Source organism: Magnolia sinica, chromosome 6, assembly GCF_029962835.1.
Source record: "Magnolia sinica isolate HGM2019 chromosome 6, MsV1, whole genome shotgun sequence".
In the NCBI taxonomy this organism is placed as follows: domain Eukaryota; kingdom Viridiplantae; phylum Streptophyta; class Magnoliopsida; order Magnoliales; family Magnoliaceae; genus Magnolia; species Magnolia sinica.
Genome location: NC_080578.1, coordinates 6,715,219 through 6,859,397, shown reverse-complemented (window position 1 = coordinate 6,859,397; position 144,179 = coordinate 6,715,219). Strand labels below are relative to the sequence as shown.

The following is a 144,179-nucleotide window of genomic DNA, read 5'->3' as shown; positions in this document are numbered from 1 at the left end:
ATCCGGCTGATGGAATCATTAGATGGTCTGCACATGGATTTGAATATTCGTTTGTTCATCTGATAATCATGATGGGATGCATCTATTGAATGGGTAGGATGTCAGTCACATGTGTCACGCCTTGAAATTCGGTACCCGAGTTGGCCAGACTCAGGTCTGAATCCCAGGTTATGATTTAATATTAAACATTCACAGCTACACTTAATCAATCTCATTACAATAACAACGTTCATCAAATACAACCTTTAACTATTATAGCCTAAACTCACTTCTAAATTCTTATTATACATTTTTTTGTCCATCGGTACAAATAAAAGATAAGTAAATTGATGATTGGATCTTTACTCCACTTTGCCCTTGACTAAACTCTGATGCCCTGAAACACTGTTATTTTTGGTATGAGCACAACCGCTCGTGGGATCTTATCCAACTACATCTGAAATTTCTAGATTTATATTAAACAAATAAATAATAAAATTACTTTCTTGAAATTCAAAACATGAATCAAAATATTGAATATTAAATATGACATGAATGCGATGTTGGAATTATAAAGACGTACTAAATGCTACACTATCATGAATTCAATAATAAAATTAAATAATCATCACATCTTACAACACCGTACTTAGGTGTATGGTTACGTTGCATTAACGCCCACACACTGGTACCTCCTGGTGAGGAACCCATTTATACGTTAGCTGGTTAGATTACAGCTCCAATTGTACCTCTGACGTATGTCCGCGCACACAATTGTACTCATACGCCGTACATAAAGGAGACTCTAAATGATCCAACGGGTTCTAGGGTCTTTCACCCAAGGGACACGATTGCCCTACTTGCTAGCTTTAGGGTCTCTCACCCAAGGGACACGATTGCCCTACTTGCTGGCTTTAGGGTCTTTCACCCAAGGGACACGATTGCCCTACTTGTTAATACCACAATCATTTTCTCATTTTTCTTTCTTTTTCCATAATTCCGTAATCAGTATAGATGAATGCATTTCATGAATTGTTTCAAAATCAGTAGCGAAATAATTTAATTATTTAAATCCCGATACAACAATGCAAGTTCTATACAAATGTGTAGAAATTCGATGCCGTAAAAATTCAATTCCTGAAATTTACTGAAACATTAAGCTATCTTTTTTGCCCTTTTTTTATTTTTAAAAAAAAAAGAAAACCAAAATTTAGAATCAAATTAATTAATATTATTTTAAACCAATTAATTTAAATCAATTACTTTAACACAGATTTAAGGTCTAAATCTTAACACCAAATTTCAGAAATAAAAGTTAGATTAAAATCTAACTCTACAAGTTAATCAGATTCAGTAAATGCTAAAATTTAGAAAAGTAGATATTATGTATAAAGGAATTTGACAATATTAATTTAAAGTCATTATGTCAAATAAATAAATAAATAAATTTTCTAAAATACATAAAATCAGAAAGTTCATAAATGGAGGAGAATCACCCACCTGATATTTGGACCGTCGATTTCTGGACTAAATCATACGCCCACGACCTACTTAGCGTCGTATGCTAAAACTGACCCACGCTTACGCTCTTAACAAGTTTCTCCCATTGACGCAACACATAGCATTAACTTGCTGTCTACACTCGTTGGATGCGTGAGAAGTTGAGTTTCAGGACACCATCTACCAAAATAATATTTTTACTATTATTTAATTTAGGAATTACAATGAAATAATGTACAAGAAATTTTATTTAAATTCTAACTTTAATTAAATTATTTTTTTTTTCACTTAAATAATGTTAAATATTAGCATAAAAATATTTATTATTTTTATTCACTAAATTTTCAAAGTAAAATTTTTATTTTATTTATCACATCAATTTAACAAATACACACAAACACATATACACACACATATTGAAATAACTTAATTATTTTATAACAAATTTTAATTTCTTTTTGATAATTCATTGAGAATGTATATTTAGGTTTAATCGATAAATTATTTAAATTTTAATTTAAACAAAAATTTTGAACTATAAGGAAAACATTTTTTTTTAAAGTTTAAAAATCTAATATTATATTTTATTAAAATTTTAATTTAATAAAGTTTTAAATACACCTTAATCACTAGAATTTCAAAATATAGAAATCTAATCAATTTAGTTTCAATTCCAAAATTTTGAAAATTTTCTTAAACTTAAGTTCATTTAAATTTAATTTAATTAACTTTTCAAATTTTAGAATTAAAATTTGGATTTTAATCTTTACAGAACAAAAATTATCACACTGATTTATATAATATAACATTAATAATGTAATTAAATTAATATTAATAATTTAAAATTTATTATTATTATTATTATTTTTATCTAACTATTTAAATGTAAATTCAGAATTTTATTATTATTTATTTTTAAATCTAAATTGAATAAGGTCAAGGAAGATATTAATTTGGACTTTGAATACTATTATTATTATATAAATTATTTGTTACAACATTATGTCAGTATGATTAACCTTGTTTTATAATTGACTATCTAAATTAATAAATTTACTTTTGTTTGATACATTTAATATAATTATTGTATTACTTTTATGTTAAATTGTTAATATCATCATTTACATAATTTTTTTTTTTGAAATAATAAATTATATTTATTACAACTTTTATATATTATCAGATAAATTTTTTTTACTTATAACATAATTATATAAATAATATTAAATACTTATGTATTAATTATGTAATATAATATTATCTTACACATGTTTACTTTAATTATGTTATATATATATTTTTTTGTAACGTACAATTATATTGTATTACTACTATATTATTAAGAAACATAATATTTATATTTTACTATACCTTAATGATCTTATAAATCTTTTTATTTTATTTTATTTTATTATATATCTTATTATATATCATATTAATACTGATTACATATTATAATTATATAATTTATAATTTGTTATTATTATTATATATTTTTATTTTATTTTTATAATCATATTTACAAGTCCGCAGACTCGGACTAAATGCCTCGGGCCACCAAAGGATGTGTCAAATCCGAGGAGTTATTCGCTAGACCGAGGCAAAGGTTGAGTCGGCCCCGACGGGTCGGTAGGGTCGTCAGTGTCTCGGGCATGCTTCGGGCGGACCTCTTTATCGGATCGACCGTCACAAGATGAAGCCGCACTCCGGATGTCTTGGGATAAGATTCCCGATCCCGAAGCTCACGGGATCGGATGAAGGCATGAGACGGGCACGATCCTGTTTCCGTGATCCCAGGAGAAGATCTCGCGCACAATACCAGGAAGAGAATCCTCGTACGATTAAATGCCCCAGCAGCTATAAAAGAAGGGGGGGCCCTCACCTTAAGAGGTACGAAAACAAATTCCTCCAAAAGACTTTTCAATACTTTAAGACCACCCCCGACTTTGGCATCGGAGGGTCCCTGCTTTAGCCAGGTCTCCTTTTTCTGTGCAGGCATCCAAGGATCCAGGAGGACGAACCAGGTAATTGCATCAATTGGCGCCGTCTGTGGGAAGCGTGCAAAAAGCCATCCCGTACCTCTATATTGAGTCCAATGGTGATGACTCTAGAAGGACGGTCCCGAAGAAGATTTGAATGAGAAGCGATTACGGATCGCCGTTCCATCAGCCCAGAACGCACCTAACAACCGCCGACGAGGGGCGACCAGAACAAGCGAAGATGGGCGGTTGGACAAGGAGGTTCAAGAAATCCGTTCGATATGAATACGATGAAACAGATGCTGGAACGAATGTTCAGCAGCAAATGCAACCACTCCCGCATCCTCGAGGGGAGACAGCGCACGTACCGGTTTCTCAACCTTCCGCGCCGCAGTCCTTCCGGCCGAGCCAACCCCAAGGCGGGTCAGAACCATCTCCAGCGCAATCGGCATCCCTCCACCCGACTTATATTCTGAACGAAATAGAACGAAGAAGGCGCAATCGCCCTTCCATGGAAGGCACGGCAGAAAGCAGCGAACCTTGGAAAGCCGACATTCAAAATTTCAAAAAAGAAGTGCGGGAAGAGATGGCAAAAGAGATGGCAGACATAAAGCACGGCCGGATTGTATATTCAACCGGGTCCGAAGCGAAAGCGTCCCCCTTTGTGGACTCGGTAATGAAAGCCCGATTGCCCGAGAGGTTTCGATTACCTCAAATCACTCCTTTCACCGGCAAGACTGACCCGACCGAGCATATTGAGTGCTTCAGAACCTATATGGAACTCCATGATGCCTCGGATGCAGTAATGTGTCGGGCCTTTTCTCTTACATTGACTGATGTAGCTCGACTGTGGTTCAAACAGCTGAAGCCAAAATCCATCAGTTCATTCGTTGAGCTAAGCAACGCCTTCCTCACCAACTTCATCGGCGGAAAGAAAAAATTAAAGCCCCCTGCACATCTGAATAACCTAGTTCAGAAGCAGGGAGAGCTATTGAAAGATTACATCAAGCGTTTTAATTTCGAATCCCTACAAGTTCGGAAACATTCGGAAGAAACGGTCCACAATGTGGGGGTGATAGATGCCTCGGGCATCTTCTTCTGTGAACGAGATGCAATATCTTTCTCTTTTCTTCTCCTTTGATGGCCGATCTATAATCATGAGCTCGGACTGAGGCTGACTAAGTTTTCGTGCGTGATTCCTTCGCGCGTTGTTTGAGTCGCCCCCACATTGTGGACCGTTTCTTCCGAATGTTTCCGAACTTGTAGGGATTCGAAATTAAAACGCTTGATGTAATCTTTCAATAGCTCTCCCTGCTTCTGAACTAGGTTATTCAGATGTGCAGGGGGCTTTAATTTTTTCTTTCCGCCGATGAAGTTGGTGAGGAAGGCGTTGCTTAGCTCAACGAATGAACTGATGGATTTTGGAGATACCCAAGCTTGGTGAAAGTTGCCTTGGCTTTAATAACTTCATCTCGACGGCTTAGGCCGTATTTCCATGCCCACACCATCATTGTAATGACCGACCTTCCGCTTCGCCAGGTACTGCAAAAACCAGAAGCTTCCGGCCGACTCACCAAATGGGCTATCGAGCTGAGTGAGTTTGATATTCAATACCGACCAAAGGCAGCAATCAAAGGGCAAGCCGTAGCTGATTTTATCGCCGAAGGAACACCTTCAACCGAACTCTCAGGGAACGATACGCCGAAGGTCGATGCAGTGCCCGCCTCGACCGCTTCCCCTTGCCCTATTCCATGGAATCTGTATGTCGACGGTTCTTCCAACTCGAAGGCCAGTGGGGCTGGGGTAGTGCTGGAAACCCCCGATCACACCTATATACAGTATGCCTTACGACTTGGATTTCAAGCGTCGAACAATACGGCGGAATATGAAGCGTTGCTGCTCGGCCTCCGACTCGCCGCTAGCATGGAGGTCACGCACCTAAGCGTTTTCAGCGACTCTCAGTTGGTTGTTAACCAAGTTATCAGTGTATACTAGACACGGAAAGACCGGCTAAGGGCTTACATGGAGAAAGCGAAAGAACTTATCAACGGATTTCAATTCTGTCGTGTGACTCGGATCCCTCGCACGGAAAACAACAAAGCCGATTTGCTAGCGAAGCTCGCCTCAGCCAAAGAAGATGAAATACCCAGGTCCGTCCCTGTCGAATACGTCGATAAACCAAGTATAGACGAGCCAATTAGCGTGGCCGTCAATACAATCGACTCGTAACCATCCTGGATTGATCCAATCCGCCAATTCCTTGACGAAGGAAAGTTGCGAAGATCGCACCGAGGCCCGACGAATTAGGATCCGAGCTTCCGTTACACCATACTCAACGGACCCTTTATAAGAAAGGATACTACGCCCTTTCTGCGGTGCCTCAAACCCAGAGAGGCAAACTATGTGTTACGGGAAATTCATGAAGGAATCTGCGGAAACCACTCTGGAGGGCGATCCCTCGCCTACAAGGTCTTACGACAGGGATACTACCGGCCCACTATCCAACACGACGCTCGTGAGCTCGTTCAAAATTGCGACAGATGCCAACGGTTTGCGGCAATTCCGAGGCAAGCACCGAGGCACTGACGCCGATGACTGGTCCCTGGCCTTTCGCACAATGGGGCATCGACCTCATAGGACCGCTCCCTATGGGAAAAGGGCATACCAAGTTTGCTGTGGTAGCAGTGGACTATTTTACGAAGTGGGCCGAGGCAGAACCATTAGCCAAAATAACCGAGTAGAAGGAAAAACATTATCTGCCGATTCGGAGTACCGTACCATTGTCACAGACAATGGAAGGCAATTTGATAATAGGAGCTTTCGTGAGATGTGCAAGAACCTCGGGATCAGGAATATTTATTCATCACCGCATCACCCTCAAACCAACGGACAAGTCGAGGCGGTTAACAAGATTATCAGCAACATCTTCGGACCAAGCTTGGCTGGGCCAAAGGAGCATGGGCCGAAGAGCTCCGAAAATTCTTTGGGCTTACCGAACTACAACCCGAACGGCCACAGAGAAACCCCGTTTTCACTCGCTTACGGCTCAGAAGCTACTCCCGTCGAAATCGGATTACCTTTGGCTCGAATCACCTTATTCAATGCAGAAGAGAATGAAGAACTCCTTGCAATCGGACTCGACCTTCTGGACGAACAAAGGGAAAGGGCGAGGCTGCGCACGGAGGCTCGACAACGACAAGTGACTCGGTTCTACAATACCCGAGTTAAGATTAGAAGATTCCGAAGGGGAGATATGGTTCTTCGGAAAGTGTTTTCCAACACTAAGGAGTTTGGGTCGGGTACACTAGGACCCAATTGGGAAGGACCCTATATCGTCTCGGGCACCATTAGACCAGGAACATATCGGCTGGAAGACCTGAACGGACAGTCATTGCCTCATCCATGGAACGCTGAACACCTCAAGGTCTACTATCCTTAGCTTACTATTTGATGTTTAAAGACATGCTTTTTCATTCGTCCGAATACGTGTAAGTACAAAAGCAACCGAATACATCGGAGCAAAAAAAATATTTACACATAAAAAAAAAAAAAAACCAAAGTCTTCATGCGTCGGCCCCGTCCCCGGCAGTTGTGTCTTCAGCGGCGGCGTCCGGATTCTCGGATTCTGAGGCTGCCCCGCCTTCGATTTCTGAAAGGTCAAGGTCAGGAAAAGACTTCTTTATATCCTTGACGCATTCCAGATATCCGCTCTGGAACAGGCGATCCCTCTCGTCCTCAAACTCGGCCGACTCAAGGAATGCTTGGACGGCCTGGTCCCTAGCCGTCTCGGCCTCCCGAGTCTTCTCCTCGGCCTGCTGAATGCGCTCCGCCGCCTCAAGCTTAGCCCGAGCTAAGTCATCCGCGTACGAAGCATGGACTGCCAGAACTCGCTGATTCTCCTCTTCGGCTTTGGAGAGTCGAACCAGTGCCTGAGCGACCTCTGCCTTCGCTTCGTCCAGGGCCCTTCTGGAAGAAGCCGCCTCTGCCCTCGCGTCTTCAGCTTTCCGAGCAAGAGACGCCTCGCCTGTCAGGACGCCGACTCGGATCTCGGCCTCAAGAGCCAGTAGCCGATGAGTTGAGGATAGCTCCTTGCGGGCCTTGATTAAGCAAGGAGCGAGTTCAAAAAGCATCCGGGCAGCGTCTGCGACGACGGGGCGTTGTAGAGTTTCACGAACTCTCTTTCACACCCATGGGCCAGGGCCCAAGAACCATCCCCGACACCACTTGTTGCAGGATTGACGGCCCCTCCTGGTTCGTCTCTTCCCCTCGGGAGGACGCAGTCCTCGTCTCTTCCTCCCCCCTTGAGGTCGTGGCCCCGGTCTCTCCTTCCCGACTCGGCACCGTCGTCTCAACGCGTGCCGAGTCAGGTGCCGCCTGAGGATCCGAAGCAGCACTCGCCGTCTCTTCCGCCCTTTCGTCCAGGTCGGGAATCACGACGACCGGAGGGGCAGAAGAGCTCGCTGGCTCTTTCTCCTTCCGCGGCACCCTTTGCCTCTTCGGTGGCCGAGGCTCTGAAAGAAGAACTGACCGTGGAGGAGCCTTCAACTTCGTGACTGGTCTAAGGGCAGGACGAGCTCCAGTCATCTCCGGTTCGGGGACAATCCTTAGGTTGGGACGAGCTTCGGGCAGATCTGCAAAAACAAAAAAAAGGAGGGGGAGAGCAAGGCGAAGTAAGTCGGCGGAAATTTGAAAAATTCAGAAGATTCGTTCTTAATTACCTGTAACTTCCGAGTCCAGACCTGCAAGGTGAAGGCGCTCCGTCTGAAGAAGCACCTTCCAAGACCTGTCCCTCGGATCCAACGACGTCAACTCTTTGATCCGAGCCGAGGCAGCTTGCCGAGCTTCGGCTTCTTCTTCGGAATATCTGCACGAGAGTTTCGACAAAAACAAAAAAAAAAAAAAAAAAAATGAAAAAGGGCGAGGAGAGAAGACCCAAGTCACCTGCTCTCTGAAATGTCCGAGGGACACGAGCCTCGCAAGACCCGGACTCGTCCGTCTCCCATCGACCACATGCCCAGAACCAACGCTCTTTCCAATGTTTGTTGGAAGTGGGAGGGTCGGTTATCAGGGAACCGCCTCCGCCTCGCCAAGCAGAGAAGACGCCAGGGTAGTTCGGATTTACCCGCACTTGGTACAGGTGGAGAAACTCTTCGACTGTTAGCGTTGTATGTTCCATCTCATCCCAAAACACAGCACATCAGAGTAAGTTCCTCCACCCATTCGGGACTATCTGCCCGGGGCAATCTGTATGCGAGATAAAAATCCCCGGACGATGGTCTGAAGGGGCAGACGCAAGCCGCACTGCATCGATACTTGGTAAATTGCGACTGCCCCAGCAGGAGGGTGATCTGGCAGGTCATTCGGGCGAGGAAGATACGTGATGACCGACTCGGGGATATGATACCCGACTCGAATTCTGTCCAAGTCCGCCTCAGTCAAGACTGAAGGAACCGGACCGCTTAAATCTTCCCCTGATTCTTCCCCTTCAGACTCGGCCTGCGCCGATTCATCAGCAGGAACTGGGTCAGGGGTTCCTCCGGCGATTAAAATTTCATCTTCTTCCTCTTCATCTTCCTCCATGTCCCTTGGTAAGTTGGGCCTCCCCGGGCGGGTTAATAAGGATGACCCGCCACGGGAAGGAACGACGGAAGCAGGGCGCTCCGCCTGATCGTCGGTGACTCTCTCAGGCATACAAGCAGCGTTGGCATCCACTGCGATTCCGCAACGTTCCAAAACCGTTGCGCTTCGCCTTCGTCTCCTGAAACTCCCACCTGGGGGCTTTGAGAACTCCTATCCGCCATTATTATTATGTAATAAAGAGGAAGGAGAAACTCACCGGAGAGAAAGGAACAGTGGCGGAAAGAAGTGCCGACGATAAAGAGAGAAGAAAGGAAGGAGATGAAAGGCTACGCAAATCCCAGAGAAAACGCAGAGCGAGAATGGCAAGAGCAGTAAAAGTTCGAAGTGCGGGACCCCTGACGTTTTATAAGGTTGTCCTACGGCGGAGACATTAATGGGGAAATGATTCGACGCCTGCATCGATTCCCCCACTCGACACGTGGAGCACGCCGACTAGCAACAATAATAGCTTTACTACGTGTCCAATCCTCATTGGCGGGACCTGCGATTTGATGGCTGACGGCGCATACGATGTCAGAAGTTGAACCGTCCCCATCAAAGGTCTCAATGAATGCGCTTAACGACTACTTCTCGTCTCGGACTAAGTTATGAACCGACTCAGCACTCGCTACTCCTCAGTGTCATATGAAAACACTCGGAGTAAGGGGGCTTACTGTTGGGGACAAAACATACAAGTCCGCAGACTCGGACTAAATGCCTCGGGCCACCAAAGGATGTGTCAAATCCGAGGAGTTATTCGCTAGACCGAGGCAAAGGTTGAGTCGGCCCCGACGGGTCGGTAGGGTCGTCAGTGTCTCGGGCATGCTTCGGGCGGACCTCTTTATCGGATCGACCGTCACAAGATGAAGCCGCACTCCGGATGTCTTGGGATAAGATTCCCGATCCCGAAGCTCATGGGATCGGATGAAGGCATGAGACGGGCACGATCCTGTTTCCGTGATCCCAGGAGAAGATTCCGTGATCCCAGGAGAAGATCTCGCGCACAATACCAGGAAGAGAATCCTCGTACGATTAAATGCCCCAGCAGCTATAAAAGAAGGGGGGGCCCTCACCTTAAGAGGTACGAAAACAAATTCCTCCAAAAGACTTTTCAATACTTTAAGACCCCGAGTCCAGGCCTGACTTTGGCATCGGAGGGTCCCCTGCGCTAGCCAGGGTCTCCTTTGTCCTTTTTCTGTGCAGGCATCCAAGGATCCAGGAGGACGAACCAGATAATTGCATCAACACTTATATATACTTATCAATTTTACATCACTTATATTCACAATTCTGCATAAGGAATTATCAATACTTTAAATAATTAATTATATATTCTGTTTGTACTGTAAAATATGATACGACATTATAATTTATTTGAAATTTAATTTTAAATTTTTTTCTTAACAAAATATTTAAGAATTAATAAAATAATCTTAAATAAACTATTTATTTTATTCTGTAAATTTATTTTATTTTATTTATATATAAATTATTTCAGTATTAAATATTTTAAAAAGAATAAAATAGAAATTCTTAAATGAGTAGATTCCTACATAAAAAAAAAAAAAAAAAAAAAACTAACAATAATATTTCTACGAAAATTTGGATTAAATAAATATAATAATAACTGAAAATGATAAATTTCATGTTAAGATCACCTATCTTAAAGTCTGATGATCCGGCCCCGCTTTAATCTCTCTCTCTTGATTTACAGAGATTTTTCTCTCCTTAACTCAATTTTTTTAAAAAAATTTGATTGATTCCTTCAATTCTTTCTCCTTTTTTTTTTCTTTTTTTTTTTAAAATATATAAATGGATGCGTAATGGAATGGAGGAGTGAGAATTATGGGACGGTTTCATTTAGTGGGAGGTTCGACGGCCATTACTGTATAAAAAGGAAGGAAAGTGGAGAAAGTGGTTTAATCGTGCGGAAGATATAGCTTTTATTTTTTTATTTTATTTTTATTTTTTTAAGATATGGTGGGTCCCACTAACAATAATTTAAATTTACTCCATCCATCATCTCGGTCTGGCCAAGAGAAGATATAAGGCAAAAAAATGAGGCTGATCCGAAACTCAGGTGAGCCACACACAAGCGGACGGTGGGGTTGGTTCTCACAAAAAATGGGTTGTTCTCGATTTTTATTTTTTATTTTAACAACAATCTAGTAGTTAAGATCAAATTAATCTCAGTGCACAATCAATAGTTAATGTTGGCTAGATTTGGATTAGTTAATAATTAAATACGTGGTCTTAAGTATACGAGCTGAGAGAGTGCATTATAAATAAACTTATATATATTCTACTAAAATCATGTAATCATTAATGACATTAATTAATAGTTCACACTAAGCAAAACGGTCACATATCAACGGTCATAATTTACATGAGCCGATAGATGCATGTGTGCATAGGCGCGTGGATGTATGCATGGGTCTATGTGTGTATACTCCAATGAAGGCAATTATACATACATGTATGTGTACGCACGTGTACCAAAATTCTGGGTCATTACAACATGTCACGTGGGCCCTCTAATTCCTGATTCAACACTTTTTAACTAAAATAAATAAATAAGGGCATTTATGTAATTTCTCCCCTCAAAATGCACTACTCTATTTACAGTTTTTTTTTTTTTTTTCGTTAAAGCCTATGTTGTGGATTAATAAAATAAAATTTAAAATAGAAAAATATAGGTATAAAATGAAATAGCTTAACCTCTAAGTAGTTTTTATGATAATTTAGATGATAAAATTGTGATAAATTCAAAACTGCTTGCAGGATATTTTCAGGAAAAGATCACGATATTTTCACGATTTTTATCGCACATTAGTTTCACCTTTTTTCTCTCTGTAATTGGAAATACATTTTTGGTGTGATGATGCAATGTACGCTTATTACGGTTTTACCACAAAGAAAATGTTCCCGCTTTGTACGATTTGGGTGCAAAAATGGGCTGGGCTGGACCGTTCTCGCCCAAGTCCAGTCATTTGGGCCGAACCTCTGGACCCGTGCCTGGGAGATGGGCTTGAGTTATGGGTCCCAGGCTTTTCTCTTCCCCAAGGTCCAAACAGAACGCCCGTCTTGATTTATTTAACATTGGTTTGCTGAAATCTGCCTGGTGAGCCCTTAAAAGACCCATCATGGAGGTTCATTGAAGATCGAATGGACAGACCAGAATGCATGCAATGCTATAAGAGTAATTGATAGGATGCCCATCGAATGTGGAGTTGGGCATCGAGTTGAGACGGACCGAGTTAGGGCTGACTCGACTCAATCCGGTTTTGAAATAGGCCTGATCTTAACTCCATTCGACTCTATACTGAGTCCAGCATGCCTTACTCAATCTGAATCCGGTCTGGCCTGGACTGATTCAGACCAAGTCTGATACGGTCAGAAGTACCGAGCCGGGTCGAGTTGGCCTCAAGTAGGATTGAGAGATGAGAGAGGAAGAGATTGAGAGAGGAGGAGGGTGATGGTGGTGTGTAGTTGCTGAGCTTGGAAGATGAGGAGGATGAGAGAGGGAGAGAGAGAGAGGCCGGGCTTAGAAGATGAGGAGGATGAAGGAGGGAGAGAGATTTTGGTATTGGGTCGGGGTAGGGTGCGGCGGGTAGGGTTAGAGAGTCAGGTCTAACCGTATCAAGTTTTGGGTCGAGTTACTAGGTAAATTGAACTCTACTTGGTTTGAGTTCGGATTGAGCGAAGTCTACTTGGTTTAAACCGACTTATCCATTTGGTTTGGGTCGAGTCGGATCCAAACAAATCGGACAAGTTGAGTTACCTGGATCAAGCCATCCTGTGCCCGCCTCTAATGGAATGGCAAGGCAAAGCAACTAGGGCTGTCAAGGAGCCAGGTGGGATCCACAATGTAAATCCTAGGCCGAGCTGGCCTGTGCTAATTATATATGGCCTGAGCCCAAGACACCCGCTTTTGTGCAAGATATGGACTGTCTATTAAGTGGGCCCCACCATGCATGATATATGACTAAAAAAGCACTTGAAACCTTAAATGGCGCTGTCGACAGTCAATCTTTTAAACATAGCCTGAGCTCGGCACAGTTTATAAAGGCTTAAATTTTTGGCCGAGTGCGGCGCACTTAACCAATATTTCAGTCCGAGGCCGGCTATTGGAAGCCCAGAAAGCAGGGAGAGGATTAGGTGAGACGCAGGACTCAACCAAGACAGTGAGACCCATCCCATTGGGCCCACCTTGATGTATGTATTTTGTATCCATACTGTCCATCCATTTCTGAAGATTATTTTAGGGCATTGCCCCACAAATGAAGCAGATACAATTATCAGGTGGACCATACCATAGGAAACAGTGGTGATTGACCATTAATGGACTGCGAAAGTTATGGATCAAGCTAATATTTGTTATTTCCTTTCTTCCAGGCTTATTTGACCTTATCAACATATTGGATGAAAACTAAACACTACAGAAACATTAAGGTGTGCCCTGATAAGTTTTTAATGGTAGGGTGTTCAATCACCAATATTTCCTATTATAAGGTCCGCCCAATAATGGTATCTACTAAAATGATATGGAGAAACAGATGGACAGTATAGATACATAATACATGCACTGCTGAAACCTTCATGAGATCCACCGGAAGATCGAAAAATATAAAAAACAGTTTGATGTTCAATCAATCCCCACTTTCACATGGGAATGGGATTTCACCACCTATGGATACTCGACCCTTGACTTGGTGTTGAAGCTACCGAGAGTCTACCGTCAGAGCAAGACTAAGGATCGAATCCCCACTTTTCCCCTTGTTGTGGTTCACTTGAGACTTGTGTGAGGTCCACCGTGGTTTATATATGTCATCCAGCTCGTTCTTTTTTATTTTAATTTTTTTAAAGGATCCTTTGAAATTAGACATAATTTTACACCTTTTACTATGTTGAGGCCCAATTGAATTTTGGATCAGTGTGATTTTCGGTTGAAAAACAAAACACTAGGTGGCCCATCTGATGGACGGTGTTGATCTCATGCAGTTGCCCCACATAACCGGTATGCATGCCCCTGGATGCTTCCGCGTAGTCATGCCAGCGTTATCGTTTTTGTCTCCTGCATCACACGCTCTGCCGTATGCATCTCCGTCCGATTCTGTCGGCAGGAGTCTCGTGCTTCTTTTACTCGTACGCCTCGGGTGCACTAAAATATAGTAATCCCAGGGATCTCCCACTCTCTTTTTATAGGTGATCATAACCGGTGGAGAGAAGAGATGGGTCCCACAATGTAGAGGAACGGTTGATACCACAAAAAACTGATCAAACGGTTCAAATCGATGTAAGATTAACCAGGTTATTAGGATCACTCAAATTCTCTGATTTGATTCCCTTGTACTATCTAATCCAATCTCTCGGGTCGCGGATTGCATACTGACCTGGTCTGTACGGACGTTCCTATTGCGGTGCATCGTGGGCCCCACCATGAATCCACGCCGTCCATTCATTTTTACAGCTTACTTTTTTAATAACGGCCCAAAAATAAGGCAGATCCAATCTCAGGTTGACCACACCACAAGAACGGTGATGATTGAACGCTCACAATTAAAATATTTTTGAACACAAAAGGTTTATTTCAAGCTGGTATTTGTGTTTTCCCTTCATCCACGTCTGCGTGACCCTATAAACAGGATGGATGAAAAATAAACATCACCATGGGCCATAGGAAGTTCTTAACGGTGGGCGTTCTTTTACTACTGTTTTCCTATAGTGTAGCCACCTAAGATTTAGATCTTTCTCATTTTTGGGCTCATGCCCTACAATGATCTGAAAAAAATAAATGGACGGCGTGGATAAAACAAACACATCATGGTGGGCCCACATAGCACCGACCAGTAGCAACGTCGGCACTGGCAAGGGTCCGCATGCAATCCGCGTCTAATGTCTCCGTCTCCGAATACGACTGAACGTTGAAAAAAAAAAAAGGAGAGAGCGTAGCTCGCGTTGACGCAGGGTGGATGACTTGTGCTAACTTGGAGTAACAACTTTAATTACATTTGATCCAATACGTCCATTAGCTGTGCCACCTAATATTGATACATGATTTTAAAAATCATGCCGACCCAAATCTCAGGTAGGCCACAACATATGGAACAGTTGTAACGGGGATGCCCACCATTGTGGGGTCCACCGTAATGTTAATACGTTATCTTATCCGTTCATCTGACGATCCCAACCAGGATGAACGGACCACCAAAAAGTCAGCCCATTATAGTGGTTTTATGCATAATTTCACGCTATCATATGAGCTGGACCTTTCCAAAGTTTGAATCCACCGTGAACATTTGGCTGCGCACCTGATGAACGGGGTGGATTTCATGCATGTTCTTCCCCAAGCCAATCAGGGTAAAAATTTAAGATGCTCCCGATGAGTACCAGAAAAAAGAAGTACCCGCCCAACTAATGCATTTATCCAAACTGACTTTTTAATTCAACAGTGTATATCTAAAGCCCCCTCCCCCAATCTCTTCCTCTCCTACTCAGATCCCATCTCTCGTTTATTAAGAAAAGAAGAAGAGAAATGGAAGGTCTGATAAAGGGCTTGATAGACGTGGCCCTCGGCAACAACGATCACGATGACGACGACAGACGCCACCAACACACCCACAACAACGACTCTCCCTCTCTAGATGAACGCTCCAGATCTACCTGGGCGCAGGTTAGCATCCTCTCTCTCTCTCTCTCTCTCTCTCTCTGTCTCTATCTGTACATGATCTGAAGAGCTACTGTGGAAATGTAGGTAGTATCGGGGGAGGAGAAGCAGGAAGAAGAAGGTGGTGCGCACGATTACAACCGTAACCCTTGGAACAGAGAGGTCTCCTCTGCTGCTAGCTTTTCTCATTTTCATGTGATCTTTTTTACTGTTACACCCCTCTCTTTGATATGCACACCCCCTTTTCTGTTTTTGGGTAATGCAATCATACATATTATTACCATATCAGAAAAAAGGAGCCTGTGTGTATAAAAAAGTCATAGAGGTTTTTTTTTTTTTTTTTTGGTCTAACGTCCCCAAAGCTTTGAACCGTTGTCGATCTGAACCGTTCAAGCGATGGTGCGGGAATCACCAATTGGATGATCCTAACCCTTTGAATGGGTCTAATTTGTTATATCTGTGGTTAGAATCATTGAATCAAAGTGTTACTTCAGAGTCATAAGAATTACGAAGTGGGATCTATCTACTAGATGTTTCAAGATGATAATTGGACCTATTTTGCTTCTTCAATCAATCTTGACTATGTCCATTTTCATGCTATTGATCATAAGCTTAGGATCACCTGATTGGCATGATGTTTGCACCATGGCTGGCTCCTAGATGAATGAATGAATAAACGGTTTGGATGGATGATAGATCACCCTTTGTGCCATTTAAAAGGTTTGAGGATGTTGCTAACGTCCCCAGTAATGAATGGTTGGAAAACTAAAAAAGTTTTTTTTTTAATAAATAAAAATAAATTCGGGGGTATAGGAGGAAGATGCGGGAAGAAATAACCAGGATTGGGAAACTGTCGGAAATCAGCCTCCGAGGAAGCCCCATGTGGTAATTCTCGAAATCAGTTGCTGTCTGTTTATTTATTGTTTTTAGTGAATTGAAATCAATGGGGAATTGCTGTTTAGGCCTGTTTGGATGCACAAGTGAATTGAATGGCAAAAGTGCTTGATCTTTCATGGTAGCCCTATACATAGTACTACCAAAAAAGTAGAAAAAGGGGAGTATTTCTAAAAGAGGGTTGCTAAAATGCTTCTTTTTTTTTTTTTGGGTTATAGGAGGAAGACACCGGAAGAAATAACCAGGGTTGGGAGACTGACAGAAATAGGCCTTCGAGGAGGCCCCATGTGGTAATTCTCGAATCAGTTACTGTCTCATTTTAGTGAATTGAAATCAATGGGGAATCAATGTTTAGGCCTATTTGGATGCACAAGTGATTTGAATAACAAAAGTGATTGGTGTTTCGTGGTAGCCCTATACTAGTGTTTTAAACAGCGATAGTATGTTGTGTAGCATTCGACCCTCTATACATTGTATTTTTTTATATTTAAAAATAGAAACATATGATAAATAGTAAGGAAAAAGCAAAAAAATATAAAAATGCCTAAAAGATGATTCATTTTTTTCAAGTACAAGCATGTTCAAACAAGTTATTAATTGTCATTTATCATAAACCAATCCACACATTGCCATTCAAGACATTCGGTTGGCTCCCAATCAAGACATTCACGTCGCTGACTGTTATTCTACCAATCGACCAAAGATGGCAAGACGGAATGGAATTTATGTTGCAGAAGAAACCTTGAAGATTGGGAGATTCCCGAGCTCATGAATCTGCTGGATTGCATCTACAAATCCAATCCTAACCACGAGACTGCTGACAGAATTGTTTGGAGACTGGAGAAGTCTTCTATCTTCACAGTTAAATCCTTCCATAATCAGCTTCTCCCCTCTCAGAATTCCACCACTGATCTTTCCTCTGCTCATGTCTGGTTTTATTCGGCCCCTCCTAAGATAGTGGCTTTCGCTTGGTTGGTTGCTAACAAGAAGATTCTGACTATCGATAACCTGGGGAAAAGAGGGATGGTTCTTCTCAATATTTGCCTTTGTTGTATGAAGAATGCGGAATCGGTCGATCACTTACTGCTTCATTGCCCCTTTATTTCTCATGTTTGGGCTGATTTTGCTAGTTGGTTCCATATCAACTGGTGCATATCAGGCTCAGTGGACCTCTTTCTCAAAGCGTGGCTTACTGGCTTGGCATCAGATTTGGGAAAAAGAAGACACAGATATGGAGAATGGTTATTCTCGCTATTTGGTGGTCTGTGTGGGTTGAAAGAAACGATAGGTGCCTTAGAAATCGCTCTTCCTCTGCCGAGGCTGTAACTTCCAAAGCTAAAACCCTGGTGATCGAATGGGCCACTTACACATATACATTAAGGGAAGTTGATTTTTCTTTTCTTGCTGTTTAATGGTTTCCGCTACCTCAGCGAAGCCCTTTTCTGTTTTTCTCAGTTCTGTTCTGCTGTTCTGTTTTTTTGTACCTTCTCTCCTTTTAATATATTATCGTTGCCTTCCAAAAAAAAAAAAAACCAATCCACACATAAAGTTATAAACCAACTCAAAAAATTATCACATCAACAACATTTGAAGCAAACAACTTTAATTAATAATGTCTAATTGAAACCACAAGTCACAACTCACAAGTATGGAAAAAAAAAAATACAAATCCCACAGGTTAAAAGTATTAGGTATAAAACATATGTCATCAAGACAAAAAGGGGTTTTTCAAAAACCCTCTTTCGAAACCCTTTTTCTTTTAAGTTTAGCTTGAAAAGTTCTTCTAGTGTGTGAGTTTCACACCAACTTTAACAAAGGATCACCACCATTTTAAGTGAAAGTAAACCAAGAAAGGTTTGATTTTAACTTTACGTTAGTTTTTCATAACGTGAGTTTTAACAAACAAAACTTAAAAAAAAAAAAAAAAACACTTTGTAGCGTTCACTGCACACTACGTAGCTATACTGTATGTTACGACCCTTGTAGTGTATGCTACAGGGGATTGATGCTATTTAGCTACGCTATCTAGTGCTACAGCTACGGCTACGCTATGCTACGTAGGGTTGTAAATGGGTTAGCAAACCCGATGGGGTACCCATATCCAACCCATTTAGACCCGACCCAGACTCGACCCGTTTGTTAAATGGTACTAGTCTGGGTCCAAGAACAGACCAAGTTGCTAAATGGCTCTGGATTTGGTTTCCTTTATAGTAGGCCCGACCCGAACCCATTTAGTAAATGGGTGGGTCTGGTCTATCTTGCAAGGGACCCATCTAGACCCAAAGCTGTCCAGAACCAATTTTAAACTCGGTAAAAATGCTTGTATACCTTGACAAGTAACATGAGAAGTCCAGACGTGTTAGACCCGAACTATTTATAAATGGGTCTGGGTGGATCTCCCTCTACCAGACCCAGGCCCATTTATAAATGGGTCTAATGGGGTTGATTCAAACCCGACCTAGACCCACCCATTTAGTAAAGGGGTTTAGGTCCAAAATTTGGACCCAAACCCATTTAGTAAATGGGCGGGTCTAGTTTTGGCTAAACCCACCCCAAACCCGACCATTTATAGGCATAATGCTACGAGCGCTATTTGAAACACTGCCCTATACATAGTACTACCAAAAAGTAGAAAAGTGGGTTCATTTCTTTTTTAAAAAAAGGGTTGCTAAAATGCTCCTCTTTTTTTTCTTTTTTTTCTTTTTTGTATGGGAGGAAGACGTCGGAAGAAATAACCAGGGTTGGGAGACTGTTGGAAATAGGCCTCCAAGGAGGCCCCATGTGGTAATTCTCGAATTAGTTGTCTTTTTTTAGTGAAGTGAAATCAATGGGGAATCAATGTTTAGGCCTGTTTGGATGCACAAGTGAATTGAATAGCAAAAGTGATTGATGTTTCATGGTAGCCCTATACATAGAACAACCAAAAAGTAGAAAAAAGGGGTGTATTTCTTTTTTAAAAAAAGGGTTGCTAAATTGCTTTTTATTTTTATTATTTTATTTTGTGTGTGTGTGTGTGTAGGAAGAAGGTGCTGGAAGAAATGATGAGGGTTGGGAGACTATTGGAAGCAGGCCTGCAAGGCGGCCGCATGTGGTAATTCTCCAATTCAATTGTTGTCTTTTTCTAGAGAAGCCAAATCAATGCTTAGGCGCTGTTTTGATGCACAACTGAATTGAATAACAAGCATTCAGTGTAATGAAGATGAAATGGCAAAAGTGATTGATGTTTCGTAGTAGCCGTCAAATATAAATTATTTAATTTATGCTGTGTTTATCTCCAACTTAAACTTGAAGTTCACATCGATCCAATTTGGAACCCAGAGCACTAAGGAAAACACCGTTCTATTATTTCCATGCTGTTCGACTAATAATTTCAATTGGATAGTGCGTTCAAGATAACCCTTTATGTTAAAGCTATAACCAGGGACCCTGATTCCTAAGGCCAAAATCTTCAAACTACCAACTTGCCTAGTTGCACGATCTGCCTTTGTGTTTTGAAGCAGACTTCTAAAACTCAAAGTCAACTTGGGACTCGACCGAGCCAATTGAATATCAAGAGGAGTAGTGTTTCTGTGAGAAGTCGCTTTGCAGACTCAATATAACCAGATTAAATGGGAAGAGTAGGTTTATTCTGGAAGTATTTTTAATAGGCACGGGTAGTTTGTGTTTCTACGTTTTGTAGTGCAGTAATATTCAACTGTGAGGTCGAATCAACATTTTCCTAAGTACCATGTTACGTCTTTGTATTAGTTATTAAGAAAAGTATTCAGTTCTAGCAATTATATCCATTAATTTAAATATTGGTATCCATGCACGAATCACATCCTCGGATACAGAAACATACATGTATTGCACAGGAAATATTGCACGTATTGGGGATACATCGTTGTTTGAGCGAAACGTTAGGAAAATGATAACTTTTTAATGAAACTCCAGGATATGTTGAAAGAGACATGACTACACACTTAGAACTCAAAAGGTCACAAAAAACAAGTGCGCACAATAAGTTTCCTTTCTACAGGGTCCCAAAATATACATGGTTTGACAAAAAGTGATTCAATTATATAAAAATTGAGTTCATATAATTCATAAATCATGCAATGCAAGTATGAAAGCAGATTCCCCAAACAAATTTGGGAGAAAAAGGAGTTTTGTGGGGGTTTGCTGCAATTTTTTCAATCTCCAGGGGGGAATGTATCACATGTATTGACGATGCAAGGGACTTTATGAATTTTGCCAAAATATTGCAATGTATCGATATATCCCAATATATCAGCAATACACTGCGATATTTTGTGTGATACAAGGGAATTTGATAACTCCCCCTGCATATTGTATTGGGGCCCCGTGCAATATTGATTGTATTGGCACCATCACTATTGATATTTAAATCACTGATATCCAAGTTAGTTACATGTGGAACACATACAGAGGACTCAGACTGTTCATTCTTAAGTTGTACCGTGGATGGTCCACACCTTGAAAGTTGCATTGGTTGGGTGATCCTTGCCCCTATTGAAAGTCTTTGCTGATTAGAAATGGATGGTAACAAAATATTCAAAACCAACAGCTGACACTCAATTGACAAAATATTTTAGGCGTATAGCACATACACAGTAAGGCTTGTTGTTTGAAGGGTCCGGATCTTGTACATGCATGCCATGCTTCACGCACACATGATGGAGTGATTGTTAACTTATCTATAAGAATTTTGAGCTGTATCATTTCCCTAGTTACTTTCATGTCATCAACTTGTGGGTTTTGGTTCTTTATCAGTTATTTGTAGACAGCTAGATTATGATATGCTTGCCCCCCAAATTATGAAACTCACAGTAATTGGAATTGGACAATCTTGACTATCAATTCAGTGTGTTGATCATTTCTCTATAACCCTCCACTTGATGACCACTAATAGGTTAGTTAGGATTGTTCAGTCACTGTGATTTTCTGTCCATGCTCCATTTAGAATGGAGCTGACAATTTGGACTTTGGGTTGAAGTACATGTGTCCTGCATGTGTTAGATGAGTTGCCACAATTTCTTTAGTATAGCAATAAATACTGTAGTCTACATCTATATGGATGGATCATAGTTAGCAAAATGCCATTTTTAAACTCCATATTTTTTGGAAAGAAATTTGTGTAATCGCTTTAATGTTTCAAACTCCATGTATTTTGAGAAGATAGGAAAAAATCTCATTTTTTGGGCAAACCAAATTAAACACATCAATAAGAAAAACACTTTTGATTCAAAATTTTTTTAATTTTTTTTGAGGGAAATTAAAAAACATAAATTAGTGGTCATGATCCATTGATAGAATTAAGTAGAAGGTGAATTTAGTAAAGACGGATCGATTTATGTAAAGGATCACTTTGAAAAGAAAGGATCTGGGAGAGGCAAGGAATTATATTAACCCACTATTTGATTACCTATACACATTATTACTCATCTATATAGAAATTCTATTCCTTTTAATTGAAGCTGCATATTTTAATCTTTATTTGTATACAATATAGCTTCTTCTTCTTCTTCTTCTTTCTTCGTTGAAACAGTATTAAACCTGAACTTTTCATGCTCCAATTTTTTGGCATTTCTGTTTCTTTGATAAAAAATTTTGAGTGTCTTTAATGATCGAAACCGAATTACATGCAAACATTTCCTGTATTTTATTTATTTTTGTCATATATCATTTTGCTAACTAGAATATGGATATGCTTACACACTCTAGTAGCTCAATATATCAGTCAATCAAATGAAGCATCTTTTGTTCCTCAGAGTTCTGATGTTCCCCATTTATTTTTCTATGATCTTGTACAATCACATTGATTTAGTTTTTCTTCAGTTGAATAATACTCAAGAGGATGACATATTTTGTTAGGCGTCAATGGGCCATTGGCATGGATATAAGCAGCCACCTAGCGAACAGGAATACTCTACTGAGGTTGATTATGGTGCTAACATAGAACCCTCAGAAGAGGAACTTGCCGATCTTTCAAAAGCTTGCGAAAAGCTTTGGGAACTCGATTCAAACCGTTTGGTGCCTGGAAAAGACTATGAGATCGATTGCGGAGAAGGGAAAAAGGCTTACCAAAAGGAAGATATGGCACAGGGACGCCTATTCTCATGGCTGAGCGAAGACATATTCAATCGGCCCACTTATTCCCGTTTCTGTTCTCTCTTAGATAATTACAACCCAAATGAAGGGTGTAAAGAAGTCGTTACTTCTGAAGAGAAGCAAGAGCAAGCTGCATTCATGGAGGAGATCAGTAGGACCGCGCCGATCAAATATCTTCACAAGTACCTTGTTGCCAAGGGGATGGTGTCTAGACAGTATGAAGATTTTAAGAGAATGATGATGGATCTCTGGTTTGATCTCTATAGCAGAGGTGGTACGTCCAGTTGCTCTTCCGCATTTGAACATGTTTTTGTTGGAGAAATCAAGCAGCGTGGGGAGCATGAAGTTTCTGGCTTCCACAATTGGATTCAGGTTCAAGTCTTTATTACTTGAAATGGTCGAATTGTCTTTATGTTTCCTTCTTGTCATAGAAATGTCATCATTCGTTGGTTGTGACTTCCATTTGGAAATAACTTAGATCCTCTGTAGTTACTGGGTTTGAGAAATCCAAGTCTGAATGGGAACATCCATAAAAAGAAGTCCAAATCAGAACAACACTTTCTGTTTGTTGTTTAGGCAGTGATCTTATAATCTACTCATTGGCTTTTCTTTTGCAGTTTTACCTAGAAGAAACAAAAGGGAGGGTTGACTATCAGGGTTATATTTTCCCCAGAAGGCGTGGGCAAACTGTAAGTAATTTGAATTTTGATCGTTTCTGTATGGTTCACATGTGATAGCATATACATCATTGTTCACGGGTGGCATTTGGTGGTTTGTTTAAAAAGGAGCATTTTCCCTCGATACTCTGGAGTTAGTGTGAGAAAAAATGGGTTCGAAGTTCGAACCCACAGCTCAATGTTAGAGAGGGTGTGTTTTAGCATTGAGGTCTTGAGTTTGAGCCAAGTGTCATCATCATCATCTAAGCCTTATCCCAACTAAATGGGTTGGCTACATGATTCATGTTCCACCATTCCACTCTATCATTCAAGGGCCATAACTCCAGTTAGACCATCAAGACTTTTCTTACTACTTCCACCCAAGTCCTTTTAGTCCTCCCCCTTGCCCTTTTGCGTTCAAGCCCATTGTGCATATCAAAAATAGAATAACGATCAAATAAATCTCACCATTCAGATTCAAATCTCTCTAGAAACCTCTAGTACATTCTCTCCATCTCAATTACCCTTGAAACCTCCTCAATTTACCCCTAAACCTTCAAAACAACATTCCATCTCATGCTACTTGTCAAGCATCCATGAATTCACTGTCACTAAATTGCAATCTACCCCCAAACTCTCTATAAATGGGAGACCTTCCTCACCAAGAGAACGATCTTGCTCCTTGACAATTCAAACTCGCTAGTTTTATAGCCTTCCTCTTCTAACACTCAGAGAAATTCCTGCAAAACTTAAGAGAGAACACTCTGGAAAATGGAGAAGAAGGTGAATATGGTTTTGGAGATCAAGAGCTTGAGAATCTGTTCCCTGTAGTGGCTAAGGCGTAGAGCTCTACTCTTTAAAATGTTGAATGTAGTCTCTGATATCCCCAGGTGAAGGGTTAACTCGTTCTTCAAGATCTAACTCAAGTCAAGACCGTCCTTGAAGATTTCTTGACATAAAAGAAAGGAGAAAGGAGATTCTGCTAAAATTCAAATTCAACTCAAATTGAAGATAAAAAATAAATAATAATAAAAAACCCTCTAGCAGTCAGAGTATGCTACGGCTTCCCAATCTGCTGCATTCAAATCCATTCTCTCTCTCGAACTCTCTTTTCCGTTTCATTTTGAAAGCCAGCATCATCATTTGCTGAAATTCCTTTCTTGGAATTTCAATTGTCCTAAAGTAGATACTGCGTGCTTATGCTGGTGGGGAAGGGTGCCTAGCCCTTTCTTTCTTCTTGAGCCCTCACCCAGGAAGTTGCTCATATGAGAGCAGTTTTAGAGTTAATTTCATGAGAATTGGGAGAGATTTATCCCTCTTGATTTCAGCACAATGAGCCCGTTGGGTGTAGTGGGCGCTCAGGTGTCTTCTGCCAATATGCTCAAAGAGGATTTCCATGGCAATTTGCACAGGGAGAGTTTGAAGACATGAATGCGGCACACATGCCAGCAGGGAATATGTGCATGATCCGGGTTACTTATTAGATGGGGCCATCATCATCATTGTCATCTTTGTCGCTGTCATCATCATCATTGTTGTTGTTGTCATCGTCGTTGTCACCATCATCATCATCATCATCTAAGCCTTACTCAACTAATTGGGGTCAGGTACATGAATCCTATTCCACCTTTCCACTCTAACAAGGACCGTATCCAATTATTAGATGGCCCAATCGTGAAAATTCCATGGCCCAAAGATGAGTCCAGTCCACTAATCAGGTCATCCAAATTGTATGAATAAGTGAACAGTCAGAGATCAAATCTCTAACGGCCTATTTTCAATTTACATGCATGTCTCACCTGATGCACGAACCAGCATGGCGTTCGGGGATAGTGCATATTCATGTGGAGCCCCAGCTGGTACATATCCCTGATTTCACACGTGTGTGCACGAGGCAAGCACGTTCAGAGTCACCTCTTCAATCAGAATATGCATACATACACACATATATTTGTTTATGTAATGGTGAGCTGCACGTTATCTCTCTGGTTCATGTATGCATACACATGTCCACTACTTACCTCACATTACATACCACGGTGGCCCGTATGTTGTCTCTCTATCCTTACTCTTCTTGTAATTTACCTGTATGGACAATTGCAGCCAGACTCCGAAACTCAGTTGCTCACCATTCAGTTTGAATGGAATGGCGTTCTCAAATCCCTCTCCAGCACATTGGTAGGAGTCAGCCCTGAGTTTGAAATCGCGCTCTACACCCTCTGCTTCTACGTGGGTGAAGAAGACAACCACATTCAGCTTGGTCCGTATCCCGTCAACATCAAATGCTATCGTATGGGTAGAGACAAAATCGGCTCCGCGTTTCCTATCTCTGAGTGTTGAATTCAAGGCATGTGAAAGTAAGACAAACGATTCACCTACAACCTATGAACTTTACACCGTCCATCTCAAATGGAAAATGAAAAAAGATTGTGAAAAGATGTAGAAATCTTAGAGCTTCCTAGTCAATGTAGTTGGGCTTGTAATATGAAACTTTCGACGTGAAAACATGTAGTTTTCATGACCTTAATCACTGCATTTATCAATCATTGTGTATGTTTATTGCCTAGTTATTTTGTCAAAAGCTTTATTGTAGTATTGTTTGATTTCTACCTTTACATCGATTCATGTCATTGGTAGTCCTTTGGCTTAAAATTCTTCTGCAATTATATCACTGCTTAGTTGCATCTGTCAAGTATAGCGGCTCCAATTTTCCAGACCAGTCTCGATTTGTTGATCTTGTTTGACGGTGGTTTTATGTGTTAGTTGTTCTTCCATCTTGCTAACTACCCATTTGATGATTTTTAATGTGAAAACCTCTATTCACCATTAGTTGGTGGACCATCTCCGACCATTTTTCCAGTTGAATGTGGACTATTTTGCAGTATTTCTCTTTTTAACTGTCTATTTGTAAGCTGAAATTTGGAAGGTCAGGATTGCCCCATCGAGGAGATTTTTCGGGTGTGCTCCATCCATGGTGGAGCTGAGAAATCATCAAACTGTTGTATCATAGTTCCCAGAGATTTTGTAATTCCACACACGTGGGAGCCGTACACATCCAAATGTTCACACGTGTCACATTTACACCCATTTAGATCTGAGCTTTCGATCAGCTGATCTACACCATTTAGATCTTCTGGCATAAATAACATGCAATTTCACACCTTAGACCGGCCACAGCATATAAAAACAAATGAATGGCTAGAAAAAAAGATCAACCATAAATTTACTTTGTACATTGTGGCCCACCTGAGCAGTGAAATTCTCTGATGTTTTAGGCAGAAAATCTAAGCAGTATGTCCTACCATATGGAAAGCCTGGATCTCACACGTGTTTCATATTTGTGGGTGTGCACACTTGTGGAATCAGCAAAACTCATGGTTTTCATGTCATGGAGCTGTGCAGCACCATCCACGCAATAGAAACGCTCCCATACATTCTGTATCTTTTGCCTTCTTTGTTGCGAGCAAGATGCTTCAGTGCTCGGGCACTGACTAGTACTAGGGACTCGTCCCGACTCATTAGAGTCCGAGTTGAGTCACGAGTCACGACTCGCCCGAGTCACTGGGTCAAACCAGATCGTTTCCCACCGAGTCCAAGTGACCAAGTTGACTCGTCTCAGTCATCAATCCGTGGCAAAAAGCCCAGCTGGCTCCCTGGGTTTTGAGCCCAACCCGCTATTACAGGATGGGTCTGGGCCTAACACTTAGGAGCTACCCTGATTTTTGAACTAATCAACAAAACAAAACAGACCCATATCAGGTTTGCTACTGCGGCCTGGCCCGACCCCGGATTAAAAGAATCAGGGCCGATTCAAAAGTTAGCAACTGAAGAGCCGGCCCAATTAGGCCTGATGCCACACCTGAATGGACGCAGGTTCATTGGGCAAGGAGTTTCTTGCGACGGAAGCTAGGTGGGGCCCACCGTGGTGCTTGTGAGAAATCCACTCCGTCTGTTTTTTTTTTTTTTCAGATCATGTTTGGGCGGATCCAGAATTCAAGTGGGCCATGCGACGGGAAAAGTGAGTATTGAACGGCCAAAGTTGAAACGCGCATGGGGCAACAGAAGTTATGAATCAGGCTAATAATTTTATGTTTTCAGTTCGTCTCAGTAAGAATGACATTATGAATGGCATAGATGGAGTATAAACATCACCCTGGACCCAGGGAGGTTTCAACCGTAGGCATCTCCTTACCCACTTTTTCCTGCCGTGCGTCCCACTTGAGTTTTAGATCTGCCACATTTTGACCCATGTTAACATGATCTGGAAAAACAGATGGATGGGGGGGATTTCTCACAAACATCCCAGTAGGGCCCACCTAGCTTTCGGTTGCGAAAGGGTTTGGCAGGCAAGCCACGTCCAAGACGGTGCAGCCCTTACGGTGGGTGGGGCCCACCTTGTTATATGTATTCTATATCCACACCATCCATCCGTTTTTCAGATCATGCAGGGAACGAGCCCGAAAATGAAGCAGATCCAAATATCAGGTGGACCATACTACAGAAAACAGTCGTGATTGACAGTTAAAAACTTCTCGTGGGCCATAATAGTTTTGGATCAATCTGATATTTGTTTTTTTTCCTTTAATCCATGTTTGTGTGACCTTATCAAGGGGTTGGATGGAAAATAAACATTAAGGAGGGCCCTACGAAGCTTTTAATATTGGGGCATTCAATCACCACTGTTGCCTATAATATGGTCCACCTGAGATTTGCATCTATTTCATTTTTGGGCTCATGCCCTAAAATGACAGGGCAAAACGAATGCACAGCGTGGATATAAAATACATACATCAAGATGGGCCCCACTGTCTTGAGTGAGGCTGGGTCGAACCTAATCCGCTTCCCCTCTAGATGCGTGGCGTCCACTCAAATGGTATCACAACGCGTGCAGCAATACGGCAGAGTGCCTTGCTTTCAACGGCTAGTTTGTAGCAGGTCTTGGTAGAGCCGGTAAAACCGGTCATTCCGAAGCGGATTGCGTCCTGCCACCGCCTGGACGGATTCGCTCTAGACAGGGGCTCTGTGGGGCCCACCGTGATGTATAGGTTTGCCGTCCATCCAATTTTTTCCATATCATTTTATTTAAAGCGTTAGTCCAAAAATAGGCAGATACGATAATCAAGTGGACGGCACCAGAGGAAGCAGTGGTGATAACGATGCCTACCGTTGAAAACTTCCTAGGGCCATGGTTACGTAATCTTAAGGTCGCAGGAAAAAACAAATATCTCCACTGTTTCGAATGGTGTGGCCCGCGTTAGCCTTGGATCTGCCTCCTTTCTGGTTTCTGCCTTAAAAATGATCTGTTGAAATGGATGGACGGCGTGGATAAAACCATACGTCAATACATCACGGTAGGGTCCACAGAGTCCCTGGCTCGACCCAGTCCGTCCAGGGGCAGGACGCAATCCGCTGCCCCGTAATACGATATATAGTCATCTCTCCACCGTACACGTGGCAGAAAGACTTATTATCTGGGATCGGTCACGTGGTTGCACCTACTGCGGACGACAGATGGTCCATGATACATAGACATTAGATGATCCTAGCCGTCTTAAGGTCACCTTCACATCGAAGGTAAAGAAAACAAAATCGGCATTTAGTGCCGGAAAGCGAAGAAGGATAATAGTTAGGACTTGCCTAATAGGTGTGATTTTGAAAATGGACCGTCCATGATAAACCTCACTAGATGTCCAGTCATGGTTAGTGCAAAAAGAAAAGGATTAGTGGTAAATTTTCAAGAGTTGAAATCAAGCCAATATGATTATTAGGTGGGCCACACATGTATAAAACAAATGGTTACGTGTGAGCAATGACTCTTGCCGATATGATCATTAAGTGGGCTACACATGTATAAAATACATGGTTACACATGTGGGGCTACTCATTCCTCTTGCCTTCTATCAGCTACTTGGTTTGCATGGTCTAGAATCCACAGGCGTAAATGGAAATTGCTGACTGAGACGTGTCACGTGTCCCAGTGCACGGGACGCAGCTTTGGTCCCCCTAGGTCGGTCGATCCCTGACTGTTGATTGTGGAGCTATCTTGATGTATGTCTTGTATATCTGTGCCGTTTATCCGTTTTCCTACCTCATTTTGGGAGATGAGATAAAAAATGCATCAGATCCAACTCTTACGTGGATCACACCATGGGAAACAGTAGTGATTGACCATTAAAAACTTTTTGTGGGCGACAAAAGTTTTGGATCAAGCTGATACCTGTGTTTTCCCTTCGTCAAGATTTGTTTGACCTTATCAAAAGGTTGGATATTACGGTGGGCCCTATGAAGTTTTTGATAATGGGCGTTCGATTATCACTAATTCATGTGGTGTGGTTCACCTTAGACTTGGATCTTCTAAATTTTTGGGTACAAGCCCTAATTTTCACTGAAGAAACGGATGGACGGCATGGATATACGGTACATACATCAAGGTGGGCTCCACAGCCAGGGATCCACTGAAGCGGGGTCCGAGTGGATGGTGGAGAAGTTCCATCCAGTTTTCCATATCATTTCAGGGGTTAGTCCAAAAATAGGCAGATCCGATACTAAAGTGGACGGCACCACAGGAAGCAGCGTGATAATGATCCCTACTGTTGAAAACTTCCTAGGGTCCATGGTTATGTAATCATAAGGTAGCACAAGGGGGCAGGAAAACACAAATATCTCAGCTTGATTAAAAAGAAATTTTCAACGGTGGGCTTTCAATCTCCACTGTTTTGTATGGTGTGGCCCGCGTAACCCTTGGATCTACCTCCATTTTAGATTCCTGCCTTAAAATGATCTGTTGAAATGGATGGACGGCGTGGATAAAACCATACGTCAATACATCATGGTGGGCCCCACTGAGTCCCTGCCTCGACCGAGTCCGTCCAGGGGGCAGGACGCAATCCGCTACCCCGTGATACGATATACAGTCATCTCTCCACAGTACACGTGGCAGAGAGACTTATTATGTGGGATCTGTCTAGTAGTTGCACCTACCGCGGACGACGGATGGTCCATAATACTCAGACATTAGATGATCCTAGCCGTCTGAAGGTCACCTTCACACGAAAGGTAAAGAAAACAAAATCGACATTTAGTGCCGGAAAGCTAAGGCTAAGACTTGCCTGACAGGTGTGATTTTGAAAATGGACCGTCCATGATAAGCCCCACTAGATGTCCGGTCATGGTTGGTGCAAACAAGAAAAGGATTAGTGGGAAAATTTCATGAGTTGAAATCAAGCCGACATGATCATTAGGTGGGCCACACACACACACACACATATATATATATATAAAATAAATAATTACGTGTGAGTAATGTTTATCGATACAATCATTAGGTGGCCGCGCGTGTATAAAATAAATGGTTAACACGTAGGGCTATTCATTCCCGTAGCCTTCTCTCAGCAACTTGGTTTGCATAGTACCGAATCCCCAGGCGTAAATTAAAATTGCTGAGTGAGACGTGGCACGTGCCCCAGTGCATGGGACGCGACTTTGGTTCCCAATGTCGGTCGGCTTTGGTCCCCAAGGTCGGTCGACCCCTGACCAGTGATTGTGGAGCTATTTTGATGCATGTGTTGTATATCTACGCCGTTCATCCGTTTTCCCAGCTCCTTTTAAGGGATGAGACCAAAAATGCAACAGATCCAACTCCTATGTGGATCACACCATGGGAAATAGTAGTGATTGACCATTAAAAACTTTTTGTGAGCTACAAAAGTTTTGGATCAAGCTGATATCTGTGTTTTCCCTTCGTCTAGATCTGTTTGACCTTATCAAAAGGTTGGATATTACGGTGGGCCCTATGAAGTTTTTAATGGTGGGCGTTTGATCACCGCTATTTCATGTTGTGTGGTCCACCTGAGATATGGATCTTCTGAGTGTTTGAATACAAGCTCTAATTTTCGGTGGAGAAACGGATGGACGGCATGGATATACAACATATACATCAAGGTGGGCTCCACAGTCAGGGATCCACCGAAGTGGGATCCTAGTGGATGGGGGAGAAGACGGATTCGCAGTCCGGGGATGCTACCTGGATATTCTACCGTATGGACGAGATGGCATCAATGTTTTGCTTTCCACCGCCTCTTAAACGGTGGTGACTCATGCACCATACACTTGCATACATGTAGGTCCATCCATACCGTCCAATCCTGGCCCCACTGTGCTTGCAGAACATCTTGAACATCATACTTATTTCATGATCCTAACGATCCAACCAATGGCCATTAAATGAAAGGTCCAATGAAATTGTCCAGCGATTCAAATTCGACCGCCTACCCCAGATTACTAAGACGTCTGGTTAGTGTGGCTTCGGGGCCTTAAATTTTGACGGTCAAGATTAACTTACATGTGCGCCGCATGTTCGGTGGATGAATTACCACCGTTTAAGAAATGGTGGAACAGCACGGTCCGTGAAAGATACTCAAAGCATCCACATAAAAGGTGAAGATATTTTCCAAGAGGTTGTAATGGTGCGCGTTCAATCAAAACTGTTTTCGGTGGTGTGGTCCACCTGAGATTTGGAAAAATGGACGGCGTGGATGAAAACACAACACTTATGGTGGGCACACAGAGCACTGACCAATAGCGTCTCGCTACTGGCCGCGTCGGTCGGACGAGGATTTCCTGCGAAAGTCTTTCGCAGGAAGTTCCTGCGCTGGGATGCATGGTGGGGGGCACCGTGATGTTTATGAGAAATCTAACCCGTCTATCTGTTTTTTTTTTTAGCTCATTTTAGTAAATATGGCTAAAAATTGGGAGGATATAAGACTCAAGTGGGCCATACGAGATGAAACAGTGGGAAAGAAATGCCCACCGTTGAAACCTTCCTAGGCTCCACCTTGATGTTTATATTCCATCCAAGCCGTTTACAAGGTCATTTTCACTGGGATGAAGTGAAAATAACAGAAATTAGACTGAGACAAAACCTTTGTGGCCATATAAATGTTTCAACGGTGGTCACAAAGCTCCACTGTTTCCTCTCGTGTGGTCGATTCGAGTTTTGAATATACCTTATTTTATGCTGGATATCCTTAAATGATCTCTAAAAACGGATGGACGGTGTGGCTTTCTCACAAACATCACAGTGGTCCCCACCCAGATTCCTTGCGCAGGAACTTCCTGCGAAAGCCTTTCGCAGGAAATCCGCGTCCGCAATCTGCGCATGGCGGAGCGTAGAAACCTCTTACACGAGAGGGCTAGACTCCCCAGTTAGCTACCCCACCATTTTAAAAATGGCTGTGACTCTCCAACCATAGACACGGGTTAGTTGTATGGAAATCCATGCCGTCCAAAATGCTGACACAACTGTGGATGGAACATAGCAAAAGAAAAATCAACAAGATAATATCATCCATCTGAGTTTTCCATTCTAATTTGGTTCAAGAAGTATTTTTATTTGAACCATCCATTTAATAATAGCTGCTAATTGGAGGGTTATGATTCATTGATCAGTGCTATTTTAGATATATGATCGGAACTACAACTAACATGGCCTGGATAGCTTTGATTCAGTGCCACTTTTGAGGAGGAAGAGTCACCACCATTTTCTTAAAATGGTTCAAAACTAACATAGAAGGCCTTCACTTCAAAGAACGGCAGCGTATTACGTGTTACCCTTACCATGGGGCATACCTTGATGATGTGTTGTATATCCACGCTGTCCATCCGTTTATTCAATCTATTTTAGGTCTTGGTCACAAAAATTAAGAAGATCCAACTCTCAGGTGGACCACACCACAGGAAATAGTGGTGATTGAGTGCCTCACCGTTAAAAATTCCAAAGGTCCCATAGTAAGGTTTTCGTAATGTTTATTTTTCATCCAACCTGTTGATAATGTCAAGAAGACCTGGATGGCTGAAGGGAAAATACAAAGATCAGAGATAAAAGAAAGTTTTAATAGTCATTCGTGTTTCTGGTGGTGTGGTCCACCTTAGATTTGAATCTTCTTAAGGTTTGGAATCGCAACCTAAAATGAGATGAAAAAACCGATGGACAGCGTGGATATATATATATCGGAAACGCTCAGCTGCGAACCAGTTCGTACGTACTCTATATCGGAAACGCTCACCTGCGAACCGGTTCGTACGTATTATGTACCAACGTTTTTGAGAACCCATCATACGTGATGGAGATCCAAAATCTGAACCGTTCATGTGAAGCAACACCTGATGAAACCTCCTGGGACCAAGTTTTAATTTGATCTAAGACTTTGATGGGCCATGAAAAACGAAAACAGTTTCCTCCCTTGATTTGCATTTCTCTTTGTTATGGCCCACCAGAATTTTAGATCAGGGTGAAATTTGTCACAAGAGGTTTCATGGGATTCCGCATCACATGGACCGTTCAGATTGGACACTCATGACACGTGTGCAAAGGTGCCCACGTGCGTAGGTGCGCAGGGGAGCATGACTCTCTCTCTCTCTCTCTATATATATATATAACATCAAGGTAGGCCCCACACTGTAACAGCTAATCCGCTCCCCAAAGAAACACGCGCACGCGAGCGGGTGGAGAGATTGCAGAGGTGAACGGCCGCACACCTGCCGGCACGTGACACGTGAGAGATCCAGGCCGAGTGTGTCCACCCGTCATGTGGGGCAAACATGTACGTTGAATGAAGCCCAGTTGGTGATTTTCTTTCTAACCGTCCATTTTTCCTCGTGCAGTCGTGCGAGCATGGCTCCATGGCCTAATAACCCACACGTGCTCCAATTTTCCACGTGTGCCCTAATATCCCACACGTGCTCCAGGGACCACGCATTTTGCTTCCAGGTAAGCGAGAACTGCAGGACCACGCGACAGTGATGTACTGAGATGATTGGTGTATATGTAAGTAACACGTCTCCTGTGATAAAGAGACGGGAATTTATGGTACGTGGCCCACATTTTTGTACAGTAGACATGCATTCTAAGTTCTGACAAGTGGTACCTGTTCTTCGAAAATCCAGACCGTTGGTCAGCTTTGCCTCATCGTAGATGGAAGAGGTCCACAAATTTGGGATTTGTACCCTCAAGGTAGACGGCCAAAATGAGTGATACAACAGCGGTCCACATTCAACTGAAAAAGTTCCTAGTCTTGCTCGCTGGGATCTTTTAACCTGAAATACTTGTGGGGGCATATTCCAATTAACAAACGGATCAAAATGGTACGCAGATCAGGTGGTTTGTCGATATGTTTGAAACTGTAGGGCCCAACATGATGTATGTGTTTTACATGCCATTCATTCGTTTTACCCTCCATTTTAGAGCATGAACCCGGGAAAAACAACAAAAAAATAAAAAATAAAAAATCCAGATCCTCTGCTGCACAAATAGGATTTTCTTGTTTTTCTGTACTTTCATTGCATTACAACAAACGGAAAAATTACATTGGTGGCAAGCAAAGAATTTATGTTTAAAAAAAAATGAAGTATATCTAAAGCTAAGTAAACCATAATACAAGAAATAGTAATGATTAAATGCCCGCGGCCACAAAAGTTTTGAAATATGTTGGTGTTTGTGTTTTCCCTTTATCCATGTTATGGGATTCATGTCGTTTTCAACAGATTAGATGATTAATAAATCTTGCTCTTGCTCGGGTGATAGTCTCACGGGAGTTTTAACAATCGGCCAAGGGTTCTAGTATCTATATGTGGTGAAAGCCCACTACAGCGTGTGTGTGCCTGTGTAAAAATAAATAAAAAATAATTATGGTGGGGTCTTAAAAAATTTCAATGGCAAGTGTCATTATCCTTGGTATTGCTTGTAGTGTGATATATTCTTTGGTTTTAGACTCATCCCCTGGAACGAGTTGGAAAAACATCTAAAAGCGGAGATATAGAACATATGATTCATTAGATGATAAATAAACTTTATGGTGGGCTTGGAAAAAGTTTCGAGCAATGGGTGTCATTAACCCTAGTGTTTTTTGTGGTGAAGTCTACTTGAGCATCGGATTACTTTGGTTTTGGAATTTTATTTTATTTTTTTATTTTTCTAACACACGCACACACACCCCCACACACTCACACCTTAGTGGAATTTCACCACCCATGTGTATTCGAACCCTTGACCCGGTGTTGAAACTCTGAGAGCCTACCACCCGAGCGAGCAAGAGTAAGGACCCCTTTGGTTTTGGATCATCTCCTTAGAATGAGCTGGAAAAAGATGGATGCATGGATATAAAACTCATACATCACGGTAGGCCCAACACGCCACCAGTAGCGTCTGCGTCCATCAAAATGACCTGATTGTCCATGAACGGGAAATCTTCTAAATTTCGAAATGCCTGAGACCAATCTCAGGTCTTTTTTCAGTTGAACGTGGACCATTGCACTACTTTCATTCCTCATCTATAGACAACAAATGGTTAAGATTGCCCTATCAAGTAGATTTTTGGGTATAGGGCATCCATTACAGGACACAACAAGCCAACGGTCTGGATTATTTAACCATAGACCCGACTGTTAGGAAAAAAAAACAAAGTCATATATCATGCATCAAAATGCATGGAAATAGCAGTGCTCCTAGTTGCACAGGGACACGTGAAGGGACCAATTAATCGATCTGGAACATCCATCAGGCCCATCTCATTCTTCATGGCCACAATGCAACGGGCATATTAGATCGGACGGTTCAAACCACCAAACCAATGGCCAATAAAATGAATAGACAAGATTTTTCGACTAAAAGTTCGGTCCAACATTTCAACTAACAATTCGGTGAACCCGTTATGGATTGTGTAAAAAGTGACTTTGATCCTACAATCCTAAATATCTCATCGATTGATGAATGGATGTAAATGATAAGGCTGGCTATCAGATGGATAGGATCGTCCGACCACTATTCTTTACTCACTGTGGCTCAAAACAAAAGAGTGGACCTAATAGACATTTCAGATCAACCGATCGATGTGTCCACGTATCCTTGTGCAACTCGGAGCACCATAACTTTTGGTGCTCTTACGAACAGGATTGCGGATTAGGCCAGCCAAGTGATCGTGGCCTACCTCAATGTGTGTTATGTACATCCACGCCGCCCACCCGTTTTTTCAGCCCATGTTAGGACATGGTTCCAAAACGAAGCACATAAAAATCTTAGGTGGACCACACCATAGGAAACAGTGGTCATTGAACTCCAACCATTAAAAACTTCCGAGCTCCTCCGTATTGTTTATTTGCCATCCAACCTGTTGATAAGGTCATGCAGACCTTAGATGAAATCACTAATAACAGCTTATTCAACACTTTTGTAGCCCTCAAAAAGTATTTAATGGTTGGAATTCAAGCCTCATTGTAGGGTCAACCTGATCTTTGTAACTAGGGCTATAACTCGGGCGGGTTGGATTGGATTGTTGGTGCTCAACCCTAGTGGCCGGGTTGATCGGGTTGGTCGGGTTGATACATGCTAATATTTTTATTATTATATTAGTTTATTATATTTTCAATACATGTCTTTTTTTTTTTTTGTACTAATGATTTTATTAATTATGTATGTAGTTATTTAATATAAAGAACTTTACTCTTTCTAAACAAACAAGTTAAATTTATAAAACTATGGCTTTAAAAGTCATATGGTGTAGCACGCGGTCTTTTTGAGAGAGAGAAATTCAGAGTATCTCGTTAACTTGAGTCATTGAAATTGACATAGACCAATGGAACCTAACGGCACTTGTCTTTCCTGTGTCTTTAATACAGAAGATGCACTCAATTATAATTTATAAGTTACTTGTATATTGAACGGATTCAAGTCCGGCCGGGCAACCCAAGACCTTAACCTAAGCTCGACCCAAGCTTTACGGGGCTGGTGTTTGTATAGCCTAAGCTCGAGACAGAGCCTGATACATCCTACTTGAGCCTAACCTGATGTTGGGTTGGCCACGGATCGGTCAGGTTGGTCGCCGATAGGTCGGATTGAACCTGTCCAACTTTCAGCATTATTTGTAACTACTTCACTTTTGAGACCATCTAAGTAGCAAAACGGATGCACAGTGCATATATATAACACATACATCGTGGTGGGCCCCACGGTCAGGGCCTAACACACCTGGCTAGATGTGGGATCGTACCTATCCGTGTCCGTAGAACAGTATCTAATTTCTAAAAATGTCAAAAATCGCCCTTTGTCATTTGCAAACTCATGCGCCCAAATCAGATATCGTCCTTCCATGGATTATTGACAGGTCACCTAATTTCACAGGTAACCAGTAGATCTGGACCGTTCATCAGTTAGGAAATAAGGTGGGCATGCGTTAGGCAAGAAATCAGGCAGGCCACTTGTCTAAAGATGAACTAATCATATAACCAACAGTCCTCACTCAAAAATACATCTCCGGCCCACCTGATGAGCACACCATCCTGATTTCTTGGTAAGGGAGGAGCCTACCTAATGAAGTACAAGATCGAATCATGTGCCGCATTTGCACCTGTGAGTGCTCCGTTTCTAGGATAGAGAGGATGCCAACCATGGGATTGGATGTGGGGCCACCAGTAAGATGTGCAAATATAAAAAATCAGCTTGGCCCAAGTATTAGGCTGACCACACCATGTGTACTTACAGGTTTTAGTAGTTTTACATCATTTCCATTGGTGTAGCCCATCAGAATTTTGTATTTACTGTTTAAATAGTGATTCTCACTAATGAACAGATTGGATTTAAATATAAAACATGGTGGGCCGCACACATCCATCCTGAATAAGGGTCTTCTTGAGCGGAGCGGATTAGGTGTTATCCAGGTAACATCTCCGCGGATGTTATCATTACCGTGTAGGGCCTACCTTGATGAATTTTTTGTATATCCACACCGTTCATCCATTTTCCTGTATCATTTTAGGATGTCATCCAAATTTAAAAAGATCCAAATCTCAAGTGGACCACACCATTGGAAGCAGTGCTGAATGACCATCAAAAGCTTTTTGTGGACCAAAAGTTTTGGATCAAGCCAATATTTATATTATTCCCTCCATCTAGGTCTGGTTGACCTTATCAACAGGTTTGATGGACAACAAACATTGTGGTGGGCCTTAGGAAGTTTTTAATGGTGAGCGTTCAATCACAATTGTTTCCTGTGTTGTGGTCCGCCTGAGATTTAGATCAGATTAATTTTTTAGAACACATCCTATACTATGCTGGAAAAACGGATGAACAGCGTGGATATATAACATATCATTAAGGTGGACCCCACGGTAGGTGTTACCCAGATAACACCCATCCGCTCCCCTTCTTGAACTTGAGAGAGAGAGGATAACAGAAGGAGAAGGTCCATCATGTCACCCACATAAAAGCATTGGTAGGCATGAGGGCCAACAGCTAAGCCAAAAAGACCTCGTCACAGCAATGAGAAATAATCTGAATTCGAATGATATGATATCCCTATCATCTTTCTGAAATTTTAACCGACTATAATCTTCATTAATCCTAATTCACTAAGTTCATGAGCCCTATGTGGACCATTTCCCTTATTAGTTACAAGTACTTTTCAACTTTGGAAGAAAAGTTGTAACATTTGCAATGAGACATCATCCACGTTTCTTACATGTTTCAATGATATCAAAGGTACTTCCCTGGGAACCGTTGATTTCATTGGTTACGAGTACCATTAATCTCACCGATCACCATCGTTGAAATCTTCATCTGGTTTGTGTTTTCATAGAACTTGTTACCTGATGGTTCATTAATCCAGACCATTGATCTGGTGTGTCCCACCATGGATTGTTCATGTCCCAAAAACTTCCTCATACCAGATGATGCTTGCCACGGGCCTTTTCCAGTTAAAATGTTCCAAAGGTTTGGAATATTGCTCTATCATTGGACCGCCAAAAAAAGGGCCCCCACCCCGCCTGCAAGAACTCAAAAACTTTCAAATTCTGGAAAGCCAATGTGACCGTTTCCCTATTCCAAGTTGGAAGCTGACACGTGGAGCTGCAATTTCATGTGAGCCAAGCGAAATTTAGACAGGTAACTATCATTTCCACTCTATTTTATTATTTTTTTAAAATTTATTATAACTACCATTAAAAAGTTTATTGATTCTATCGTAATGTTAATTTTGCATCCAATCTGTTGATAAGATTATAAAGACTAAGATGAAGACACCATATAAATATCATCTTTATCTAAAGCTTTTGTAGAGCACAGGAAGTTTTTAATGGTTAATTACCACTTTTTCTTGTACTATAGTCGGATCTAGCTTATTTTTTTAATCATGTCCTAACATGAACTTTCAATACGGATGGATGGCATGGATGTAATCAGATACATCAAGGTGGCTCCTAGTGTCAAGGTCCCACCCACCCACCCACCCACCTCCGGGGATCCGGGGATCCACTGAAGCCGCGCCCCACATGCCATGCCACGTTGGCAAAAGCATGTGGCAATAGTTAAACATCTCTCTCCAAAGAGAGTTTGTTCTTCTTATCTTGTGTCAACCAAAAAATAAAAAAAAATTTAAATAAAAAAATAAAAAATCGAAGAAGAAGAAAAATACAACGTGAGATATTGTCCACCATACGAGAAGCATATAGGTACCAGACAAAGGGTACAGCTTCGATGGATCCGAGGATTCACCCAGATCGGTGGATCCCTGACTGTGGGGCGCACCTTGATGTATGTTCCTTACATCTAAACTGTCCATCCGTTTTTGAAAACTCATTTTAGGGCGTGATAATAAAAATGAAGCATATCCAAATCTCAAGTGGACAACATCAAAGGAAACAGTGGTGATTGAATACCCACCATTTAAAAAATTTTGGGGGCTGCCGGAATGTTTACATTCCATCCAAACTGATGATAAGGCCACAAAAAACTGGATGAAACGACTACACAAATATCAGCTTCATACAAAACTTTTGTAGCTCACGAGAAGTTTTTAATTATCAATTACCACTGTTTACTGTGGTGTGGTTCACCTGAGATTTGCTTTTTTCATTTTTTAGATTATTCACTAATATGATCTGTCAAAATGGATGGACGAAGTGGATTTAAGGAAACATGTACCATGGTGGGCCCTACAGTCAGAGATCCACCCACCACCGTGGATCCACCAAAGCCGCGCCCCAAGACAAAACGATTTGACGATGATAGTGGGGCCTACTTGTGTGGAAACAGCTCATCAAAGACACCTATATGCTATCAATGGAAATGGTTAGAGGGAAGCTCAGATAAAATGGATGGTTACGTCATCTAATGATCAGGTGTTTAAATACACCTCCATGAATTGTAAAGTTACCGTCCACCGTAAACGTACAGCCATGGTTTCGCACGTGTCCGAGCCGTCCAAAAGGGCTCCGCCGTGAAAATAACTTGGTGCAAAGGCAGGCTAGTCTCATGTGGTACGTGGCCCATTTGATGTGTGGAACGGCCTGATTTTTGCGCCATATGATCTTCAGCATAGGGGCCGGCTAGGATGTCATAGAAAACCGACACGATGGCCGTGACTCAAGGCGGAGGATAACGATCGGCTGAGAGGATACATTTAGGGTCGGTTGAGGACCGGTCCTCTTACTAATATCTCTTATCTAATTACTAATATCTCTTATCTAATTACTAATATCTTGACGCGGATTTCCTGGGACGCCGTCATTAACCCCTAGCTAGTGTACTGTGGGCCCAACCATGATGTTTGTGTTTTATCCACGCCGTACATTATTTTTAACAGATTATTTTAGTACAAGAGCTCAAAAATGAGGTAGATCTAGATCTCCTGTGGTGATTAAGCGTGCACCATTAAAAACTTCTTAGGGCCACAAAAGTTTTGGATGACGCTGATATTTGTGTTTTCCATTCATCCCTGGTTGACTTAGGTTAGATGGCAAATAAATATCATGGGAGCCTTAGAAAGATTTTAATGATAAGTGTTCAATCACCTGTGTTTTCTTGTGGCATATTCCACTTGATATATATATCCATATATATATATATATATATATATATATATATATATATATATATATATATATATATATATATATATATATATATATATATATAGTCATGCTCCCCTGTGCACCTCTGCACGTGCGCACCTTTGCACATGTGTCATGGGTGTCTAATCTGAACGGTCCATGTGATGCGGAATCCCATGAAACCCCATGTGACAAAATTTCACCCTAATCTAAAATTCTGGTAGGCCATAACAAAGAGAAATGTAAATCAAGGGAGGAAACTGTTTTCATTTTTCATGGCCTATCAAAGTTTTAGATCAGAGTAAAACTTGGTCCTGGGAGGTTTTACGAGGTGCTGCTTCACATGAACGGTTCAGATTTTGGATCCACATCACGTATGATGGGTTCTCAAAAAAGTTCATATGTAGTACGTAGGAACTGGTTCGCAAGATCATTTAGTGTGTGTATATATATATATATATATATATATATATATATATATATATATATATATATATATATATATATATATATATATATATCCTGACTTGAACCAAATAGGATTAGGTTGGATACGGTTTGGATCGGGTTGGGTCTGTGGGTCAAACTATAAGGTATGTGTTATATCCAAATCATCCATCCATTTAGAGAGTTCGTCTTAAGGCTTAAGCTGAAAAATAAGACAGATCTCAAGATCAGTTGGACCACACTGCAAAAAACAGTGGAGGATTGAACGTTTACCATTGAAACCCTTCATCCATGTATTTTTAACCTTATTAACAAATTAGATGGAAAATAAATGTTATGGTGGGTCCTACGAATTTTTTAACGGTTAAAATTATTATCCTTGCTGCTATTTTCGATGTGGTCCATTTGAGCTTTAGATATGATTCAGTTTCTTTTATCTAATACTCTAAGATGATCATGAAAAATGGATAAACGGTACAAATATAATAAATGCATCATTGTGGGGCCCATGTAACTTTGATCTCATTTGAACCATTCGTACAACTCAGAGCTCGAGGTGCATCTACGCTCATCTTCAGCTGGTGTCGTGTGAAACACGAAATCAGATTGCGTGTCTGAGTTGGAAAGGGATTGGTTACTCCCCCTGCCACCAGCCTTGTGGCTTGTGTTCGGTGCTCTGTGGGCCTCACCATGATGTATGTATTTCATCGATTTCGTTCATCCATTTTTACATATCAATTTAGGGCTTTATCCCAAAAATGAGAGGGATATAAACCTCATGTGGACCACACCACAGGAAAACAATAGCGATTGGATATCCACCATTTAAATGCTCCTAAGGCCCACTGTACTGTTTATTTGACATCCGATATGTTGATTAGGTCATACAGACCCAGATGAAGGGAAAAAAACAAATATCAGCTTGATCCAAAACTTTTATGGCCCCTAAAAAGTTTTTAATGGTCGATGTTCATTCAACACTGTTTTCTGTAATGTGGTTCACTTGAGATTGGGATATACCTCATTTTTGGTCTCATATCATAAAATGTGACATCCTGGATTTTCACTGTTTTAGATTTCCAAAAATTCATCATTTTTAAAAAAAAATTAATTAACCTAAATACTACTTAATAACCATTAGCATTCAATGTTAGTGTATACAGGGGTGTTACCAGTAAAGAACCGCACCAGTCCGATTAATCAGCCGTAGGAAGCCAATGAATCCACCCCGATTACTTGAACATCAGGTGTAGTGTAATGTCCTGTCCAACCAGAACAGTGTACTGAGGCGTCCACGTAGGATTTGCCACAAGACCGTTGGTTTAAACTACTCATGGTTTGGTGCCACAACTAAATTAATATAGGATTAGCCCATTAAAGTAGACCAGTCGGGTTGTGATTGGGCCAAGTGCAGGTCGTCAAGCCAAATGACCATTTACACTTGGCAGCAGCTCGTGCGAGCTATACCGCGACATGGGAAGGTCAGAAAATTATAAAAATTTAGGGAACTATAGATCTCACTGGGCTTGTGGTCCATCGCAGGCCACGAACCCAGTGGACACCCAAAACTGAATTATCCAAGCCGTTCTTGCGGCACTTGCCAAATGCAACTCACCTAAGGCCATTATGGAAATCTGGCACTTGTCAATGGAGCGGGGATTCCGGGTGTATTTCTTCCAAATTTACGGTAGAAGTCTAATGTGATTGCCTGGGCCCGCCCACAAAGTCTGGGTCCCGATCGTGGCACAGTGACCGTTGATCACAAATCAGAACCGTGCGACTAAACCCCATATTCGATCGTCCCCAAAATTTGCATGGCCCTTCAACGGGCCATGGAGCACCTATCCTATAGTTTTCATGGCCAGAGGGCCACCAGAAATGTCTCAATTTTTCAAACAAAATCTAGACTGCTCGTTGGTGCGCCACTAGCTTCAAAACTATAGAATAATGCCCGTCTCACTGGGCTTGACGTCCATCGCGGGAATCGGACCTGGGTACTGTTCAGAACCGCTCAACTTGAGCTAAAGGATGAGTGCATGAGAAGCGCAAATACCCTAAGGGAAGAAGCTGAGACTTAAGTGAATTGGGTCATCCACTCTTATGCAAAGTTGAGGATTTCGAACCATCAGTTTGTAACCAAACTTTACCCGTGGAGTAAGAATATTTCCCTGCTCATATCCGTATAGCCGCGGCCCCGATCGACTATTGGTGACCGTTGAATAGACTTCTATTCATATCTGTCGATTGACACATCCAAATGGCGGGCCGATCACATCCATACGTAGATCATCATTAGGGCTAGCTATCTTAAGGTGTATATTGACTTGTACACCCCAAAGTGGGCCCTAGTGGCTAGAAAAATCCTACCATAGGGTTAGTATAGTAAAAACCCAACACTTGAGGCCATTTGTACCAAATCTGGCATTATAAAAGGGGCTTCTTTGGGGCACCCCTCTCTCCATACTAATTTGCCCTAGAGAGGAAAGAGAGAAGAGAGAAAAGGGAGAGGAAGAAAGGAAGAAGAGAGGAAGGGAGAGTGAAGAAGGGAGAGGAAGTGGGTCATAGCTAAGGTGGGGCCCAAGGGAGTTCAATCTTGTAACTTGCTACCTCTTTCTCAAGAAAACCTCCACCAAAACCACCCATGCCAAGAAGCGAAGGTAAGAATGGCATATTTTTCCTTCAATAGAGCAACATAGTGTAGATTTCTAGGCATTAATGTTGTCTTTCTTGATTTTCATTTAGAAAATGGTGGTTTTACCTAAATCCCCAAACCCTAAGATCTCAAAGAATGAAAATCTCCTCTTCAGGTGCGAACTATTGTTCTTAGGTGGCCTAACACCAATTTTAGTATGAGTTTAATGATTTTGCTTGCTTGGATGATACATTTGAAGAATCTAGATAAACCTAGGGAAGACCATACCCTTGATCCTATCGATTCACATGAAATGGTTATGGAATGTTGTTGCTTTCGTATGATTTGGTTTAAATGGATGATTGCATGTACTTGTCTTGTTTGGTTCTCACATGATGTTGCCTCATAGCATGTATGATCCATTAACTCTTGTGTAATTTGGTTCTATTAAGTATAGGAAGTGCTTAGCTTCCTCACTAACCCACACAAAACACATGCACTCTTGATTCATGATATTAGTAGCTTGCTTGATAGGAAAATCTAAATTGTATGTTGAGAAAATATGAAATATGATATTATTTTATGCTAGATGATAACCCTGCTAGTTGGCATGCTATAGATTATCATCAAATCTTTGGGTTAGTCAGGAATATAAGGAGAGATTCCTGAGGAGAGTGAAGGTGGTCCCGTTGGTAGGACTGCCCTGAGGTTAAACCCATGGATTTAGGAGGGTGCGTGTGGGCGACAGTAGTTAGGCTACACGGGTTGCTCATACCAGATGTCGTCCGTCCTGTACTCGCCTAAACTCGTGTGGTCTAGCCTACTTACTGACCAACCCTATTTGTTAACCATGTTTTTCTACACCTGTATGGAACCTGAAACACCTTGCAACCGTTGTAGCCCATCGATAACTAAATTTAAATTGATCCACAGTCTCGTGAGCCGGGCATGGTGGAATGGGATACTGTGTCCGAGCTGTCGGCCTACGCTGGGGTGACGCGCCTCCCCGTAGTGACCGCGAGCGACCCCACATTCAGCACCCCCCATGTGCTTGAAGTCGGGGATGAGAGAAACCCGACGGGGTCAAGGATCGCGGGGTCTCGGCCTCACAAATTGGGGGGCCTTGGCCTCGCAACTAGTTCAGGGCATTTGATACGTGGGGTGTATCAGATTCCCAAATATGCTGGATGAATGGACTTAACTAAGAACCCGGTTAACATCATCATTGCATGGCATTAGCTAGGTTGGCGACTCGGCAATCGAGGTCACACTGAGGGAGTGTTGTCATACACGATCGTTAGGTGGAGTCGCTCGAGGGAGCGTTGTGGCGAGGGCATACATCATATCATCCTGCATGCATGCGCATTAACAAGACTAGATAGATGTTTATAATTAATTACTTTTCATTAAATTCTTATCATAATTGATGCTTGTTACAACGTATGGCTAATAGCACCCACTAAGTTGATCACTCACTCCCACTCTGGGACGGTGTTTTAAAACACCAACCAGACCCACTCGTAGATGCAGGAGATACAGATTACGTGGAGCCTGGTGTTGCGAGTCTCGAGGAGGAGGACGAGATCCCTTACTTCCAGATGATGAGTGGGTCTCCGTCGGCCCAGTAGACGGGTCTTCGGATCGCTGAGTAGCAGACTTAGCCTCATTCTTTTGGGACATGATATTTTTGTGATTTTGTTGGGCAACGCCTTGGGCGACCCTTATATATTCTTTTGGGCATGTACATATATATACATATATTTATCTCTTTTCATTTCAGTAGACTAGTTGTGGTTGTGTTCCATGTTCCAGGTAACTCTAGGCTGCGCATTTAAACTTGATTTAAGCGCATATTAATGAAAACCAGTTATAAGTGACCCCGGGAACTCGGGAGTCGAGTGTATGCATGACCCTCGATTTTCAGGGCGTTACATAAAATGATCTAGAAAAATAGATGGATGGCATGGATGAAACACATCCATCATGGTGGGATCCACAGAGCACCGACCACCAGCCAATGGCTCGGAGTAGCCAATCCATTTCCGTCTGAGTTACTCGGTACACTCTTATCTACTTAGTAAACTCTGTTGGGCCCACCGTGAATGCATGTGGTTTATCCACGCCGTCCATTCATTTTTTCAGATCATTTTAGGGTTGAACCCAAAATTAATGTATATCCAAAGCTCAAGTGGACCATACCATAGGAAAAAGTAGAAGTACTGATTTCCACCGTATATTGGATCGGATCGATTCGGTTCAGATTGGCCACTGATCTGAACTCGATTCAATATATGATCGGATTTGAGTGGGCCTACTTGATTCGACCCGATCCTAGCCTTCGGGTGGGATTTGTGTTGGATTCTGCCCAGCTCCACATAGGAAGCGGATTACATACTGACAAGATGGTTATTGAAGTGACGTCACCAAGCCCTGTGGACCCCACCATGATGCATGTGTTGTATCCATACGATCCAACCATTTTTAGAGATCATTTTATGACATTGCAAAAAGAATGAGATAGATCTAAAGTTCAAATGGACCCACCACAGAAAATCGTGAGAGCAATCACACCCATCGTTGAAACATTTATAAGGCCAACCGTGATGTCTTTTTGAGATCCAACCTATTCATAAGTTAACATAGAGATAGATGAAGTAAAAAAATAAAAAAAATATCAGCTTGATGGGAAGCTACTGTGGCCCAAGAAGTTTTGAACGGTGGATGTCGCTATCCCCACCGTTTTCTATGGTGGGGTCCAATTGAACTTTAGATCTATCTCGTTCCTTTTGTAATGCCATAAATTCTCTCTCCAAATGGTTGGACGGTATGGATACAGTACATGCATCATGGTGTGGTCCGCCTATCCTGGTGACGTCACTTCCGTAGCAATTTGGCTACTGACCTTGTCAGTGTCCAATCCGCGTCCCTCCACATAACACTATCGGGTGGCCACCTGGCTACTGGCGCGTCAGCCGGCAATCCGCGTCCATAATATCTAAATATGCCTTATGTGGAAGGACAGCGAGCTGCCAGCTGCCTAACAGTTTCGCGTGAAATTAGAAAGTGCATCTTTCTCTTTCTTGAAGTCGGATTGCGTACTGAGTTACTCAGTACCCTCTTATCCTACTGAGTAAACTCATTTGGGCCCACCGTAAATGTATGTGGTATATCCACGCCGTCCATCTGTTTTTCCATCTAATTTAAGAGGTTGATCCCAAAATTGAAATATATCCAAAGATCAAGTAGATCATTTCACTGGGGATAATGATTTCTACCGTTAAAACATTTCTAGGCCCCACAGTGATGTTTATTTGTCATCTAACATGTTCATAAGATCATACAGACATGGCTGAAGGGAAAACACAAATATAATCTTGATCCAAAACTTCTGTGGCCCCTAAGAATTTTTCAACGGTAGACATTTAATTAAACTGTTTCCTGTGATGTGGTCCATATGAACATTGTATATGCCTAATTTTTGGGTTCAACCCATAAAATTATCTTCTAAAATGGATGGATGGAGAGAATAAAAATACGTAAATCATAGTGGACCTAACAGAGTTTACTCAGTACGCTAAGCGTAGTGAGCTACTCACTGCGCAACCCGCTTCCCTCTTTCTTAACTTCTCAAGTGGCCGCGGATTGCCCATCGCTGCTGGCTACTCGGGTGTTATGTAGCCCCACCATGAAATATGGGTTTCACGCAGGCCGTCTTTCCATTTTCAGATAACTTTATAGTATGATTCCAAAATTAAGTCGGATCAAAATCTAAAAATCTAAGCTATAGGCCACGTCAGTGGAAACAATAGTGTACCATCATTAAAATCTTTTTACAAGCCACAAAAGTTTTAAATCAATCTGGTATCTGTGTTTAACCTTTAATCAATGTCACTTAATAGTTAATAAACAAGTTGAATGATAAATAAATATTTCAGTGGGCCCTAGGACGGTTTTAATGGTGGGTATTGAATGACCACTGTTTTTCTATGGTGGGGTCCACCTGATTGACTCATTTTTAGGATCATGCCCTAAAATAATCTGAAAATGAATGGACGGCATAGATAAAATTGTGGGACCACAAGTCACGGACCAGTAGACACCTCGCCACGGGCAACATCAGTTGGCAATCCGCGTCCTTCTCAAGTGAGAGCGGATTAGGTGAGACACGACCTCATCCAAGATTAAGAGTGTGCACAAACCGAGCTAGCTCGGTTAGCTCGCTCGACTCTATTCGACTCGGTTTGACTCAGTTCGAAGCGGAGTTCGAGCCGAGTCGAGCGGATTTTTTAAGCTCAAAAATGAGTTCAAGCCAAATTCGAGTAGGCCCCAGCTCGACTCAACTTGGATCGAATCCAGCTTGAATCAAACTTGGATTGAACTAGTTCGGTGACTCTGTTACTTTGCCATTGATGTTGCTCACCAAATGTTTATAAAATGACTCAACGAAGTGTGGTTGGTGCAAGGAAGGTATGTACACGAAACAAATACCTTTTTTTTTTCTTGGTTTTTCTTTGTTTTTATGTTGCTTAGAAGATGTTTGATAAACTACCTATAAAACCATTGCATCTGTTTCACATACAGAGGGATTTTGAAAGTGCAGTCCAACTGTTTGTGGAAATGCCTCAATGGCGAACTCGGCTCGATCTTGGCTCAAACTCGGCCCGATTTGCTGACCAAACCGAGCCGAGCTGGCCAGTCAGGACCAAGCCGAGCCGAGTTCGAGCTAAGGTCATGTAACACCCGGGCCAATCAGAACAGTGTCCTGAGGTGACCACAAGTGGATTGCCGTAGGACCGCATAATTCGATCGCACATGCGGGGCCCACCACCAATAAATTAAGCCGCTAATGCGATTGAGTCTGAACGTGTTCGGGTCAAACGCGGGCCGTAGAGTCGGTCTGCCCATTAGTACTTGGCGACTGTCTGTACGAGCCGTGCAACGCCCAAAAGGGGGCAGATAAATCCGAAACCATGGGAAGCTATGGACCTTACTGGGTTTGTGGTCCATCGCGGACAATGGACTCAAACGACGCCCGAAAATGGACGATTTGTGTCGTCTAGCCGGCGCTTGTGAAATGCAACTCTCCCAAGTTAATAACCTAAAATTTGAATTTTAAAACAATTAGCTTCGCCACTTAGGATAATAAATTATGACATTCCGACCGTTAGATTTCGCCCCAACTCGCACCGTAGGTCAAAGATATTTCCTTGCCCTCGTCCACCAAATCTGACCCTTGATCGAAAGACGGTAACCATTGATCGCAAATCGGACCCTTGTGATCAATTTTCGCATCCGTTTGCCACCAAAATTTGCACAGCTCCTCATCAGATTATGAGACACCCATCCCATGGTACCGATGGGCCAGGGGGCCACTAGGACAACCCCAAAAACCGTAAGTGTGCCCCATAAGGTCACTTGTGGTCGGAATTGCCACCCTATGGCCAGTTGGGCAAAAACCCAGGCTATATAAGCCTTTAACTCTTTCTCCTTCACTCCCACAACAGATTTCCAACAAGAGAGAGAGAGAGAGAGAGAGAGAGAGAGAGAGAGAGAGCTGGGAATTGAGAAATCCCCCTCCTACCACGCCATTCGCCGAAAACCGCGACCCTACCGCCATAGAGGTGGAGTATCGTTGATCGGAAGGTAATCGCTCGAACTCTCCTCAAATTTTCATAGGTTAGGCCATTGCATGTGTCTTGACATGCAAATTCATCTGGCAAAGGGCCCCGACGCATCAATTCACGGACCCAGCGCTGCTAGAGCAACTCCAAGAACCTCCAACCGACCATAGGTACGGACCATTACCTCTAGGTGACTTATTATCATACCTAGAACGAATCTTAGTGATTATGTTTGATAATTTGCCTTGCATGTTGCTTCCATGGAGTGAAATGGTTGAATTCGAAATTGTGCATGTAAATTTCCTAAATTGGGGAAGAAATTTCGGTTTTAAGTACCCTGATGCTTGCATTGCTTGATTTATTTGATAAGTGTAAAATTACAAGTATGATATCCCCAATTTTGCTGATTTTACAAGATGAATTTGATTGCGTGTCCCTTATATGTGCGGATTGAGTTAATTAACTGTGTGCATTGTTGATTTGTTTGACAAATGTGAGATTCCTAGTTATGATATCCCCAATTTTGCAAAGTTGGCAAAATGAATTCGGACGCATGTCTCTCACATGTGTGGAGTGGGTGAATTAACTGCCCACATTTCTCCATGTATGTTAATTCTTTCTGCAATCGGCTATTGCGCTCATTCCCTTTTATGTCCCCTTGAAACTTAGACCCATGTACATGTCTATCTGGAAATACCCTGAATTTTTATAACACAATACCTTGTGTGCTGATAGTGAATGTGGTTTATCATTATACATATCTAATTCTCTCACAACTACAAGTAGATTGAGTTTTACTTTATTATGTTGCATTTATACACTGTTCCTTATTTGGATCGGCTAACAATTCGGAACCCTCTTGAGCAGCCCTTCTGATAGGCCCGTCCACGGGTAAATTTGACCCGACTAGTCAAACCACGTGTTGTTGGCTGTAGTTGGACTACGCGAAACATCGGTCTCAAGTCGTACAGTTCGTAGTTTGTCTTGTGGGGACGAATTGGCCCACCAGTTGGCCATCCATGTACGTTAACCATGTTTGTACATGCCTGCTTGAACCTGAGGCACTCTGTGTCCGTTCGTGTCCACTAACAAACCGCTAGTTGCGGCCCACAAGTCTCGAGAGCCGGGCATGGTGGTATGAGACACTATGCCCGAATTGTCAGCCCACGCTGGGGTGACGAGCTTCCCCGTATAACTGCGAGCAAAGATCCCTTCTCAAACCATCTTCGTATGATTTTAATATTGGGAATGACAAACCCAAACGAGCCAAGGATCGCGAGAGCCATATGGCCACGGCCGCGCGATTGGGATAGGGCATTGATCTATTAGGGTGTCCCAGTTTCCCCAAATTGTTGGATAAATGGATGTAATTAATCAACTCGGTTAACATCTTACAATACATTGTATTAATTAGTATTAGCAATTCGGCAGTCAAAGTCGCATTGAGAGAGTGTTGGGCATTGCGATCGTTAGATGTTGTCGCTCGAGGGAGTGTTGGAGGAAAGGGCATGCATCATGTCATTGAAACATGCATTTGTATTAACAAGAGTAATTAGGTTTCTTTAAATGTTTGCCTTCACTAAACTTGCTCCTGCGTGTGATAACATGTGCGACTTATTATTAATGGAACCATTGAGTTAGCTATTCACTCCTATTCTGGGACGATGTTTTAAAACACCAACCAGAACCTGTCTTAGATGTAGGGATTACAGAGCTAGATGCGCTTGATGGAGCAAGCGTGGATGACGAGGAGGAGTTGTCGTACTTTCAGATCTTCGGCGGATTCTCTTACTCTGCTGTAGGGATGACCGCAGGCCACGAGCTAGGGTCTTAGTCATTTTGGGGATGATGTATTGGTGGGACTAGTCCCTCTTATCTTTACTTTACCTTGTGTTTGGACATGGATATATATATATATACACACACACACACACACACACACACATATAGCACTTGATATTATTTTATTGTTGATTTATGCTTCATGGTCTACTAAAATCCCCACTGCTTATGAAATAAACAAATGCATCAAATTCTGAACCCCAATAGGGCACATGTGGCACTTGGAAATTCAGGAGCCGATTTCCTACTCGGCCCCTGTAATTCGAGGCATTATAGGTCAACCAGTGGCCGAGGCGAGTCAAGCTGAGGCCAACTCGGCTCGGTTCGATTCGATGTACACCCCTACCCAAGATGGTGCAGCCCACCTTGATGTGTATATTATGTATCCGCACCGTCCCTCCATTTTTGCATATCATTTTGGAAAATTATCTTAGAAATGAAATAGGTCCAATTATCAGGTGGACCATACAGTAAGAAACAACTAATCATCGGTGATTGGCCTTCCTAGCATTAAAAATTTCTGCATACCTTAATGTTTCCGTAGTGTTTATTTACCGTTCAATCTATTGATAAGGTCACATAATCCCCGATGAAGAGAAACAAACAAAAATCAGCTATTAATGGTCAATCATCACGGTCTCTTAGGGTATGATCCACTTGATAATTGGATCTGCTTTATTTTTGAAATAATGCCCTAAAATGATCTGTAAAAATTGGTGGACTGCGTGGATACATAATACATACATCAAGGTGGGCCACACAGTAAGGGCCTCACCGTCTTGGGTGAGGCCGGGGTCTCACTTAATCCACTCTTTTCTCAAGCCTCCTTGAGTTTTACCTAATGCAAAATGACCCCACTATACCTATTTCTTATCTTACACAAGTTGCATATGGGCTCACTGTCTTGTGTGTATCGCATTTAACCCGTCCAACAACTTCACTCCACCGTAAAAATTGATAGGCTAAAAAATCTAGCCGGTCCAACCATCTTGTTAGCCAAAAAAGTGAATTTGGAGGTCTCTAGGTAGTTACCCATAGCGACGCCCACCTAACGATTGGATACTCTTTGTTTTCGGGGGTGGGATTCACTTAATACAAGGCTTGGATAGCATACAAGCAATATGTCGGACCCCACACAGGCAATAGCATAAAAGCAGATGTATGAAGGGGTAATGGGCACGTGCATAACTTTTACACGTGTGCGAATAGATTTTAACACAGCTAAATAACTTGCACCGTAAAAATAACTACTCGATGCTTGACTTAATTTTTTTTTTTTTTTTTTTTTAAATAAATAAAATCTCCTTTCATTCAATATTTTACATGCAACTATTTAGTAGGTTTGAAAAAATCCAAGCGCGTAGAATAATATCAATTGAAAAAAGTGAGCTGATTCATTTGTTTTTGAGTGCTTTTTCTTTTTAAAATGGACCCCACCACCTTTGTCTTCTTTAGAACCCAAACGGCACTTTTCTTCTATAAATCCTCCCTCCTCTCTTATATTTTCATTATCTCAATCTTCCCATCCGTTACCAAAGAAAAATGGCCTTAACACTCCATTCAACTCCTTTCATTAGCCCAAAAGAAACCAAAAGCCACAAAACATCTGAAGATTTCTCCAGCGTTATCTCCTACACACCCTTCAAGCCCTCTTGCCGTCTCAGGGCGAAGAGCTCGACTCATGAAATGCAAGTCTTGGAAGACAAGGCATTCTCCTTCTCTGTCAGGAGGAATGACATGGAGGAGAGACTGCACAAACTCTCCGGCAGCTCAAAGCCAGGTTTTCACGTCCCGGTATTTGTTATGCTGCCCCTCGACACGGTTTCAATGGGGGGGAGCTTGAACAGAGCGCGTGCCTTGAACGCCAGTTTGATGGCGTTGAAGAGCGCCGGGGTGGAAGGTGTGATGGTGGATGCTTGGTGGGGATTGGTAGAGAAAGATGGGCCTTTGAAATATAACTGGGAGGGATATGCTGAGCTTGTTCAGATGGTCCAAAAGAATGGACTGAAGATTCAGATTGTTATGTCTTTCCATCAGTGTGGAGGGAATGTTGGCGACTCTTGCAGGTATGCCACGATTTCTTTATATATGATTCTTGTGTTATATTGAATTCTCCCATGTTTTATTGTTTCTGGGTTTTGTTGAGGCCGAGCCTTGAATTTCTTTTGGGTGGTGTTTAGTTGCACCAAATATCATGATATTGTGATCCGAATTGACTGATTAATCATGAAATATCACGAAATTTCATGATATTTGGTGCACCCAATTTCAGTCTTAGCTTTTGGTGTTTCATGGTTTTTAGATATTTGTGGATTGTTTCGAGAAAAAAATTTCTAGTATGTAGAGATTAAGGTGCCTTTTTTTAGGGGTGAGATTTCTTTCTTCTTCATTTATTTGACAATTATTCATAGTTTTCAAATACTTAATTTTTCTATGGGATTATATATTGATTTCTAATTTATTGTTATTTTTTTCTTGAATTATCAGCATTCCCTTACCACCATGGGTACTTGAAGAAATCAGCCAGAACCCTGATCTTGTCTACACAGATAAATCAGGTAGGAGAAACCCTGAATACGTATCTTTGGGCTGTGATTCATTGCCTGTACTGAGAGGAAGAACACCCATCCAAGTCTACTCTGATTACATGACCAGCTTCCGCGAAAAGTTCCAGGACTATCTTGGAGGAGTGATTGTGGTAAGGCCTCAATTCCCTTTGAAAACTTACCTCCGAATTTCATTTTACAACTTACAGCTTCGCTTTAAAGCTTACCTAAGAATTCAACCTAACAAAGATCCAATGAAGAGAACTACCTGCAAAAGAAAAGAGAAACACCCACCTTCTTAAGTATCTAACTTTAAAACTTACCTTAAAATCAAAGTTCAGCTACATTAAAAAAGAAAAAAAGATACAATAAGATTACAGCTACCATTTACTTTTGTTAACAGGTAATATATGAGAATTCCTGTTTCGAATCTTTGATTAGCCAATTAGGATTCCAAACAGCTGGGACAAGTCTGTGATGATGGTGGTGGCAGTGACATATATAGATATAGATTTAAAAAACCTCCCTTATCCGTTTGGTTTGTCCAATGAATCAGGAGCTCTGTATCTTGAATTACCTTTTACTCCAATATATAAAATCTTGCATCTAAGGGCCCAGCGATGCGCTCCTTTCATTTCCTTTTCCATGATTCCAGATGGATCTTTAATCTCACGTCACTCATTTGAATTTGTTTTGTCAGGAAATTCAAGTTGGCATGGGCCCCTGTGGTGAGCTGAGGTATCCATCTTATCCAGAAAGCAATGGTACTTGGAGATTCCCTGGTATCGGAGAATTCCAATGCTACGACAAGGTAAATGACAAAATTGAAAGTTTTCAACTGAATGACCTTTTTTTTTTTTCTATAGAAAAAATTGTCCATGTCCAAATTGTATTCTTACATGATCTATGATTCTCCACAGTACATGAGTGCTTCTCTAAAAGCATCAGCAGCAGCGATTGGAAATGATAATTGGGGTGTAGGTGGACCACATGATGCTGGCCACTACAACCAATTCCCCGAGGAAACTGGCTTCTTCAGGAAAGACGGAACATGGAATTCGGAGTATGGTAACTTCTTCATGGAGTGGTACTCTGGAAAGTTACTTGAACATGGTGACCAGATCTTGGCAGCTGCCGAGGGGATATTCCGGGGCACTGGTGCCAAGCTATCTGGAAAGGTTGCTGGGATCCACTGGCATTACAATACAAGATCCCACCCAGCAGAACTGACGGCTGGATACTACAATACCCGACACCGAGATGGGTACCTACCCATAGCACGGATGATGGGTAGGAGGGGTGTTGTACTCAATTTCACATGCATGGAAATGAGGAACGAGCAACAGCCGGAGCATGCAAACTGCTCACCAGAAGGGCTTGTCCGGCAAGTCAAGACAGCAACAAAGACTGCCAAGACAGAGCTAGCTGGAGAGAATGCGCTGGAGAGGTATGACAAGGGAGCATATGAGCAGATTCTGGCAACAAGTAGGTCAGATTCCGGCAATGGATTGAGTGCATTCACATTTCTGAGAATGAATAAGAGGCTATTCGAGGGCGAGAACTGGCGGCAGTTTGTTGCATTTGTGAAGAGCATGTCAGACGGTGGTCGGAAGACGGGGCTATCTGAATATGATTCCGGCAAGTCTGACCTTTATGTCGGTTCTATTAGCAACAGAAGCCAGAAGACCAAGGATGTTGCACTGGTGTAAAGATACATGTATGCACGATCGAACAGTCCTGTTAATTCTAGGTTGGAAAAAGAGGGAAGGGAAAAAAAAAAATATAAACACATAGAATTATGGATGTATACTGCATTAGAATTATAGATTTATACTGTATTTTTAAGTTTTGTTCGATGTATTTAAGATCATATGCTGTTTGTTATTTCTTTGTCCCAATTTCTTTCAGGGACATGAATACATGGTGTGTTGTATTTTGTTTCAAAATTTATATTAAATTGAATTTCAATATTTTGGTTTCCCTCCACACTTGAAAATTTTAGTGCTTTTGAGTCATTAGTTTTGTCCCACATCGGATTTGACAAAGAAAAACATCTTATATATAAGATAGGCTTTGACACACGCGCGCGCGGGCGCTGAGCCTGTGTCTGGATTGGGCGTGGGCGCGGGTGTAACATCGTGGATTTTTGTTACTTCGGATTTCCAAAAAAAATCCTTGAAATTTTTCATTATAATAACCTATATTGTCACTTACTGACCATTAATACTTGATGTTAGTCTATACGCGAGTGGTACTAATAAAGAACCACACCAATCCTATTAATCTACTGTAGGAAGTCAACAAATTTAGCCGATCACTTAAACACTGAGTTTAGCCACATAATTTGTTCGCATAGGGCATACATCTAGTTGACCTATCACTGACTAATCAAGACAACCGTAACTAAATAAAGATCTACCCTAAAGTCGAGACAAGTAGGGGTCAGATCTTAATTAACAAACAAATCAATCCAGTTACTGATTTAACCAAAAAAAAAAAATAACGGTTTAGGGTTAGTAAGATTAAATCGTCATTTTCACTAATTATAAATAGGGCATATTATGAACGTAGTTAATCTAAACCCTAATACTTGCGCACAAGAAATCTTGATACCTAATTCATTACATAAATGCTTCGATTTTCCGAACAAGCTTTAGACCACTCGTTAGTGGGCCACTAGTTTCAAAACTATAGAATAATTTCCGTCTCGCTGGGTTTAACGCCCATCGCGGGACATCGAGCTAAGATCGCGTCTCGAATCGTTCAACTTGGATTCACAAGTCGAGTGCTTCGGTTGTATGAATATCTTATATGGAAATATATAACTTAAGTGAAATAAGTTCATTTCTTCTTTCTTCACAAAGTTGTAACTTTCGGACCGTCAATTCATAACCAAAGTAGGAGTACCAACTAAACATATTTTCTTAAATATATCCGTATAGCTACGGCCCCGATCGACTATCGGTGACCGTTGAACGGACTTTTGATCATACCCGTCGATCAGCGCATCCAAATGACAGGCCGATCATATCCATACGTAGATCATCATTAAGGCTAACTATCCTAATATGTATATCGACATGTACACCCCATAATGGGCTCTAGAGGTTAGAAACACTCTCCCATAGGGCTACTATAATGAAAACCTAGCCCTCAGGCCATTTGCACCCGAACTGGAGCTATAAATACTCCATTTTCTCCCACCCTCTCCCTTACATAAATTTACTAACCTAGGGGTTTTCTAAGAGAAGAAGCAAAGGAAAGAGAGGGAAGTAGGGAGAGTTAGGATCTAACCAAAGGACGCTGATTTCCTCTTCTCTGGGAGGACTCCGTGTAGCAACTGGGACTTCTTTCGGGTTCCTTAGAACCACAATGAGGTGAGATCCGACCCTCGACCCAAACCCTAGGTTTATTGAAGCTCCTCTTTCCAAATTTCCTTATAGACTACATATGTTGTATAGATTCTGATGCCATCCGCCGAACTCTACCTTTGAAAACGCCAAGAGAGGAAGGCTCACCGCAAAGGTGTGGACTATTAATTTTAGGTTACCTTTTATCGACCCCTGAGGGTCCAGATAATGATCGTGGGCCGTGATCTACTCTTATAAATTTGTTATGCCATTTCATTTTTAAATGATTTACAAATGGTCTATTTCATGTAATCTATTGCAGTCCATATGTTTGACGAAATGCCTAATCATTTTTGTTCCCATTTTTGTTGTTGATTGTACGTTCGATGAAATGCCTAAGTAAAGCTATTACAACAAATGCTACTTACGTGTTAACTGTTATGACTTCATGAATGTGTAATTCCACTAATGCTCATGTGTTCGATGAAATGCCTAAGTTATGTTAGGACACCAAATACTAAGTTGTGTCAGTTGTTAGGATTATATGAATGTGTAACTTCACTAACGGTCATGTGTTTGATGAAATGCCTGTGTGAACCCGACAGAAATAACATGCAAAAGTAACATGGTGATTACTAAGTCGTAGAGACGTATGATTTCTTCCCACCTCTGGAATGTCGACTAACCGCCTGAATTAAGGAATGATTCGGTCCAAGCCGGCTGCATTTGGCTTGTCCGATCGACCCGGGTTGAACTTGGAAGACCGATAGTAGCCAGACTGCATGGCACATTTGTACCAATTTGGTTGAGCCGAAGTACCCCAGGTTAATCAAACTAACTCGAAAGTCGACAAATTGTTTGAAGACCATGGATTGAGTTAACCGTGAAAGGAACCTAGAGTATCCTCTTTACCACTGAGTGAGTCCACTGTGAATCGCAATTAGGAAAGAATCCGTGAGACTCATGAGCCGGGCATGGTGGTGTGGGACACCGTGTCCGAGCTGTCGGCCTACGCTGGGGTGACGAGCATCCCCATAGTGACCATTGAGCAACCAAGGAAACTGTGAATCAGATATTCCTAACCACAATGATATCGCGACCGTCTCACGTGTACGTATGAGTGACGACTCTTATGTAGATTGTGAATGCCCTCCACTCGTCGATGAGCCGTCTAATCCTGTGCGTCTGGACTGTGTCATCCGTATCCATAGTGATCGGTAGGACCGGTTGGTAGGGCTAGTGTTAGCTTCTTATGTCATGCCCAAAACTTAGGGGCCGGGTTCACAAAATTTTCGACCGTCAAATCCGGCGCTGACAGCCTCCGTAGTACCCCATTTTCGGTTCCTGGCACCCGTATACTAGGTTTCGATCCTGGGATGCTATAAGGAGGATTTTCAACGTACATTTATCTCGTAAGAAGTATAACCACAACATAACCAAGAGACAATCATCAAACACCATCACAAAATTCACTATGATAAAAAAACTTTAAGTACAACGCATAAGAGAAATACAATATTGATAATCAAAAGCTCCAGAAGACAGTGCACGACCCAGGCTCAGTGCTACTACGGCGTCCTAGTGTTACCAGCACGTAACGATCGTGCATAAGCTTATAAAAAGCTTAGAATGTGGTGTAAGTGTATGCACAATGTATATGCCAAGAATGCAATATCAGAGTAATGCAGAATCATGTTGGTAAGTCCATGAATGCTATCAGTCGTACCAAGGCTATGCGATGCAAGGCCTACATGGCCAATGTCATATGCGAGATGTAACTCAAGCATACCAATCCACATCTGAATCCACATATCGAAACAACTCATCTCTGAAAAATCACCGGGGTTTAGTACACTCTACATCAGATCGCCGCCTCAACTGGACGTGCAACCATGCAAATGGAAGAGACCTCACTATCCATCCGGCCAATAGTTAGCTAATATCTATTCAACAACGTCGATAGTAGACCCATTTACAAGCTGGTCAAACTCAACCTAACTTTACCCCCTGCCCTCGGGCGGGTAAGGCCACACCCCCTTCAAACCGACTACGACACAATGAGAGACGCGGCCTAATGGTATTCGGCACTCGTGCACTTATGTATCCACTCGGTCTAGACGTTGGAGCATCCTCTTAGTACCATGATGGTGTAGTGACTTTCACCCAGGGACATCTATGGCGCCCCAGTGCTGGAATCAAGAATTTTCGGTATTCGATCCTCCACGAACGCTTGTGGAGGCCACCACCCTGATATCACTAGGGCATACAACAATTGAATCATATAATGCAGGGTACATGAATCACACTATCCAATCATGCATCAGTCCTGCACGTACCACGCGCTCATGTGGGGCAACTCCATCCCTCAGGGAGTCCCATAAACAGTCTACCCAATAACACATGCTATGATCAATCACTCCTCAACCAAGCATACATATGATGCGCATGGGCATGAATCATGAAGTTGTGCTAAGCATGCTCTACGGAGATGATGTGCTCTCCTCATAACAAGGTCGGGCCTAGGTGACCTACTCATGGCAAGAATGGGCCTAAGAACAAAGAGTGGGCTTCCTTGCCCGTTCCATTATGAAGTAAACTGGGCTTGCTAGGGGGGCCAAATAAGCACAAGGTGGGCCTAATGACTAGGACAAATCTACAAGTCATAGAGGAAGCATAAACAATGATGAAGGCCCAACGGTTTGGGTTAGCCCACTAAGCTAGATGGGTAACACTATGGGGCCCCATAGATGAGAATGGGCCTAACAAAGGGCCCTAGGGAGGATTACAATGTGGGCATTTAACCACCATTGCTCTTACAATGTGGACATTTAACCATCATTGCTCCTGAGGCATGACCCATTTAGAACTTATCTTATAATGAGGGCCATAGTCTTTATTCTAGCTAGGAGATGGATGGGCATCATAAACATTATCACATATATCATGGTGGAATCACACATCACAGAATCACTAACCACAGGCCACAGTAAGACCAACTAGATAAACGATCTACAAGATCACCAACCACAGGCCACAGTCCCTGACGGTTTCATGGGATGCTGCATCACATGGTCCGTTCGGATTAGAGGCCCATGACACGTGTGAAAAAATACGCAAGTGCGTATAAGTGACTGTTTGGATGCCAGCGTGTCTTATAGAGTAAGGTCAAATCATTCCCGTTTTCAAAGAAGAAAAAAAGGGTAGATGAAACCCTATCGTTTTAGGAGGAGAAGAGACGAAAGGCAGTAACTGCAGCGAGAGATTGCAGAGACGGAAAGAGATTTGGTGGGTTGGTGCGTTTCTCCCTCTTCCCCTCTTTCTAAAAATCTGACCGTTGAGCCTGTAAGTGACTTACAGGGAAGTGACTTCCCACCCCCATCCCCATCCCCCTGCAGTTTTTTGGTAGATTTGCTTGTAAGTGACTTACGTTGTAAGTTACTTACAGGTGATATTTCTCCCCCAAACACTACCTGTGACTTCCCTGTAAGTAACTTCCCACTTACCCAACTTACAGCCATCCAAACAGGCCCTAAAATTAGTGGACGGAATGGATAAACAAAAAATTCACGGTGGCCCCACGGAGCCCCTGATAGGACCGTCCATGGTCCGTCTTACCCCATCCATGCCAAAAAAAAAAACCCTCTATTTCTCTCTCTCTCTCTCCGTTCCCTAATCCTCTCTCCATCTCTTGCTCCATCTCCCTCTGTCTCATGCTACCTCTCCCTCTCCATCTCCCTCTCCCTCTCCCTGTCTCGTGCTACCTCTCCCTCTCCATCTCCCTCTCCCTCTCCCTCTCGGCCCATCGTCTCCATTGCCATCATCATTGTCTCCAAAGCTGGTGCGGCCAGCAGCTCCCGCCCTTCACATCTTCCCTGACAGGTACTCATTTCTCTCAAATGGAGATTTAGGTTTTTTTTTTTTTTTTTGGTTTATAGATCTACAAATCCGCTGATTATAGAGAAACAATATTGGAATTAGGGGTTTCCTAAAATCTGTAATGGGAAAAGGATTAGGGCTTTTCCAAAAAAATTGTTGGAGAGCTTGTGTTAATTATCTTTATAATGACATGGTAAAAAGTTCTATTTGTAAATAAACCTTGACGGTAGTTTTTTATTTATGTGAATTTGTTTTGTTTTTTGTTTTTCATTTTTTATCCTCATATTAAGGGAGAATTGTATTGCTTGGAAATAGCCATTTTTTCTTACTGCAGTTTGATGATACATCATGAAAATAGGATAATATGTTTAGAAAGTAAATTTTCTTTTCTCATTGGATTCCAGTAATGTTATGTTAAATGCTTTACTTCTTCTGATTGATGCAATAGATTCGTATGAAGTGGTTTTGTGATATTTTTTTTTTCTGCTAATTAATGAGAATTGAATGGTTTTAGTCTTTTTTCCAATTTTTATAATATTTATCTTGATGTATTCTAACCTAAAGAGGGTGATGTGTAGGAACTTTGGTATTTTGGAGAATGATGAACTCATGATGTTGATACTTGAGCTATTCTTATAGATACGGTGCTGTTAATTTTCTTGCACTTGTCAATTGTTCTGACATCCAAAGGTTTATTTGTGGTTTTTGTTTTCTTTTTCATTCAGTGGAGGGAGGTGGGTTTGGTTTTTGCACTGTGGGTTTTAACTTCATTGAATAGTCTGATGTCCAGAGGCTTATTTATAGGACTCCAATTCTATCAATGAGTTTGACTCTGAGAATTGTTTATATTGCTTCCTATCAATTTTTTTCAGCATAAACATCATATTTTCAGGAATTTATGTTTCTTGGATAGTTTGGTTTCCAACTAATTATCTGATTTATTATGGGTTTTATCTTTCATGTATGTACTTATTCATTCCATGATTTAATCTCCAAATGGGTTTAATATGAAAGGGATGGTTTGTAGGAACCTTTTTTTCCATTTTGAGAAAGGGTTATTTTCTTTTGTGGCATTAGCACTCTGCTGAGATCAGCTGTTTTGCTGTCAATTATCCATCTTGTGTTCTCCTAACTACTGACTTAGCAGAATGCTGACCTTTAGGAACACATGATTGTAGGGAAGCTAGTTTTTTGAGAAATGAAGGGTGATCAGAGTGATGGAGAGGAAACTTCCTCCTGTGGGAATGATTGGGAAGTTGTGTCACTGACTGCATCAACATATGTTGCTGCGCCTGGGCCAAAAGGATCCGAGTCGTTCTATGATTACAAGAATCATGAGGTAGTCACCAATGATGAGGAGAAATCCTCTCCTGCAATGTTCATGTCCACTCACTTTGTACATCCACCACAACAGCATGAAAATTTTCCAGTGGAGCCTGATAACAATGAAATTCATAATAGACTTGGAGGAGAAGGTTTGCAGTAATAGCTGTCACAAATGGTTGTACAGGTGCTTAATTAGAGTTCTTGTGCTTAGACAACCTCTACTAGGGGAGCCACTGATTTGGAGTGGCTCAACAAAAGTGCAGAAGAGTGCTCCAAAAAACCATGCATATGGTTTTGTGGGCCCCAAATGATGTCTGAATGACAAAAAATTGGCCCCGTTTGAAAGCCTATTGATATAGCCCTCAAACAATCAAATATCATGGACTCTTTATGTCATTTTTCTTACATGTGTCCAATGTTTTAAGTAGTGGGAGCGTGATGCGTAGCGCTCAGCCCTCTATAGCGTGTAGCGTAAATACATAGCGTGTACCGTAAGCTACACGATATTTCTATTTTTTAATTTAAAAATAGGACAAATATAATTAATAGTGAAAAAAAGGGGGAAAAAATATAAAAAAGCCTAAAAGATGATTCATTTTATCAATTATAAGCATGTTCCAAAAAGTTATTAGTTATCATTTATCAAAAGCCAATCCACATATATAAGCCAAATCAAATAATTATCACATCAACAACTTCCTAAGCAAACCACTTTAATTAATAATGTCTAATTGAAAATACAAGTCACAATTATGAAAAGAAATAAAAATCCCATAGGTTAAAAGTATCAAGTACAATACAAGTGTCACATTCCTCAACATTAGAAACAAAGAAAACGTGAAAAAATAAAATAAAAACTAAAATAGTAAAAAAATACATTGTAGCTTACGCTACGGACGCTACGCGCTACATAGCTATAGCGTACGCTACGACCCCTGTAGCATGTGCTACAGGGGATTTATGCTATTTGGGATGCTACGTAGCGCTACGGCCACGCTACGCTATGTAGCATACGCTACCGCTACGCTATGGGCGCTATTTGAAACACTGCATGTGTCATTGATATCATTTAAATGAAATATGATGGAATTATGTAAGAGTTGTATGATGGAATTTAGATAATTTGTCATTTTTTAAATATTTTGTTAAAATGGATGATCCTAATTAGAATAAACAATGTTTAATATTAAATCAGGGTTTGCTTGGGAAAAAGTATATATGCATGTAATGACTCTTTTATGACTAAATGATGAATGGAATTTTAGTTTACTTCTCCCAACTCATTTTGTTTCTGTTTCATTTTAGTCTACTGACTTGTTTTGTTGCTAGATGACAAGACAACTATGGTTGTACTTCAATCTTGAAATCTGATTCACTAGTCTTAGAATGTATTTACACACAATTTCCAGAACAATGCCTTTTGGAAATCTAAACTCAGCAGACCATAACATAAATGCTTACTATCAAAAGCATAAACGGCCTATGTGATAAATTGTAGAAATTATTATGATAAAAAAAAAAGCAGCATTTTGACCCAACCCAAGCTATTACAAATTAAAGAATAAGAGTATGATTAGAATAAAGCCTCTTTCTTTTTCACCTTTAGAGTGTTTGTCCAAGCAAATGGGTCATGGATTTTTGAACAGTTCAATAAGTTCTGCAAGCTCTGCAACTGGAAACATTTGAATTTAAGAAAAAAGAAAATAAAATTATATCATAGCAACGCTGAAAATGATATAATTAGTAAAAGGTATGAATCTAAAAATTATAATCAGTAAATAATCCGGTAACATTTAGTTAAAGGTATCAATCAAAAAAATCAAATTGATAAAGAATCCGGTGAAAATCAGGTCACATATTATCAATCTCATGTCTCACATAATTGTTTCTTGTGTCCATCAATCTAGACCAACCAATTCATAGGCCACCTCAAGGATGGGTTGCTACACAAGAATTGCAATGACCTGATGATTCTAAGCATTTTAACCATGGGCATTTTTGAACTTTTGCTCTGAAATATTTTTGGGCATCCAAGCATGTATATGAATTTCAAATCATATATGAATGCACTAGTCAACAATTTGTAGTGTTTTCTTCTATTGACTAAATGGTACCTAATGTAATCAATTGCTAGCTAAATTATAATAAATAAATAAATAAAAACAGTATGTAGACCCCTGGTGAGTTTTTTTAGTCTACAGCTGACATCACTTACACCCACACAGGAGAAATATTGTATGATCCTCAAGTGAAATAGCTATGATATGGACTTGGTTGACCTGTTTGGCTTCAATGTGGATAGATGGCTCTTCAGGACAGAGTCATGGAAGAAACAAAGGATAAGAAAAATGCTGTGGAGGCATATGTTTATGACATGAGAAACAAGGTAAAGCAAGCCTTTTATTAGTATATGCTTGGCGGATGGCACACCAGCCTTGTTATATCTGAACTCATGATTCTTGGTTTTTTTTTTTTTTCATTCAGCTCCACTACAAGTATCAGGATTTCGTAACTGATTCCGAGAGGGAGGCATTCTCCGCAAAACTTCAGGAAACGGAGGATTGGTTGTATGAAGATGGTGATGACGAAACCAAGGGTGTTTACATTGCCAAGCTGGAGGAGCTCAAGAAGGTATTGCATTTTTAACTCTCTGTATATTAATTTGAGAAGATCTTTATGTAGATGACACTGACATTCAGCTTGCAGCAAGGTGACCCCATTGAGGAGTGTGACAAGGAGTCCACAGAATGGGGAGCTGTTTTTGATCAGCTTGTCTATTGCATCAATAGCTACAGAGAGGCAGCTATGTCACAAGATCCTAAATTCGATCACATCGACATAGCAGAAAAGTAGAAGGTATTGTACATTCTGTATCTTCCGAGCTGCTGTTTGTTGGTGTGTTAAAAGTTGTACATTCTAATCAGGCAGCCTCACATATCACAAATATTCACAGTCAAATTAAGCCAAATGCAAAGGGAAGGGAATTGTATGCAACTGCATTAGGGAAGGTAACGGTGGTCTTGAATAGGGCATCATCATCTATAGGTCTTATACCAACTAATTGGGTCAACTAGGGAATTCACCCATGTCCTTTTGGGCCTTTCCCCTTGCCCTTTAGAGCCTTCAACTTGAACCAACTTGCTCCTCCTAACCGATGTGTTCCTGGTCTCGGTTGCACATGGTTAAACCATCTCTGTTTACTTTCCCTCATCTTTTTACCTATTGGTGCTACTCCTAAGTTCCATCAAATGATTCATTTCTAATTTTGTCCTTCCTCATCTTGCTACTCATCCATCTCAACATCCTCATTTCGGCTACGCCCATCCTATGAAAATGTGTTTGTTGATTGTCCAACATTTTGTCCCATAAAGCAGGGCTGGTCTTATAGCTATCCTATAAAACTTCCCCTTCAGTTTCATTGGTATGCGGCGATGGCATAAAACTCCAGAGGCACATTTCCAATTCATCCACCCAGCTCTAATTCTGTGAGCAACATCCTTCTCAGTCTCTCCACTCTCCTGAATTATCGACGATGGCCTTGGATAGGTACATTGTTTAAAAGTTCAATCTTGTCTTTGAAATTATTGTTTTGGCTGCTGAGTTCAAGTTCCTTATGTTGTGGGTGACTCTCATTTGGGTAGATTCTAGATGGCTTGACCAACTGCAATTATTTTTTTGAAGTCCTAGTTGGATCCTGGTTTGGAGTCTGTTCATCCTATGTGGTTTCCTGGTGTTTGTGAACAATGTACTGATGAAATTGAGTAAATATAAGATGATAGATAATTGGGGAACTGATGTAACTATATCATCTAAGGTCCTTATCTGATATTGCTTGCATTATTTGGTAGGTTGTACATGAGTGTGGGGAGGCAGAGGCGTGGCTGGGAGAGAAAAAGCAGCAGCAGGATGCTTTGCCCAAGTATGCCAATCCTGTTCTCTTGACAGCTGATGTGAAGCGGAAGGCTGAGGCGCTTGACAGGTATAAACACTAAATGCACCATTTACTCTAGAGACCTCTACTTTTAGGGCAGTGTCTGGATCTGTCTTTCAGTGTGCTGCGCCCTATCATCAATGCGAGAATTTCATGTTGGAAGATCTTGGTCATGACTTGGAGAAGAAAATAGGTTCGGAGAGGTCATTGCTCTTGATTTGGACTTTTGTTTCTCAGATTCTAATCCAAGAAGGGGCAACGGGAAAATATGTTCCTGATATGCTATGTGCCCAATAGGCCCCCAAATTACCGTTTTTTGTCCGCTAGATCAACTTCTTTTTTAATAACAATGCCATATGCTGGAAATCGGAACCTTCTCTTTTACAGTTGTTGCTGGCTCGACTTTTGGATCTGTTGGTAATAGATGGAATGTTAGGGTATGGACGAATGCAAGTTGTCGGGCATAACCAATATCCAGTGGCAACTGACAAGTTTGATTTCCCTGGACTGATCACCTACAACTGGCTGTGTGTTAATTTAACCTACAAACCAATTATGGAAGTGGGACCAACCAATTCATAGGCCGCCTCAAGGATGGGTTGCTGCACAAGAATTGCAATGACCTGATGATTCTAAGCATTTTAACCGTAGGCATTTTTGAACTTTTGCTCTGAAATATTTTTGGGCATCCAAGCATGTATAGGAATTAAATAATTATGAATTTCAAATCATGAATGCACTAGTCAACAATTTGTAGTGTTTTCTTCTATTGACTAAATGGTACCTAATGTAATCAATTCCTAGCTAAATTATAATAAATAAATAAATAAAAACATAGTACGTGCACCCCTGGTGAGTGTTTTTAGTCTACAGCTTACATTACTTACACCCGCACAAGAGAAATATTGTATGATCCTCAAGTGAAATACCTATGATATGGACTTGGTTGACCTGTTTGGCTTCAATGTGGATAGATCATGCCCCTAAAATCTCCCAGATTGGAAGCTATATCAAATCTTTCATCCCTTCTCTTATACTTGAATATGGTCCATTTCTGGATTTGATTCTTATCAATCTATTGTCTGGAGAATGTTAGAATGGTCTTATAAGTTTGATTGGGAAGATGTTTTGAGGAATCTCTAGTCAACAGTGGGGTCCATCTGTTCATGTCTGGATCATACAGGTCCCACTTCTCAAACTTAAAGACTTGAAGATGATACAATTCTTCCCTGAACGAGGGAACATTACACCCCACTTGTATGGAATGGGTATATTTTGATACTACACCCAAGAAAAGGTTGTCTCGTATCTCATGGTCTCAAAAGCAAATGGACTATGCCTCACCCACTTTTCTTGATTGGAAGATTCAAGTTATCCAATCTTTAACAATGTTTGGTGCTGAATATGTAGTTAAGAACTGCTATTTTCTTTTCTTAACCATAAGTTTGATCTATTCTCCATCAGATGGCCAAGGTTCCAAGGATGGCCTACGTTCTATGGATAAGAAGAGAAGCTTGCATTCAATGGTCACACTAGTCACCGTTATAGGGAGTTTTTGCTTGGGCCTATTCATCTATTCTCTGTGGAGAGCAGTCAAGGAAAAAGGTCAGTGGGAGATTCTCAACACGAAAATCAGAAACCAATTTGCTGATATTATTTCTAAGAGAATTCTATTTCTTTTAATTAATGAATTAGGAAACGGGGAAAAAAAGTTGACAATGTCACTGTCGAGTTTCAATGCAACTGGGTCATCTGCAAAAGACTTCCTGGATTCTAGTATCTTTCAAAAGAGGGGAATAAAGGTCTAGATATACCATTTTTTGATGTTAGAAGTATAGCAGCTGCGACATCAAATTTCTCAGATTCAAACAAGCTTGGACATGGGGGTTTTGGGCCAGTATACAAGGTAATCTTGCAATACTCGAAAAACAAATTTCATAGAAATTGAAAATGGTGTAAATGTGTTTATTCTGACAGTTTATTTTTTTTAATGTTCCACTTGCATCTTTCTGCAAAACATATTTGGTTGCAATGAATGAAACTTGCACTTTTTTTAAGGGGAAGCTACCAGGAGGACAAGAAATAGTTGTGAAACGACTTTCTAGGCGTTCCATACAAGGCCTAGAAGAGTTCAAGAATGAAGTTATATTGATTGCAAAACTTCAACACAGGAATCTGGTCAAGCTCTTAGGTTATTGCATACAAGGGGATGAAAAGATACTTCTCTACGAGTACATGCCCAACAAAAGCTTGGACTCCTTTCACAGCCCAAGTCCCTTCTTTGTGTGCTTCTTGTTTTATTAGAAACAAATTATTTAATATTTTATGTTTTATGATGATATTTTCTTTGTATTTTTAGCATTATTGTAATTGATTGAATGAATGATTATAAGAAATTTTTAATGTAGTAAATAGCTGCGGATATTGACCGCAACTATTATTAAATTTGGCATATTGCTATGGATCCGGCACAACTTTTAGCTACAAATACTATCCATAGCTTTAAGTACTCTTCGCTACAGAAAATTTTGCTACGAATTAAATCCGTAGCCGTGGAGTTTAGAACTATTGTAAAGCATCTGCAATTACGTAGTCTACGAACTAAAACCGTAGCAATATGTATTTGGCTGCCAGTGCCTACAATACCATGATTCTTATCACCACTAGTGGTACCATACCTAAATTCAAGCAAATTCTAAAATACTATATAAAACACAAGACTAAGTCTAAATCTTATAAATATAGGATCTGTGAAATAGGAAATGAAATATAGACTCATATTCATCACAGAAAGCAGAGATAGAAGAAATAGTTCACTATACATATTGTTCCAAAATTTAGAACACATCAGATTCAACCAAGAATGGACCTAGCATATGTAGAGTGTAATGGGAAATTCTACTATTTATAATATGATTGTGAATAGGATCTCTTTCCTCATGTTTAACAGATAGGAATGTACATGTAATACTATTCATAATATGATTGAGAATAGGACCTCTTGCCTCATGCTTGGCAGATAGAAATGCACATGTAACTATGCAATCTCAAACATGGAGTATGATACAAGTCCTTAAATGAACAATAATAATAATTCTAGGCATTCACTCATAGCTGATCAATGAACAGAGAAATGAAATCACAACTTTAGTGTCCCTAAACATTAGGCTCAAACTAGCTTAGAGTTCAATTAAATGAATGAAGCAATGTGGGACATTCCTCACCTTGGGGTATTTTCCCTTATTTGTAATGATCCTATAAAATGAGTGTGATGATCTGGTTTGGACTGATTGAAGGAGAGTATTCTTTACGGCAAAAAGGTTGAGATCGGCACCTGTTTGTCACATTAGAAGATACTAGTGAGCCATGACCGAGTTGACTCGGTTGAGGTCACCAACTAATAACTAGTTGAGCTTGTTTCAAGGGTTTTGTTAGCCATAGGGTTAGATCATGGGTCTATTGGACCCAATGCTTCTCAAGATTACTTGCAACTGGTTGGAGTCAGCTTGACTCAGCTGGAAAAACTGACTGAGTCAGCCTGATAAGGGGTACTGAGTTGACCCAATTGGGAAACATGATCGGGTCAGTCCCCAATTGGGCAAACCTGTAACACTCATGGCTGGGCACAAGCTAAACTGGGCGAACCGTAACCCAGGCTCAGCTGAGTCGGGGTTTTCTTCCCAAAACTGAACCTGAGTCACTGACTCAGTGCTAGCTCCCCAAACCGAGTTCCTTTGGCTAGCAATGAATAACTGGGTGAATCCATTGGAGATTGGATTGTGGTGTTGGTCGTTGTGCATGATAGGCCGATCACAGCCATGGGTTCCGATCTGGATTCTCCATCCAGAAATGTAACTGAGTCACTCAACTCGTGACTGAGTTGGGGTGACAGTGAATACAGTCAGCCAAGCAGACGGATTTCAGCGATAACTGAGGGAGGATTTGCGAGTTTACCTGATCAGGGGCGCGGTACGAGTGCTGGAAGGGAGCTAATACGCTGGAAGTGAGGGATACTCCGCCCGAACCCGGTTCCGGTCCCTGTTTTGAGGCGGAATCGTAGCTAGGAGTTCGTCCCAGCCGTTTCTCCCGAACTAACCCTCACAGCCTCCCCTTTTTCATTCACCCTGCTTCTTCCTTTCTTACAGTTTCTTTCCCACTCACAGCTTCCTCTTTAGAATCAGATGCCTCGAGCCGAGTCGAGTTGCTACACAGCTTGCAACTCGCCCCAGTGGCGTCAAAATCTCAGTCCCTTCCTCTTTCTATTACCTATCCTTTTCTCCTTGGGATTCGCCCTAAAATCGGGCTACTTATAGCCTTTACTGTTTCCGGACGTTTCCACAGCTAATCACGCAGATTAGCGTGGAGAGGATTTGAGTTAGCCGCGGCTGGCTTGCAGTCCGGACATAATTATGCATTCGCTCATGAGCGGGGCCCGAGCAATTCCCCTTGATGGACTTTAAGTGGTGTGGGCCACCCGATGAACGGCTTGGATGAGCGAATGGGCCACATCAGCGGAAGGTGGGTTTCACAGTCAGTTTAAGGAAGATGGGAGATGATAATGGCAATTTTCAATCGGGTGGTTCATCCATAGATCAGGGCCGTTTGGATGGTCCTGATATGGCTCAAAAATGATCGAACAGTGCACGGAGGGCCTTTGGTTAAGACAGCCACTCCACAAAGGAAAAACGCACCGCCACTTGAAAATCTCGTCATAATCTCGTTTGCTAGGGTAACCTCACAGAACCCTAATCAAAATGCTCAGGATGAGTTTGAGAGAAGTTATCAGACCTCTATGAACGGATGAATGCATCTTTCCTTATCAGGAAAGATTCTTTCCGCAATCCGTCGGGTAGGGGGTGTGTTTTTGGAAACCCTAGGGCTGACGAGGTGCTGGATGCGTGCGTGGATCCCGTCCGACGGTTTCCAATGGTTGGATTGGTCAGAGGTGAGGCGGACGTGGTTATTTCATCCTCGTCAGCGACACGTTCGTGTGTTGTTTGCTGGGTTGTTAACCGAGGCGGCGCGGATGGTTTTCAATCGGAAATCCCACCATGGTCGTGGTCGGTGGGACTCTACAATTCAGATGGACGGTGTAGATTTTAATCCTGTATTTAGATGGACGGTGATAGCTTCATCAGATGGGACGGTCCCATTTGAACTAGCGTCGGGCGGGAAAACGGGAGAGATTTCTCCTTTTTTTTTTTTTTTTGCTCGGGTCAACGCCCGATTGACCAGGCTGTGCATCCAGTGCACCGCGGGTGTACACCCTTCCGTGTACACCCGGTATAAAGGTGGGGTCCACAGCGGTATTTTATCAAATCTACACCATCAATTCTACATTGCAACTCCTAATTGGTCATCAGACCGAATTTCTAGTAGATCTGTCCGTCAGATGGGCCATAAATTTAGATTTTGGTCCTTTAATTGTAGATCTCCATTCATTCGATGGTCGGATTGCATTCAATTTGACCATACACGGCTATAATGGTCCTAGGGATTCTAAAGTCTATTTGGATGAGTTTTTGACAGTTGAGTTTAGAGCTAGATGGTCACGATTCCTAAATTTATAGTTAATTCCCAACTCGTGAAATTCTAATGGTCAAATCATTCCACGAGACAAGCTTCTCGATGATCCAGGGTTCTAGGACTAATTACACGGGATTCAATGGCTAATATGGGATTAACTAGCCCATTAGTTACATCAGGGTGGGGATTTCATCTTATCAGACATCAATATGCAATGGATGGTGGGTTCGACGACCTCGTTCCCAAAATTGAGTTCGTACAACTTTGTCAATTTAACAAAGCTTAGTTGATGTGAATTCTTTTGTGATGTAGTAGTTTTTAATGTAAATCAACGATTGGATGACTCAATTCATGGAGAGAGATGGTTCCTAATGATCTGATTTATGTTAAAATGAAGTGAACAATTAAATAAGTCGACTTGTGCATATACTAAGTTAGGTCTTTATGGTAACACCCGAGGACTATAAAGTACGGGGTGTTACAGAAGCATGGGGCTAGGGTGACATCATCCTACCCTAGGTAGGCTAGGGTGATGTCACCATCATGATTAGTTGTAGAGATATTTCTCTACCTGGAGATCTTGAGTCCCACAACGCGCAATCAACGGACGGGATAATGCGCATGTCAGATCTCTTAGTCTAGGTATCGGATTAGTACACGAGACGTGTCGTTGGAACTGCGGCGACGGCGTTGTCGCAATAGCATAGGTTATGGGTTGAGTTGGCTCGGGTTCACAGGACGTAACTCATGGTCGCTCCTAAACGCTATCTGCAGGTCATGGGTTGCCGGAATTCAATGGAGAGGATCGCGGGATCCTAAAGAATGGATTGGTCACCAGGATACAGGCCTGACATCTTATCGATGGGGGAATTGTTGCGCGGGTCATGAACCTAATACCAGATTTTGAGACGCAGCCAAGGAGTGTTTCCGCCACTCCGAGCCCGTAAACCAATTGAGACCAATATAAGATGAGGGTATTTTAGTTTCCCTAACCCACGGGGTGAATCGAAATGACGAAATGCCTAACTATTAAATTAAATTCATTGCATTACACCATTTAGGAGTATGTTCATGTTACGACTTCATATTCTTTAATTGACAAGAATTAAATTGAAATTGATGTTTTCTTAGACATCCTTACATGTATTGATTGGATTGATAACATGCGTAGCTCATTGTTAATGGTACCACTGAGTTGATCACTCATTGCCACTCTGGGACAATGTTTTAAAACACCAATTAGATAATCCCTTAGATGCAGGTACCATTGAGGCAGATGCACTCGAAGACGCATATTTGGACCAGGAGGTGGAATTCTCGTTCTTCTAGCTCTCCGACGGGCTGACTTAGACCACGTGTTATTTGTTTCCTTTCGACAACCTTTATTTAGACAATGCTGATCATTTAGTAACCTGTTACCTATTTACGCGAAACCACTTGGATGCGTGATCATCATATGACAAGTGCTCGAATGCACTTCCTGCCCAAAGGGGCGAGATTAACTCCCGGAACCTCGGGAGTCAAGGACTACTCGACTCATGAAATTTCGGGGTGTTACAGTAAGTGCGGGTGCAAGTGCGAGTGCGAGTGTACTTGCGTGGGTGTGTGTGTGTGTATGGGTACTCATGGGACTTTATTTGCGAGAGTGTACTCGCATCTGTTGGGTTTAAACCCAACGAATCTTACCCTTTCAAAAGGGTGCTTAATGCACCACTTTAGAGTCTATATAAGGGCTTCCGTTCTTGTTTCTGAAGTACAAAAATCATTTTATTCTCCTCTTCTAAAAACTCTCTCTATTATTCTAGTTCTGGTTTAAGAAATTTTACTGAGTTCATTGCTGAGTCAACTCAGCACTTTTGGGTTAAATGCAAGTGGTTCGAGACCGCATACAGTGAGTGCACCACTGGGACCAGGTTATAGTCGTTGTATCCTGGAGGTCGATTGCTCTTGAAACCTGTTGCACTTGGGACGCTGTCTAAGGGGAGCAAATTCGATTTCAAGCCGAGTGACTCACGTCACGCCTCGACTCATTTCAATAAGTCTTCTTTCTCAAATTTTATTTTCTTTTTTAGTTCTCGATTTTCTATATAGTCTATTTAATTCAACATATATTCTAACAATCTTGAAATCGAATTGTTGAATTACATAGACTATGTCTATCGTAACAGTAAATGCTTCTGCTGAGTTAGCCAAAATAGAATCGTTCGCTGGACAATGCTTTAAACGATGGAAACAGAAACTGATGTTCGCACTGATCACCCTTAAAGTTTTATACATTCTGTCTGAATCATTTACTATAGATCCAGCAAATCATACCGAAGTAGCAGATGAAAATAATTGTAAAAATTATATTCTAAACTCTTTGTCCAACGAACTATATAACGTGTATAATTCTTACGAATCTACTAAAGACATATGGACTGCTTTAGAAAAAAAGTACATATTAGAAGATGTAAGCACTAATAAACATGCAATCGCTAATTTCCTTTATTATGAAATGACAGATGATAAATTTGTCACTAATCAGATTCATAATTTTCAAAATCTAGTTCATGAACTGTCGACTAAAGGAATTAAGTTAGATAAAGCATTTTTTCAAGAGCGCTAATAGACAAGTTACCACCCGGCCTCATGGAAAGAATATAAGAATAGAATGAAACATAAAAAGAACGGTGTTTCTTTGAAAACTATTATCGTACACATATGAATAGAGGAGACCAATAGAATCAGGGACCAAAAAGAAAATGAAAATAAGATGGATTCAAAGGCGAATCTCGTGGAATCAAGTCGAAAAAATAATAAGAAAAGGGGCATATGTCATAACTATGACAAACCTGGATTTATGCAAATAAATGTAGGGTTAAAAAGAAGAATGAAAACAATTAATTCAAGAAAAAAGGAAATTGCTACAACTGTGAAAAGCCTGGGCATCACATTAAAACCGGAAGAATTAAGAAAAATAAAGACAAGTTGTAGGCTAATCTTACAGAAACAGGCAATGAGTCTGACATGGTAGTAGTTGTGGTGTCAGAGGTCTTCCTTATAAGCAACTTGGGGTGGGTACTAGACACTGGTGCAACTAGGCACGTGTTCAAGGATCGTAGCATATTTACCTCCTACCAAGTATCAGGAGATGATGAACATGTGTTCAAGGGTAATGCTAGAACATATCCAGTTATAGGAAAAGAAAAAGTACTTCTAAAACTTACTTCTGAAAATACTCTAATGTTGAATAATGTCGTACATATGCCTGATATTAGAAGAAACTTGGTATTTGGTTCGCTCATCAATAGTGTAAGACCCGTATCTTAGTCCGTACCATTCCTTAGGTTCCCGCAGTCCTCCCAATCAAAGTCCAGCAACCTTTGACCTTTATCCGATGTTTGCGCGTGATCCTAAGCCGAGTTCTGTTAACCTGAGTCTACTCAACCCGAGACTTATATCATTATGACCGCGCCGTCGTCGCGGTTCCGACGTCGCATCTCTCGTGTCGAGGCGATACCCGGGCCAGGTGATGTGAGACTGCATTCAGTTCGAGAAAACGCTACGCATTTGCTATCCCAAGAGAATCTCTACAACATGTCCCATCAATCAAGTACACATCCATCACTTCACATGTCAAGTACAAGCAACCATCCTCTCTCTTACACAAGTACTCCAAATTCAACTGTCTCCCTTACACAAGTACATCCATCCCTCTCTCCCATCACCCCTCTCTCTCTCATTCTCTCTCTCCATTTCAAGCAACTTCATGAGAGTTTAACGTCCATGGCTTCCATGGAGAAGCTAGTGTGGCCCACTTTCCTACCTCCCATCTCCACTATCCAAAGATCATCTCGACCGTTGAAATCGTCCCCTTGGAGCTCTAGAGGCTATAATGGAAGAAGGAAGAGGAGATCAAAAGTGGGTGTTTCTATAGGCCTAAATTTTTTGTTTTGATGATGGGCCAAGTGAGGCCTACCAATCGATGGTATGGATCTCACTTTGGACCCTAGATGTGGTCGATGGCCCACCTTGAATCTCATGACCATTCCATGATGGGACCATCCTCCATGGACCCATCATAATGTTGACTTTCTAGTTTGAAAGGGGTCATCTAGACCTTCCATTTTGATGGAGAAGGAATCTCCACCATTGATTTTTGTTTTGGTAGGCCCACATGTATTGGGACCCACTTGATGTATGATTGAATGCATGAAAGGGGAGGGCTCATAGTGGCGGAGCCCTCCATCGCACGTATCTCTCTCTCTCTCTCTTTCTCTCTCTCTTCCCTTGATTGTTGGCCCCATGATATATGTAATGTATCCATGTTGCCCGCTTTCATGAGACCCACTTGATGGACGTGTTGGATCTACACCGTCTAAGCCATGTGGGCCCTACCCTTTGGTGATGGAAAACGCAATTATCAAATTGATCTGAATCAAGTGGGCCACGTCTATGTGGGACCCACCTTGATAAATATTCAAGACCGTTCGTCCAGTGTCCCTAGACGCTGGACGTGGGTTAAGTGAAGCATGAGCAGACAGTGGGGTGTACACGGCACGCGGACGTGCCATGTGAAAAACAAAAATATCGGTTTGATTTAAAAACTTGGGTGGACTGCTCATGCAGGCCCCACCTTGATGTATGGGTCCAATCCATGTCGTCTATCCCGTTCCCCAACTCATTTAAGGCGTTGAGCCGAAAAATGAAGCTAATCTGACTTTCTAGCGGGCCATAGCATAGAGAACAGTATTCTTACCGTTGAAATACACCCTGATGTTTCTATACACCAAAACACATCGAATATTGGGCTTGATGGGTCTTTCTTGAGCCATAGAAACCAATGGCTGGGTCAGATTCCCCTGATGTGAGCCCCACCTAGGAAAAACCACAAAAAAATAATTTTTTTAAATATATATATGCATATAACATGCAGCAGGGCTGCTACCACTGACGTCAGAGGACGCAACAGCGTCCTACTGTTGCGTGGAGCTGGAGGCTGGGACCGTGGGCCCCACCGTGCTGTGTGTGAACATCAACACCGTGCATTTGGTAGGCCCCTTAAGGCAGTGGGCCCCCCAAAAATTGGCAGTATACAAAACTCAGGTGGCCCACATCACTGGAAACAGTAGTGAATTGAACGTCTGCCATTGAAACCCTTTTGGGTCAAAGAGGTTTTGGATCATTATGAAATTTGTTTTTCCTCTGCATCCAAGTCTGTGTGACCTTATTAATAGATTGGATGGAGATAAGCATTATGGTGGGCCCCACGTGGGACCCACTGATGTATGTATACCCACACCGTTAGTCCATTTAGTGGGAACCACCAATGATGTATGTGTTCTATCCACACCGTCCAGGCCCTGGACGATGGGACCCACCATGATGCATGCATTGTATCCTTACCGTCCAACCATTTTCAAGATCGTTTTATGGCATTAGAATGAGATAGATCCAAATCTCAGGTGAACACGTGGGATGGTGGGATCCACCTTTTGTATGTATTGGCCACATGGGAACCCACTTGACATTTATGAAAAGGCCACACCGTCTAGAGGCCTGCCCTGATACGTGTGTTGCGTCCATGCTGCCCAGCACGTGGGTCCCATGTGATGTATGTATTTTATTCACACCGTCCATCATCTGGATGGTGGTACACTACCCTGATATATGCTTTGGATCCACACCGTACATGTGTGGGTATCCACTATGAGGTATGTGTTTTACCCCAGCCGTCCACTATCTGGACGATGGGTGTTTAGCATAATGTATATGCTGTTCTACACTATCCATTGTATGTGTGTCCCACCATGATGTGTGGATTTGATCCACACCGTCCATCAGTGTGGACTCCACCGTGATGCATTTATTATCTACACCATCCATATGGACGGTGGGACCCACCATTGATGTATTGTATTTATTCCTTATCCACACTGTCTACCAGGTAGACCACTGCAGAAAACAGTGGAGGTTTGAAGGTGCGATTGTATAGGCTGATTCCAATTGTCGAGGCCGAGTATCGAGATCGATTCTGTGTGTCGATTTCGATTGTTGAGGCCGATTTCGATTGTCGAGACCGATTTTGATTGCCGAGGCTGATTGTCGAGACTCATATGATGTATACGCGACCCGTAGTTAAGGCCCATTGTGATGTGTATTCGGCCTATGTGATGTATATACGGCTCGTGTTTGAGGCCTAATGTGATGTATATGTGACCCGTATTTGAGGCTCATTGTGATGTGTATTCACCCCATGTTTAAGGCCTAATGTGATGAATATGATGTATGTGATGAGGCCCATTGTGATGCATTTGAGGGGCAGGCGATGGAGTCCATTGTGATATATATTAAGCTCATATGAGAGGCACACCGTGATGCGTATTAAGCTCTTGAGTAAGGCCCATGGTATGGTATATTAGGCCTTTGTGTGAGGCCATGAGTCCACTATATGTTAGGCCTTATGTGGGCCATCCCTCAGGGGCAATGTTGGTTAAACGTCCATATTGTCGAGGCCGATTGTTGATGCCGATTATTGATACCGATTATGAGTATGTGACAGCATAGCATCATGATACATGCCCATACGCATCATCTGCATGTTTGTTATAAGATGTGATTGACCATTGCATATATCATTGGGCAGTTGCCATGAGACTCCCTGATAGGCGGAGATTGTCTCATATAAGCGCACGGTATGCATAGGAGGATGCATGACTGAATTATATGACTCATGCATCTTGCATTGCATGTTGTGAGTATTGTATGCCCTAGCAACATCAGGGTCGTAGCCTCCACAGGCATATCGTGGATGGCCAAATGGGACACCGAAAATGTTTGGTTCTAGCATACAGGCGTCATAGATGTTCGTTGGTGAAAATTCTTAAACCTCCGTGGCTAAGAGATGCCCCAAAGTCGAGACTGAGTGAATATATATGAGCGCGTGAGGGTCATATACCAGTAGGCCGCGTCTCCCACTGTGCCGTGGTCGATTAGGAGGGGGTGTGACCTTACCCGCCTAAGTGAGGGGGGCAATATCTAGGTTGAGTCTGACCAGCTTAAGGAATGGGTCCGCTATCGACGAGCCGGGCCCAATATTGGCAGGCAGATAGTGAGGTCTCTTTGACTTACCCAGGTATGGCTCGGATAGGAGCGGCAAGCTGACGTAGAGTGTAATAGACCCCGGTGATGATCCAAGAGAGGAACCGTACCGATATGTGGACTTATTGAGCATGAGTTACATACTCATTCATTCACTATATATCCACTCGGGCTGGTGGTGGGCAACTATTTGTTACGTGTACCTTTGCAATGGCCAGGATTTCGGTTGAGGCGCGCGACTAACCTGAGATCAGGAGTTTACCACATTGTGTCTGACTATCCAAATTTAGGTATAAGACTGGTTTGGATAGAAGTCCCTTGTGGTGGACCCCGTAGGCTGCAATACTACGTACTATCATCCCGACTTTACACTCCAGCTTGGTCATTTCATTCGCATCACATATTGCATTACATCCGCAGGCATATGGCATTTTGGGTTACTATGTTTCTGCACTTATATGACCTAAACAGACTTAACAGGATTTACATATTACATTGTACCATCAATATCTGATATTTGGCTCTCTATGACTCCTCATTTGCATAGCTGATTTGTATTGCGTACTTTGATATTGTATGATTTATAGACTTGCAGTATTTCCGCTTACTCCGATATCGTATGATTCATGATCTTGCCAGAATTCTGATATTGTATTATTATTGCATTGTATTAAATACTTGGCACTTACCTTGCGCACACACTTATACCATCCTCTAAGCTTTCTATAAGATTATGAATGATATATGCTTACAGGTGGCTTAGGGTTGCAGTAGTGTCAAGCTTGGAGCGTGCAGCCGTCTTTTGGAGCTTTAATTTTTTATATATGTATTTTCCTTTCAACATTGTATTCAAATGTTTATATTAGTGGATATGTAATGATGATGTTGCCTTTGTGATTTGGGCATACTTGTGGTTATGCTTCTTATGAGAAAAAAATGTATGTTGAAAAATTCTCCTTATAGGGTCCCAGGATCAGAATTTAGCGTATAGAAGCTGGGAGCTGAGAATGGGGTACTACGGAGGCTGTCAGCACCGGATTCGGCAATCGAGATTCCTGTGAATCTGACCTCCGGGTTTGGGGTGTGACAAATAGGACTGGTGTCAAGTTAGTATTTGATTCAGATAAGTTCGTAATGACTAAGAATGAAACTTTTGTTGGTAAGGGATACTATGATGGTTTATTCATTATAAATGTAGTGATGTCTTACATGTGCCTGACATTAGAAGAAACTTGGTCTCTAATTCGCTCCTCAATAAGGCTGGTGTCAAGTCAATATTTGATTTAAATAAGCTTGTAATGACTAATAATGAAACTTTTATTGGTAAGGGATACTGTAGCGATGGTTTATTTATTATAAATGTATTCAATGATAATAATAAGAAGACATCCAATTTTATTTATATCGTTGAACTCTTTTATCTATGATATATTAGATTAGGTTATGTGAATGTAGTATCTTTGAAGAAAATGAAAATATTATGTTTATTACCTAATATATCTAATAAAGAATTTGATAAATGTGAAACATGTGTAGAATCAAAATTCATTAGAAAATCTTTTAAATGAATAGAACAATTCTTTATTATATTAGAATTGATACACAGTGATTTAGGTAATTTTAGAAATCAAATGTCTAGAGGTGGAAAAAAATATTACATAACTTTTGTAGATGATTACCCTGGGTTTATTAGAGTATATCTGTTAAGGAATAAAGATGAAGCTTTAAATGTTTTTTCTAAATACAAAATTGAAGTTAAAAATCAGTTAAATATAAAAATTAAAAGACTTAAAACAGATAAATGAGATGAATATGAATCTTCTCAATTTATAGAATTATGTGAAAAAAGTGGAATAGTTCGTGAAACTACAACTCCTTATACACTAGAACAGAATAAAATAACAGAACGTAAGAATAGAACTCTAGAGGAGATGATGAATGCTATGTTAAATAGTTCAAGCTTAAGCTCAAATATGTGGAGAGAAGCAATTCTATCTGCTTGTTATATCCTAAAAAGAATTCTTTCTAAATCTTCTGAACAAACACCTTATAAATTTTGGAAGAACATATTCCTATTTATAAATATATTAAAATGTGGGGGTGTCTTGCTAAAGTAGGATTGCTCGAAACTAAGAAAAGAAAATTAGGCCCTAAAACAACCGACCGTGTATTTATAGGACACGTACAAAATAGTGCAGCCTACAGATTTCTAGTTTTAAAAACTAATAATAATATTTTACTTCCTAATACAATTATAAGAGCTAAGGATGCAGAATTCTTTGAGAACGTATTCCCTATGAAATCTAAATATATAGGAATAAAGGAAGTTAATGAATCAGATATCGCGTCTATTAGTAAAAGTGTTTGCGATCAGGTAATAGAAGAGATGTAACCAAAAAAAAGTACTAGAGCTAGAAGAGAAACTAAAGTAGGAGATGGTTTTTTCACCTTCTTAGTGGAAGATATTCTTATAACTTATACAAAAGCGATTAACTCTCTAGATGCGATATTTTAGAATGAAACAATAAATGATGAGTTGGAATCTATTATATCTAATACCACTTGAAAACTTATATACCTACCACCTGTAAACAAACCAATAGGCTGTAAATCGATGTTTAGAAATAAGCTAAAATCAAATGAAACTATTAATAAGTTTAAGGCTAGGCTGGTAGTAAAAGGCTTTAAACAAAAGGAAGGAATAGATTATTTTGATATATATTCCCCTATAAATAGGATTACAACTATCAGGGTCTTAATAACGATAGCCTCCATATATAAACTGGTGGTACGCCAGATGGACGGATATTAAGATAGATTTTCTAAATGGAGATTTAGAAGAAGAAATATATATGAAGTAACCTAAGGGTTGTAAGCTATCAGGTAAAGAAAATAAAGTATGTAGACTAATTAAATCACTATATGGTCTAAAACAGGTTCCTAAACAATGACATGAAAATTTTGATGGTGTTTTAAAATCAAATGGCTATCATATAAATGATGTAGATAAATGTGTATATAGTAAAATTTCTAAAAATGATTATGTTATTATATACTTTTATGTTGATGACATGCTTATTTTTGAAACTAATATTAAATAAGTTATTGTGACTAAGAAATTCTTGTCATCTAAATTTGACATGAAAGACTTATGAGAGGCTGGTATAATCTTGAATATTGAAGTTACTAGGAAAGATGGTGTTATTGTATTATCACAATTTCATTACGTTGAGAAGTTACTGAGAAAGTTTAACAATTTGACTGTTTACTTGTCAGTATACATTATGATTACAGTGTGACTTTCATGAATAATACAGGTAATTGTATGTCTCAATTGGAGTATTGTAGAATAATTGGTGGCCTCATGTATTTAACAAATTGCACTAGACTAGACATATCTTTTGCAGTGGAAAGGCTAAGAAGATATACACATAACTCTGGAAAAGAGTATTAGAATGCTTTGTCTAGGATTTTGAAATACCTAAAAGGCAGTATGGCCTATGGTTTACATTATAATGATTTTTCTGCTGTATTAGAAGGATATAATGATGCTAATTGGATCAGTGATTCAAATGAGACAAAATCCGCTAACGGATATATCTTCACTTTGGGTGGAGGAGCAGTCTCTTGGAAGTCTACCAAGCAGACACGTATCACTCGGTCAACTATGAAATCCGAGTTTATTTTCTTAGAAAATGCTGGATCAAAAGCCGAGTGACTTAGAAATCTCTTAGCTGATATACCATTATGGCCAAAGCCTGTATCAGTCGTGTCTATTCATTGTGATTGTCAAGCACCTATAAAAAAAGCAAAGAGTAAAATATATAATGGAAAGAGTAGACATATTAGACTTAGACATAATATAGTAAAACATATGTTGCATGATGGAGTCATATCTATTGACTTTGTGAGGTCAGAAAAAAATCTAACAAATCCTCTAACTAAAGGACTATGTAAAAGATTAGTCAATGATACATCAAAGGGAATATGACTGAGCCTAATATATGAACTGCCAGTGTCGGTAACATAACCTATACAAGTAGAGATCTCATGAGATATGTTCAATGGGTAAACAACAAGACACAAGGTAGACAATTGCACTGAGTTATATGAGTTCCTTCTATGATATACAGTACTAGCAGTAACACAGGAGGATGCATTTTTTAGAACTCTTAATAGATCCATAACCATATATTTGGGGTGTATACAGTTGCTGCATACACTTGATGAAATTCACCTATATGGTGTGGAGGTCGAGGTCGCTTCCTATAAGAATTTAAGCGAATTCTATAGAAGACTCATGAAATTCAGGTAATGGTGTATGGCTAAAACGCATCGAACTGCATAATTACTTGCAGAGGAAGAGTTGTGTGAGTGGCATATACTTACGATTTACATTAAAAAGATTCAAGTTCAAGACTGATTCCTATAGACCTGTCTTGCTTACTCTAATATCGGTTCGAGTCTATGGTGACACCAGCACCATTGCATAACTATTACGCTTTAATCTAAAAGAGTTTTATTTTGAAACATATGGAGGATTATTGTATTTTGTTTCAAAATTTATATTAAATTGAATTTCAAATATTTTGGTTTCCCTCCACACTTGAAAATTTTGGTGCTTTTGAGTTGTGGGTTTTGTCCTATATCGGATTTGACAAAAAAAAACATCTTGTATATAAGATAGGTTTTTTACCTTAAGGCTTGAGCCCCATTCAGGGGGCATGTGAATTTAGTCATGGGGGGGGGCTATGCCAATAACTCTAATCTATGCCATTGACCACACATGTGTGCGCGCTGAGCCGAGTCGTGCCAAGCCCAATTTCGAGTGCGTGTGCACGTGTGCGACGGGACGGGATGGGCTGGGTTGGGCTTGGCCATGGGTGCAGTGCGAGTGCGAGTGCGAGTGCGAGTGTGAGTGTACTCGTGTGGGTGTGTGTGTGTGTATATGGGTACTCGTGAGACTTTAATTACGAGAGTGTACTCTCACTTACGCCTTTTCGTTTTAAACCAGAGAGATGCATCCATTCCGATTAGTCGCACCTGTTGGGTTTAAACCCAATGGACCTAACCCTTTTAAAATGGTGCTTAATGCACCACTTCGAAGTCTATATAAGGGCTTCCATTCCTGTTTCTAAAGTACAAAAATCATTTTATTCTCCTCTTTTAAAAACTCTCTCTGTTATTCTGGTTCTGATTTAAGAAACTTTGCTGAGTTCATTACTGAGTCAACTTAGCACTTTCGGGTTAAATGTAAGTGGTTCGAGCTCACGTACAGTGAGTACACTGTTAGGACCGGGTCATAGTCGTTGTATCTTGGAGGTCAATTGCTCTAGAAATCTATTACACTTAGGACGCTGTCCAAGGGGAGCAAATTCGATTTCAAGCCTCAGATTGTATTTTCTTTTTTGGTTCTCGATTTTCTATATAGTCTATTTAATTCAACATATATTTTAACATAATGTATTTATCAAAACCCATGATGAATAGAGATTATGGGTTTTATTGTTTTCATAAATTTCTTGCTTAAGGTCGGTAGACCTGCAATATTCCCCTCGACATGAAAATGATGCAACAGCCTGCTCTTGGCAAATGCAAAATTCATTCAAATCATTTCAATAATCACCAACATGATCATATGTGTGCCACTTATTCAAACTTTCAAGCATTATTCCTTTTTATGCTGCTGATATTTTAGTAAAGATATTTCAAGGGATATTAGCAAAAAGGTATATTGTTTGGGAAGTTATGCATAAGGTGATTTTTTTTTCTTTTCATACAATGACACATAAAAATGAGTAAAAAGTGTCAATCAGATTCTTATGATAAAATTTACAGACAGTCGATGGATGGTTAAAACTCCTCTCAAAATTAATGGACCAATAAATCACGGAGTTACAAAGACATCATAACATAACAGAGCTATGATTGACTCTACTTCATGAGATATTGTTTCTCTAGTTCCAAAGAAATGAATTCATTGTGATATAAATTAGTTGGGCACAAATCAAACCCTATGGTGATAAAAAATTCCAGTAGAATTTCACTTCTATGAAGTCATACATGATTACCGGATGCATGGATTTGAATAACAGAGTTCCTAAATGTAGGAAGTTTGGAGAGGCCTTGAATTCTATCTCCACTTCCTTGTCCTGAATCCAAGAAACAATAAAAAAAAAAACCCTTAAAAACCTTTTAAAAATAGAAAATATCAAGTTGAACAAAAACCGATTATGGTGGTTTGTTACTAAATCATTAATCCGAGCTCTCTTCTTTTTTTTTTTCTTTGACACAAAACATATAGATAATTAAAACATCAAGCCCACTGTACATCAACAAAACTCGGCATGGAAAAAGCTCATATGAAATTAGTGTGGACCTAGTTATGAGTTGTTAACCATGCCAGTAATAAGGAGATCAGTTGCGTATCTAGAACTAAAGAAATAGTGAAATTCCCATACCAAATAACAATTACATACACACACACACACACACACACACACACACACACACACACATACACACACACACACACACACACACACACACACACATACACACACACACACACTAGGGGGAAAAAGAAATTTTAACAATTAGCCAGATAGAGAACCAGTTTCTTTGATGATAACATGAAAAGCTCCACAAATCATATGAATAGAAGGCTAATGTAAAACATTCCCCAAGCAGAATCCAAGGACCAAGTTGGGTGTGTGCCCAAATTGCAAATGAACTCCAGACCGAGAAGCAGCAGCATCCTAACAGACATCAATGAAGTTCTCTTTCTTTTAATGAAATTTCAGTAAGGCAATACATTATTTATCTCCATCTGTGCAACTTCAGAGAATTCTGAAAGTCCTTTAAGCTGCAAAGTACCTGTTCAACATTTCCTTCTTAATTGTATAAGAGGAGATCTAAAGAAACATTATCCATATATTTATGACACTTAGAACAAATCAACACAAAATCATAAGGGATCAAGGACATCTAGAGCTGGGCATCGAGCCGAGTCGAATGTATTGGGTCCAACTTGATTCGGTCCGAAATCTACATGGGCTGACCCGAACTCGATCCGATCCAAGACGGAGTCCAGGACATCTGACTCGAACCGATCCGATGCACGGTTGGCCTGACCCGAACCAAGTCCAACTCGGTCTGGGAAACCGAGTTAGATCAGGTTGGGTACGGTTCAGATTGGGTAGGGTCTATGGGTCAAACTATGAGGTATGTGTTATATCTAAACCGTCCATCCATTTGGAGAGTTCGTCTTAAGGCTTAAGTTGAAAAAAAGACAGATCTAAAGATCAATTGGACCACACTTCAAAAAACAGTGGGGGATTGAACGTTTACCATTGAAACCCTTTTAGAGATCACGGAAGTTTCGGATTAATATGAAATTTGTTTTTCCTCTTCATCCATGTATTTTTAACCTTATTAACAGATTACATGGAAAATAAACGTTATGGTGGGCCCTACAAATTTTTTAACAGTGAAAATCATTATCATCGCTGCTATTTTCGGTGTGATCCATTTGAGCTTTAGATACAATTCATTTTATTTTATTTTTTCAAATGCTCTAAAATGATCACAAAAAAAATGGATAAACGGTATGAATATAATAAATACATCATTGTGGGGCTCATGTAACTTTGATTTCATTTGAGTTGTTTGCACAACTCAGAGCTCGAAGCGCGTCTACACTCGTCTTCGCACGACACGTATCTGCACCAGCTATTTGGTGTGTTTCACTTTCACACGAAATCGGATTGTGTGTCTGAGTTACTCAGTACACTCCTATCTACTGAGTAAACCCTGTTGGGCCCACCGTGAATGCATGTGGTTTATCCACACTGTCCATTTGTTTTTCCAGATCATTTTAGGGGTTGAACCCAAAATTGATGCATATCCAAAGCTCAAGTGGATACTATATGAAAAAGTAGAAGTATTGATTTCCACCGTATATCGGATCAGATCGAATCGGTCCGGATTGACCACTGATTCGAACTCGATCCGATGTATGGTCGGATCTGAGTGGGCCTACTCGATCCCGGCCTTCGGTTCGGATCGGATCAGATCGGGTCAAATCCATCGGATCGAATCGGATTTTGCCCGGCCATAAGGACATCTACACTTATCAAGGGAAAGCATCCAATGTTCTCACTTTTATCAAGTCAGTAATCAAGAAATCTATCATGGTGCATCAAGCACATATATAAGGTATCGAGACTATTGAAAAAAGTCAGTTACAAATGGATGGTTAAAGAAGTCCCACCTATTAGTTGGTTCAATGGGTAAAAAAATTTCATCCAGTCGACATTTAGTGCCATCCAAAAGTTGCGAATTTTGGAGTATGGTCCACCCATAGTAGGGCTCAATAGATGAGCAATCTAGATCTTCCATAAAATAAATAAATAAGCTTAGCACTAATCTTTCCCGCATACTAGTATAGCAATATTTTGTTCCAATGAAAACCATAATTGCTTAGCCCCCTTGGGTCGCATGGATTTGCTTATGCCATTTTACAACATTAGTCTTAATATAATACTTGGCATCTTTCACAGTTGGCTCTTAGGGCTTTTGATTGTGGATGGTAACTCCCATGTAATGGGAAATTATACACATTTTCCTTCCATACGTAAATCAATGAGATTAACCATACAAAAAAGATAAATTAATGATAATCACTTCCAACATAAGTAAATCATCGAACATGTGATATGCAAGAGGCACCGAGATTTTGGGATTGCTCTGTCTGTTGATCAATATAAAAATTAAAATTAAAAAAAAAAAAAATTTAACAAAAAAAGGGGCCACCCTGCCGGCAAGAACCAGAAAACCGAACAAATTTTAGAAAGCCAACGTGACCGATTCCCTCTTCCAAGTTGGAAGCTGACACGTGGAGCCACGTTTTCATGTGAGCCAAGCAAATTAAGAAAAGGAATTAACATTTCCACCCTATATATATAGACACACACACACCCAATTTCTCTACTTTTTGGTAGAATTGAAATGACAAAAGTAGGAAAAGTAGACGGGGTGATTATTCTTAAAAATTTTCAATTAAGATGGTAAGGTGTGGAAATCGTTGATTGGTTAAGAGCCACACAGCCCACATGCCATGCCACGTTCGCAAAAGAACGATTGGTTAGGATCGCCACCGGCACCGCCCACGTGCCACGCCACGTTGGCAAAAGCATGTGGCAATAGATAAACATCTCTCTCTAGAGAGAGAGTCTGGTCTTCTTATCCTGTGTCGACCAAAACCAAACAAAATAAAATAATAAAAAAAAATACTACGGAAGATATTGTCAACCACAAGAGGCATGTGATGGGACCAGACAAAGGGTGCGGCTTCGGTGGATTCGGGGATCCATCGAGATCGGTGGATCCCTGACTGTAGGGCCTAACATGATGTATATACCTTACATCCGTGCTGTCCATCCGTTTTGAAAACTCATTTTAGTGCGTGATACAAAAAATTAAGTATATCCAAATCTTAGGTGGACCACACCATAGGAAACAGTGTTGATTGAATATGCATCATTTAAAAACTTATTGGTGCCACTGGAATGTTTACTCTCCATCCAAACTGATAATAAGGTCACAAAGATCTATGATGAAGGGAGAACACGAATATCAGCTTGATATAAAACCTTTGTAGCCCACGGGAAGTTTTTAATTATCAGTCACCACTGTTTCTTATGGTGTGGTCCACAAGAGATTTGGATCTGTTTCATTTTTTAAATCATGCCCCTAAAATAATCTATCAAAATGGATGGACGAAGTGGATGTAAGACATATTCTATAATGGTGGGCCCCACAGTCAGGGATCCACCCACCTCAGTGTACCTGGGGATCCACCGAAGCCTCGCCCCCCAGACAAGGAATTGACGGTGGATGGTGGGGCCTTCTTGCGTGGATACAGCTCATCATAGTCACCCATTTGCTATCAATGGATATGGTTAGAGGGGAGCCTTACATAAAATGGATGGTTACGTCATCTAATGATCAGGTTTTTAAATACATCTCCATTAATTGTAAAGTGACCGTCCACCCTACACGTACTGCCATGGTTTCGCACGTGCAAGACATCCGAGCTGTTCACAAGGGCCCCTCCTTGAAGATAACCTGGTGCAAAGGCAGGTTAGTCTCAGGCTGTATGTGGCCCATCTGATATGTGGATCGGCCTGATTTTTGTACCAGATGATCTTCAGCATGGGGGCCACCTCTTGGATGGCTCGGATGTCAAAGAAATGTGACACGATGGCCGTGACTCAAGGTGGTGGATAAGTTAAGGGTCGGTTGAGGAACATTCAGTCTTATCTAAATACTTATGCCACGGACACTAGGGCTGTTCACCCGTAGAGTCAGCTCGAAAAACTCGCTTGGCCAAGCCTCACTCGACTTGGCTCGAGTCAGCTCGGATTTACTCGGCTTGAATGGCCAATTTGGGTCAAGTTAAGCTGATTTTTGAAAGCTCGAGTTAAGTTCAAGCCAAGTTTGACCACAGACCATTTCAACTCGATTATATATATATATATATATATTAGTTTTTTATATAAAAAAATGCCCTAACGCTGCCCGTCACCCTACTCCAACCCTAGCCTCTCTTTCTCCTTTCTTTTCTTCCCTTTACCCAGTCGCTGCCCAGCGCCCTACCAGCGATCCATCGCCCTAGCGCTGCTTGCACGGTCATCCCTCCACCAGATCATCACTACCTATCTCGTAGGTACGAAAGTTAATGCAATGTATTTTCACTGCCCATCATGGCTGTAAAACTCATTTATGGTCAATCTCCATATATGAAGTTCTGTATAGATCGGCTCTTTTTCCCCCCCTCAAAGCATCCGGTGATATTTCTATGCATGATTTTAGATAGACGACTTGTAAAGTAACCATCCAGAATCATTTGCTAGAAGTCCCTCCATAGTGCCAACATATTGCATGTTGCAATTGCCTTATCCGAAATATTTACACCTTTTGCACACATGATCTGTTGGGCAATATGATCACAATATGTTTGGGCATTTGGCAATTACCATACTTTTGAGTTGTGGGGCCACCACGATTAGGGAGTGGCCATCCAACTATTCATTAGATGTTTACCCTGATGTTAGTTAGGTCTAGATTCCAAATTCTAGGTTGGTCCATTGGTCAGGTGAGCCACACCTAAAGAAACAATGAGAGATATGGGGGAGGGGGACAGCTCACCTAGCGGACTAATAAGTGGAATGCGGGTTCCAAAATTTTAATAACTTAACATATGATGATATGAACAAGCTAGACTCAACTCGACTCAAACCACTAGCTCGACTCGAACTCGACTCGACAGCTTTAACAAACAAGCCAAGCTTCAATATTCAGCTTGAAGCCTAACTCGAACTTGAGTACACCATGGACAAGCCGAGCCAAGCTTCGCCCACCTCGACTCGACTTGGCTTGATGCCCACCTCTAATGGACACGAGATGCTGTGAGTAGCCAGCAGCTACTGGATCGTGCACTGTGGACCCCACCATACAGTAAGTGTTTTCTCCACACCGTCCGTACATTTTTCAAGATCATTTTAGGGCACGAGCCCAAAAAATGAGACAGATCCAAATCTCCGGTTGAGCACACTACAAGAAAAAAATAGTTATTGAATGCCCGCCATTAAAAACTTCTTGGGGGTCACAAGTTTTGGGTGAAGCTGCCCTTCTTCCACGTCTGTGTGAGCCCATCAACAGGTTGGATGGCAAATGAACATTACAGTGAGCGTAAGAAGCTTTTAATGGTGGACGTTCAATCACCAGTCTTCTTGTGGTGTGGTCCACTTAAGAATTGGATCTGCCTTTTTTTTGGACTCATGCCTGAAAATGATCTGAATTAATCGATGGATAGAAAAACGTATATCATGGTGGGGCCCACAGAGGACTGTACAATAGCTTAGCTACTAGCGTTTTCAGCGTGACCGAATAGACAGGTTAGAAGGCAAATAAACATTACAATGGGCTATAACAACTGTTTTCATGTGGTTGGGGTCCACCTGACTGCCTCATTTTTAGGATCATGCCCTCAAATGAACTAAAATAATGGACGAACGGCGTGGATAAAACACATACATCATGGTGGGGCCCAGAGGGCACCGACCAGTAGCCACATCGCCACTGGCAGCATCAGTAGGCAATCCACGTCCTTCAAAAGTCTCTCCTTCTCAACCCTCCTCGAGTTTTACCAAATGCAAAATGACCCACTATACCTCTTTCTTACCCTACACAAGTTGCATATGGGGCCCACTGTGGTGCGTGCATGGCATTCTACCCACCATGAAAGTTGAATGGCCCAAAAATAATATATAAAAAAGACTGTATTTTACGTGGCAACTATTGAGTAGGTTTGAAAAGATCTAAGCGCGTAGAAAATGAATTCAAAAAAGTGAGCTGATTCATTTGCTTTTTAACGCTTTTTCTACTCTTAAGATGGAGCCCACTACCATTGTCTTCTTTGGAACCCAAACAGGACTTTTCTTCTATAAATCCTCCCTCCTTCCCTCGTATTTTCTCATTATCTCATTTTCTCTATCCGTTACCAAAGAAAAATGGCCTTAACACTCCGTTCATCTCCTTCTTTCATTAGCCCAAAAGACACCAAAAACCACAAAACACCTGAAGATTTCTCCAGCGTTATCTCCTACACACCCTTCAAGCCCTCTTGCCGTCTCAGAGCGAAGAGCTTGACTAATGGAATGCAAGTCTCGGAAGATAAGGCGTTCTCCTTCTCTGTCAGGAGGAATGACATGGAGGAGAGACTGCACAAACTCTCCGGCAGCTCAAAGCCGGGTTTTCGTGTCCCGGTATTTGTTATGCTGCCCCTCGACACGGTTTCGATGGGGGGGAGCTTGAACAAGCCGCGTGCGTTGAACGCCAGTTTGATGGCGTTGAAGAGCGCTGGGGTGGAAGGTGTGATGGTGGATGCTTGGTGGGGATTGGTAGAGAAAGATGGGCCTTTGAAATATAACTGGGAGGGATATGCTGAGCTTGTTCAGATGGTCCAAAAGAATGGACTGAAGCTTCAGATTGTTATGTCTTTCCATCAGTGTGGAGGGAATGTTGGGGACTCTTGCAGGTATGCCACGATTTCTTTTCTTTTTATTCTTGTGTTATTGAATTTTCCCATGTTCTCTTGTTTCCAGGTTTTGTTGAGGTCGAGTCTTGAATTTCTTTTAGGTTGCATTTGGTTGCACCAAATATCTTAATATTTTGATCCAAATTAAACTGATTAATCAAGAAATATCACGAAATTTCATGATATTTAGTGCACCCAATCTCAGCCTTAGCTTATGGAGTTTCATGGTTTCTAGATATTAAGATTATTTTTTCTTGTCGATTGTTTGGAAATTTGTTTTCCTAGTGTGTAGAGAGATTAAGGCATTTTTTTTTTGGTGGGACTTCTTTCTTCTTTTTATTTAACGATTATTCATAAATTTCAAATTTTTAATTTTTCTATGGAATTATATATGAAAATTTACCTCTGCAGGATTCCTAACTCCACATTTCTGTATTTAACCACTTCTTTATCGTTCTTTGGTTTGCAAAGATTGGGCATGTTAGGCTTTACCATGTTTTTTACTCTTTCCGGAACTGCAAAGGTTGAGATTTTTTATCAGCCATCTTCTTTTTCTTCCTTTATTATTATTATTATTATTAAATTCATGCCTTTCAACTATTGGCCTTTGTCTTATTATAATCCTTTGATTTATTTTAACTATTTCGTATATTACAATCTTTCTGCTTGATGCTAGATGAAGGTTTTACCATCACCTCTGTTTAAGTTCAAAAACTTTTTCTTTTTTGCTATAATTATTCCTGTGTGGAGAAATTGATTTCTAATTTATTGTTATTTTTTTCTTGAATTATCAGCATTCCCTTACCACCATGGGTGCTTGAAGAAATCAGCCAGAACCCTGATCTTGTCTACACAGATAAATCAGGTAGGAGAAACCCTGAATACATATCTTTGGGCTGTGATTCATTGCCTGTACTGAGAGGAAGAACACCCATCCAAGTCTACTCTGATTACATGACCAGCTTCCGTGAAAAGTTCCAGGACTATCTTGGAGGAGTGATTGTGGTAAGGCCTCAATTCCCTTTGAAAACTCACCTCCGAATTTCATTTTACAACTTACAGCTTCGCTTTAAATCTTACCTAAGAATTTGACCTAACCAAGATCCAATCAAGAGAACTACCTGCAAAAGAAAAGAGAAACACCCACCTTCTTACGTATCTAACTTTAAAACTAACCTTAAAATCAAAGTTCAGCTACATTGAAAAAGAAAAAGAAAATACAATAAGATGACAGCTACCATTTACTTGTGTTAACAGGTAATATATGAGAATTCCTGTTTCGAATCTTTGAGTAGCCAATTAGGATTCCAAAAGCTTATCCAAACTGCTGGGACAAGTCTATGATGATGGTGGGAGCAGTGTGTGTGTGTGTGTGTGTGTGTGTGTGTGTGTGTGTCTATATATATATAAAACCTCCCTTATCCATTTGGTTTGTCCAATGAATCATGAGCTCTGTATCTTGAACTACCTTTCACTCCAATATATAAAATATTGCATCTAAGGGCCCAGCGATAAGCTCCTTTCATTTCCTTTTCCATGATTCCAGATGGATCTTTAATCTCACATCACTCATTTGAATTTGTTTTGTCAGGAAATTCAAGTTGGCATGGGCCCCTGTGGTGAGCTGAGGTATCCATCTTATCCAGAAAGCAATGGTACTTGGAGATTCCCTGGTATTGGAGAATTCCAATGCTACGACAAGGTAAATAAGAAAATTGAAAGCTTTCAACTGAATAACCTTTTTTTTTCTAAAGAAAAAAATGTCCATGTCCAATTTGTATTCTTACATGATCTATGGTTCTCCACAGTACATGAGAGCTTCTCTAAAAGCATCAGCAGTAGCGATCGGAAAGGAGAATTGGGGTGAAGGTGGACCACATGATGCTGGTCACTACAACCAATTCCCCGAGGAAACTGGCTTCTTTAGGAGAGACGGAACATGGAATACGGAGTATGGTAACTTCTTCATGGAGTGGTACTCTGGAAAGTTACTTGAACATGGTGACCAGATCTTGGCAGCTGCCGAGGGGATATTCCGGGGCACTGGTGCCAAGCTATCTGGAAAGGTTGCTGGGATCCACTGGCATTACAATACAAGATCCCACCCAGCAGAACTGACGGCTGGATACTACAATACCCGACACCGAGATGGGTACCTACCCATAGCACGGATGATGGGTAGGAGGGGTGTTGTACTCAATTTCACATGCATGGAAATGAGGAACGAGCAACAGCCAGAGCATGCAAACTGCTCACCAGAAGGGCTTGTCCGGCAAGTCAAGACAGCAACAAAGACTGCCAAGACAGAGCTTGCTGGAGAGAATGCACTGGAGAGGTACGACGAGGGAGCATATGGGCAGATTCTGGTAACAAGTAGATCAGATTCCGGCAATGGATTGAGTGCATTCACATATCTGAGGATGAATAAGAGGCTATTCGATGGCGAGAACTGGCGGCAATTTGTTGCATTCGTGAAGAGCATGTCAGAAGGTGGTCGGAAGACTGGGCTATCTGAATGGGATACTGGCAAGTCTGACCTTTATGTCGGTTCTATTAGCAACAGAAACCAGAAGACCAAGGATGTTGCACTGGTGTAAAGATACATGTATGCAAGATTGAACATAATCCAGTTAATTCTAGGTTGGAGAAAGAAAGAGCAGGAAAAAAATATAAATATTTAGAATTATAGATACATATACTGTATTTTAGTTTAGTTCGATGTATTTAGAATATAAACCGATTATTATTTCTTTGTCCCAGTTTCTTTCAGGGACATGAATACATGGTGTATCTATCCAAACCCATGCTGAATAGAGTGTATGGGTTCATCATTTTAATATTTTTCTAGTTTAAAGGTCAGTAGACCTGCAATATTCCCCTCGACATGAAAATGATACAACAGCATGCTCTTGGCTAATGCAAAATTCATTCAGGTCATTTCAATCATCACCGACATGATCATATGCGTGCCACTCATTCAAACTTTGAAGATTCCAAACAGAGTTATTCTTATTCTTTTTTGCTGCTGATATCTTAGTAAAGATATTCAAGGGATATTAGCAAAAAGGAATATTGTTTAGAAAGTTCCGGATAAGGTGATTTTTTCCTTTCATACAAATGACATAAAAATGAGAAAAAAAGGTGTGAATCAGATGCATATGATAAAATTTACAGACAGTCGATGGATGGCTAAAACTCCTGTCAAAATTAATGGACCAATAAATCACAGAGTTACAAAGACATCCTAACATAACTGGGCCATGATTGACTTTACTTCATTGGATGTTGTTTCTCTAGTTCCAAATAAATGAATTCATTGTGTATATAAATCAGTTGGGCACAAATCAAACCCTATGGCGATCAAGAATTCCATTGGGGCTAGTAGAATTTCACTTCTATGAGGCCATACATGATTACCAGATACATGGGTTCCTAAAGTAGGGAGAGGCCTAGAATTCTGGCCTCACTTCCTGGTCCTGAATTCAAGCCCACCGTACATCAATCTGAGCTCTTTTTTCTTCGACGGAAAACATGCAAATAATTAAAACATCAAGCCCACTGTACATCAACAAAACTCGGCATGGAAAAAGCTCATATGAAATTAGTTGCATATCTAGAACTAAAGAAATAGTGAAATTCTCATACCAAATAAATAAAAGAAATCAATGTGGGGGGGTGTTTAATTGTCCTGCATCAAATTGATATCAGAGAGGGAGGTCTCGTATTCGAGCTAGGGGTGATTAATGCGAGGGCATTTTCACACCGGGCTCAAGTGGGGTGGCCTGTGGGATGTGGGGCATACTCGGGGTGGGCGGCCCGCGGAACCCATGGATTTGGGGCCTGTGTGAGGCGGAACCCATGTGATTTAGGGCCCACGAGGGGGCGGAACACTTGGATTTCGGGCCTACGAGGAGATTCGACTGAGGACCTAACCCATGGACGTAGGGCTTGGGTTATGAGATAAAGAGATTAATTCGCTATGCTCTATCAATTCGAGCTTTTAGAGCAAGTGGTTAATCGTCCTGCATCAGTTTCTCGAGAAATGGACGCCCGCGACTTGCTGTGAGGTCGATTGACCCTGGAGCCAACATTACATAAAGATCGATAGGTTGTGCATTTCGCAGTGTTCGAAGTATCAGCATCACCATGAGTAGTTTTGCTGGCCAGGGATACAAAAACAAAATTGATATCACCGATTTTTTTTTTTATTTTTTTTGAAAGATAAAAATTGATATCGCCAATAACCAGAAATGCAGGGAAACATGGGGAAAACGGTGGAAATTTTCAGAGAAACTTCAAGAAATGCTAAAATACATGTATTTGCATATTTAGGAATAAAAAAAATTGCAAGAAGAAAGCATATATAATAAGTTTCCATTTAATGGGGGGTTTAAAAGGAAGTGTTGTTGTAGGAAATTTGTCCAACCATCTCATCAATCCCATCTATCCATCTAACCATCCTACCTTCCATCCAAAAATTCATTAGTATTTCAGAATATCGAAAACACATGATATTTCGCTGAGAAATCGTCGACAATTGAAAATGAGATAAAAGAATCTGGTCTCAATATTGCTCATGTTGCATTAATGATAATATCATTGACAATTTGATCATTGTATAGAACCATATGCCCATTAAAAAAAAACTGAAATGGAATTTATTTTTTTTAATAAATAGATTTATCGCAATATCGATACATTGGCGATATTATCAAAATATCACCGATACACTAGTGATACAAGCAACGCTAGGAATTTACACAGTCGAAAATATTGGTGATACACTGGCGATTTTGATACATTAGCAATACTTAGCGATACATCGCCGATACCTGGAATTTTTTATACAACCAGTGTTGTCGGTATCGCTGAGCTTGAGATACAGATAATATTGGGGATATTTCAATAATATCGGAGATACTCCAAGCAATGGTGTTTCATGACAATGCCAAGATCAAAAGTTACGGTTGTTTTATGGTTAATACTTCAAACGACAATTTCTCCATATCTGAAATGAATATCTTCAAACCAGTCACGCCTAGGACCCAATTACACCATGCCCTACATAGGATTGTATCTAGTTTTGACAAACTACTTTTGCTTTCGTTTGGGCTTCTTTTGGTCCAACTGCGCTAAGAATGCATTTGTGGCACGTCCTACATCATATGCCATGTGGCATATGCGGTTATTGTGTTGTCGGGGCTTATGTAGTCGCACAGAAAAGTATGCGACCATATAAGTCATAGATATTCCAATCCCCTTATTTTCACAACTCTCTCTCTCTCTCTCTCTCTCTCTCTCTCTCTCTCTCTCTCTCTCTAGTCTCTTAACTCCCTTCCTCTCTTACTCTCACACTCTATTGTTCACATTCTCTCTTAAAATGACATCGATAAAATTTATACATTGGTTTTCACATTTTGAGGATTGCATTCATTTGAGTAGTTGTTAGTTGACTTGTTATAGTCTAAAAAAAACTATAAGAAGAAAAAAACAATTTCCTATGCTTGTAGTCTTTTTACATAAATTTTCTTATATTTTGTTTTATTTTCCTTGAATTTTTCCAATATATATATAGGGGGTTGTGCCATCGCATCAGCGCACAGCCCCCTTGGGTCACATGGTATTGCTTATGCCATTTGACAACGTTGGCCCTAATATAATATACTTTGCATCTTTCACTCTTCGATCTCAGTACCTTTGATTGCGGAAGGTAAATCCCGTGACACAATCAAATGGGCATCTTTGGCCCCATCAGAAAAATACCTAAAGACTGTACCGAGTATTTGATGCCATATATATGATGTTCAATTTAAAGAAACATTGTTTTTCAGTCCAGCAATGGTACAGTCTGGTCCTAGCCTTCAACAATATGAGGCATTCATCTTGTGTGGCCCATCATGGGATGTACCATGCCCAATATCCTAAAATTGGTGGCCTGGAAATGGGAAATTAAAGCCAATAGTCCACACTTAAGGGGGACTCTATCATGTCCCGCTTAGGACAGGGTCCGCCGTTCGAACAATTGGGATCACCAGGCCTGTAGTGTGGTTAATCTGTCGAGTTGTAATTTTTCTCTTTTTTAGAGGGTGTTTGGCCTCCCATCTCAGCAGGCTTTTCCCCTCCCTGTATTCCTTTTCTTTTCAATGAATGTTTCAGTTAATTCTCAAAAAAAAAAAGGTAAGCTCTGCAAGCACAGGTTGTTGGGGGAAGCAAATTGCTTCATTAAACACTATTAACAGCAAACAGCAAAAATCTTCACAATTGCTATTGAATCTGAAGAGTAAAAGCCAAATAAAATAACATATTCATTCCATAATTTCCATGTGATACAACAAATGTCTTCTTCGATATCCGCACCTCTTTCTCAAACATCAAATTCTCTACACAGAATCGGTACCTACTAAAAAACTACAATCCTATTACAAGCGACGCCAAAAAGACAAGCAATGGAATTGAGCAAAGGAATTGCAAGCCCTACTTGTCGGTGGAAAAGGAACTGATTTAGGGATTCTGTGCCATGTCTTCAGTGTCGGCATTGCCGCGGCGGAGGTCTTCAATGAGATGCCCGAGCTCTTTACGAGCAGATTCTCTTCCAAACATGAATCCATACCTGGGAATCAATCAGAATTGATTGAATATTAGAAGAGGTGATTTCAACCAATCCAGACCCCACATCTAATGGATCCTTCTCATGAACGGCCAGCAGTTGAAAATCAATCCAAACAGACAATCTAATTAATATGAACCGTCAAGGCAAAAACATACTTGACAGGAGAAACTGAAGGTCAGAATCACCCATCTGATATGAAGGTTCCAACATCTGATATGAAGGTTCCAACCAATGGCCATATATGAACAGGGAACACTAGATGGACGGATCGGATCCAACTCCCAACGTGCCACGTGTCAGTTATAGGGCGACGGACCCCCTTCCCTGATCCAACGCCACAGATCAGAGTCGGCCACTGAATGTTATGTAATGGAGATCGAAAAGCAGAAACCCTAACCCTAGAAACCTAGAGAGAGAGAGAGAGATGGAGGGTTTACCAGAAGGAGACGGCAGAAAAGACTCCAGCAGCAGCTACGGTTTGTAGGAGAGTGAAGGTTTTGATACTCTTCTCCATTTCACTGTTTAGAGAGAGAGAGAGAGAGAGAGAGAGACGTCTCTCTTCCCGGGCTTTCTTCGTGTGGGTATTCGAAAATTTGAACCACCTACGAGAGAGAGAGAGAGAGAGAGAGAGAGAGATGTGAATGGGATTGTGCTGGATCAGAGCAACAAGGAAGAGCGACCATTTACTCCCCCGGGCACGTGTGTGAGATCAGAGCCGTTCATCAGATTGGTCCCGTTCACCGTCTCTTTGAAGGACGTCCGTGGAAGCATGTGAGCGAGTAGATTTTGAGTTGTGGTTGGTCGGGCTCACTAATTGGACGGCCTGATCTGCCATTCCCCTTGCACGTGAGGAGTGGGAGGCAGGTTGAACACAGTGAGGGCCCACTACCAATGGAGGATATTGTGTAACTTCCCTACATTGGAATCAGATTCCCGAAGGGTGTGGTAGGCCTAGCAACAATCTGGCTCATATGGTCTGTCTGTGCGATTCAAGCCGTCCATCAGGTGAGACTTGGGAACTGAAACATCAGGTCAATCCATTCATCAGGTATGCCACCCCAAAAGAAACAATGGAGAATGCCCAAACACCAGACAAATTCAAGTGGTGGAGCCCACATGATGGTCGAATTGACCTGACTTTTGGGGCATCCATTCATCATGCCAAGGCACACCTGATGCATGGATTGGATGGCATATGGAGACCACATGGGCCCACTTTTGCACAGCTCCACTACAATTGCTCTCCAGAAAGAAATGCCAACGCTAGCACAATGTGGCAGTTCGGTGACACATCCAAGCAGTTCGTCACTCATCAGGCGGGCCCCACAATGAATGTGCCTAGTCCAATAATCAGGCTAGTGTGTGAGCCACACGTGTACTGAAAAAAGGGACAGATAAAAATGGTGATTCGATGTACGTCGTGGCCCACCTGACGACTAGACAGGAGGTAAGCTGTATGGGACTTCAAATAATCACAGCTTTGTGAAATTTACACATATGAAACCAACCGTTGAGATCAATGAATCTGGGCAGCTGAGCCCACTCATAGAAACTGAAACTCCAAGCATGCCGCAGATATACTCTGGTCAAAATTCATACATTGCTTCCCAAGAATTTCAATATTCAGTAATCTGCCGTGGTTGGTTCAAGCAAAGGCATAAAATGAAATCAGATAAAGCGAGGCATGCTGCAAGAAATCATGATATGCATCATCGTTCAAAATACAAACTGGAACTGAACAATTTACAATCAAGACAAGCCAACTGCAATTTGACTCATCCATCACCAAAAAAAAAAAAAAAAACAAAAAACAACAGAACAGAACAGAAAGAATGGAAATTTGCGAGACAAAATTCAAATCATTCGAGTGTGGAAATTTGTGAGACGAAATTCAAATCATTCGAATGTGGATTTGTATTCAATTCTTATGTATTTTACAGAATGAGGAAACCGGAATCATTCGAATGTGGATTTGTATTCAATTCTAATGTATTTTACAGAATGAGGAAACCGGCTCTTCTCTCTTCAAATGAATACTCAATCTCTTCCTCCAGCACATCAGTGGCTATAGTTCCATAAGGAACTGAAACTGTACCCAAGGTTGTTGCTGTCTGCATGGGTGTAGATACTGTCAAAGGAGTTGCCGGTGCAGGGGTTGGAACCGCCTTAGGTGTCCTGTTCTGGTCATCAGGAACAATGGCCCGCTTGGAGGGTGTGGTCAGGGATGTGTTGTTGACTGGGACTGATTTCAGGGAAATCCCATTATGGAAACTATTTGGATGATCCAGACAATTCGATGCGGTGACCTTGGAGGAGAGTGCATTGATCGGAGAGAAGGGTTTACGCAGAGCAGTCATACCTACAATGTTTTATTCAATAATCAAATGAAGTACGTAAGCATTGTGACAGAATTTTACCAGAGTGGCTCAACATTTACTGCTCTCCAGCCGTTGCTGGCTGTTGGTGACTCACCATGTCGTGATCCATGACATTAACCCAGATGGGCTAACCACCACAGATGGCCCACTCTCATGGGAAAATTACCATTGATCAGAGATCTCATCCATATGGTGCTGAAATGCTGGCCATTATGTCTGTCCTTTGTATGGAAAATAATAAAAGAAGGGAGCAACAATGGGAGAACTACAAGAGCAAGCAATGGTAAGCAAACCTCATTGTACTATAAGAAGTTAAAAGAGTAAAGAGGGTCGACACGCGCGTGCGCGCGCGCGTGCGCACACAGAGAGAGAGAGAGGGGCAAAACCATCATCCATCTGAGAGTCATCCTGCGGTAGTTGATCGCCCTTTATAGGTGGGTGGGACACAACTGCAGCCGTTGCCAAACCATGAATTTGTTTTGAAGGGTAAAAATCAAGTTTTGAGGGTTGCAACGCCCCTCCACCAACTGACAATCTTCGATTTGCAGTTGCACTACAAGCGGAAGTTCTAGCTACTTTTTTTGCACTTGGGGGTTTCAAGGGGCTTGGCTTCGACCCAAAAAGTGCTTCCTGCTCTGCCATCAGTTGTCCCTGAAGCCTTTTTTGATCCTGCATTTGGAGATTTCAGATATTAGCTAAGGCCACACCAGCGCCTGCATGATGAACTGAATTTTCATACAGTCAAAACAGAAGGCCATGCATACACACTGCCTTCTGCATTCTTGCTCTTTCTCCTCTCTTAATAAACTGTACTCTTCAAGCATGGAAAGAAGCCGTACCTGCTCATTTAAGAGAAAATGAAAAAACTAAGTTCAACAACTAGCCTTGCCTAAATGGATAAAAAGAAAAAACAGAGAGAGAGAGAGGGGGGGTGCTTACACCATCATATCTGAACTCAGTGCCTCTTTCTTTCTCCGATGCTGCCGTTTTGGATGCTAATGCCTCCACAAGCACTGCTTCAAATGCAATACAAAAATAAACCAAATAATATATGCAACTTAGGCCTTGGGGGCTGTTTGGACTGGTGGAACTCACAACTGAGGTAAGGAAATCAATTTCCTCAGATGTGACAGTTTCTCTCCTTTGTGAAAGACGAGAGGGCTTAGGAAATCGATTTTGTTTTCCTCAGATTTCTTCAGATAAGTGTCATTGCTTTTTTTTCCGCTCTAAAACCTAAGAAATGGAGTTTCCACCCTTTTTGAGAGACAACTCTCATTTTTTTACTATTGACCATTCCACATTTACACTGAAATCAATCAAATATGCTAAAACAAATAGGTTAGTAATGGATTCTTTTTCACATATTTCTTTTTTCCATAGTTTTCCTCAGATGTAACATTTTCCTTTCCTCATCTACTTTTTGGAAGGTACGTTGGAAAAAAAAAAGAAAAAAAAGAAGCAGTTCGACGATACAAGCATCGTAATTAAACAAAGTGACATTAGAATGTGGGATGCTATTTGCACCTGGGAGTTTTGTAACTATAGCACGAGCTTTTTCAGCACGCTTCAGTGCAAGATGCGCCCCCCTTCCGGCATTGTATCGGTTCTCATCCTAAAAATAGCCAAATGGTCAAGATACTGCATTGTTCAAGAGATGAGGATCTGATGAAATAATAATGTCTTTTGATGAAGACAAATGCGAAATATGCCTAACCCGGTTGTACTCTTCAAGCCAGCTTTCCTCTTCACATGCAGCCAGCCATTTCTCGACCTTTTCAAGGATTTCTTTCCTGCTAAAAGCTTCTTCTTTCACCTCAGCAATTCGAAGCTCAATTTGCTCCAAGACGCAGGAAGGGTCAATGGCTCCTGCATTGAAAAGAGAAGGCACCATCAGAAGCAACAGACAATTGCATGCCTCTTAATTACCACATGAAAGAGCTGCAAACATGTGCAAGATGGAGGCCGTGCATCAGGTGAGTGCTACGTTGAATACGCCCTGACCCAAAAATCAGGACGGTCCATTCATCACGTTGGACGACCATGTATGAGAAATGGACATTACAGTTAGGAAAAAAACAAACATGTGTAGCCTGCCTATTGAGCAGTCAGGCCTCAACTTTGGATCAGGACATGTTTCAAAGTGGGCCTACCCTGATGAACAAACCAGGTCTCACAAATGTTTGCCACATTTGCAATTGTGCTCTGAAGATAAACCTCAATCTTACAGAAGCTATTTGTGACTTTGCTTGAATCAGCAGCTGGTTGTGTGTGGCAGGGTTTGCCTGCTACACTACCAACCACTAAATAGACTATTTACCTGACTCCATAGCTTCAATTGCATATTCTAGAGCAGTATCTGTTTCAGCTGCCATGCGCGTCCGCCTGCAAATATCCTCCAATTCAGACCTCTTCTTCAGAACAAGCTCCTTCATCTTGCTTGCTTTTAACTCTTCGAGCCTCAAAACTTCTGCCTCCACCTGCTCAGAAAGTAGTACCAAAACGTTGAAGCTACTTGTAAATAATAGCTGCAAATCCCCTCAAAACTTTTGCTGCTACCTACTTCAAGATAATAGCTGGAAAACCATATGCATTTACAGCTGCAGACTCACATAGCTTAAGAAGTCCATTGATAGAGTGTCGGGCTCAGTTATTTCGTGTTCCATAGCAGCTACATTACAGGTAATGCTGTGAAACATCTGCTGCTCCTCAACAGGTGTGTCCATCAAATTCCATAGCTCCAACATAGAAGTTGCAAGATCTTGAAGCTGCCACAGGTAAAAGGTCAGTCTAAAGATGAAAAGAATGAATCAGATCATCATAACATAGAGGAATCTTACTAGACCACTGTCCCACTGGGCCACATTATAAAGGGACCATGGCCCAAAATATACATGATTGGATGATCCTAGCTGCTTGAGTGGAACAGGACCTAAAAATGGATGGTGACAGTTTCTTTCCTCAAATCGAGTACTTGGGATCATCCATCTGGCCTGTTTTTTTAGGTGATGCTACATATATGGCATGGCCCATCAAATGTGCGATATCCACATGTTCCCAAGAGACCTTGTAATACATAAATGTGTGCAACCAACATTCCTCCATAAAATAAATTAGTTGCCATAACTTACCTTCTGCATTCTCTGTATCTTAATCTCCCGCAATCTCTGTATAGCAACAGCCAACCTTTCAATTGTCTCATCATTGATGTTCTTTGATCCTTCAAAATCATCTAAACTATGGTGAACCTCACCAGCAGTATGCTTAAAATCCATACCCAGGACTAAACATAGAGAGCTCAATGTGTTTAGGTGGTTCAAGACCTGCTGCAGGCGATCAATCTGCAAGTGAAGAAAATTAAGCAACATCAGTGGTAGAAGAACAACAGAATGAAGGTTAAGGTATGGTAACCCTATAAAGCCATGTGATTTTGGAAAATACAAGCTCATACCTTCTCTTTTTGGAGTGCCTTGAGTTGTCTATGTAATTCTTCGAGCTTTCTCATGGACAGATCAGTTTCATCCACAACCATTTTAGATGTAGTGTACTCTCCAGATCCAGAAATCTCCATAGAGATCTGTTGTATTTGCTCTAAAACTTCATGAAATTGATTCAACCTGTCACATTTCCTCTTTTGCATCTCCTCTAGCTGTTGTAAAGTGGACCTAAGTTCTTCATTTAAGGTTTTTGTCTTCTGATCGGGCTGAAGATGGGAACCCAAATACAAAATATCCACAGAAGGTAGATAACACAATAAAAAAGTGATGCAAATCAGAAAATGCTTATGTTCATTTTATAAAAGTCAGGCTGTCTCACCATCTGGCATTTCTTTTCAAATAGAGACACGGACGATTATCTCATGATGAAGATTAAGAATAATATTGGAGAACATGTGCAAGCATGGCACTCATTCAGTTCAGGTATATTGTGCTAATCCAGAAGCAGGATGGTCTGCTTATCAGGCTTGTCACACCTGGACATTGAATGTGGAGCATTTGGTGAATTGAATCAACTATCCATTTTTATCGTGCTCTGACCTGATAAGCTGACCATCTTGATTTTTTGAGCCAGGGTGCATAGATAGCATGGTCCACCTGATCGGTGGCCCAGATCTCACAAGTGTGACAGGCTCGCATGCATATCATGAAGAGGGTTATCATTTGCAAGGCCCAATGTCAATAGTTAATACAAATAATAATAATAATAATAATAATAATAATAATAATAATAATGTAGTCTGCATTCTTCATGTAAAAAAGGAGGAAAAAGGCCATGGAGACACACCTGCCTGAGATGCACTGGTAGCTCGCCCATTGCAGAACATATGGCTGCAAGCTCCGCTTCAGAATCAGCTATTGCTTGCCGTAGTTGAGCTCTAAAGCGGTTTGCCCGGTCAACCTTCCTTTTGTATACCTCTAGGCACTCTTGTTCTAGCTCAAATAGCATTTTGTCCCTCTCAGAATCAGACTCTCCCACTTCATCCCATATCATCTAAATTCAAAAGTAACCACAGATCAAAAATAAACTAAAGTAAAATAAATTGATAAAATACCATCGAGATCCTTTTGTATAGTTAGAAAAAAACATCAGAAAGAAAATGTTTTTTGTTTGTGTGTGTTAAAAGAAACCTGAAGTTCATATAGAAGAGATCCGCAAGTTGTTTCCATTTGCACAAGCCTATTGTTTGGGAGATTAGACATACCAAATGAACTGTTTCTCTGCATAGGAAGATCATTTCTGTGAGAAAGCCTGAACTTTTAATGAAGAAAGGTATCCCTCGATAGATCAATCCACATCTCAAGATAGTTCATAATTGAATATAAGCTACAGAAAAAAAAAAAAAATTCCACATTCATTCCGAAGAAGCATATACCCCAGTAGAGCAATCCAATATATCGAGATAGTTCATAATTGAATATAAGCTACAGAAAAACCAGATTTTCATATTCACTTGGAAGATGAAAAATGAGCCTTACCAGAGAGATCAGGAAAGCAGAGATCCAAAGCATTATAAAATTAGCAATAATAATAAACTCACCATCCAGATAAATTAAGAAACATGGGCTACAAGTAAATGGTGACAGCATGAAGACCAGAATTATCACAACCAACTAATAAAAGTAAGTCTCATGATCAGTATATAAGGAGTTTCAGATGGTCCGTACAGGGGGAAAAAAAAAAAAAAGAGGAGTTAAAAATATAAGCTTTCATAAAGTAGCAGAAACTTGTCTACGCAAGATCACTATAAGAAGCGAGAAAACTACAGGATTGCATGAATAACAGGACAGGGAAACTGAACAAGGCCACCAAGGCAGAGGTGGTCTGGGACATGTTCATCATACAAATGAGCTAGTAGTGGGATCTAGAACAATGTTTAAATCATCCAAAACAGGCATGTATAGCCCGATATGCACCATATCGTCCATGGACAATATGACTGTATTGGCCCAAAAATGCCTGATACAGGGCAATGCAGTGGTGAACAATACAATATGCGATACACTGACTTTGAACCTTGATCCAGACAAGAATCTAGAACAGAAGCAACACACCTTAGACAAGATATTTATCACTATGGTTTGATCACATTTGAATGTTGACTGTGATGCCAGAATATTTCAGCCCTCAGGATACCCAAGTCAGATATTACATGACATGGGTGTGAGGTGAGATCCATTTCTGATATTGGCCCAATAGTATGAATGTTAGTTATATAAAACTATTAATTAATAGGAGTACCTTAAAATATTTCAATAATAATCTTACTAAAATATTAAATATACAGATGAATCCGTGTACTCTTAGATTTTGGGGTCAAATGAGTCTGCCATGTAGACCATAACTGTACCCGAGTAAATATAGATATTTGATGGAATAAAGATAAGCAATTATGAAAGATTTGATAGAAGTTAAAAAGATTATGATCCATCAAAGGAAAACAGGTAAGCCAAATTTTCCACTATCGAGAAAACAAAATTTGAACTTACAGACGAAACAATCAAAAAGAGAATTTTTTGAGTAAGATGTTAGTGAATGTGAGAACAATGGACGTTGGTAATTCAATTGACTTTGAACCTTTTTACCACTTGTACTCACTTAAAAGTTATGGAAGTCGGAATTTTCACCAGCGAAAAGAGCTCAACAAATCATGCCACTTTCTTCCATCCTTACAACTCAATCATATCATATGTAGGCTAGATAATCACAGCTAGTAGACAAGGGATGGATACTGTCCGGTGTGAGATTGGTTTCTCTTCACGGCATGGTGCGTGTTCTAGATCTGTGTCATTCATCAGCCCAATGGAACAAACCCGAATCAGGCCAGTCCATTCATCAAATGGGCCACAGGCATTAGTCATATTTCCTGATTGTCCATTTTTCACGTACATGGATGGCCTGATGAGTGGACTGGCATATTTTTGCGCCCAGGCGTGTTCACGGTGGGCCCCACCCGATGATGGAACAGATGGATAGGATTCATATGTCTCTCGCTACTAATCACATCAGCCACTCGCATTCACACATTTAAGATGAACTACACAGGTGAAATGCACTGTGGTTGGATTAAACAAGTTTGACAGGAAATTCAGATAATTCCTTGTCCATGGGAGGAAAAGAGGAAAAAAGTAAAAAAGAAACAGATGAATGCCAGTTCTGTCCACACTGAAATTGACAAAATTAAGCAGAGATCTGTTATGATAATTTGGACTTTTTAATCTGAGAATGAAATGAAAATAAAAGCAAGAAGGGAAGATCCTAAGAACAGACCTGATTGAGCAATTCAGTTCGGTATCTATCGTTCTGTTTCGGATCTGGAGCTTCCATGGAAATGGAGATTTCGTTCTGCAGAGAATGCTGGAAGCTAAGGAATTGAGAGAGAGTAGCCGTTTGTAAAAAAAAAAAAAAAAATGTAACGTTGAGAGTGAGGGAGCCTTTTAGGGCTTTTTTAAATGATGAAATGACGGGCGTTTGGCAATCCCCGTCCGAGAGGATTTGAATTCAACAAGTTTCAAGCCCAAACGCACCATTCCTCCACGCGCCTTTACCCGCCATACACGTGCCATCCTAGCAAGCGTGTTGGAAATCCGAACGGTGATCGAGGTGCCCCAGTGTAAAGATGATCATATGAAAAAATTAGGCCCGTTCATGCTAAACTCGTGTGTTGAATGTCGACCATTGACAATTTTATCTAAACGGTCCAGTTTTACAGAGATGAGCAAACTTATGGTCATCTTCGCCGTGTGGCCTACGTTAGGCTTAGTTCGGATGTTCCTGCCATGTGTGCATGTGGACGGATGAACGTACATCGTCTCTCCGCTCCCGCAATGCGCCTGCGACGCACAACGCTTAAAATACGCGGGCGGGGAAACAGTGAAAGGGGATTCGCGGCACAGTTATGCGAGATGCGGACCATTCTTTAGGTGGGGCCCAACGAAAACATGCCATGGGCCGTTGATAGGCCAGACCAGTTTCCTCATGAGGAAGACCCTACGCACATGGATCGTTGGTCTTTTTCGCTAAAAGCGTTTGATTTTCTTGTACAAGTGCGGCACACCTGAAAATTGGACCGTCCAATTTTCAGGCCCAGGCTCAGATGGACATCTGTGGTCCTGATCATACGATCAGTCTCGACAGATAATTACTTCGAACCTCGTCCACAGCCTTTTACTTGGTGGGCCTGAAAATAAATCCAGACATTATACGTGGGCTGAAAGTTGTTCAGAGCCCAGCCCATGGAAGACTGGACCCGGAAGCCGTATCCGCTCCATAGTCCACCACACACGTGGTGATACTTCCATCATCCAAACCATCCATCAGGTAGGCCCACGATAGAAGTGGCGCGAACAAACACTGCATCAAGTAGTCGATAGTAACATCCCTAAGTAGCCTGTCCATGGCCCATGTAAATTGAAGCCCATGGGATGAACGGCCCAGATTGTTGAATGCTGATGGGCGGGAGCAATTTGGGATAACCTGAGTTTCTAGGTGGGCCGATTATAACTGGTTGCACTGGGTATATGGACAGTCAATCTGGACCTTCCATTTATATCAGTCCGTTCTTGATGGAGAACAGATTGCATGTGCCCCAGGCACAGAGATACACCCGTGCCCGGGGCTGTGTGGGTTACGCAGAAATGTCCGTGACAAATCCACTCCGTCCATCTGTTTTTAAAGATCATAATAGGATAGGATTATAAAATATAAGCAGAACCAAATCTCAGGTGGGCTAACACAAACGAAACAGTGGGAACGGAAACGTCCACCGTTGAAACCTTTATTTGCCATCCAAACCGTTCATATGGTTATTACCACGCAGATAAACCGTAGGAACAAATATCATCCTGACCCCTAAGCGTTCAATCCCCACTGTTTCATGTGGTATGGCCCACATGTGTTTTGGATATGCCTGATTTTTAGATCCTATTGTGTTCTTTAAAAACAGATGGACGGAGTGAATTTGTCACAGACATCTCTGTGGGCCCCACACAGCCCCGGACATGGGTATATATATCTCTGTGCCTGGGGCACATGGAATCCGCTCCCTCATCTGACAAAACTAACTCTTGTAAATGTAACCAATCCAAGGTGGTCCCCAGCAGATGGACCACTCGACTCGTCCGAGTGATCATTGCTCTCAAAACATAACCATCCATCTTGAATGCTATTGATCGAATGATAAGGATCGTCCAATCAGATTGATTTTTTGCACCATGACCTGCCAAGATTGAGCTGGAACGAACCGTCGTTTCGTATCAACTACTCATCCCTTCACATGTAGAATACAACAATTTATACACAACAGGCCAGAAATAATGGAAAAAGAAAAAGAGCTGAAATTCCAGAATTTTGGGACGTGGACGGATCCGATGAGGGCCCACACATCTCTTGGATCCCATTCCAATCATCAAACACCTTGGAGAGCTCAAACACACCATATCAGCGGAAGAAAAAAAATAATAATAATAATAATAACAGCTAGGATTGTAAATGGGGTGGGCCAGGACAAGTAAAATTAAGATTTGAATGGGCCCAGCCCAGCCCAACTGGCCCACCCACCAGTTCAAAATTCAGGCGCAGCGGCAACCCAAGCTCCGCCAGTTTAAACCACCCCCACTAAGATTCTTTGGCACTCTGCATGATCATAAACCGCCTCCTACCAACGGCATTCGCATTCTCCCTCAGTTTAGCTAGGTGGGCCATCCGCCTTCTCGAGTATTCAGAGCCGTCCACCTCATCAGGCTTCTTATCAGTCTCCGAGTCTGTTGCTGAGGACGACTCCGTTGTCTCTGGAGGGACCCCAGCTTCTGAAACTTCAATTGCTTGCTTCAAACTCTCGACCACCTCGCTCATCGTCGGACGGTCTTTGGAGTACTTGGACAGGCAGCTGTCTGCCAGCTTCGCAATTCCACGGGCAGCTCTTAGGGAGTACTGATTGCCAAGCCTTGGATCCATTATCATGCTGAACTTCCTACTGTCCGCGGGGAATTGCTTCACCCAATCCAAAAGCTTCTGTTCGATTCGTGGGCGATTTCTCTCCAGTGATCGTCTGCCCGTGAGGATCTCGTACAGGACTACACCAAAACTCCATACATCACTTTTGATTGTGAGATGGCCCGTCTCGATATAGTCCGGGGCCGCATACCCATAAGTCCCCACCACCTGATCACATGATCAAAGTGCTAATGAGTCTGGTGAAGAAGCCGAATAGCTTTTCACAGACGGTACTGAGATTCTCTCCCTCCTGATCAGTGCATCACATCCAATCAGTCCACGTGCACCCTTTGATGTCAGGCCATGGGCCCAAAAACCAGCCCCATCTGAAACTCATGTATATGGCATCAACTGGTGATCTGGTGTGGCACGCCTGAGTTTAGGATAGGTGTGATTTTCAGGATCAAGATATGTGATGCCGCACATGATAGATGGAGTGGATGCCGTGCAATGTCATGCACTGATCATGGCACATGCACACGTAGTATGTATGTGCGCATATAGAAATTTCCCAATTCAATTACAACCACTAATAAATATCACTGAGAACATGAAAGCAATATTTTCAAAATGTTGCCAGTTTTGAATTATGTGATTTTTTTCCTGATATTAATGTAAAAGACATTTAAAGTTTTACAAACTCATTGCATAATTATATACCAAATTTTTAAAATAGGCTATTAATTCATAATAAATATTTTAAAATTTTTTTTTTTTCTAGTGAGAATTTCCCAACAAAATCCCAAGAAAACCCTCAAATTTTAAAAATCTCCCAAGAAATTCCAGAGAACGAGATTTGTCACTGTGTTTCCAACAAAGGACCATGGTGTGCCATAACAGCTGTTATGTAAAGATATCGGTCGTAACCGTTACACGTTACAGGGTCGTAATGGCCGTAACAGTCATTATGGATAAAATGACTCATAATAGCTGTTACAGGCCGTTACAGCCTGTTACACCCCATAAAGACCATAGCGGCCCTATAATGGCCCATTACAGGCCGATATAGGTTTTTCAGGGTTTTTTCAATAAAGGAGAGAGAGAGAGAGAGAGAGAGAGACTCAAACAGCCGTTATAAGGGCCGTAATGACTGTAACAACCCGCATCGTAAAGATAACAACCGTTATGGAATGCCTTGCAAAGGACTGCTGAGAACTATCCATCAGCTACTTCAAGTAGGCTGTGAAGTGTCAATTGATGTTTGTTTTTTCTATTTTTATGCAACATATACATACCGCTGTGGACACGTGGGTGTGCCCATCTGATGGCCCCTCCCTTGCTAACCCAAAGTCTGACAGCTTTGGCTTAAACTCTTCATCCAACAGCACATTCGACGCTTTGAAATCTCTATATATGACCTGCTCAATATACCGGTAACAGTAAGTATCTGCAAATAAAAAATGTTGTTTGGTTCCTAATACTATCATGGAGCTCAATATTTAAAACCAACAGGTTGAGAAAACCACTAATACAGAAAACCAACACTCAAATCAGTTGAATGAGGAACTTCTTTTTGAACCCCATTTCTCTTTCTATGATTTAACTAGCTTTAGTCTATTAGTTCATGGCAAGATTGGCCAAGTAGCCAAGTTGATCCAGTGAGGCTACAAAGTGACATGAATCTGAGGAGTTTTTCTGAGTTTTTTATGACTCAGTGACTCAGCTGAGTCAAAGGAAACCCATTCGAGTTGAGTTTAAGTCTTGGCAAGGGGTCTTGTCAAATCCCAGTAAGCTCGTCGACCTGTGTGTTGCTGGTTAACAATAGGCACGTGAAAGGTATGTAACCTTAGTATTATTTTAAGATAAGATACAAACTTCTTTGAGCTAGCTTTTCCCTTTCTAAATTTCATTTCCCACCCGTCTCTGTTTTTCAGTTGGGGGCCTTGAGGCTAGTAGTTCTAAATGTCAATCTAGGTAGCTCATGCTGTTGAGGACTGATGAATTCAGCAATTGATTTCCAAAACAGCCATCACTGACAAAAATATGAACTAAGGAAATGATAATTTCACCCCAAAACCATCATTAATGCATCATTGAAGCCATCATACATCATAGAAAATGCAAGCGCTCATCTCTCGCTTATCTCATATGTCATCCAAATGGAGTTACGACACTTGACTAATTAAATATGGTAAGTTTCCATGGTGAAGGTGACTTAAATGCATAGCTGCCTTGGATGTTCCAAATGGCATTTTTATCGAATATTGGAAATTAGATATCAAGCCGCCATAGAGATCTTCAAGATGCCCATGAAACATGGTTCAAGGCATCATCCTTGAAACATCTGGAAGAACTTCATAATGATCATGTTCAAGTTGGGTCTCTTTGCCCGATTATTGGTGGATTGTATGTTCCTGTCCACTCAGTGGTGGACCAAGAGGTGTATGAAAGAAACCAGTCAAGGAAACATGGTTACCAGACTGAGATATAGGTGATGGAAACAATCTGAGAAACAATGCGTGAGATGTCTCACTTTAAAACAGTTGTAGCATTTACTATTTAGCCAGAGCATGAAAATTAAAATAAAATAAAATAAAATTTAAAAAAAAAAAAAGAAAAAGAAAAAGGACAAGACAAAATGTTGGTAATTGCAAGCAGAAATGAGTTCCTGATAACTGTGGTGAAGCCCAAATCTAGTAGCAGTAGCAACCGACAACGGCACACTTCCAGAGAGGTTTCTCAATAACTGTGACTGAAGCTAAATTCTAGTGGTAAGTGTTGAGAGGGAGACGTTCCAATACATGATCACAACCTCTCTATTTTTTGAATGCTAATTCCAATAACAACATTGTAAATGGAAAGCCTAGCCAACAGCATAACCCTATGCACACACGCGCGCGCGCGCGCGCACACACACACACACATGAGAGAAATTTGTGATCCTCAACCAGGATTTGCACTCCAGCTTGTCCAAATGGAGCACATGGTTCAGCGGTCCAAAAAATTCATATGGGGTCCCATCATGGTTGGACCACGTCTTAGAAATCTCCAAGATTGGAAAACCAAGCCACCCTACCTTTGCCTCCTTTTTTCCAGTGTGGACCATTGCTGTACTTCTTTTTTCTTAACCATGCATTGGCAGGCCACCAACCAAAAGGGGTAGGAGGATCATGTACTTGAGGAGACTACTGGGTCAACATCCATTGAATGTAGGGCCCATCAGATCAATGGTTTGGATCATCGTTGACAATAAGTTGATATATCTCCCATAGAACATGATATTTAGTCTAAAGATGAGCAAAATGAGCATAGAAATGAAAGCTATAAAATAAAGAACCAGAGAGGCACAAATCTTATAGTAGCATCAGTTAGAAGCAGAATCAAATAAACTTCTGTGGTTTGTCAGCTGATAACAGTGTATAGAGGAGACCTGAACTTCCAATCCATCATGCAGATATGCCAGTCCTTGAGCAGCACCCAAGACAATCTCTAATCTCAACTTCCACGGAAGAACAGGCAATGCTCGATTGAATAGATGATCTTCCAGCGTCTTGTTCGATAGAAACTCGTAAACTAACAGCCTTTGGATCCCTCTTTCACCATCTACTGCGCAGTAACCAATAAGTTTTACAAGATTCGGGTGCTCAAGGACACCAAGGAATTGAACCTCTGCCACCCACTGCTTATGACCCTACAAGAGAACCCAAAAAATAATAATAATAATAATCTAAGGAAACAATATTCATTCAAAAGAAACAAAATTGGACTGGAGGAAACCGCTCACACATGTTAAGAGAAGTGCTATGGTGATTCATGTGAGTAGAGATTGAAGTGGCGATTTGTGGCAATTTCCATGAGATCAACGCAGGGTAATCATCAGCTGGGTCCCATCATGAATGTTGACTGATATAAAATCAGGCTAGTCCACTCATCAGGTGAGCAGTGAGCCACATACGTACCATGGAAAAGGGTGGTTAGAAAAGAAGATGGTGCATTGTATATATCCATCGCACACATGTTGCCATCCTGATGATTCAACCTGACTGACTTTTTGGCAAGGACATGTCGAATTAGGGCCCACCTGATGGGTAGCCTGGAACTTGCACCTGCTGCCACATTCGCAAAATGGCAAAGAACCAGCTCTTCAATCTGTCACATGAATTGCCTCAGAATTTCTCTACATGCAAATATGCAGAAAAAGAAATGGAAATATTTTTCTTTAAAGCATTCTTTAAAGAGAAAAACTATGATACTCTAACAGAGTGTGATGGATGATACTGGGACACTTAGAAATTACATACAAATTGAGTGTGTCGCATGCAAGTGGGTCAAATTAAACTGTCCGAATTATGGGTCCCAGTTTGGATTTATCACAAACCAATACGCTTATTAAACTATCTGACTATGGGATTAGTGGGCGTTCATTAAACAGATTAAAAAGAAAAATATCCAATAGTCCTATTTCAACAAACAAGTGTCCTTGAGTTAATGTATATCCGTACAATTTCTGAATGCTTGAATATTAAGCATCATTATCGGTCAGTCTCAAATAACTTCCCTTCTTTCCAAGATAATTAGCCAGTGAGATTTTTGTTATTTTGAGTATCAATTTTCCAGGACTACAGTTGAATTCAAATCGATGACTTGCATACAATCATGCATGGTGTGCCGTACCGGCTGTTACAGGGCTGTAAAGGCCATTATGTAAAGGTAACGGTGGCAACCGTTACACGTTATGGGGTGGTAATGGCTGTAGCAGCCATTACGGAAAAAAATGACCCTTAACGGCCATTACAGACCCCGTAACAGCCCGTTACACCCCCGTAAAGGCTGTAATGGTCCCATAAGGTCCATTACAGGCCAACACAGGTTGTTTTGGGTTTTTTTCACTGAGAGAGAGAGAGAGAGAGAGAGAGAGTTCGTAACGGCCGTTATGGGGCCGGCCATTACAGCCTGTATCGTAAAGGTAACAGTGGTGGCAGTTACAGCCACCGTTACCATTACGGAATACCTGGTCATCACGCCCCACAAGTAAATGATCCCAGATCAGGCAAGAGCGATAATACATATACAAAAGCAGGACAAAAGGAAGATGCGAATAGAGGCGTTCCATTCCAACTATAAAAACAAGAGGACTAGCTTTCTCTCAACCATAGGCACAAACGCAAATTCAAATTCAGTTCCCTATTTATAATTTTTTTTTACAGATGCATGAACAGAAAATAAGATTGCCGTACCTGCAATCCGTCCTTGTTGAGCTTTTTAATGGCGACCACGATCTGCTCACTACCGCCATCGTGAGGCTTGACAAAGCCTTTATATACACTCCCAAACCCGCCTTCCCCAATCTTAAGGAGCCGGCTGAAATTGTTGGTAGCATTCCTGAGCTCCGAGAACGTGAAAACACGCAAGTTCTGCGCCTTCTCCTCATACAAATCAGGAATACCACGAGGCGAGGATGAACTTGTGGCTGTCAAACTAGAAGATTTTGTTGCCCGTCCCACTGGCGAATTATCCAATTTCCTTCCTTTCTTCAACTCCGGAGCGGATTTTTGCTCCCTCGTCTTGAGTTTCTCCTTGAAGTTGAAGAGACACCTCATTCTTCAGAATCCTTTACCAGATTTTCAAAACAGGAGCTGTCTCCAAATACTGAGTCTGTCGCAACTCAAATAATCCAGAAGACCCAGCTACAGTTTCTCCTATTCAAGGATTTTCGGCATTTGGGCGGGTGCCAATTGGAGACAATCATAAAAAAAAGAAACATAGAAATCTGAAAGAGCAAAGAAGGAGAGAAGACATTGAATCGAAGAAGACCCAGATGGAAAACAGAGAGAAAAGAAGGGAAATCAGAGAGAGAAACAAAATCCGAATTGGAAGAGAGAAAACCCAGATAAGAAAAGAAGGAAAAGAGATGAAAATCGCGAGAAAAGAAGAAAACCCAGATTGAAAATGAGGAAGAAAATGGTAGAAAAACAAGAACAGGGAAAGGAAAGAAGCCCAGATGGAAATCAAGAGAGAGAGAACCGAGATGGAAAATGGTAGAAAAACAAGATCAGGTAAAGGATAGAAGCCCAGATGGAAATCGAGAGAAAGAAAGAAAACCCAGATGGAACGAATCCAGATGCAAAGAAAACAAGATTTAGAACCACCGTGGAAGAGAGAGAGAGAGAGAGAGAGAGAGAGAGAGAGAGAAGAAGAAAACTCACGTCTTGCTTTGGTTGGGGGCTTCTCTGCTCCAAACGCGTTTGGTAGACCTCAATTCGTGCTTCTGGATTCGCTCTCTTGTTCAAAGAATCTCGTTTTTCCTATGCTGACTCCAGCAACAGCAGTGCTGGGTCTTCAAACGCAGGAATGATTACATACATATCGGTGCACAAAGACTCTACGCATGTTCCATCGACGTCAAAAACATACACTTAATCAAGACTATTGATTGGTGGACCACTCTGCTTGAATCTGAAGGGCTTCTCTTTTACTGTTACTTTTTCAGGCCGCTGATCCATTACCTACCATTGTTAAATCCCTTCTATTTTCGTGATACATTTATTCACGTGATGGTCCACCATAACAACGGTCCTTAAATGCAACGGATGTCTTTTACATGTGTTGTGTGAACAGGAAACCTCATAGAACTTATGCGACCACCTGTTTATTAGCATTCAACTAAACTTTAAAATACAAATCGCTTCTCATGAATCTTTCAGTATAAAGAGAGGAGATTTTGATTTTGGGAAGTCATTTGATACTCTGGCAACGTAAGGCAACTGATATGCAGACACTAGGTCAATTTCTCTAAGTCATAGTCCCAAATATCATCTTGTTTGAAGAATACTAACCTCTGATTCGTGGACGCTTGTCTGTTGACATTGGATCATGAGATATTCTTCATGTTTAACCGTCTAATAGTGTCCACAAATCCTGTAGTTAGATAGTGAAACAGGCGTACATTTTTTTTTTATCTGCGATACATTTAAAACTGAAACATACCATGATATGTAATTTCTAAGTGCTTGTGTACAATACATCACCCTCTCTAGAATATTAGAACCTTTTTTTTTCTAATATCTCTTTCGATGGCAGGAAGGTGCATTGATACCCTGTCTCTGCAGTCCCTTGGAAATTCTAAACATATATTCTACTGCATGGCCTGGGAATTGGCTGCAGAGAAAAGGAGAGAGAAAGTAACAGAGGAGATATACTCCCAATCAAAAAAGAAAAAGAAAGGAAAGAAAGGGAGAGGATGAGCCACAAGAACAAAGAAAAAGAAGAGGAGCTAATGGTGGGCAATCCAAAGGAGAGGGGACGGCCACACGCACAAAGCAAAAGGAGAATAAGTGAGACGGCCACACGCTCGAAGCAAAAAGAGAAAAAGTATCAATGGTGAGTGATCCATATGTGCTTTTACTAATTTAGTGGCCCACTCGAGATTAAGGCCTAACTCTTGTTTGATTTGATGTCCTAACATGAGGCGGTGCAATAGATTTACAAACAAATGATGTGCGGTCAACATAGCCTTTGTTGGATGAGCATTTAACGCCGTCTACACACAAGATGAAAGCTGGCTTCTCATGCACTTAAAAAGAGCAAGGGGTCCTTACTCTTGCTCGGGTGGAAGACTCTCAGGAGTTTCAACTCCTGCTCAAGGGTCGAGTACCCATAGGTGGTGAAATTCCACTAGCGTGAGTGTGGGGGTGTGTGGGCGTGTGTTAAAATAATTTTTTTTTTTTTTTAAAAAAAAAAAGAGTAAGGAGTAATGGGTAAATCCAAGCCACTGTTTATAAGCATGCAGATACATAGTTATTATATGCTGAGATAATATGAAGAGCTAGTTGCTTTTTAGAGTGGTGGCCATTGAAATTGGACATGAAAATAAATGATATTTCCATTGTAGACCGTTGATATGTATGGAAATTTTAAAAATCTACTTGTTAATAAACTAAGGCTTGGATTTTAATTGCATCATCAGAATGCTTGACTTTTACCCATGCCTTCCCACTCCTTTTTAATGAGAGTGAGTAATTCACTCTAAGCTTTGTTTGAGTTGTACCCGTAACCGCATGCAATGAGCCCATCCAACAAACACAATGTGGGCCAATGATTATTTTAACATTTGTCTGTGCATCCATTGCAATACCTCATGTTAGGAGATCATTCCTAACAAGAGGAAGATCTAAAATAAGAACCGTCCATAAAATAAGAAAAAGTATGGATGGGTCACACATCATTAGTGACCTTCTCTTTGTCTTTATTGGAATAGCCGCACCCGTTCATTCCATTTTTCTTTCCTTTTTCAAAACTCTCTCTTCATGTCTCTTTCTACCTTACTCTCTTTACGTGCATTACACACGACAATTTCTCTCATTAACTCAAAGTTGTATAAATTGTCAAACGAAGTGGCAATAAGTCAAATGTCCAAAAGTCAAATTAGTTGAACATTAATTACATCTAATTCATTGCCACTTGTTGAAATAAGACCATTGGATTATTTTCATTTTTATCAATTTAATAAACTTTCCAGTAGTTTGATGGCCAAGAAACTAACAAGAGTAATTGTTAGCTTCTAATACATTTAAGCCAGGACCCAAATTTTGGATTGTTTCATTTGACTTTTTTATATACCATACATGCAAATTCTAATAGTATCCAAGTAATGATGTATCATTCATCACAAGCTGCCAAAGTACGATGGACCGTACATATGCATTCCCCCTAACATTTATTTTATGTCCACCCGGACTATCTTGGTTATGGCCCCACCGGGAAGATGATGTTTATGCAAAAGGTCATACTAAACTCCATTCAGATCGTGATGATAGACATTTGACCATGAAAATCATGTGAATGGGCATTTCTCTTTCTTACCATTTAAATGAGGGCAGGGGATCTGATGGTTGCGCTGCCCAATTAATGTGACTTTTGATCCCTGCACACATGCGTCTCATGTCATCTGGTCTAGACAAGACGCCTCATGTTCTTATTTTTTGCTTACTTTTTGAGGAGCATGATGTGTATGCATTATATTAGTCTTATAAACTGACATATTACTTTTATCTTTATATATAAGAGGGAGGTGCAGGATCATAACCCTATTTTTCCAACCTATATGGTAATAGAGCAATGTTTGAGACTGTTGAGATGGTTCTGTTGTGCATATTTGTAAGAGGTGACCTTCTCTATAAAAGGATAATAAGTAATCAATCATTGTTTATTTTTGTGTTGAAGTTGAGTACAGAGCCATGAGATATAGTACTAGCCAAGTGGTTTAACCTGGATTATTCCTGGATGTTCCCTGGCATTCATGTCATATATATATATAATTCTTCTATAATGTAACAATCAAGCAATAGTATACATTTGCAAGCGCACTAGCTTACTGAGTTTAATTGTCACTTTATTCATGAAAAGGCTACCAATTATATTATAAATACACCACATTTCTCCCGTAACCATCAAATCAATTAGCTCATACTTTTCAAAAAAGGTATAGGACCTTACCTTTAAGATATTATATTAGAAGCATACATAACTTAAAAGGAGGCACTTAAAATGATATGCATTATTGATATTTCAAAAGGAAGGGAAACCCCTAACCCTAACACTAACCATCTACACTTACCAGCTATTTCTTGTTCCTATAGACCTAATGAGCATTTTAGTGTGTATGACTAAGTATAACACAGATAATCTAGATTGATGTATAACTACTGGATATATCTAATGGGTGGCGATGGCCTTTATCAGGATAGGCTTGCACGCAACCCAACACTAAGGACCCAAGACACCAGCCCGCCTGAACCCAGCATAGACCTCACATAGCAAGCCAAGCCCGAGTTGAGCCTGTTTGCAACCTGATCTGACTCTAGTTGACTTGAAAATCTCCCCCTTGAAGTTTCCCTATCCATCCATTTATTAAGTGGGGCCTGAACCCAACATAGACCTAGCATAGCAAGCCAAGCCAAGCCCGACACAAGGAAAAAATCCTTGGGCCTGTGGGCAACCTAATCCGACTCTAGTTGACTTGAATTTTCCTTATCTATCCATTTATCAAGTGGGGCCATGCATTAACCATTGAAAACATTTTTGAGGAATGAAACCAACAGCTCAAATTCAAATAAATAGTTGCTTAGGACTGTGCACCTTATGTGAGCAGCCGTGTGCACCTTTGCACATATGTCTTAGGCACAAAATCTGAACAATCAATGTGATGTGGCACCCCTTGACCCCTAGAAATCTCACAAGCCCAACTTTCAGCCCAATACGAACTCTAGTGGGCCATGGCAAAAGGAAACAGTTTCCTCCCTTGATTTGCATTTCTCTTTGCCATGGCTTACTAAATTTTCAGATCAGGCTGAAAATTGGGCCTATAAAGTTTCAAGGAGTGCCGCATCATGTGGACCGTTCAGATTATGTGCCCATGACACGCGTGCAAAGGTGCACATGGTGCTCCAATAGGAAAGTGCTTTGGTGAGCATTCCTCTCATATATATATATATATATATATATATATATATATATATATATATATATATATATATATATATATATGGAAAAGATACTATGCGCTCGACCTCACGAGTCCGTCCCATGAGGTCGAGCTGTGTGGGCCCCACCGTAATGCGTTTCGAACATCTACCCCATCAGTCAGATGCACCATTCCATCGTGGGCCTCGGTCTCAAAAATCAAGTCAATCCGGGACTTGTGTGGGCCACACCACATACAGAAGTGGGGAGGGGCCGTGCACCATTAAAACATTCATAATCATTTTTTGGGCCCACCGAGATGTGGTTTGCAAATCCAGCCCATCCATTATGTGTGTCCCACTTGCATGAGGGTTCAAACCAAGCTTCAGTGGCATTTAAAACTCAGGTGGGCCCCACCAAGTGCTTTTATATGTTTTAACGGTGTCTTCACATGATTTTAGATGGTATGGCCCACCTAAGTTCCGTATACGGCTGATTTTTGGGATATCCCATAATTTAGAGGGGACCCATCAAATGCACGGTGTTGATGGTCGACACGCATCACAGTGGGGCCCACACAACTCGACCTCACGGGGGCTTATCGTGAGGTCGAGCGCATAGTACCTTTTCCTCTATATATATATATATATATATATATATATATATATATATATATATATATATATAGTAATGCTCACACACAACTAGTTGGACATTGCATTTTCGTCCAAGTAATCATCCATTTGATGAAAAAAAAAAATCTCTTAATTAATGTAAGTAAATGATTTCACTGTGCTAATTTTATTTTGGCATGTTAAAGGAGCCACAGCTTGGGTGGGCCCATCGTTGTGTTAATGTAAAAGTCCCGACCATTAGGTATGTCACTCCATTTTAGATGAAGGTCTCAAATTTCACTTCCATCCTCAATTCAAGTGCACCACAGGATTGGAAACAATGTACATGGAAATATTCACCCTATAAATTATTTCTGTTGGTGTGGCACACATGAATCATGTATAGACTTGATTTTTAAGACCCAAGCTTACTTTTGGTGTGATATCTAATGGTTGGAATGGATTTCATATTTTTGTTATGATAGGACCCGTAAAAATCAAGGGTGGATATATCTCTCCTAATTGTTTTCATTGGTGTGGCCCATTTGAATCACATATTAGCCTAATTTCTTGGCTACGGGTGTAATAGAGAATTACACGCCTATGATCGGAGTGGAACTTATATACATGTATACAGTAGAAAATCGGATGTGAGTCCGCAGTACATGTTCCCAAAACACTACTGCTTGGCGTATTAATCCTTATAATGCCGGTAGAAGAGTGATTTAAACTCAACTCAGGAAATGAGTGGCCCATTCTAGTCAGCCCACCATGGTGTTAATATTTTAAATCTACCCGTAACATCTGATGGGTTACCTCACATTAAACATAGGGCCCAAAAAAGCAAGCCCATCTGTGCTTCAGGTGGACCATATGACTGGAAATAGTTGATAAAGAAAAGCCCACCTTCCAAATTATTTACATTGGCGTGGCCTACTTGAAAGATGGATGAACCTGAATTTTAGGATCTATGGTTAAGTTTCAGTGTGGCATCTAATGATTGGAGTGGATTTGGTTTAATCTCCATGGTGGCCCTATAAAATTTAAGGGTGGGTGTCTCAATTCCAACTATTTTCCTTGGTGTGCCCCACCTGAATCAGGGGTGGGCTTGATTTTTAGGTTTTGTGCCTGACATAAGATTACATATCTAATGGTTAGAGTGGATCACACATACATATCAAGATGAGCCCCATTAAATAGAAAGATTGAGTATCCACGAGATTCTTTTTTCAGGTAAGAAAGTCAAAGTTAAGCCGGCTAGAGTACCGTTTAATGTCCAGCTATCACGTATCATCCAACCTCCTGTATAAATATGACATCCAACCCATCTAATAGGTTGGCCTCTCACAAGCATTAACTTTTATAAAACACCACAACAAGATGTCTATATAAAAAATTAATAAAACATAACAAGCATTAATTTAGATGGTTGTTGTGGTGTTTTACAAAATAATGCTTGTGATGGCTATGGGTTGAATGTCATATTTACATTTAAAAAAATGTTAGATGATATGTGCTGGTTTGGACATTAAAAGGTACTCTGCCCTGCTTAACTTGACTTCTTCCTTTTTTCTTTTTTTTTTCTGAAAAAAAGAATTTGATGGTGGGGGTGTGTAATCTCCATCTTGATTTGAGCGGACACTCCATCTTGTTATGTACGTGTGATCTACTCCAACCATTATATGTGTAATCTCGTGTTGCACGGAACCTAAAAATCAAGCCTACCTATGATTGTGGGGGTGTGTGTGCGTGTGTTATAAAAAAATAAAAAATAAAAAAAGCCCACCTATGATTCAGGTGGGTGAGAGCACACCACGGGAAATAGTTGGAATCGAGATGCCCACTCTTGAATTTTATTGGGCCACCATGGAGATTTTACAAAATCCACTCCAATCATTAGATGCCACACTAAACTTAGATATAAGTCCCAAAATTCAGGTCCATCCATCTTTCAAGTAGGCCACCCCAACATAAATAGTTTGGAGGGTGAGCATTTCTTTATCAATTATTTCCAGTTGTAAGGTCCACCTAAAGGACGGATGGGACTACTTTTTGGGCCCTAGATGAGGTGACCCACCAGATGTTAGGGGTATATTTAAAATCAACACCATGGTGGGCTGACCCGAACGGGCCACTCTTTTCCAATATTGGGTTTAAATCACTCCTCTACCAGCATGTCGAGGTTTAATTACCAATGTAACCCCAATTCTCTGACTGGATCATAAGCATTAATTACCCCCTTTTAATAACGCCCAGTAGTGCTTTGGCAACAGGTATCATGCCAGGCTCCCACCTCTATTTTTTTACGGGCCCACTCTCATATGTACGTAAGATACACTCCGACCATTAAATGTATAATCCAATCTAGGCTCATAGCCAATAAATCAGGCTAACTCGTGATTCAGATGGGCCACACCGATGGAAACAATTGGAAGAGAGACACCCACCCTTGATTTTTACCGGGACCATTGTAAAAGAAAAAAAAACTGAAAAAAACTATGAAACCGATTCCAACTGTTAGATATCACACCAAAAGTAAGCTTGGGTCCCAAAAATCAAGTTCATACACGATTCATGTAAGCCAAACCAAAGGAAATAATTTAGAGGGTGAATATTTTCATGTTCATTGTTTCTAATCATGTGGTCTACTTGAACTAAGGATGGGAGTGAAATTTGAGACCTTAATTTAAAATGGGGTGACATACCTAATGGTTGGGGTTGATTTTACATTAACACAACAATGGGCCCACCCACGCGGTGGCTGCTTTTCCATGCTGAAATAAAATTATAATCGGAAAATGTGTGTATTAAAAGGGATTTCACCGGTTCCTTACTTTTGCTCCGGTGGTGGATTCTAAGGAGTTTCACTTACATCACTAGGTTATGTGGGGCCCACTATGATGTATGTATTATATCCACAACATTCATCCATTTTTCAAGATTATTTGAATGCATGGGTAGAAAAATGATGCAAATACATAACTCAAGGGACTACACAAAGAGTAGTGACAATAATGCCTGTTGTTGAAGCCTTCCTAGGGCCCTCCATGATGTTTATTTGCTATCCAACCTGTTCATAAGGTCACACAGACATAGATAAAGGGAAATCACAAATATCAGCTAGATCCGCAACTTCTATGCCCCTCGAGAAGTTTTCAATGGCAGGCGTTCAATGTCCACTATTTTATGTAGTGTGGTCAACTTAAGCTCTAGATCTACTCCTTTTTTTGGCACAAGCCTTAAAATGCTCCCACAAAGTGAATGAACAATGTTGATACAATGCCATACATCATGGTAGAAGTCACGTCTTGCTAACAGTCTTGAAAAGAAAAGTAATTCCTAATTGCATTCAACATCATTCCAAACCCTGTACATATAAGGAAATGGTGACCACCCATGACCTTCTTACTACGGTGAGGGTGAAATTTGGGAAACCAATGTTATTATTAGGCAATCTACTACCACATATAATGATGAATTTTTTAAAATTTAATACCATTTAATACATTCTAATCCCTTGAGCCAAACAGACTCTTAACACTTATATGCGTATGAGCAGAAATGACAATCTCCCGCGTGCCTTGCGGTATGATGAATCGTCAGTTTCATTTTATTTTTTTTCTCGTTTGGACGGCGAGGCTGGATCCAGTGCAAGGCTTTGTAGGTTGAGTGTAAACTACAACGTCCTTATGTGGGGCCAACCTTGACGCGTAAATTAAGTTTTATCGGTCCATCATATGTGAATTTTCATGCTCTGTATGTAACCAAGAAATTAGGCTATCCACTACTAGGCCGGCCACACCATATTGAGATGGGGTGTGCACCGTTAAAAACCTTCCAGATTGTTTGTATGAACTACGACCATTCTTTTATGCCATCAAATCCACTTGGAAAATGAAACCCACCATGATTAACAAAAACCCAAAGAACCAAGCCATTTCAAAACTTCAATGAGCCACACTACCTGATTTTATAAGTTTTAGACATGATTTTAAGTTCTGTGGTCGGAATGAGTTTTGATCGTTCTAATTTCTAGGAGACGGATAAAATATGGGCATGAACATGATGAACGGATTGGATTTCACTAGAACCTCACAGTGGGTTCAACACATCTCGTTTTATGTTAAGCTTGACCTACGAAGCTTTTGCAGTGGATGTGGCCTCTTGGGTCAGGTTGGAAAAATTAAATAAGTGTGGTCTGCGTCAACCATCCATCCGTAGAAAGCGAAAATGACAGTTGGGCCTGGATGTATTTACTCAGGGGCATTTGATTCGTCTTGTCGCCCCTGCTAGACAAGATAATTACCCGCATAACCACCGATGCGGCGATGCATTTTGTCTTGAGGAGAACTTTGATACTCCGGTGGCGTGATGGTTGATACGCAGGCACTTAGAACTTGCATATGTGGCGTACTAGTAATTCAAATTAAACCGTCCAAAACAATTATTTCCATTTTTTAGATATATAATGAATAAAAAATTCTGCTTATTATTTGATTATCTGATAGATTTATTTGATGGTTAAAAGTAAAAGTATCTAATGGCTCTCTTTCAATAAATAAGTGTCTATAAATCAGAGGTTAAAATTATTCAAAAATATGATTTTGGAAATATGAGTTATAGACAGTTGAATCCACAATGAGGTCGGTCAAATATTTGATTTAGCATAGGCCATGTATACAATTTCCAAGTGCAGTGTATCAAGCGACATAAGCTGCCTGAGTATCATATAATTCCCCTCTTTTTGTCTTCAGGCCCGTCGCTGAAGGTGAAGGGGCACCATCGGACTCATGTCAGGGAACTTTCACGGAGATGCGTAGATTTGATAGTGGATATGTTAGCAGTCGTTTGGCACCGTCGATGGGAGGGGAATGGAGGGGGGTTTCAAATCCCGCGGCATAAAAGTAACTACTGGGGGGTTTCAAATCCCCTCAAATCTCCTCTCTGAAGGGCTTTGCAACCCACGGTGAAAACTTGGATGACACCTGAAATTCTTTCAATAGCCGTAGGTGTAATATGTGTGTCACTATATACTATCATTATATGGGACACATGGCCCACTAATGATGATCAGCACCGTCCAAACATTGTTCGTATGAATCAACACCATCCATATTAATGATGATCAGCACCATCTACCACCCAGGCCCATACTCTTGCCTGGGTGGTAGACTCTCAGGAGTTCCCGGTCAGCGGTTCGAGTACCCATAGGTGGTGAAATTCCACCATTGTGAGTGTGTGGGGGTGTGTGTGCGTGCGTAAAAAAAAAAAAAAATCAACAACATCCACACATTTTCCGGCACCATCCAAATATTGTCCATATTAATCAACGATTAAAATCATTGGTTAGTCACTTAGACATGATCTTCCGAGACTTGGAATCATCATTTTCATTTTTCTGGCAAAGCATGTATTTCAGTGGGCTTATCACAACCATAGTGTCAAAAATGATATATCTCACTAATTAGAGATATTAAAGTTAATTTAGTAATTAAATTCAAACCCCTGTACCATGGGTTGCCAATCCCGGGGGTTCCAAATCCACGCTCCCAAACAGGCCCTATTCTTCGGACTACTGAAGTTGAAATCTTGGCCCACCAAGTGGACGATGTTGATCTGTATAAGACCCACTTCAGGAGTAGGGCCTGCCATGGATAGCCCACTGATGGTTTTTTTTTTTTTCCTGAAAAGATGATACTAGCCATTTTGAAGATGGACGTATGCGAATCATTGACCGTTCAATTATTTATCTGTCTATGGATCGAATGGCCGGGATCAATTTTGGAAAGACATTCCTTCACCATGGCTTATTCATTGTAGGAGATACCTCTTGAACGGTTCCGATCATCCATACGCACGGCCCAGCCAGTGGACTAAGAATGCACTTTAGTAGTCCGTGGTACAAAACCAGGTCTTGATGGATGTTGGTGAAACGTGCGCTAATATGGTACTTGTGTGGGCCCACGTTAACTGTACATCCAATCCGCCCCATCCATCGTGTTTTTCCTCTCATTATGACTTTAGCAACCAAAGTTAGATGGACCAAAACAAGGGAAGCAATGCAAAATCATGCCTAAGAACTCTATATTAGTAAATTCAAGTGGTGTGATCGACATGGATTTTGGAATAACCTGATTTTTGGTACATCCATTCATACTCGTCGGACTTATCAGATGAATGGATTAGATGGAATATAAACAACACAGTGGGCCCAAAAAACAGTAGGGTAGATTTTATTCATTGGTCGTTCTCTCCCAACCGTTCCTTATGCCAATGACTTAAGATTGAAGGGCGCGTCTAACGAAAGGAACGGATACGATACAGAGTTGACGTGGACCAGTAGAAGCCCGTCGTGATGGTACAAGTGGGAGCGGATTAGGTATTTCCCGGGTAACACCTAACTAAGGTTAGGGTCAGAACTGGTCCCATTTCATTGGTACGGAGTATGGACTCAACAAACATTCGAAAGTTGGTGGCTTTCTTTTCACGGACGTGTGGGCCCTACAGAGATGCCCGTGACAAATCCCATCCGTCCACCAGTTTTGAAAGACGACAATGGCAGGGATCTAAAAATCAGGCAAATCCAAAACTAATGTCGGCCACATGAAAAAGCAGAGATTGAACACCCACCATTGCAACTTGTAAGACCACCGAAGTTTTGTATCAGGATGATATTTGTGCCTACAGTTTAACCTTACGAACGGTTGTCATATAAACATCGTGGTCGGCTCGACAAAGGTTCAACGGTAGACATTTCTATTCCCACTGTTTCATTTGGTGTTCCCACGTGACTTTTTGGATCTTTCTGGTTTTAGAACCCGTCCTATCATATCATGTTCTTGACCATATCTGCAGCCTGTAGGCACGGAGAGCTTCCGACTACAAGTACTTCTAAGTGCCCACCGCATCCCTCTCTCACCGGGCGGATTAGGGATTGCCTGGGTAACACCCCATAAGGTGTTTTCCTGACCGTGGGCCCCCCTTGATGTGTGTTATATATCCACGCAGTCTATGAGTTTTTCCAGCTCATTTTAAGTTATGTTCCAAAAAATGAAACAGATCCAAACCACAGATAAATCATCATAGGAAACATTGGTGATTAATCATTTAAAAATTCATATAGACAGCAAAACCTTAATGACAAGTTAGATGGCAAATAAATATTGGTAACACCCTAACTAATCCCCACGTTAATGGGTCCACCATCGCTGGTCCTGGGGTGGGGTGCGGATTTCGGTGGATCCCTGACTGTGGGGCCCACCTAGATGTAAATACCTTAAATCCACACCATTCTTCTATTTTGAAAACTAATTTTAATGCATTATTTAATAAATGAAGTAGATCTAAAATCTTTTTAAGGCCACTGGAATGTTTATTTTTCCATCCGGCCTGTTGATAATTTCACAAAGACCTTGATGAAGGGACTGCACAAATATCACCTTAATCCAAAAACTTTGTGGCCCACGGGAAGTTTTTAATGGTTAATCACCATTGTGTTCTTGTGGTATGGTTTACTTGAGATTTAGATATGCTTCTTTTTTTAGATCGTGTCCTAAAATGAACTATCATAATGGATGTACTGCATGTAGAGCTGGGCAAAATAGACCTGATCCAGTGGACCCAACCCGATCCGACCCAATCAGAACCGATTCGACGGTCTGGATCGGTGCTGATCGGGTAGCCCCATCCAGATCTGAAATCTTTTCGGGTCGAATTTGGATTGGCCCTAATCCGACCTAACCCGACCCGAAAACCGATCCGAATGGATCCAGACAGATCCGATCCAGAGTAGTTCTTTTGATACTTCTACCTTTTCCTATGGTATGGTCCGCTTGAGCTTTTGATATACATCAATTTTGGGTTCAACTACTAAAATGATATGCAAAAATGAATGGATGGCGTGGATAGATCACATGCATTCAAGGTGGGCCCCAACTGAGATTGCTATGTATAATAGCAAAATTATTTGCTGTGTACCGCACACTGCACACAGCTACTACATAGCTGGCTTTCAAACTAGGTATAGGTACGTGCCGTGCCAAGACGATGCTACTCTATTTAAAGGAGATAAACGTTATATGACCCCATAGTGATATTTTTATTATATCTACACCGTTCACATATATTTACAGATTAATTTAGAGCATTATACAAAAAAAAAAAAAAAGGCGACCCAAAAAGGGTTTCAATGATAAACGTTTAATATTCACTGCTTCTTTCAATGTGGCGCACTTAATAGTTAGATCTATCTTTTTTTTCGTCTCAAGCCATAAAATAAGCTCGAAAAATGGATGGACGGTTTTGATATAACACATGTACCATAATCAGACCCACCTAACTTGCTAACGTGATGTCAATACCATGTACTACCAATGCATGGGACAGTCCCGCTGACACCATTCATAGCGGTAAACAGCTGTAACTTTTAAACGTCGAGCGTTGTACGAACGATTCAAACGAATTCAACATGGGCCCCACAATTATGTATTTATTATATCCATACTGTTTAACCGTTTTTCATGATCATTTTAGAGCATTCGGTAAAAAAAAAAATGAATCATATCTGAAGCTCAAATGGACCACATCGAAAATAGCAACGAGGATAATGATTTTCACTGTTAAAAAATCTGATCAGTATCATACCTAATCCGATCTGACTCAGTTTCCTTGGCCGAGTCGAACTTGGTTCGGGTCAGGCCAACAAGGTGTCGGATCTGATCGGATGACATGTCCCAGATCCGGCCCCGGATCGGAACGAGTTCGGGTCAGCGTATTTAGATCTCGGACAGAATCGGATTAGGCACAATCCGATCCGACTCGGTCCGATATATATATTGTTGGAGTTGGTGTACTACAAAGCCATATATGCCATTATCCACCAGTAGTTACTGTGGATGTAATTGGGTGGATCTCAATCACCGATTGGGATAATCATAAGTCTTAGAATATTGAACATATAATATGTCTTATACAAATTTATTGTTGCTCATCTCATTTTATATTTATTGAATTTTTCGAGAAGTGATTCTCTTATAGTCTTATAAACTTAAGATTGGATATTATGGTCAATATTAATCTAAGAAATTTTGCCATGATGTCATTGCAAGCATTTGATTAAAAGTGAGATATTTTAAAATATCACAGTATTTTATAAATATTACTATAATATCATTTTATGTAATTTATGTGAAATTATTATCATATTTTCAAAATCTAAGTGATATTTGTCAACATTGTGAGCTGCTTTCAACAATTTACAGTGGTTATTTTATCATGTTTGTTGAGAACGTGCTTATCACACCATTCTTTTGTTATGTAACCATTAATGAGATGTGTGCCAACTTTCTTATTGACATGATCTGGCAGGATTTAATTGGGTTGTAAGCTATTATTAGAGATAACTCCAGCACTGATTGCTAAATAAATCTATGCATGTGGTCACTCAGTGCAAGTATTTTACCAACTTGTTTTAGGGCATACGCTTAAAATTAAAGGATATCTAAAGCCCAGGTGGAGTATGCTAGAGGAAACTGTGGGGATTAAATGCCTAATATTGAAAACTTCTTGAAAGCCACGGAAGTTTTGGAGCAAGCTAATGTGTTTTTCCTTTATCCAGGCCTATGTGAACTTATAAGTATGTTAGATGGCAAATAAACATGATTATGGGCCTTAGAAAAGTTTGGAGGGTAGACATCATTATATTGTTTCTATGGTGTAGTTCACTTGAGCTTTTAATATGCTTCAAATATGGGCTCATGCCCTAAATTGAGCTGATAAAATGGATGGAAAGCATAGCTAAACACATACATCATAGTGGGCCCCACAAAGTCTTTACACTACATAGATATATGGCTTTACGTTCATCACACAGTCCATATTCGATGCCCAGGCAGTGTATATTTGAAAGTTATACGATGTTGTCAAATTGCATGAAATGACATCTAACCTATGTTAATTGCTTATGCCATCACATATTTGCATAAGGTGATTGCCTAGGTTGATGGCTTTTTTTTAAAAAAATAAAAATAAATTTTATATATATATATATAAACTAAGTCAATTAATACAAGAAATTAGATTGGGTTTATTTATATATTTCATTATAGTTTGACTATTAAACTATCAATATGTTGAGTTATATTATTATTATTATTATTATTATATGAAATAGATTTAAATAATCAACAAGTTACACTAAGAAATAACTAATTATTAAAAACTACAAATATAAAAATTATATTGATAACTTAAATTATGATTAGTTAATGCATACAATACAAGTTCAACTTGCCATTTATTACAATTTACAAGAAACTTTACTGTTATCCATTATGCCATGACATGCTAAAGTATGCCATAATTATGTGATTACGCGTTCGTATATAACTATCACATAATTCCTACATGTCACATGCAATCTAAGCAAGCGTATGTGATTATGCGATTGCATAATCTCCCTCATGTGATCGCACATGACAACACTGTCATCTCATCCTCATTGCAAGACTCAACGAAGTGTTTTCTTTAACAACAGCGTGTTGCTCAATCAAATTCCGCCATATTCTATGAGAAGGAAGGGAGGTGTTGGTAGGAGCCATCCTATTTAACCCCGATGATGCCTAAATATTTCTTGGCTAAAGCAAGCATAACCTTTTGATTTGTTGTGAGTTGTCTAAAAGTGTACACGAACTGAGCTAGCTCGATCAACTCGCTCAACTTGGCTCGAAAAAGCTTGAATCAGCTTGATTTGGTTCAAGTTGAGCTAGTTTTTAGAGCTCGAAAATGAGTTTGAGTCAAGTTCAACTTGGGCCCAGCTTGACTCGACTCGGTTCGATATATAGCTGGAACCTGGCTCGACTCGATTAGATGGTATAAGTAAAAGAATAGAAAAATAAGAAGAAATGGGTATTCTCTGATGTTTCAGCAGAAATTCTAGAAATGAATCTATGTAATTGAAGTAAATGCAAAATAAAAAATAAAGCAATGGGTATTCTTTGATGTTGCTCACCAAGTGTTTAATGAAATGGCTCAACGAAGTGTCGGCCAGTGGCAAGGAAGGTATGTTTCATCAAACAAGTCCTTTTTTTTAAAAAAAAAAAATTTGGTGTTGCTTACATAGTGTTTGATGAAATACCTATAAATCTGCTACCAATGTTTTACATTCAATGAGAATTTGAAGGTGCAGTTCATGTGTTTGTGAAAATGCCGCATAGGTAAACTCAGCTCAAACTAGCCCAAGTTACCGACCGAACCAATCCAAGTTGAGCTGGCCAATCAAGCTCAAGGACTGAGCCGAGCCGAGTCTAGCTAAGGCCAGCTCGACTCAGTTCAACTCAATGTACACCCTAGAGTTGTCTGATGAACAAAAAAACAAAAAGGGCTAAGAAGAGAGATAGGACAACAATCCACCTTTCAATAAAAGTCCTAAGGGGTTGTTTGGCACCTTGGGTTGGAGGGGATTGGAGGGGATTAGAGGGGGTTTCAAATCCCCCTTGTTGTTTGGCAGCATAAAGCAACTGGGGATTGCCAATCCAGGGGGTTCCCAATCCCCTCTTTGAGGGGGTTTGTAATCCAAGGTGAGAGCTTGGATTACATCTAAAATCATTTCAATAGTTGCAAGTATAAATGTATGTCACTGTACACTATCATTCTACTGGGCACATGGCCAACTAACGATGATCAGCACCGTCCAAACATTGTTCATGTAGATCAGCACCGTCCAAATATTGTCCAGCACCATCCAAAAATTGTCCATATTAATCAACGATTAAAAATCGTTGGTTAGTCACTCAGACATGATTTTGTGCTTGCGGTCCATCTGAGACTTGAAATTTCATCATTTTTAGGCAAAGCATATATTTTAGCGGGCTTATCACAACCATAATGTCAAAAATTATATATCTCACTAACTGAGGATATTAAAGTTGATTTAGTAATTAAATTCAAACCCCCGTAAATATACCATGTATAGGTATTTTTGAATTAAAGTTGATTCACACTCCAGGCTGCCAAACACACCGAGAGGATTGCCAATCCAGGGGGTTTCCAATCCTGGGGGTTTCGAATCCTGGGGGTTTCGAATCCACGCTCCCAAACAGGCCCTAATGTCTTCCAATCTAAGAGACTCTTGAAGCATTTTCCTTCGTTCCTTTTTTTTTTTGTATTTTTTTGTTTTGGGTTAGCTTGTTAGCACACACCCATGTCAGTACACACACTCCATGTTAGCCACCCCCGCTAGGGATCAATGCCTAGACCTCAAGTGTTAAAACGAGGTATCTCCACTCAGTCTACCAGTTGAGCTCTTGAAGCATTTTCTCAACAGTGGGACTCAATAGACCAATGTTCTAAGTACAAAGACAAGGCCATGTATCGTATCATTCGTCCATAAGCTTGCGATCAGACTTTCTCAGATAAGACTTTAACGGTGGAATCAGGCGGCTTGGAATTTACAATTGGTGAGTCGGTGACCCTGCTAAAACCGGCCTCCGAGGTGTAGGACGTTGTGGGGCCCGCCGAAAGATATGTATTTTATCGATGCCGTCAATCTGTTTTATATGATCATTTTAGGCCATGATCTCAAAATTGGAGGAGATCCAAAGCTCAAATAGACCACACCACAGAAAACAACGAGGATTGAATACCTATCACTGAAATATTTCTAAGGGTCAGAAGTTTTGCATCAAGCTAATCTCTATGACCTTATGAACAGGTTGGATGACAAATAAGCATTACTGTGCTCCCTAAGAAGGCTCAACGGTGGAAATCATTTTCCTCGCTTTTTTTATGTGGTGCGGTCCACTTAGCTTTTAGAAATGCTTCTTGGGTAAAATGATTTGGAAAACGGTTGGACAGTGTGGATAAAATACATATAGCAGTGACGGCCCACAGCTCCTGCCACCACAGAGGTTGGTGGTAGTGGGTCACGACGCAACCGGCGCCCTTATGGTTGCACCAACTAGGCAACTACCGTGTAAAACAATAATGATCCGGATGCGCGGTCTGAAACTATGTGGGGCCCACAGAGATGTACATTTATTTCGTCCATCAGTTTTTAAAGCTAACAATAGGACAGGATTTTAAAAATGAGGTAGATCCAAAACTTAGGTGGGCCATAAGGCTAAGAAAGGAAACGTTCACTTCTCAAACCTTCCTGAGCCGACCATTGTCTTTATATGTCATCCAAACCGTTCATAAGGTTATTCGTTCGGCGAGAAACCCTAAAAATAAATATCATCCTGATCTATACCTTTTTTTGCTTCCACAAAGTTTTCAACGGTAAGCATTCAATCCCCACTGTTTGTGTTGCTTGGCTTACCTGAGTTTCGAATCTGCCTGATTTTTGGAATTCTGTCCTATTGCGAGCTTTAGAAACTTATGGACGGAGTGGATTTGTACGTTCATATCTGTGGCCCCACATATCTTCCGACCACAGGAACTACATGCGGATCGCCGCCTAGGGATCCGGGCAGTATCCCACGCGCGTGCACGGCGGGACACACATCTTGTAAGTGTGTGGCGCAGCATGTAAAACACGTCAACACCTGAGGCCTATGGGACCCACCGATATAGTCGTGTGCAATCCAGTCCATTCATCAAATTAGGCACATTATATTAACTGCATCCGGACTTAGGTGGTCCCCATACACAAACCAACGCTCAGCATCCTCTTCCTACTACGTGTTATAGCCACCTGAATTGTTGATCTCTCCGATTTTTGACCCCATTCTGTAATAGAAAAGGGCTCACCTGATGGACGGAGTGGATTCACACACACACAACATACTGGGCTCCGGTGATCTCATGTGTTGTTATACGATGCGAATGAGATGTTTCTGGCGGTTATTCATAGTTACAGCTTACAAAGGAAGCACGCCTCCTCGGGTTAATAAAAAAATAAAAAATAAAAAATCATAAGTTATTAAAATAGAAACACAAGAATATTAGAGGGATTCATTTAATAATCCATAGATACTTTCAAAATCCTATTCATTTAATAGCCCACGGTCTTGTCAAAGACGAGCAGATGCCGTTAGGTAGCTGTGAGTTCTATCTGACTGTGATTGTGGGGCCCACCTTCTGTATATACATGTTGTCTATTAGTTTTGCCAACTTATTTTAATTGCATGAGCTTAAAAATAAAACGGTTTCAAATCTTAAGTAGGCCATACCATATGAAGCACTCACTATTAAAAACTTTCTAAGGTTCAGTAAAATGTTTATTCGCCACTTAACATATTGATAAGGTTATATGGGCTTAGATAAAGGAAAAATAAAAATAAAAATCAGCTTAATGTAAAACTTTTATAGCCCACAAGAAATAATTTTTAATGGTCAATCATCATTATTCATGTGATGCAGTTCACTTCAGATTTTTGGATGTATTTTATTTATGGACTCATAACTTAAAATAAGCTGACAAAATAGATTAACAAGCTTCAACATACAACAAATGCATCAAAATTGCCCCAAGTCATGGCCTAATGGAAGTAGGTGTCACACAGACCTGATTGAATTGGCTCCCATCAAGATATGCTGTTTGCAGCTAGTAAAACACCCTAACTCTGTAAGGCCTACAAAGCATGTGCTATCCATTCCGATGATCAGGTCCTCATGTTCACCGCCCCAAAAACTAGTATAATCCAAAATTCAAGTGAACCACATGGCAATGTCTGTATTCATGTAGCATTGCTTGCCTGAGTTTTCGACTAGGCTGTTTTATGGAGTAATTGTTCACCTGATGAGGCCCACCTGATGAACGGCTTAGATGTGGGGTTCTTGATAGACAATGGTGCAACACAAAAACATGGTAGACCATAGAACTTTGATGTACGATGGGAATTGTTAAGGATCCTAATAGGGTTGAGTAACTTTCCGCAAAGTTTTTAGATAATATATTAACTAGAAAATAAAAATGCTGGCATCCAAAAAGTTGCACAATAGGTTACCATTCATCACTTTCAACAGGTCATGCATGTCCGTGCAATGTCCAACGCAAGTAGATTCCGTGCTGAGTAACCCAATACCCTAGTAAATTCTGTGGGGTCCACTGTGATTTACATATTTTATTCACTCCATCCATGCATCTTAACAGATAATTTGAGGGCTTGATTGCAAAAAAACGATGTATATTCAAATTTCAAGTAGACCCCACTACGGGAAACAGTGTGAATTAAAATTCTATCCTTGAAAAATTCTCGAGGGCCACTCATGTCAGTGTGATCTTATGATCAGGTTGGATGACAAATAAACATCATTGTGGGCCCTAGCAACGTTTCAACAATGTGGTACAATTGAGCTTTGGTCTCAATACTAAAATGAACTGAAAAAACAATGGACGGTGTGGATAACCCACATACATTCACGGCAGGTCCAAATGAGTTTACTCAATACCATAAAAGCATACAATAGCTCAGTAGGCAATCCGATTTTATGTCTCATATGTTGAAAGTTACCCATTAGGTGGACTATAACTTATTTTTTTAATTGGATATAAGTATCTCCCAAATGTTATAATCAAATTATTTCGATTGTTTGTTGGTGGGGCCCATTTAAGGTGGCCCAATTGAAGTATATGCATGCTACACGTAATGGTTTACATGTTAATTTGTGACATCCTCCAAAAGAGTATCATAAGTTTTTATTTAATCCTTACATAGAATGATTGCAACTTGCAGGATAGCTACTGCACAATGTGTACCGTCTAAAGTCACGGGTCTAGATTATTGATGAGTCAAAGTGAAGTAGTAAAGTAAAAATAATAATAATAATAATACCATTTACTCCCAATTTCCCATATTTACCTTCGTTTAATCTCATCCAAATAGTCCTAAAAGAAAATATAGTATGTTCATGAAGTCTTTCTTCTTCTTCTTTTTAATAAAAAGACAGATCCATTCATTATGTGGGTCACATGTATAACTGTTGTCCGTTAGTTTTTATGGTGTGGCCCACCTCATCAGTATCTTGGTATCGGGTGATCAGCATGGTGGTGATAAGCTTTTGAAGGGTTGGATGTTGTAGATACTATGTTGGATGGCATCTATGTAGCCATTGTCTGATTAACTAGTGGAATCACTAATGGGCCTTCTTTGTTTTCTCCTTCTAGCCAGGCAGACTGCTGGGGATTTATCCTATTAGACCTGGATTTGGGGCCTTCATAATCAATCCTCAAGAACTATTAAGGAGCCCCTTTCTTCTTGGCAGATTTGGATATTTGTCAGAGCCTGTATAACTTATTAGCTCAACTACTTTCTCATCTTTGGCCCAGATGCTAGGCTTTTGCCCCTTCTTGGGACGGTATCCTTTCCTATTTGGGCAGGGGCTTTCTCCGTGTTGTGCTTTCTTGGCTTACATGTCCTTTGACGATTTTTTATTGGTTTTTTTTTCTTGTTCTATCTCGAGATGTGGGCTTTTGTAATTGTAGAGGGGCTCCAAGTGTTTGTTTTTTTTTTTTTTTTTGGTTTCTTTCACTTTTTACTTCATTAGCCCGGACGGGGTTTGCGTCCTACCCTGCGTCTCTAGCTGAGAACGGGCAGGAGCTTTGAGCTTTGAGTGGCTACCGTGATGTATGTGTCTTATCCACACCGTCCATCCATTTTCTTGTATCATTTTATGTTATAAGACCAAAAATGAGGCAGATCTAAGACTCAAGCAGACTACACAGCGAGGATTAAACGTGATGGCAAATAAACATCATGGTGGGCCCTAGAAAAGTTTCAAAGGTGAGAATCATTATCACCGCTGCTTCCTATGGTGTGGTCCATTTGAGCCTTGGATCTATCTCATTTTTGGGTTCCTTCCCTAAAATGATATTAAAAAAAAATAAAAAGACGGTATTGGCTTTCCTTGTTTATATTCTTGGGCCATCGACATTTTGAAAGTAGTTTTAAAAAAAATAGCTGATCTTTCAAAAAAGAAAAGAAAAGAAAAGAAACTGTGTTTAAAAGGCTCGCTGCTACTCGGACCAACTCCTTCGCCTTGAGTTGAGTCAGCCACTGATGGTTTGTTTGTCGGTTTTCCTCTGGAATGGTGTACCATATGATAAGTGGATTATCCAGATTTATTGGGAATGAGCCCTACACCGTATGAGCCACCAAATGAACGGTCACGATTGCTACCTATATACCTTACCATATTCTAGCTTTACGTACCATGAGCTGTCATCTCCACGGTACAATTGCATTATGATACCGAAAAATAAGAAAAGGACGGGTGAACTTATTTCAAGTTTCCGTAATTAACTGAGAACATGGCATCATTTTGCCTCTGTCGCAGCAACTCACTATCCAACGTATATCACTACCCAATGGGGCCTACATGTTGATATGGTTTCGAGACTTGAAGTCTTGTATTCTTCTTTTTATTACCATAAATAAGCTCTAAATCTATAATAACGATTCATTTATGATTTCAATTTTAAGTTTTTCAGCCATTGAGAATTTCTTTTCATCGTTTTAAATTCATCTACAGATGGCAGTTACTAAATGTAAGTTTCTAAATGTGGCCCTTACAACATATAGTCTACAACATTAACATGGTTTTAATCTATGGATCTTAGTAGATTTCGAAATCCGGTAGAAATCCCACTTTGTATTTTTCTACTTGGACTGGAAGGTAAATAATTAAATTAGTCCAATCTTTTCCATCAAATTCAAATGTTGGATAAAATTTATATATGACTTAATGCAATATAATGTCATCTAATTCCACCTTCCGAACAGGCCTATGCATTTAATACAGGGCTGAGTTACTCAAGATGCTAGTAAAAATATCAATATCAAGGTTTCATTTTTAAAAGTACAACAAATCAATGTGTACTCTTAAACACCAGCTTTGAATCCAAAACTTACTTTAGCCACCTTCTCTAACTAGTGAATCAAGAATTCTTGCAATGTATAAATCTACTTGACTAAGATAAAGTGTCAATATATAAAACCTTTCACATGGACCACATTTTTTTTGGGAAGCTTATCTAGGTCTTGGTACACTGCCACCCATGGGGATGATGGACCACTTTTGTTCAGTTGGGAGCTTACCCTGGACACCATGTCATGTGGTCCATAAGAGCTCAATTTCTAATTTTCTATACTAAAGTCCTGTTTAGTTGCCACTTAAAAATGATTTCATTTCATCTTAACTAATGTTGGGGGAAAAATATAACAAGTCCTTGAGTCAGCTTGAGGGTCAAAAGAGTAGTGAAGTAATGGCTCAGATTTGTCGGACGCCGAGTTCGGATAAGGCTCAAAGTTCACAAGATCGCTGGATGGAGAGGCGTAGCTCGGATCGTAAGGCACCTGGCCTAACCGTAGCCTAAACATCTTGAATCATAAAGCGAAACCTCTAAGGGAGGAAGTGTACCTCAAGGCTTAATCGAAAGCCTCACAGAGGAAAACCCAAACCGACCTAAGGTCGGTCGATTTTAGAGCCGTCCAAACTTGAGTCCAACTCAAAGATTGAGTCGGCCAATAAAGTAGGTGAAGATTAATTGTAAAACTCGTCTCGGCACGACCGTGTTAAAGAGATAAGAGTCGGTCGAGCCATATCACTCCATATCCGAAAGTTATCTAGTAAAACTCTGGATCTCTACCTGAGATTCTCGGAAGATAAGATCTCTGAAAATCTGGGAGTATCAGGGATTATGGATCTCATGATATTGAAATGTACTCTAATTACGGGAACCCTACGGGGTACGACACTATTATAAATAGGAGAGATTTCAAGGGTGAAAGGTACATAAAAAAAAACTCTCTCTCAAAACCCCTCAATACCATAAGACCCAGATTCCTACCTTGACTTTGGCATCGGAAGGTCCCCTGCTCTAGCCAGGGTCTCCTTTGTCTTCTTCCTGTGCAGGTACTCGAAAGTCTAAAGAGGGTGGACCAGATTTTTGTACCAACAACTAAAATTAATTATATATTAGAAAACATACAGGTAACAATTTTATAGGTTGTTATGATTATTTTTAGTCATTGCTAAAATTTCTAATATATAGTTATTGTTAATTAAAATTAGAGGTGTGATACATGCAATGCACATGAAAAGATTATCGGAGAGAAAATGAGAAGTGGAAAATATGCGAGCACTGGCATGTAAGTTACTTATGTAAAAAAAGAAGGATTTTGAAAATGGTAACCCACAATAGGTTACCACAATAGCTTTTTCTAGTGTTGTATCTCACTTGGATTTTAAATTTATCTCATTTTTAAATTGGCATTCCAACATGACAAGGCATAATGCATGTATGCTTTGGGGCTGCGGATTCATCATAACAGGCCTTATAGAGTCTTTGTCACTCTCTGATACTGCGTCTCTCATGCGGGCTACACAAAAAAATAAAAAATAATAAAATAAGTGAAAAGAGAGAGAGAGAAGAAAAAAATTAAATAAAAAAAATATTTAAAAAAAAGCCAAAAAGAAGAATTGTACACAATTTCAAGTGGCAACCAAACAAAGCTATGGAATTCCATCTATTTCCAGGCCAAATGATACTTGAGAGATGGCTCAAAACGATTATAGACAAGTCTAGTCCCATCCTAATGGGAAACGGATTGGATACTCTCCTGCCACTAGCCCGGTGGCTATGGCCGGCCCCGCTATGAAGTATGTCTTTTTATCCATGCCGTTCATCCATTTTTACAAATCATTGTAGGGTTTGATGGAAAAAATGAGGGGATATAAATCTCAGGTGGACCACGCTTCAGGAAAAAAATAGTGATTGGATATCCACCATTAAAATCCTCCTAAGGCCCACTCTACTGTTTATTTGACATCCAGTCTGTGTATTAGGTCATATTTACCTAGACAAAGGGAAAAAAATATCAGCTTCATCCAAAACTTTTATGGCCCCGGAAAATTTTTAATGGTCGACGTTCAATCAACACTGTTTCCTATAATGTGGTCCACTTGAGATTGGGATATATCTCATTTTTGGGTTCAGACTATAAAATGATCTAGAAAAATAGATGGACGGCATGGATGAAGCACATACTTCATGGTGGGTCCCACAGAGCATCGACCATTAGCCATTGGCTAGTGGTAGGGGGAGTAGCCAATCCGTTCTCACCCTGATGGTTTGCATGGCTAAGTCAGTGCTTTAAATGTGCTCCAGATTTGTGAGAATTAGAGCTGGGCATCGAACCGAGTCAGATTCGATTAGGTCCAACTCAAACCGATTCGAATTCTGCATGGCCTGACCCGAACTTGATCCAATCCGGGATCGAGTCTGGGTCACCTAACTCGAACCGATCCGAAATCCACATGGCCTGATCCGATCCGAGTCCGACTCGGTCAGGAAAACCAAGTCATATCGGATTGGGCACGGTTCGAATCGGTTCAGATTTTTTTTTGAAAATTTTTTTAAAAAACAAAAACAAAAAAACAAAAAAGTACAAATGAACGGGGTGGATTTCCCACGAACATTACGGTAGGCCCCACTTAACTTCTCGCATGAGGGAATCCGCCTCCTTCCATCTATAGTACATTTTGCCTCTATTGCGACTCAAGTTTTAGCGTTTGTCGCCGCTTGGGCCCATAAGCTGAGATAGATCAATGATTTCAACCGTCCATATCATAGTTACAACTATAAATAAGCTATTTTCTCATTATCAACCTTCATTGGTCATCTTAACCTTTGATTTTTAGAGTTGAATGCAAGCTATTGGATGATTATTATTTTTTCATTAATCTAATTTCATCCACAAAAAAGATGGTCATAGTCATCTGAATGGATAGTTCGGATCATCAAACTACTCAGCATGTTGGCCTCAATGGGCATCAACACACCTTGAATATTGTATTGCCAGGAAGGCAAAACCACAACTCATTCCGGTGGGTGGTTTCGGAGTTCGGATTGGGCGCGGCCAGGTTGTTAGAGAAGAGGGTTAGGGTTCAAAGTTCAACATTATTATCTCGATTCGAGTTGGCCAGGTAGGGGTGGCTGGACGAGAGGAATACCCTCGGGCAGGCAGCAACTAGTGGGCTTCGGATTGACCTTTGAAGAAGAAGAGTGGAGGATTCCGGACAGGCAACAGCGCTCACTAGTTCGTTCTGGTGGGAGAGGATAGGGTAAGAAATGGATAAAAACGATCGGGTAGGGTAATTTTTTAGGGTAAAAAACTAAAAATTATATATATATACCAATCTACTCCGGATCGAGTCAAATCGGATCCATTTGGATCGAGTTTCGGATCGGATAATTCCGGATCCACCGCAATCGAACTCAATCCGAAAATCATTCGGATCTGAATTACCAACTCGATCTGCACTGATTCAGGCCGTTGGTTCGGTTCGGATCAGGTTGGATCCATCGGATCAGATCAGGCTTGCCCAGCTCTAGTGAGAATCTATAATTTATGTCAATTAGCACTCACATAAATTAAAAAATCTATGGGGCCCACATAAATGTCTTTTTGAAACCCGCTCCAACCAAAAATCAGGTTGATCCAATGCTTAAGTGGACTGCACCGTTGGAAACAACAGTGACCCCCAATGAAAAACTTCCATGGTAATCTCTGTGTAGATGCCATCCAAACCATTCATAAGGCGAATCCCACAAGATGGAGGGAAAATACGAAGATCATGTTGATCTAAAACTTCATCAGACTAAGAAGGCTTTCATGGTGGGAGTCCCTATCCCCACTTTTCCTGTGGTGTGACCCACCTAACTCTTGGATCTTCCTAATTTATAATAATCCTAATATGATCTTCCAGAACTGATGGACGGAGTGGATTCAAAATTTACATCAAGTAGGCCCCACAGAGATTTTTTCTGCATGGCTACCTTAACACTTTCACATTCATGGGTAGGGGTGTACATCGAGTCAAACAGAGTCGAGCTGGCCTCAGCACGAACTTGGCTCAGCTCGGTCCTCAAGCATGACTGGCCAGCTCGGCTCAGTGCGATCAGCAGCTCGGGCCAGCTCGAGCTAAGTTTGAGCCAAGATCAAGCCGAGTTCGCCATTGAGGCATTTCCATGAACACCTAAACTGCAACTTCAAAAGCCCATTGTTTTACAAACAAAGGCAATGGTTTTATAGGCATTTTATCAAATACCTTCTAAGCAATATAAAAACCAAGAAAAACAAAGAGAAAAAGGGTATTTGTTTCATGTACATACCTTCCTTGC

General features: G+C 40.8%; 5 protein-coding genes, 2 long non-coding RNA genes and 1 pseudogene across 11 annotated transcripts; 5 read left to right on the top strand and 3 right to left on the bottom strand.

Moving 5' to 3' along the window:
• The first annotated feature begins 15,525 nt into the window (after positions 1-15,525).
• LOC131248106 (uncharacterized) lies at positions 15,526-26,020 on the top strand. Of its 4 annotated transcripts, XM_058248158.1 has the most exons (9): positions 15,527-15,750; positions 15,832-15,906; positions 16,558-16,629; positions 16,857-16,929; positions 19,352-19,422; positions 19,658-19,729; positions 22,513-23,121; positions 23,367-23,438; positions 25,509-26,020. In XM_058248158.1, the coding sequence occupies exons 1-9, from the start codon at positions 15,613-15,615 to the stop codon at positions 25,743-25,745; spliced, it is 1,419 nt and encodes a 472-aa protein (XP_058104141.1). In that variant the 5' UTR covers positions 15,527-15,612; the 3' UTR covers positions 25,746-26,020. The 4 variants fall into 4 exon arrangements, with proteins under 4 accessions (XP_058104143.1, XP_058104141.1, XP_058104142.1 ...); XM_058248160.1 differs by lacking the exon at positions 19,352-19,422 and having other exon boundaries at positions 15,526-15,750; positions 16,857-16,928; XM_058248159.1 differs by lacking the exon at positions 16,558-16,629.
• A 27,311-nt stretch (positions 26,021-53,331) lies between these two features.
• Positions 53,332-56,133, top strand: LOC131248102 (beta-amylase 3, chloroplastic-like). The gene is made up of 4 exons (XM_058248156.1): positions 53,332-53,890; positions 54,312-54,522; positions 55,071-55,181; positions 55,291-56,133. The coding sequence occupies exons 1-4, from the start codon at positions 53,367-53,369 to the stop codon at positions 56,077-56,079; spliced, it is 1,635 nt and encodes a 544-aa protein (XP_058104139.1). The 5' UTR covers positions 53,332-53,366; the 3' UTR covers positions 56,080-56,133.
• A 58-nt stretch (positions 56,134-56,191) lies between these two features.
• Positions 56,192-84,059, top strand: LOC131248105 (uncharacterized). Its single transcript, XR_009172142.1, has 2 exons — positions 56,192-56,293; positions 84,002-84,059. It is a non-coding gene; the product is annotated as an uncharacterized LOC131248105 (long non-coding RNA).
• On the top strand, positions 65,164-67,411 carry LOC131248103 (heat shock 70 kDa protein 15-like; annotated as a pseudogene).
• Positions 84,060-91,998: 7,939 nt separating the features above from the next.
• Positions 91,999-95,403, top strand: LOC131248100 (beta-amylase 3, chloroplastic-like). The gene is made up of 4 exons (XM_058248155.1): positions 91,999-92,564; positions 93,359-93,569; positions 94,156-94,266; positions 94,373-95,403. Exons 1-4 carry the CDS (start codon positions 92,038-92,040, stop codon positions 95,159-95,161), a joined length of 1,638 nt encoding a protein of 545 aa, XP_058104138.1. The 5' UTR covers positions 91,999-92,037; the 3' UTR covers positions 95,162-95,403.
• Positions 95,404-98,845: 3,442 nt separating this feature from the next.
• On the bottom strand, positions 98,846-100,975 carry LOC131248104 (uncharacterized). The gene is made up of 2 exons (XR_009172141.1): positions 99,612-100,975; positions 98,846-99,174 (listed from the first exon to the last, which is right to left on the bottom strand). It is a non-coding gene; the product is annotated as an uncharacterized LOC131248104 (long non-coding RNA).
• Positions 100,976-101,013: 38 nt separating this feature from the next.
• Positions 101,014-108,564, bottom strand: LOC131248099 (65-kDa microtubule-associated protein 3-like). Its single transcript, XM_058248154.1, has 13 exons — positions 108,318-108,564; positions 106,178-106,267; positions 105,834-106,040; positions 105,001-105,252; positions 104,681-104,890; positions 104,162-104,317; positions 103,870-104,029; positions 103,267-103,418; positions 103,077-103,164; positions 102,492-102,565; positions 102,317-102,391; positions 101,939-102,221; positions 101,014-101,533 (listed from the first exon to the last, which is right to left on the bottom strand). Exons 1-13 carry the CDS (start codon positions 108,372-108,374, stop codon positions 101,169-101,171), a joined length of 2,169 nt encoding a protein of 722 aa, XP_058104137.1. The 5' UTR covers positions 108,375-108,564; the 3' UTR covers positions 101,014-101,168.
• A 1,710-nt stretch (positions 108,565-110,274) lies between these two features.
• On the bottom strand, positions 110,275-117,333 carry LOC131248098 (probable serine/threonine-protein kinase PBL19). Of its 2 annotated transcripts, XM_058248153.1 has the most exons (5): positions 116,796-117,333; positions 116,219-116,751; positions 114,412-114,672; positions 112,277-112,399; positions 110,275-111,209 (listed from the first exon to the last, which is right to left on the bottom strand). In XM_058248153.1, the coding sequence occupies exons 2-5, from the start codon at positions 116,579-116,581 to the stop codon at positions 110,664-110,666; spliced, it is 1,293 nt and encodes a 430-aa protein (XP_058104136.1). In that variant the 5' UTR covers positions 116,582-116,751; positions 116,796-117,333; the 3' UTR covers positions 110,275-110,663. The 2 variants fall into 2 exon arrangements, with proteins under 2 accessions (XP_058104136.1, XP_058104135.1); XM_058248152.1 differs by having other exon boundaries at positions 116,219-117,333.
• Positions 117,334-144,179: the final 26,846 nt, after the last annotated feature.

Excerpts from the sequence above, each read along its gene's own strand:
- LOC131248100 (XM_058248155.1), top strand. The coding sequence starts at position 92,038 with ATGGCCTTAACACTCCGTTCATCTCCTTCTTTCATTAGCCCAAAAGAC. Across the intron at positions 92,565-93,358 it reads AATGTTGGGGACTCTTGCAG|CATTCCCTTACCACCATGGG; the intron begins GTATGCCACGAT and ends TTGAATTATCAG. Across the intron at positions 94,267-94,372 it reads AATTCCAATGCTACGACAAG|TACATGAGAGCTTCTCTAAA; the intron begins GTAAATAAGAAA and ends GGTTCTCCACAG.
- LOC131248102 (XM_058248156.1), top strand. The coding sequence starts at position 53,367 with ATGGCCTTAACACTCCATTCAACTCCTTTCATTAGCCCAAAAGAAACC. Across the intron at positions 53,891-54,311 it reads AATGTTGGCGACTCTTGCAG|CATTCCCTTACCACCATGGG; the intron begins GTATGCCACGAT and ends TTGAATTATCAG. Across the intron at positions 55,182-55,290 it reads AATTCCAATGCTACGACAAG|TACATGAGTGCTTCTCTAAA; the intron begins GTAAATGACAAA and ends GATTCTCCACAG.
- LOC131248099 (XM_058248154.1), bottom strand. The coding sequence starts at position 108,374 with ATGGAAGCTCCAGATCCGAAACAGAACGATAGATACCGAACTGAATTG. Across the intron at positions 104,891-105,000 it reads AGGCACTCCAAAAAGAGAAG|ATTGATCGCCTGCAGCAGGT; the intron begins GTATGAGCTTGT and ends CTTCACTTGCAG. Across the intron at positions 103,165-103,266 it reads GGCTTGAAGAGTACAACCGG|GATGAGAACCGATACAATGC; the intron begins GTTAGGCATATT and ends GGCTATTTTTAG.
- LOC131248098 (XM_058248152.1), bottom strand. The coding sequence starts at position 116,581 with ATGAGGTGTCTCTTCAACTTCAAGGAGAAACTCAAGACGAGGGAGCAA. Across the intron at positions 112,400-114,411 it reads ATGATGGATTGGAAGTTCAG|GTCATATATAGAGATTTCAA; the intron begins GTCTCCTCTATA and ends TATATTGAGCAG. Across the intron at positions 111,210-112,276 it reads ACACCCACGTGTCCACAGCG|GTGGTGGGGACTTATGGGTA; the intron begins GTATGTATATGT and ends TCATGTGATCAG.
- LOC131248106 (XM_058248158.1), top strand. The coding sequence starts at position 15,613 with ATGGAAGGTCTGATAAAGGGCTTGATAGACGTGGCCCTCGGCAACAAC. Across the intron at positions 16,930-19,351 it reads TTCGAGGAGGCCCCATGTGG|AGGAAGACGTCGGAAGAAAT; the intron begins TAATTCTCGAAT and ends TTTTTGTATGGG. Across the intron at positions 19,730-22,512 it reads CTGCAAGGCGGCCGCATGTG|GCGTCAATGGGCCATTGGCA; the intron begins GTAATTCTCCAA and ends ATATTTTGTTAG.